General features: G+C 34.9%; 7 protein-coding genes and 1 pseudogene across 13 annotated transcripts; 3 read left to right on the top strand and 5 right to left on the bottom strand.

The window, feature by feature from the left end:
• The first annotated feature begins 23,975 nt into the window (after positions 1 to 23,975).
• LOC128226344 (uncharacterized) lies at positions 23,976 to 24,906 on the top strand (annotated as a pseudogene).
• Positions 24,907 to 31,002: 6,096 nt separating this feature from the next.
• Positions 31,003 to 49,471, bottom strand: LOC128226667 (uncharacterized). 2 transcript variants are annotated; one of them, XM_052936648.1, is made up of 10 exons: positions 49,368 to 49,471; positions 43,780 to 43,830; positions 41,325 to 41,375; positions 39,817 to 39,867; positions 38,280 to 38,363; positions 36,304 to 36,642; positions 35,763 to 35,967; positions 35,364 to 35,447; positions 34,303 to 34,401; positions 31,003 to 33,766 (listed from the first exon to the last, which is right to left on the bottom strand). In XM_052936648.1, the coding sequence occupies exons 2-10, from the start codon at positions 43,827 to 43,829 to the stop codon at positions 33,473 to 33,475; spliced, it is 1,257 nt and encodes a 418-aa protein (XP_052792608.1). In that variant the 5' UTR covers position 43,830; positions 49,368 to 49,471; the 3' UTR covers positions 31,003 to 33,472. The 2 variants fall into 2 exon arrangements, with proteins under 2 accessions (XP_052792608.1, XP_052792606.1); XM_052936646.1 differs by having other exon boundaries at positions 49,338 to 49,467.
• A 9,882-nt stretch (positions 49,472 to 59,353) lies between these two features.
• On the bottom strand, positions 59,354 to 90,753 carry LOC128226997 (probable DNA double-strand break repair Rad50 ATPase). 2 transcript variants are annotated; one of them, XM_052937151.1, is made up of 14 exons: positions 90,698 to 90,753; positions 86,775 to 86,868; positions 85,488 to 85,580; positions 82,802 to 82,845; positions 75,442 to 75,477; positions 74,428 to 74,463; positions 70,586 to 70,666; positions 69,920 to 70,003; positions 67,500 to 67,583; positions 65,098 to 65,403; positions 62,085 to 62,292; positions 61,684 to 61,767; positions 60,626 to 60,724; positions 59,354 to 60,149 (listed from the first exon to the last, which is right to left on the bottom strand). In XM_052937151.1, exons 2-14 carry the CDS (start codon positions 86,865 to 86,867, stop codon positions 59,856 to 59,858), a joined length of 1,542 nt encoding a protein of 513 aa, XP_052793111.1. In that variant the 5' UTR covers position 86,868; positions 90,698 to 90,753; the 3' UTR covers positions 59,354 to 59,855. The 2 variants fall into 2 exon arrangements, with proteins under 2 accessions (XP_052793111.1, XP_052793112.1); XM_052937152.1 differs by lacking the exon at positions 70,586 to 70,666.
• Positions 90,754 to 96,030: 5,277 nt separating this feature from the next.
• LOC128226996 (heat shock 70 kDa protein 12B-like) lies at positions 96,031 to 102,553 on the bottom strand. 2 transcript variants are annotated; one of them, XM_052937149.1, is made up of 6 exons: positions 102,409 to 102,553; positions 101,663 to 101,792; positions 100,957 to 101,171; positions 100,321 to 100,536; positions 97,623 to 97,779; positions 96,031 to 97,408 (listed from the first exon to the last, which is right to left on the bottom strand). In XM_052937149.1, exons 2-6 carry the CDS (start codon positions 101,763 to 101,765, stop codon positions 96,360 to 96,362), a joined length of 1,740 nt encoding a protein of 579 aa, XP_052793109.1. In that variant the 5' UTR covers positions 101,766 to 101,792; positions 102,409 to 102,553; the 3' UTR covers positions 96,031 to 96,359. The 2 variants fall into 2 exon arrangements, with proteins under 2 accessions (XP_052793109.1, XP_052793110.1); XM_052937150.1 differs by lacking the exon at positions 102,409 to 102,553 and adding an exon at positions 102,188 to 102,282.
• A 4,484-nt stretch (positions 102,554 to 107,037) lies between these two features.
• On the bottom strand, positions 107,038 to 114,459 carry LOC128227821 (heat shock 70 kDa protein 12A-like). Its single transcript, XM_052938693.1, has 6 exons — positions 114,321 to 114,459; positions 110,866 to 111,100; positions 110,432 to 110,580; positions 109,628 to 109,843; positions 109,262 to 109,418; positions 107,038 to 109,052 (listed from the first exon to the last, which is right to left on the bottom strand). The coding sequence occupies exons 2-6, from the start codon at positions 111,044 to 111,046 to the stop codon at positions 108,004 to 108,006; spliced, it is 1,752 nt and encodes a 583-aa protein (XP_052794653.1). The 5' UTR covers positions 111,047 to 111,100; positions 114,321 to 114,459; the 3' UTR covers positions 107,038 to 108,003.
• LOC128227820 (uncharacterized) lies at positions 114,446 to 122,377 on the top strand. Of its 2 annotated transcripts, none has more exons than XM_052938691.1 (8): positions 114,446 to 114,573; positions 116,399 to 116,638; positions 116,736 to 117,112; positions 117,202 to 117,301; positions 117,425 to 117,523; positions 117,672 to 117,752; positions 119,695 to 119,784; positions 121,037 to 122,377. In XM_052938691.1, the coding sequence occupies exons 2-8, from the start codon at positions 116,408 to 116,410 to the stop codon at positions 121,952 to 121,954; spliced, it is 1,896 nt and encodes a 631-aa protein (XP_052794651.1). In that variant the 5' UTR covers positions 114,446 to 114,573; positions 116,399 to 116,407; the 3' UTR covers positions 121,955 to 122,377. The 2 variants fall into 2 exon arrangements, with proteins under 2 accessions (XP_052794651.1, XP_052794652.1); XM_052938692.1 differs by lacking the exon at positions 114,446 to 114,573 and adding an exon at positions 114,607 to 114,871.
• A 923-nt stretch (positions 122,378 to 123,300) lies between these two features.
• LOC128228820 (uncharacterized) lies at positions 123,301 to 127,506 on the top strand. 2 transcript variants are annotated; one of them, XM_052940322.1, is made up of 8 exons: positions 123,301 to 123,546; positions 123,874 to 123,952; positions 124,295 to 124,468; positions 124,606 to 124,703; positions 125,035 to 125,235; positions 125,478 to 125,555; positions 125,979 to 126,068; positions 126,181 to 127,506. In XM_052940322.1, the coding sequence occupies exons 5-8, from the start codon at positions 125,149 to 125,151 to the stop codon at positions 126,574 to 126,576; spliced, it is 651 nt and encodes a 216-aa protein (XP_052796282.1). In that variant the 5' UTR covers positions 123,301 to 123,546; positions 123,874 to 123,952; positions 124,295 to 124,468; positions 124,606 to 124,703; positions 125,035 to 125,148; the 3' UTR covers positions 126,577 to 127,506. The 2 variants fall into 2 exon arrangements, with proteins under 2 accessions (XP_052796282.1, XP_052796281.1); XM_052940321.1 differs by having other exon boundaries at positions 123,784 to 123,952.
• A 588-nt stretch (positions 127,507 to 128,094) lies between these two features.
• On the bottom strand, positions 128,095 to 143,337 carry LOC128229281 (zinc finger protein GLIS2-like). 2 transcript variants are annotated; one of them, XM_052941107.1, is made up of 7 exons: positions 143,221 to 143,337; positions 136,816 to 136,896; positions 134,367 to 134,559; positions 133,834 to 134,072; positions 133,303 to 133,523; positions 131,566 to 131,684; positions 128,095 to 130,526 (listed from the first exon to the last, which is right to left on the bottom strand). In XM_052941107.1, exons 2-7 carry the CDS (start codon positions 136,825 to 136,827, stop codon positions 129,838 to 129,840), a joined length of 1,473 nt encoding a protein of 490 aa, XP_052797067.1. In that variant the 5' UTR covers positions 136,828 to 136,896; positions 143,221 to 143,337; the 3' UTR covers positions 128,095 to 129,837. The 2 variants fall into 2 exon arrangements, with proteins under 2 accessions (XP_052797067.1, XP_052797068.1); XM_052941108.1 differs by lacking the exon at positions 143,221 to 143,337 and adding an exon at positions 143,009 to 143,139.
• Positions 143,338 to 144,179: the final 842 nt, after the last annotated feature.

The raw sequence follows: 144,179 nt of genomic DNA, 5'->3' as shown, positions 1-144,179 counted from the left end.
ACAAATGACAACATATCGATTTCGGCTGTCATATGGCTATATAAATGGTGGGTAAATGTAAGGGTTGATGGCTTTAAATGTAATTGCTATGTTTGTAGCTGTTAAAGCGTTATTTCTTATTCTTAAGTCGAGTATTGTTGTTGGAAAGGGAACAGATTTCAAGCATATATACGTATGTCTTTGTAAAGTCTAAATCAGCGCTGTTGCATCTTCGACAGAATGGAACTGATTTGATGTTCTACTCTTTTTTTCAGTAGCCTATTTAAGTGACACATCAGTAGGGCACAAGCTAAACAATTCACTTAAATATACCGAATTAAATTCGTTGTCAGGTCACGATTTAAATAGCTTAATCGGATTATGAGCAAGTTATTTTTATTTAACCTTTTTGTACACACTATGGCATTATTCCACTGATATTCCCGTTCAAAGAAAAAGAAGAGAACAACTAACTACGAGGCTAAATGACGCATTGATATTTTTCTATAATTGCACAGACAATAATGATTAACCATATACATGTTTACATATTGATATGACCTTTTAAATTTAAACATATTGTTACTTTGTGGTTTGCAACTCTTAACTGTGGCTGTTCATGGGTTGAACCATGGTTTTATTGCAAATTAAATTTAAACCAATATTTTTTCTCTTTAGTTTTGGTCATGTTTTGAGTGCAATATAAATGATATTTAAATGACATTTGATTAAAAAAGGCGCAAATGTTTAGCTAAATGAGTTGTTGCCAGAAATGAGGTTATGGGCTTTTATTATCCTACATTATTAATGTGCGATTACGTTCGTTTTCAGATTGAAACGGGCTAAAATGTCAGAAACAGTAATTCATATAAAGATAAGTTGATTGTTTGTCATGTTACTCGTATATTCAATCGTTATATTTTAATAAACCACCGATTATTTAAAAAGCTATTTTTATATTTACATGTAGTGTGATGAACTGAGTTTCAGATAAATGCATGGCTCGAATGGTGATGTTGGGTAATTACATTTTCTCCGAGAGGGCAATGCATCATAGTTGTATTGCCCTTTGGTCCTTTGGCATGATAATTACGAACTATCTCGATGCTGTCGGAACGACCTTGATACACTTCATGACCGGAAAGACACTCAACGAGATACCACGCAGAGTCATAACACAGCCACCCATAGCCATCAAAATGTGTTTATATATAAATGTTGCGGTTACCAGCTTGGAATGGTGTGCGAAACAGGAGTCTAAGGGGATGCTGAACCAGTTTACTAGTAACAAACCTCAAACTTGTCCAAACATTGTTCATTAATAGCAAACTTGACAAAGAAGCAGAAAGCACCAACATCATCCCAATCAAGCATAAAGTCCAGTCATAATCTAAATAAAAAACATTTTAAGGTACATAATTCTATATCCATAAATATTATATACCTGTATCATTGTACAACGCAGAAGGTCAAAAGAAAGAAGAAAAAAACAAAGAAATTTGATAATCCTTGATCTGCTCCTAGCCAAATATACATAAACGAAATAAGCACAAACATTGATGAAACGTATGTATATTTCATTGTATTATTGGTTTATACTAAGCATCATAACCGTTTACTTCGAACAGGCATCGCTTCTACAACAATATTCGTGCTGATTCATTTTTAAAGAAACAGGCATTCTTGAAAAAAAAAGTATTCCGAATGTAATGAAATTTTGTTGCAGTTTTATCTACGTCTCAACCCCGAAGGTCAAGGTTACGAAACATGACACATTATAAAACCTTTTATCGGTTCTTTTCATGGAAATATTTAAATAATCATCCTTTGAATATCATTCCTAACAACGCTGTAAACAGATCGAAAATACCAGAAATGTCTAGGGTTTAATAAATATGAGATCACTCTTTAAACAATTAAAATCAATGACATAATCGCGTCCGGAGGTATTGTAAGAGGCAAATGGTCTGCTTTATGGAGACACTTTGGTATTTATCACAATCAGTAAGGATGTTCAAGGGGTATAAAATATTACAAACTGGTTAGAGTCCTCTTTTCACCGGAAATGGAGGTTTCTATTGAATAACTTGACAAATGCTAAATATAATTGAATGGAACTTCATAGAGATAAATATAGGATCCTGATCTAGAAACGGTATGGTTATATTTAAAATGAATGATTATTTTCAAGATGAACTCACGTGCAAAACATATTCAGTAAAACACTTAAATTAATAACAATATATTACCGTATCAATAATTCGTCCACTTCAGAAAAAGGTAATAATTAAAAAATTCTCAAAACAATATTTCTGATTGACAACAAAATATGTTACTTCTTTCCATTTTCAATATATATAATCTAGCGTTTTACTCTGTTTAAGCACCTTTTTGAGAAACATTTTCTATTCTTTTTAGTTACAATAAGCGGTAATCGCTGAAGGAAATATGGTGCAATTTTAATATTGCTTATAAATAGCTATTTTCAGAGATTGTTCAGAACTTTGTTAAAGTTAACAACGTCATTAATGACATCGTTGTTAACTTTAAATATTTGATGAAATGCTCATATATTCAAAAATAAACAGCTGTTCAGCTGATACATTTGTCACAAATCTAGTTATAAATACAGCAGATCACAAGTGTACCCATTAACTATCACAGTAGTAATGATTTGAAAGTTAACAACAATAACGTTAGCAACGTTGTTAACCTTAACAAAGTTCTGAACAATCCGCCCTTTAAAATATCAGTTGTCCCTTTTTAGCTTTATTGCGACACAAATTATAGTTCGTATGAAAAACATCGCACTTGATTGAAACAACGACTTCAGCAGGGTGGGCGAATGATTAATACGGCCGGAAAATCACCCCTGTTTATAATTCAAGGAAACTGGCGTGACAATGCATATCCGTTTATTGATTTAACAACAGCCATTCACCAACAGGCAAATTAACAATGGTTTGGCTCTTAACAGTGCGGCTGGTCACGGCATTCAATATCATGCCATTGATATTCTTACCAGTACCAACAGTCTAACTGAACTCAACAATTTAAAACCGTTTTAGAAATAGCATTATATTTGTTTTAGACTTATTGTGATGTGCTAATGCAAAATACATTTATTTATTCAGTATTTATACCTATACTTTTACACTTCCCGGCAATCCATTATAACTCCATTATTGACCCCTTTAAACCTGTACATAATATTGTATATTTTTCAGCTTTTGTAATTTGTCACCTTTTCGGCATTTTCTTCAAGTGTTTTGACCAGCATCTCATAATAATTTTTCAAAAGGCAAAAGTGGGTTAAAGGTCCAAACACAAACACTCTTATAATTCAAATTTTACATTGCTACATGGTTTAAATATTTTATCAGATGTGGGCCTTAAAAGAATATTCATTTTACACAAAAAATTTACCAGATAAGGAATGAATTGAGGTTCCAACATATTTCATAATATCCGATCAACCTTGTATTGGGGCAATTGGTTAGTTGCTTAAACGTAAAGAAATATGTATGTTTTAGTAGACCGGGAGTGAATTCATTTCAGTATTTATAAACATTTTACTATGACCCAAAAGTAAACATATTTAAATCGCAACGTCCGTCCGTCCATGCGTCAGTCGGTTTATTTCCTTGAGCGGGCTTTAAATATGTCGTGCACGTTGCGATTCTAAAATAATGTAAGGCAGTCAAAGGCGACGTGTCGCATGCAACAAACGACGTTCTTTTCACCGAAGGTCATGGTTACATTTAAAGGATAATCATGAATTGCTGCATATATGCACATATAGAATAGGCGGTCGTGCCAGTGCTGTAACTTTTTCATGTACAGGGGATTTTAAAATAAACTGAAACAGATGTTTGGCTCATAAAGACGACGCGTCGTGTGCAAGACCCATGTACCTACCGCAAAGGTCAAGGTCGCACTCAGAAGTTAATCGAAATGGGATGCTTCATATAGGCGCATGCAATTTAGGCCGTCATTTCCGGGATGTAACTTGATGGATTTTGAAAGTACATGACACTCATCCTAGGATCATAAAGGCGATATTTCTTGTGATAAACGCAGGTCCTTATCCGGATGTGTCGCATCTTATATTTTCCCAGGTATCTTAGTTTATCGTTTCACAACACTTGAGTTCCTGCATATCCGCTTGTACTTTGTCAGTTTTTTCTGCATATATGCTTGTGGTCTTAAAAAGGATCAGTCGGATATAATTATGTAACGACAACAATTTAATTGTGCTAAGATATTTTGCGTTGTTAAATTTTTCATTATTTCATTCAAGTCCATCTTGAGAATCTCAGAGAAAATGCAATGCTTTAAATAAGAGGTGTAATTAAGTTCTATTTTGTTTATGTAATAATCAAACAACATTACATTGGTTGTTGCTGTTTTTTTTTCTTCAATTGTTTCATTTAAACGATTAATTTTAGCTTAGACACTCTGACAATGTCGAATAAGGGGCATACGTCATGTTCCTGTGACAGATCTTATTCCATATCTTTCAATGTTATACATTGTTTGATAGTCAGGAACATTTCGACACAAAAACATGTACATATATATTACTGAAAGTTCCAAGGTGATTACCACTAATTTTCCTGATCAATATGAATAATGAATGTAGTATGTTTGTGCTGTTTTGTATGTCATCTGTCTGTGCTGTTTTGTATTACATCTGTCTGTGCTGCTTTCTATTACATCTGTCTGTGTTGTTTTGTAAACGGTGTGTCTCTCGTTTGTTCTCTGATGGGCCTTGACTATTGTTCTTTGAAATTAATGACATAGCATTCACCATTATTATGCGTTGGTATTTAACTGTTCACTGTCGTGGCTATGCGAGGTGTTTACGGTTATACTAGAATGACCGGAAATAAACAACGAACACCTGTTTCTCCCACAGTCTGGTTACACGTGCTACGATAATATTGACAAGATTTACTTTTACCTTTTAACTTTAGCTGGTAAAAGAAAAAAAACAAAAACAATGACTGTTGCTAAAATATCAAGCACACTGTGACATGCATAAATGTTTATATATGAGCTAAATCAATTGAAACGGATGGAACATAATGCTAATCAATCGCACACAAATAAAATAACTACAAACATGTACATTCCGATTCTGGCTTCCATTAAGAAACTATGATAAGTACAATCCATAGTAACGATACGGATTTCGTTGTCGTTTGAATATTGAGGCTGCTACAGTAAAACGACCCTATATGGTACGTGGAATTCAAAGTACTCAGGACTCAAGAGGATGATTCACTGTTCCCAGGATTAGAATGTGATGAGAAAGAGTAATAGAAGTTTGTAGAAGTATAATGTGGAAATCTGCCGGGATGAATTAACAACAGGATATCAATTTAATCTCACATTTTGTTTTGTTTATTAAGTCAACACTGTAAGCAATCTACAGCTATCTTAAGGACAATTTACATGTTTCTGTCAGTGGCATCGCAATTCCGATGTAAGTGGCTATTCATTATGGAAATCCAATGATTCTTCCAAATACACCGTATTCAATTTGTTGTCAGGCAGTGTCTAGCTTATCAGATTGTAAACCAGCTGCTTTTATTCAACTTTAGAGTATATTCTGTAGCGTCTAGCAACTGATGGTATCGTCAATGTGGCAAAGGGAACCTATTAGACGCGAACAAGAATTACTCGTGATACATTAATATTTTTTTGAATGCGCAGCTCTGCCTGTTCTGGGCTAATTTTCGTTTTGACTCAGTTTGGCAGTTTAAATTTAACAGTTTTGTTTCGTGATACTTATATATCCATATCTTGTGCGGTTGTAATGTGGAAACACTTACTCAATGCACTTTCTTTCTGCTTGCGTACGTGTGAACTATTTTATATTTGCTTGTATTTTAATGATGCAATCTAAATTTTAGCTTTGCATCGTTTTACAAAATTCCGTAAAGTTGTTATTTTGGTGGTCCTCTTCCAGGTCCCTTCAATACATGAGATGCTATGCAAAACTCTGGTTGCCATGGCAATGAAAGGAACAACTTTGAAAAACTTTTTCTTAGATACCGCTTGCCCGATTGCAACATAATTTCACAGGAATGCTCTTTAGGTGACCCTGTATCAAATTACTTCGACCCATGTTGAGTCGTAAAAACATGGCCACCAGGGGGCGGGGCTTCTTTTAACTATATTTGTATATTTTGAAAACTTTGGATATCTTTTCAGAATCCACTAGACCTATGTAAAAATAATTTCACAGAAAGGATCCGTAGGTGACCCTCTACCAAATTGCTTAATCCCACGTTCATTCGTAAAATATGGTCAACAGTGTGCGGGGCTACTCTTCACTAGATGATTATAGAAAATAGAAAACTTCGAAAATCTTCTCCTCAGAATCCAGTGGCCCAATTTTACAATAATTTAAAGGAAATGTTCTTTAGGTGACCCTCTACCAAATTCATTCACCCCGTGTTGACTCATAAAAAGCATGACCGCCAAGGGCGGTGCTACTTTTCATTATGTCTAAATCGGCTCTGAAAACTTTCTCTTCAAAATAATTTCACAGGTATGTTCCTAAGTTGACCCTCTGTCAATTTCCTTCACAAATGTTGATTTATAAGAAGAAAGTCGCCAGGGGTGGGGCTAGTTACCACTATATGTATATATGGAACACGTTGGAAACCTGATTTAAAATAATTTTACAGAAATGTTCCTGACTATTATATATCAAATTCATTCACCCCATTGTGATTTATAAAAAAACATGGCCGCCAGGGATGGGTCTAGTTCACACATCAGTGTGGTTATACCACGTGATAAATTATGTCATATATGGAACGTCGGAAGGCAATATTTTGCTTATAATAAAGACTTAATTCAAAGATAACTTTCGCTTACTACACCATTTTAAATGAAACAAAGGCCAGTCTATACCGCTTAAAGAGCCCCACTTTTGTTTTATAATCGGAGTTTGATAAGGTGATTAAATTCATCAAATACTTCGACAAACCTGTTTCCAAAACAATGTTTTGACAGCGCTCCGTCAGACGGCCGTGTCATGAAAAGGTTTGTCGGAGTGTTATAAGAAACTAAACTCTCGATCAAAATTTGGTAAAAGACCGAAGGCGGGGCTCCGTAAGCGGCATAGACTGCGTTAAGTTTCATTTAAAATGGTAAAGATAATGAAAGGTTATCATTGTTTTAAGTCTTAAATTGAAGCAAAATATTGCCTTCCGACGTAGCATTTATGACGTAATTTATCACGTGGTATACACACACTGTATATGTATATTTGGAAAACTTTGAAAAACCTCTCTTCACAGAAATGTTCCTACCTTTTTAAAAAATGTTGCACTCATTGAAGACAACAACTTCAAACCTTATGAACTTAATCACAGTAGCAATGTGATCTTTTGTGACCAATTATATAGCTGCAACTAAGAGCTGTGTTGTCAATTACTTTAGAACATTTTGTTCAATCAGGTGAGCGCTATAGGGCCCTCTTGTTTATTCTTCATGGCTATGACAAAATACCCGTTATGTGACGAACTATGTGCAGATAAACAAACGCAAGGTTGTAGTTACAATGCTGCGGAATGTTATTTTTGAGAGGACATGGCCTGTTCCTCGGGTTGTTGATTTATCATAATGTTACTGGAGTTTGGTCATTCGGAACACCTCGTCCATTATCCAACAGAATTGACCTCGAAATCTTTATGATATTTTAGAAAATAGTCCACCATTGCCAACCAAGGATATGTTAAAACAACTAAGCGATATGTAAGACCAAATACAGAATGGTGGGCTACATAATACGACTTATTTGTATGTAAGAGTTATTTTTATTCTTGAAATGTTTTATTGAAATATAAAACATGGCTTTAAAAGGGCACTTACAAAGAACTTAATGGGAACTTAATTTGATTTCATTGGGTGGGGTAAGTCTGCCTGCAATTTGACAGATGCCGAGATAGAAAAAAATAATTACTCAGGTGTTCAGTGGCATATATTATGAACACAAATGCGTTATTTGATGCCTTTTAAATACGAATAAGTTTGAAACTGAATGTACATAGATTGATAATATAATAGACTTTCTTAACTCGGTATGTTTGTAAACTTCAATATTTATTATTATATGTCTTAAACCACGCAACTATGGTTTATTTCTGTGCTTAAACATATATCGTCTCCACATATGGATTGTGACTGTGAGGGATATATTTAGTTCAATACATTTATTGAACAATATTGTAGCGTGTCGGTAACAATCAGCTGCGATGGTGGCACAATTGTTTGCCGGTTTACTTATATAGCTCTCTAACAAATACAACGTCATGCTAGTGGTCTGTCGGTAATGTTTTTGGACACGTCAACAAGCACACATTTTTTACAAGGTTATTTTCTGTATTAGCAACTTGTGGTGATGCATGAAGTTATAAAAGTGCTGACATTTTTGTAGTTCCCATGAATGGCAGACATTTTTTTTTTAATCTTATTGTTATTTTTAGAGGCAGTATGGTACCAAAAGGCAATCAGCTCTGAAATCCTGACTTGTTCTTATAAAGAATGGCGGATGAGGTTAATAGTTAATAGTTTAAGCCAAAATATTCTTGCCTGTTTGAAAAATAAATCAACCAAGTATGACTGTTTGAAAAAAAGCAGCATTGTAGTATAATTTCAACATAATAAAACTTTACTTTCATCAGTCCTTAAGTATTGCCCAAGGTTCAAGACTCTTAATATGTAACACTCTTATATGATGCAAATATAACATGAGTGGTTTTGCCTTTTTACTTGCAAAATGGAAAAAATAAGTTATTCAGAATGTTAATGAAAACACTTGAAGCTGTATTCTCACAGACATTTTGTCTTCGCCCTTTTCTCAAATGATACAAACGTAGTATTGAGGGAGATTCTTTATCACATATTGACGGTTTTGACATTTTCTAAAAATATATCTCAGAATCGGCTGTTGTTTGCATCAATGCCTTCAATTCAGCCATATAAGATAACTCATAATAGAACACATCTTCATTGTTTTAAACTGCCGAAACTTAATGAGTATCGCTTTTAGCCATAAAATATTAATTTTTGAACTTAAATATCAAAAATTGCGATCTGATTTATTTTCAGCAGTCATATATTACTGGTTTCAAGACATTTGCACATTCAAAGACAAAAAAAAATATATTTTTTTCTATCAAAACAGTCTGTGAGAGTGCAGCTTCAAATTGATGTGGCATTTGGTAGTTTTACATAATAAGTATTGACGAGTGTGTGAATACTTTTCATTGCTGTTGTACAGACATAAAAATAGTTGAGGGTAAAACTCATTCGTATTATTTATTTTGTTCTAATTCAGGCACTGGTATATCGAGTCAGTTGCAATATGAGATTGCATCTGTAAGATTGAGCGAAAATGAATATTTGCAATTAAGAAATAATCCTCTGATTAAGATCAATTTGAATTAACATGGACAAATATTTAACAGGTACATTTTTTATTTAATCGATTATGGATTTATTCGGAATTTGCTTGTTTTGTTTGTAGAAAACGTGTTAGGGTTTTGGCATATAATAAGTGTCACCATTATTGTGTGAAAATTGAACGGTCAAACAATATAATAAAAACAAACATAATTTCAAGCCAAGTATACAAAGAGGCACAAGGTAATAACAAATCTGACATTAAACTAGAGACCAGAAGGCAAAAATAACACACAGACTGGGCAGTAAAATAGCCTTATGAGTGTTGGGATAACTGCCTTGGCATGGTTCGCCTTACACATCACTCGGTGTTTAAAATAGTGAATTAGGGTGCAGCATCCATTTTATTTATCAATTTCTAAATGAAACACAAGGCTTTACTTATGTCTAATATATTTAAACAAAAACCAATGTAAAAACTATTGACAATTCAATGTGCATAGCAAGGTCTATAACTCTGACTGTAATAGATATGGTTTAGCTCTATCTTTGTGAATTTACTGTCTAAGCATGGCACATTAAGGTTTTTTAATTATGGAAAAAAAGTTTTTTTTTGTGGCAAATCGTCAAAGTCATGCATGGGGGTTAAAATTAGAATGATTATGAAGCCCAACGTACCCCATTCACTTAAATGGGAGAGGCATATTAATAAAAATAGGAGCAAAACCTATATTATTATCAATATTACATGGATCGGTCATGTATTTCTTGTTTCATACTAAAACGAAATTGAGGAACATGTTGAATTTGAAACTGAAAGTTGATCTAAATAACACTGAGAGTTATAAGAATGAGTTTCAAAGTTGTGGGCCCTCGTTTGTATTTTATGTAGACATTTAAAAGATTCACTATATTTGAAAAGTGATAAAACGCTTGGAACAATGATACATTATTAATAATAATGTACCATTGTTACAAGTTGTTAATCACAATTTATTATTCAAAATAGGTCTCTTGAAAGGAGTTATTGAAACATGTGACAAGGTATAGCCTACATTGCCTATTTTTTTAGTCACACACACACACATTCACTTTTTATTTTGTCACGGTAACATATCGTTACAACAGACATGTAATAACATATACAGGCAATTGGGTAAACAACATGACGGAAAATAACAATTGAGGCAATTTTACCACCGGGTACAGTGACAAATCGCTAACAGGCATGATTAAGGAAATCAATGTAATACAAAGTTGTACAGCTTAAAATTTGGCATGTATACTAACAGATCTGTTGTAAAAACAAGTCCCTTAAACTCGGGATATTTTATGAATGGAAATTCGCCTCGTTTCGTTGGCTAACGGTACAAAAAGCACGTGCAGAAAATTATGAATGGTGTAAGTGGTCTTGGACTACAAATTTAATATGAGATTATTTAGATTTAACTAGTTATGAATAATGGACTTAGTAGAGATAATGATCGCTGCGTGATTAGGAATATAAGCCTGGAGGTAAGAAGAAGTAGAGTAATCAATAATTGTTAAAATTTCACGTGATTCATCAGATATCTGGCGAACTTTGACAGATTAACGAGAGTTTTTTTATTACTTGTACTTAGGAGCTCGCTATATTTTATCATATTTGGATGCTGCCAATAATATTGTGAAATGAAGCTTTTTCTTTGATCCTGGAAAATTGTGCACGTTAATATGTAATGGTAGCTGTCGCCAATGTCTGACTGACAGAGTGGAAGTACTGGTCTTTTAATATTTTCGTTATACTATAACTTGTGAACTTAACATTTACATTTATTTGATTTTCGAACAAATTTGAATTACCAGTGGAGTCAAAAATAAACTTTATATAATTAAGCCATTTAAAATTTAGGTTACTTTGTCGCATCGAGCGTTAAACAATTGATGCATATAAGTCCTCAAATAGTACTAGTTTGCTCCAATAAGCAATCATTCTATTTTGAATTGTAATTTTAAGCGGTTCTCTGCCAAGCTCGCCATATAACATATATGCAGGTGTACTTTTCCTTGAATTTGTTATTTTCCTTAAAAAATCTAGATGAATTTTTTCATAAATTTCGGTATTCTCAAATCCTAGGATTTCACAAGAGTAAGTTAATATAGGAACAATAGTATGATCAAATAGTTTAAGTTGAAGATCAATTGGTAAATCAAGTTTATTAATTCTTCTGTATAGGAAATGAAGAGCCTTTTTTGCTTGTTGGGCTAAATGTTCTTTGGCTTTATTAAATTTCCCAGTTGGGCTAAATACCATTCCTAAATACTTATAGTTATCAACGATTTCTAGCTCTTCGTTGTTCAGTGTAAATCTATAATGTCTCCACGATCTTCTGTTCGCCCCAAATATCATGACCTTTGTTTTGTTTATGTTGACCTCGAGCTTCCAATGCTGACAATATTTGTTAAAATCACTAAGGCATTTCTGAAAATCATTTTGTGATCTGGCCAGTATAAATGTATCATCGGCGTACAAAAGGACAAGAATTTTTAAATAGTTCGTTAAATCTTCTACTAAATACTCAATCGTTACTCCATCATTATTCCTAGTATCCAGAAATTCGTACAAATCATTTAAATAATAGGAGAAAAGTATTGGAGAAAGATTTTCTCCTTGGCGTAAGCCTATGTTACAAGAAAAAGTTGCGGAGCTATTTCCATTTAGTTGAACGCAAGATTTGATGTTCGAGTACATATTACGCACAATTCTAAGAATCTTGCCGTCTATGCCCATTGAAATTAATTTTTGGAATAATTCAATTCTAGGGATGGAGTCAAAACAACGTTTAAAATCGACGTACCCAACAAATAGCTTTTGTTTCTGTAATCTTAATAATTCTGTTAAAACGTGTAAGGTAAAAATATATAAATAATATATATAGTAAATTTGCAAAATATTCCAATTTTTAGGCTTTCATTTACAGAAAGAATGTCCAATTGAGTATTTATCGGTTGCTGTTTTGTGTTTGTTTATAACAAAGACAATAAGATCAATTGATAAAGTGTTATATATATTGCAATCACAGCCTATGAGGAAAATTATGCTTTATTTGAAGCATGATCAGCCGTGAACATGCACTATTAGAAGACAAGTAAAGTTCTGCCAACTTAGCTAACTCGGCCCTTTTCAATCTAACGCACTTTGTATGGTACTCTTCTCGTTAAACTAACTGGGTGGCTCCCCCCCCCCATATGACTGGGCACACCGAAAATGATCACAGTGAAGCCCGAGCCCTATAATACTGGAACAAAGGCATGCAAGGCTACAACTAATAAATCTCACCTCACCTAACCACCACAAACCCACAACTGTACAATGCAAGCAATGCTTTTTACAAATCAAATTGTTATGTTGTTTTCATGGCATGGAAGGCTGAAAACAATAAATAAGCTAACTATGACTTTCAACTTCCATATCGTAGCGTAATCCTACCTGGATTGAGAAATAAGCTGACAGTTAGCCCATACATGCATCAAATTATTAGTGTATGCATGAAATAGACTAGGTTAATTTTCTGTATGCTAACGACGTTTTGAACAGAAACAGTGCGCTTCAAGTGTAGAAAAACATCTGAAATAGTATATGCGGACATATTTGATATAACAGTTAAATCCGTCTCTAAAACAAGCAAATACGATGTATCAGCACAATCAATGTTTCTTGTTGTTTATAGCGGTACAATGGGGCTTCTTCACGCGGTTTGAAATGTGTTAATCGTCGGCGGCCTCATCCCATTTTCGGTCATATTAAATTAATCCAGCGCTTTTAATTGGTTGTGTGATTACTAAACATTATCTTAATAACCATTCTAAAAATGAATTTCCTGGAAGTAATTTGAAAAAATAATCGCCTTCATTACCAACCTCGAAAGTTAATTTGGACACACTGCTAACACAAACCAATTACCAAACTCGCAGCAGCTAGTCTGGAAACCCGAGGAGGGCGTTAATTGTACTTTATAGTAAACGCCAAGCCGACATTTAACAATGCAGCTGGTCAAGGCATTCCGTTATACAATCCTGCAAATATATAGACTTTGCTTTTTTAACTACTGTTAATTTCGTTCGCAAAATGAAATGAATATGTTAAATCTTTCACTTAAAATTAAATATTGCAAATTGGACAAATTGTCCTTGATTTGAACGTATCGATTCTTTACATTTATAGTCGATGATGTGGCTGAGTTGAGATGGTGTATCGCAATATTTATATGTGATAACCTGTTAATTTACAGACAAAGTCTCCTCATTTAAACGAGCGTCATGTCGCGATGTTGTATACGTACATAGGTTCGAAATATATGATGACAATCAGTTACAAGCAATTTGATTGAACAGAATTCTTGGATAATTTTGTTCTTGTCGTCCGAAATAATTTTCAGTATTTAAAATTGTTATCGATCATTATTCGCTCCTTGTATTTAATTTTCTGAGCCTTAAAAGACAACGATGGCTTTGCCGCTTGGGCATTTTACCAAAAAAAGTAGATTATTCAAATATCTACATACCAATTCTGATTTTTATTTACTTCAATGAATGAAGTGAGTAAAGTTATAAATGTCAATGTCAATTCTCGCTGTAGATTACAGTTTTAATGTTGATGAAAAGGAACATTCGATTTTGTTACTTTAGTAAAGACGACATGACGTGTTCTGTTTTTCAAATTGTATATTTTTAATCATTCATAAACTATTTGTAGTGTCATAATCACAGTCTGTCCCTTTTATAAACTCCGTATTGGCACATTGATATATCAAATGGAGCTAAGCAAATCATCCAAGGTTGTGTATTTTGTGTTAGTAGGAAATGGCCACAACATCACATTTCCTATTTCAGGGACTCCTAATTTATTAGGGCGGATTTGCAATGATTTTCCCAAATACATCAAATTCAATATGTTGTTCGGCAATGATAAAGTTTATACTGTATAGTCTGGGGCCTCAAGCCACTGATACACACGTTAATAGAAAACGGGAAGAATTCCAAATGCGACATATAACACTGAGTCATTGATATGTTTCTCGGAATAAAAACAATTACAACTTATTTGAAATAATAAGTTGAAAGTAAATCTAGTTTTAACAGTTATGCAAGCGAATGTGAAATCAATAAAATTGCATGTTTTACCCCGTAAAGTTCAAAATATGCTGCCTGTTCCTTTAACTCATAAACCAGAATACCAGTTGCATCATTTGAACTAAAGCTACACTTTGTGGCAGCTGCTTGATGAAGATTTGGAACATCGCAAGTCCTCCGTATGTGTTTTCTGGGTACTGCTAGTGATTTTGATTATGGAATGTATTAAGATACGCTATAAAGAGTTTTTAGTTAACATACCGATATTAACTTTCATTTGCGACGTAAGTGGGGAGGAGATACGAATTAAATTGAAAGTACGGATTCTTGATCTAGGGAAGGATTTTACTTCGTCACTGCTGTATGTTTTAAGCATGGATATCCATTCCTAGACAAACTCACTGTCTGTCTGTTTTGTGAATTCAACTCTCGCATACAAACCAATGCCATACCGTTCATATGTGTTATTTGGATAATTACCTCGGTAAAGTGGCTGCTCTAAGGTTTGAAGTTTGATGGCTCTCCAAAATTTGTTGTACAGCAAAATCTGGCATATCTGATTGTAGTTCGGGTTTTTATCAATGACATTGTTACTCAAGCCATTAATTACTACCCAAAAGAGCAACGTATATCCAAATTATTGATTTAAAATTAATTGTATATGTACTACATTTAAAATATTCATATTTCTAATAAGTAAAAAATGAATATATAACCGAATTAGATATCTTAGCTAATTGTTAATGATGGATTTTAACTTTAAGCGATATAAATATAGATTTTTGACGGGTGGTTAAGTACCCTTATATACAGTTCGTGTCTGCATGTTGTAGTTAATTGTAGCATGATGTATGATCACAAATTCACAAATATCTAAAAGAAGAATGATACGAAATTGATGAAAATTGAGGATATAAAATAACTCTGTGGCAGGAAAATTGAGAAAACAACTCTTTAATTTCCACAATGGAAGACCCTGCAGGCAGTGATTAATCCTATTATACTGTTTCTTCTGCAAACGTAGGAATTTCCATTTGACATATTGTCGTAGACATGGTATGTACAAACTAGTATTATATTTCTACAAACTGCTGAAAACGCCATTTCGCACATCTTTATATACTTGTGTTCCAATTGAAACGGTCTACATATATTGATTGAGTTCTAACTTAATGAAAATATTCTTGATATGCGATGAGTTTGAACAATTCGGACAACATGAGCTATAGTAACAGCGAGTTACAGTGAGCAGTAAGTCTAAGTAATTTTCTGATAAGATGACTCTAACCAAAAACTGAATGTATCACTATTTGCCGGGGCGGGGACTTTTGGAGACTATCATTGACCGCTCTGAAGTGCCATTCCTAGGAACATAAGTCATTCTTGACCCCTTTGAAGTTCCATTCCCAGGAGCACAAGTTATTTTAGACCCCACTGTTCAAAGTGGCATTATCAGGAACAGGGATTTCAGTCAACAAAGTGTGTTTATATTGCGAAAACGCTAGTTTCCTAAAACGTTAATTTATCCAAGTAACAATTTTATGAAAAAAAACGAAAGCCGTTATTTGGAAACAGTTTCTTCCTCATCATATAAAATCATGACCTTATATTAACTGATCAACTTGTTACGGCAGTCGTGTTTCCACTGGATACATTATGCCATCTTTTATTCTACAAATAAATAGCAACGTCCGAGATGCAATGATTGCTAATTAATTCTAGGTAATTTCTTCTGAAATGAGATATTGACTTCATATATAGGGGGATCTATTTTGTCACGCCAAACGAATAATTCTTTTCCAATGTATCGCAGAAGCACAGCGAATGTATAGAAGGATAGTATTTACTGCAAAAGAACGTCTCGTCCATAACTGAGCCGCAGAAAAGTAACCTATGTCTAGGTAGAGAACACATTTCTAACAGTCATATAACTACATTTTGTCATTCTGAGGCTAGTAGTTTGCAAATTGGTGGATTTGAAGCGGCATGCGTAATAATAAGTTATATGTCACACCAGTCTGTATGTGCTTTTATATTTATGGCGAAATTGTTGCAATGCATACATGGCGTTTTTGGAATTTTGAAGAACAAAAAGGTGGCCTAACATCTTAAAATTTCTAATTTATTTGAAGACGTACTAATACTATAACCCGACACCACTGTTATCGAATATATTTTTGTCAATAAACGGAAATATTCTGAACCACTTCCATGAAGATATGTGAAATTTATAAGTTAATCAGCCTGAAATAAGAAAGTCACATTTTCAACTTCCACAAGACTGTACTGTTACAATAAAAAAGGAAATAAAATGCATACCAGTGGCTGTGCTGAATGTGTAGAAAAAGTTCCTAGGGTGATACATACACAAAATCCAGTTTCTATGCAAAATAGCTCGCCGCTCAACCAAACTAAATACGAATGATATTAACACACTCTAACATAGCATTTTATACAGTCTTGAATGACTCTTTATGATCAACGAGCCTTTGATTCAGTATTTTTAAGTTATATCCCGTTAGGGGAAAAAAGCTTGAGAGGTTGGAAGAATGTGTACGTCTGAGGGGAGGCGTTTGCGAACGTGGGTCCGTTTGTGTGCAAGCGTCTGTGTGTGGGGGGGGGGGGGATACAACTTTGCATACATAATCGAATTGAAAAACAACATAGAATTGTTATAACGCCATAATTGCCTTAATGTATAAACAATTTATAAGGGTAAAAACAAACGCATGGTCCATAACCAAGTAGCAGATTTGATTTTTTAAGGCGCGTCCAACACAAATATAAATAAAACCAGCCAACAGTGTAAAAAATGATAGAATGTTGAATTTCAACTGAAAAAAGCTGTTTTTCTTTTTAAGAGAGGGAAAATTCCAAATTTACCCCTAGTGTGTTCTAGACAGAAATTTGACTATAACCTATTCACAAATTTACACTCGAATGTAGCCTGATACCAATATTGCTTATGAAACTCCGACCATGACAAGAGCAATAACTTCACGAAGACATCACTGGAATAATTATGCCAGTAGTCTAGCGTATTAACTTAAATTAATCATGGTAGAAAGGTCAACATTCAAGGAATCAACCAAACATATTTTAGATAAAATAACAAACTCGAGACTAACTCTTTTATTAAACGTAGGTTATTAAATTGCCATATAAGCTATAAAATAATGAATAAAAATGATATCCTTAATTATAATGTTCACACAGTGTTTGACAAAGAACGATTTATAAGGAAATTGTTAGATTGAGTTTTGATGTCATGAAATACTTGGTCTGGACTCTTGTTTTTACAGACTTTTCTATTGCTTTTGACAGCTTAAACACAAAATAAAATACAACGCATACTATCTGAAATCACTAAATTTTGAACCTGATATATTAAATTGGGCGAAGCTGTTTAACAAGAAAAAGAAAAGTTTGATAATTAATAATGGAACACCCACATAATATTTTAGACTAGAAAAAGGTGTTCGCTCCATGTCTGAGACTTTGTTTATAATATGTGATCAACATTGTTCTTACTACAATGTATATTATACATATTCCTAAAATCGAAGGAAATGCAATCAATGTCAAAAATATAAAAACAATCATTTTATAGACGACTCAACTCTCTTAAATATTGATAGTAAACAATCTTTTTGAAACTATTGTAGCACAATAGAAATGTTTTCCGATTGTCCAGGCATAAAATATTCTAGAACACTTAATGTGACATCATCGAAGTGGGATCATTGAAGAACGCAAGTACACATTTCAGTAACGCTAGAAAATATATACACGTTAAAACGTTTGCACTTCAAAACGTTTATATCCTATCTCTGTATTTCCTAAAATCATGTATAAATACCATCGAATACATTAAAAGAACATTTTATAAAATTTAATTGGACAATAACTACTAAAATAATAATATGTAAAAGAATGTTCGGTAAGTTTAAAGTTTAATCAATCAGCATACGCTCGTTGTATTTAATGTCTTAGACCTTCAAGGACAATGTCATAGCTGCTTGTGTATATTACAAAACACACCTTGATTACTACAAACAAATTCATATCATATAAATTCTGACTTTCAATTACTTAATTGAATGACAGTGAGTAAAGTTATATAAATGTCAATTCTCGTGTTATGTTACTGTTTTAATGTTGATGAAAGGGAACATTCTATTTTGTTATTGTAGTAAGGACGACATGACGTGTTCTGTTTCTGAAATGGTAATTTTGTAATCGTTCATAAGGTAATGGTAGTGTCATACTCACAGCCTGTTCCTTTTGTAAACTCCGTATGGCACATTGATAAGCCCAATGGGGATCACCTAATTATCAAATGCAGAACATAATAGTGTGCTAGTAGGAAATGACCACAGCATCACAATTCCAGTGCAAGAGATCCTATAATTAGGGCGGATGTGCAATGATTTTCCCAAATATACCAAATTTAATTTGTTTTGCGGCAATGATAGAGCTAATATTGTATATTCTTAGGTCTAAAGCAACTGATCCGCACGTTAATAGAAAATGGTAAGAATATCTGATGCGGCATATAACTATAATATGAGTTTGACTTTCCGAGAACGTCCGAGATTCTCCGGAAAAGTACCGGAAGTGACCGTTATAAACATAGATTGCCCTCTATGCCGCCTCTCGGCATCTTTGTGATATTGAGATCATACAGATATTCTCTTTCATAAGGAAGTTTTGAAGTGTCTAAAATGTATAACTATAAAATAAATTCTAGAAGAGATCCTACGGAATAATAAAATGTTCCCCGAATCTAGCAGTCTCGTTTTGGTCGAGACTGTATATTGACTTTTTCAGCAATTTCAATACTCCTAAGCACTAACATGAGCTTCATTCTTAATATCAAAAAATAAAATATAAGATGTTCACTTAATTAGTGCATTAAGAACGAGGTCGTTGCGGCATGTTTGCCAGGATCCTTAAATAATTACAATAAAGACATTTCATACTTAAGTCAACTCCATAAAACACAATGGTTGTAATATTTGAATGTAGCATTAGGTTCTCTTTAAAATAAGGTTAAGTGTTTATGTACATAATAGAATGTGCACCAGATAAATGCATGGTTGTTGCAATTTTGGTGTTGTATTTTTGTCACTTGATCCAACGCATTGTTATATCCACCATACTTCTACTCTGTGTTTTTGCAAGACACTAGTGAAATATCGATCAATACATTGACTATCGTCGGCCTGCCATTGATATGTAATCCACTTTAATGTCGAAAATTAATATTTTAGTATCTGTAAGATGAACATGCTTCGCTATGACTACGTATACAACACATACGGAGCTTGGTTAGTCTATAGCTAATATATCGGTTGAGCAAATGTATCCAAATTGAAAAGAATTGTTTTTAAATATTTTTTTATATATAGATAATAAGATCAATGAGATAAAATTGTCAAACCATTTAATGTTTCGTGTCTTTTCCAGGCAATATTTGAATAGCCATTACTTGACCAAAGAACTGATTTTAAAATATGGAATAATAAACCAGACTAGAGGAAATAATAATGAACTCAACTTAAAACCAATTAAAACAGTGTCTGCATACTTAATCGGGCGGCATGTTTAAGGTATGAGGTGCCTAATTTACGACTCTAGTATTGTAGAATACTGATATATAAAGATCCTCACGGGGAACGAGAATGATATTTGATATAAGAAATGGTTTACAAATGGCGTTTTGGTTCGAAACGAGACTTATGTTCGCTTCTATAGCGATACAACGTTTACATTACCCCAGTTTTTCACTCGAGGGACGTCGAAGCGTGATAATGCATATCCGTTCGTTGGTTCTACTACAATATCATGTTACCTTCCTTAGACCTAAGTACATATTTACAAAGTTTGAAACATCAGGGCATTTGCATATATAGAAGGAACATTCACTGTCGCTGTATCCCGGGTTCATGTTAGTTTTATAGAAAACTGGAGAGTTTTGGATAGAAATTCACTTGAACTAAAGCTATCTTTATTGCAGTTGTCCTTAACTTTTTTATGGAGATTTGGCGCACCGCAAGTCCTAAATATGTGCTTTCAGAGCACTTCTATTGATTTTGATTATGGAATGTACTTGTATACGATATAGAGAGGTTTTAGTATAGGACTTTAAATAATAAATAGTTGAATATATTTTTATTATCGCAAATGGAAACGATATACATGTATATATTTGTACAGACTGTTATTTAAACTACTTTTGCATAAAGAAATCCATTATTTTCAGACACAACCATCCGATGAATGTGTACCAGAGAGTGTACATGTTCTGCTCTTTGTAACGTACATTCATATTCTCGATATTTGACAAAACTCAAGGAATGACTTGTTCAAAATCTTGGCAAGATTTTACCCTGTCATCAACAAGTTTAATTCATTTCATTTAGCTACGTTATTGGTGAGGAAAACTTAATTGACACTAAGGTTTCGTGTTCTGGGATTTTTTTTGTACTTTGTCACTCCTGTGCGTTAAGCATAGATCACTCACTGTCTGTCTCTTTTGTAAATTCGACATGAGCACTCTCTCTACAAACGTACGCCATAACGAGGGACGGTGCGTAATAACGCATATCATTCCGTTGATTTTACTACTGTAACAGTATTATGTTACCTTCCAGACGTTAAAACATATTTACAATGTTTAGAATATCAGGCCTTTCCTTTGCATGAATTGAAGCACTGTTACTGTACCCCGGGTACATGTTAGTTTCATGGAAAATCCGAAATCAGTTTATGGTAAAATTAAGTTGAGCTAACTTTAACATGTAGGGTGAAGATTTGACACATCGCAAGTCCTAAAGGACTTCAGGGAACTGCTTTTGATGTTTATTATGGAGTGTATTTATGAAAAAAAATTTAGTATTGTCTTTAAATGATAAATAATTGATTGAAGTTAAATATCTTTTACAGGCTGTTTTTTGGACTACTTTTGTATTAAGAGACCCAGTTATTTCAGACACAACCATCCGATGAATGTGTACCAGATAGTGTAAATGATCTGCTTTTTGTAACATACATTCATATATTTACGGACATGAACATGAATCAAGGAATTATTTGCTCTTAATCTCTGGCATATTTTACAGGGTCATTTCCGCGTTTAATCAATTGCCTTTTTTTCTTTGATGGACTGATGAAATTTGCACTTGAAATAATAAAACATACACGCTCGACCACGCTGCTTTGACTTAAAAGTGAACACAATAATGATGTAATATATGCCCGGCAAAAGCAATAAAAATCAAATTAAAAGTCAACAAATTGCGATGTGACAAAACCGGGGTTTTATTGATTGGCAGAAGAGATTCAGTTTCAACTGCTTTCTTCTATTTTTAGTAACAGTGACCTTGATCCTAGGGGCCCCAAACACAATCACATGAAGTCCTCCATAAACTAATCCTACATATTAAGTTTGGTCACAGTATGTCAAACATAACTAAAGTTATTCAGTTCCAAACAGTAATCTATTTTTTATAACAGTGACCTTGACCCTAGGGGCCAAAAGGCAATCCTATGAAAGCTCTCCATAAACTAGTCCTATATACGAAGTTTGGTCACACAATGTCAATCCTTACTTAAGTTATCAGTATTAACCATATTTCTATTTTGAGCAACAGTGACCTTGACCTAGACCATAATTCGCGGGCCCAAAACACAATCTTATGAAAGGTCTATATAAACTCTTCACATATACCAAATTTGGTTTGTGAATGTCGACCCTTACTTTAGATATACAATACCAACCATTTTTCTATTAAAGGTAGCTTTGACCTTGACCTTGATCATAGGGGACTTAAAAAGTCTCCATAAACTTCATATATACCAAGTTTGGTTACTTTGTCAAACCTACCTAAATTTATTCAATACACATGGTGACTTTGACGCTGCCCTCCAAACAGCCCGCCCGAACAATGACGCAAGTCATTCTATAAACTGCATTTCACTTTGTGAAAACCTGATTAAGAATATAAAAATGTTCCTGTTAAAATAAAAAATAAAAATAAAGTCAATCAAGGGCCATTATTTGTATGTATCGTTAAAATAGAGTTATGTAACCTTATTGTAATACGGTCGTCATTAATTGTGCAAAGTACTAAGTCAATTGAATAAAGGGCATAGAAGTTTTTTTTATTTAAATCCCAACTTGCCCTAAAACTAAGTTCCTAAGTTAATCAGGGGCCTTAACTTGTATTAAGGATAATATGGAGTAGAAGTAAAGCCCTCCGTATTCTTCAAATAATCGAGCTAGAATGTATATTCTTCCCAAAGACAGATTGTCAATGCAATTGTCAACATTACAATATTAACTCTCATTTGGCTACGTAAGTGGTGAGAAGATAGAATTTATATTACAGTAGGGTTTCGTGATCTTGGAAAGAACTTTATTTCGTCACTGCTGTTGGTTTTAAGCATATATATCCCTTATTTGTTGTTCAGAAAGATCTGGCTTATCTGATTATAATTCGCGTTTTTTATCATAGTATTACTTTATAAATTATGGCCACCTTAAAAAAGTGATGAATAATCAAAACAATTAATTGGTATTTATAATTTGACATTAGTTATTTCCCTGAGATGTGGTCTGAAGGGTTCATTGTGCCTTTACATAAAAAAGGAGATGTTAATGTTGCAAGAAATTATAGAGGTATTACATTATTGAGTACACTTGAAAAGTTATTTACTAAAGTTTTGAATGATAGAGTTACTGATTGGGCTGAAAATTATCGAGTGTATATTGAGGCTCAGGCTGGCTTTAGGCAAAATATGGGAACTATTGATAATGTTTTGTTCTACATGGCATTATAAACTATTTCACAAATGCAAATAAGAAGTTATTTACTGCATTTGTGGACTTTACCAAGGCATTCGATTATGTTGTACGTGATATTATATGGTATAAACTTATTAAACTCGGGGTGAGAGGTAAAATGTCAGATATTTTACGTTCAATGTACAGGAATGTTAAGTATAGAGTAAAATATGACAATGTTTTAAGTGATAGTTTTACAAGTTTGTTAGGTGTTCGTCAAGGAGAATCCTTATCTCCATTTTTATTTTCGATGTATCTAAATGATATAGAAGAGTATTTCATGACTAAAAACCATCAGGGTATAGATTTAGATGTGTTTAAACTATTTATATTATTGTATGCTGATGATATTGTTTTGTTGTCAGAATCAGAGGCTGGTTTACAAGAAGGTCTTTTATTACTAGAGAGATATTGTGATAGATGGAAGTTAAGTGTTAACTCACTAAAGACAAATGTCATGATATTTAGGAAAGGCGGTAGATTAAGGAGGAATTCAATTTTTTTGTATAAAGGCCAGGAATTAGAAATTGTTGACAAGTTTACATATCTTGGAATTGTATTCACACCAGGGGGTTCCTTTACTAGTACTTTTGAAACATTGTCAGGACAGGCTATGAAGGGTATATATAAACTTAGACAGTGCTTATCCAAATTTCCGACGTTGTCTGTGAAGCATAGATTATATATTTTTGATAAACTTATATATCCAGTTTTAAGTTACGGCTCTGAAGTGTGGGGTCTTTTTAATAGTCAGCAAATAAAAAGAGTACATTTAAATTTTTGTAAAGAAATATTAGGAGTAAGAAAACAAACTTGAAATAATTTTGTTTATGGTGAACTAGGTAGGACTTCATTGTTTAGTTAACGTTCTGTAAATGTGATTAGATATTGGCTTATAATAGTAAATATGCAAACTATAAAATATGTCAGAATTGTATATGATAAAATGTATTTAGAAGTAGATAGAAATCCAAATAATAGATCATGGATATACATGTTAAGAGAATAATTACAGAGGCTTGGATTCAATGATGTATGGTTAAACCAAGGAGTTGGGGATATATCTTTTAAGCAAAGAGTTACTGATATTTTTATACAGAGTTGGAGCTTAGAACTCAGAATTAACAGAGTCTACCAGAGCTAGAACCTATGTACTTTTTGCAGATTTCAACATAACAACATATTTAAAGGATGTTAACATTGATAAGTATAAGATTGCATTGTCAAGATTAAGGATGTCTGCACACAGATTACAGGTAGGGGCTGGTAGATGGCATAAACCAGCTGCTATACCTTATTCGGAAAGAAAATGTCATTTATGTGATGCACTGGAAGATGAATATCATTTTGTTCTTGAATGAAAATTATATACTGATATAAGAAAAGCCTACATAGATAAATAGTATTATGCAAGACCTAATATGCTTAAATTTATAGAATTGTTCACATTCACCTCTCAAAATACTAATGTAAATATAAAATTATCTATGTTTGTTTTCAAAGCTTTCGAGTTGAGAAATGCCTTCTATAGTTATTACGGATAATATTTGGTTATTCCTCTCGCTGTGTTCATGTTGTTGTATGGAACTGTGATTGTTAAACCAATTTGTAACTGTATGATTGGAAGATTGAGTGACCATTGACTATGTTATAAACATTAACAAATTTTATTGATTGTGTACGCATGGGCGTATTGCCTATTGTATTCTGAAATAAACTCTTATAAACTACACTTAAAAAATATTAATATTTCAATTTAGTAATGAATATATGACCAGAATATATATCTAAGTTAATGGCAAGTGATGGATTTTAACGTTAAGCTTTACACGCACGCACGCACACACGCACGCACGCAATCTCACACGCACATGTGTGTGTGTGTGTGTGCGTGTGTGCGTGCGTGCGTGCGTGTGTGTGTGTGATGTTGAAAATATATATGTAAATGTTTATGTTAAAACGTTGTTTTTTTGACGTTTTGTGAAAAAACCTCTGTAATTTCCACAATGGAAGACCCTGCTGGCAGTGATTAATCGTATTATACTGTTCGTCTGCAAACGTACGTGTTTCCATATGACCTATTGGCGAAGACACGTTCCCTACATAGTTGTTTCATACCTCTACAAACTACTGAAAACGCGATGTCGTACATCTTAATATACTTGTGTTCTTATTGAAAGGGTTTATAAAGATTTCGAGAGTTCTAATTTAATCGAAACGTTCTTTACATGCGTCGAGATCAGAGAAACTACAGTTACAGTGAGTTAAAGTCAGCTATAATTTTATCAAAAGCACCAATGGAACTAAAAACTAAATGCTTTGTTGATAAGATGACTTTAACCATAAACTAAATATATCGGTATTAGGCTGGGGTAACCTATAGTGTATAGTAAAAGTTAGCCTTGGTTTCTATGAAGTGCTTTCCTAGAAACACAAGCCGGCCTCATAAAAGTGTGTGTTTTTTAATCAGGAACATACATTTCAGTCATCAAAGTGTGTTACATTTGCTGAAACGCCAGTTACATTTATTTTTCGAAAAGTGCCAAAGCTATAGTTATTTGGAAGCAATTCAGTTTCTTCCTCGTCATATAAAATCATGACCTTCTATTTACTGATCAACTAGTTTCGGCAGTCGTGTTTCCACCGGATACATTATGCCATCTTTTATTCTACAAATAAATAGCAACGTCCGAGATGCAATGATTGCTAATTAATTCTAGGTAATATCTTCCGAAATGAGATATTGACTTCATATATAGGGGGATCTATTTTGTCACGCCAAACGAATAATTGTCTTCTCCAATGTATCAAAGAAGCGAAGCGAGTGTATCTCAGGATCGTGTGGACTGCCAAAGAACGTTTGGATTGGTGTAAGGAATCTATGTTTAAGTAGAGAGTAAGCTTCTTAAAATCATATTACTTCACTTGGCCATTCTAAAGCTAGACGTTTGTAAATTTATGAATTTGTTGCGGCATCCGTTATAATAAGTTAGATGGCTCGTCAGTCTTTATGAGCTTATAAGTATATGTCAAAACCAAAAATGGTGCAATACAAACAAAGTGTTTGTTTTGAATACTGATGACAATAATTGATATATTTTTTATTATATCCTTTTCATTAAATAAAAAAGCTATTAAAAGACAACTGTTTTGGAATGACTTCATTTGAATTCGCCAAAATGTAGCCTATATATATATATATATATATATATATATATATATATATATATATATATATATATATATATATATATATATATATATATATATATATATTACATATATATATATATATATATATATATATATATATATATATATATATATATATATATATTACATATATATTTTCGTAGTACTCGAATACGGGTAACATATAACCACTTCTTATGAGGATTTCGATTGAAATGTAGCCAACATTTCAATACTATAGCATAACTCCCATCAAACGCCCGCTAAATATTGCATAGGCATACGAGACAGGTAATGCAATCTAAGACCATACACCTAACAATCGATACGCCCCTGGGGTGTGGTATCAGTAGCATTATGTAATATGTTACGAATACATTTGCTTTACTACTATTATTACTGTTCGACCCATTAGTATTCGACCCATTGACTTACATTTCGATACGATATGGCTCATAATCAAACTTAACATTAATTCCATCGAGACAATCACTCTGACAATCATAGAAAGTTGGGATTGAAACTGTGGTCTCTATTGTGAAATGTTTTAATCATCTGACATAACAAATACATGATATCTTAAAATAATCTTATTATTAAAAGTACTTGGTGAGATATATTCGTTACACTGGCGGGGTATGTGATATACACCCCCAGTGGTTTCATACCACGCTCGAGTTCCACCTACCCCCAACTACTTACAGTGTAACAAATATTACTAGAAATAGTTATGGTAGATAATACTGCTGTAGGTGGTCAACTACGAGGAAATGGTGAGGAACGCTAGCAATAGCTTGTCAATTGTAGTAAAATTTTGATGATAGACACTACTTCTAAACTATTTCTTTATTTTGCTCCATGAAACACAACCTTAGCTGGAATTCCGTTAAGGTGTTTAGCGTAGAAGTATAAAGGACGCTACGTACTGTTAACGGAAAAATTATACTGATTATAATTAATATCAATGGTGTAGCTTACTTTTTTATATGCAGAAGAACTACTATATACCACAGTAATCGGAATAGCACATGGTAACAATATCACATTTACTAAGAAATATACTATAAACGTTATATTAAATAATGATGAAAACATTGAAAATAGACGCGCACTGTCATGCATAATTAAGAAAGGAAGTAAACGCTATATTATCACCGCAGTCTGACCGGCAGATGAACTGATTAACATTCATTTGTAACTTTAAATGAAACAGAAATATACTAAAAGCTAAATTGCATTACTTACATAAATAAAACATCCGATTATTAAGAATAATGTTGCATGTTTTGAAATCAATATTTTGACAATATATTAGCTGATAATGTAAAAGATCGTTTATCTATATCAGATATGTTTTGAAATAATGGATTGGTGATTTTCGCCTTTTCTAACATTGGCATTATTATAATAGAGTAACAACACGTGCGTTTCTGACTCAACATTATCACAGAAAGGGCACAGACGATTGTTCAATGCAGGATTTTCATATCGTCCCGATTCAAATCGAATGGGAGGTACTCTACATCTAAACATGACAACGTGGAATTTAGAAGGTATTTATAGTGGATTATTTGGTGACTAATGATTGTCATGGATACTTATGTGGTGAAATGTCTTTCTGTATTTTGTTGTTGTTGCTTTTTTGTTTGTTTGTTTTTTTTCGAAAGGAAGATCTATTCAAAACGGACAAGGATCTTTCGTCTCACCATGGCCAATATAATACAAACATGGCTTCACCTGAGAAAGGTCAGAATATGGGACTGGTACCCTGTACACCAATTACACAGTTCACCTTTTCAATCATTATAAAGCGTCTTACATATTGGGGTCAATTATATACAATCCAGTCAAAGATGAACACGATTATTAATCATTTAGATAGTGCAGATCTTGATATTAAAGACATTGAAACGAGATTATCCGATAATAAAAAAGCAGGAAATATAACCCTTTTAAGGGCTTACAAAAATCTATAGTCATCTTGAGTCAATCAAGACCATGGAAGATAAACTTAAGGTCAAAAAATTAAGACTAAAATACCGATAACGATTGTGCAAATAACACTTTGAATATTGTAGATAAAAAAGGCAAATACATAGCGCTTAGCAAAATTGGACAACATTACAACAAGTACAACATTAAGAAAGGCAAATAAATATACAAATACATGATTCAAGGCGACGAAGGCCATGAAGATTTTGGAATTTTATTTTTTTTAATCGAAAAAAAAACAATAAGCTGATCCCACTCCAACGCTTAAATATTTTAAGACCATTTTGAAAAGTATGCGGGTAATCATCGGAGCAAGGCCCGGATAGTGATTGAGACATTATAAAATGACGTTGATTACAATGAATTGGACAAGCTCAATGTAAAAATTATAGCAGCTTAAATCGCACTGGCATTTTAAAAGCTTAAGATGCCAACGGAAGTGACGCTAATTTAAACGAATACTTCATAGAAATTGCTGATATATATTAATCGAGCCCCTGTGCGAACTCGTTAATAATTCTCGACTCTGGCGTATTTCCCCCAAGGTTGGTTAAAGGGAGTGGTCATGCCAGTATTGTAAAAGAAGCCAAAAGAAGAAGTGAACAACTGAAGGGGAATATCCCTGATCCGATGTTTTTGAAACTTATTTACGAATGCCATAAACGAGAGACTAAAACATGGTCGGTTAAATCGAAAAGGAAAATCGTGGACAGCGGAATAGGCCTTTTCCAGGGGGAGATTGCGTCGACGATATGCCTCCCATGAACAACAATGAATCCCATATTTGAGGAAATACTTATGCAGGAGTCATATACATGTATGCCCAATTATCAGTAATCCTTATTAAGTTTGTCGACGATTGTGTTTTACTAAGTGAAACCGTCGAGGGACTACAAAACCATTTATACTGTTTAAGGGATAACCGTGAAATATGGAACAGGAAGTGAAAGTGGACAAGACAAAAACATGGTTTTCAAACAAAGGGTCGAGGAAGGATTAACGATGCACTCGTGTATAACGGCAAATAGATTGAAGATGTGAACAAATTTTGCTATTTACGACTGGTTGATTCGTTATAGATGTTGTGGCTCATAAAGCTTCGAAATCAGTTATGTCTTAAAAACATTTCGCCTGGAATATTAGGAAAGCTTATTTTAAATGTCAAAATAACGACGAATGATTTGTCCCGATATAGATAAATTTTGTAATCTCAGTGGCGTAGCCAGCGTTACGGACTTACGCACGTGCGTAACATCAATTTGAAAAAAACAGGACATCAAAGTCGAGGGCTAAGCTATGTTTTGACATCAGAATAAAGAGAAGATCAGCTTTTGAAAGCATTTCTATGTGCTAGATAGCTTACAGAGCCTAAAAATTACCTGGTAACTATATTCGGAGGCCTAGAACCAAAATATCCCTTAAAATGCACGTCAATGCTCAACATGTTAGTTCCATTTTTCCCTACAGTTACAGAGATATTCCCCTCCCATACCCTCCCACATTTGTGCGTTACATTCAATAAAGCCTGGCTACGCCCCTGAGAAAGTTTATAGACGAATGTGAAAAGGGTCGAGCCAATTTGTAAATCAAATTAAACTGTATAGAACACACTGTTATGTTGTTGTATTTACGTTTAACTTTAAAAAAAAACAGTCATCACCCAAGCAACATACTTAAGTAACAATACATAATCACCTTTGTTTAGTTGACTGACAAAATGTTAAAATAATTTTGTAACAATTTATTTTTGACAACATTAACCGGTTTGTTGGAGGGATTCAAACAATGTTTTGGCCGATTGGGCTCAAATACCGGAACTTGTCGCAAGGGGAAGTTGGACGAGCAGCCCCAGTCGCCACGTTACCATGAAATAACCGCCCAGCACCAAGAAAGAGGTTTCCGGTTGTGAACGGAACATACCAGAAACGACGATTGGTACCAAAATGACATCAAAGAACATTGAAAAAGAAAAGGTCATTGGGATCGACGCAATAAAAACAACGACCGGAGAGCAAGCCAGGGCCGGGCCGTTTTTGTGTTAACGATCCCAGTTACGATTTAACGAAGAGTACACGAACAACTTGGGTGGAGAAAAGGTGGCTTTTCTACTCGTCTCTGAGACTGTGTCTGGTTAAAGTTTCAGGACAGGTTGGCATTCTTACTTATAACTCCATTAAGATAGAAAATAGAAGCTAAGTGTTTACACTCCTAGCCTTACACAATATTCTGTACACACCAACCAGCGTGGAACGATAAAAATGTTTACCAGTCAGTTTAAGTGATTAAGAATATTTCATTTGTCATGGCGTTATTGCCGCAGGGGACTTCTATGGCCAGTTTCTGCAGGACGCTTGTCTAGGGAGTCGAAACTTAAGGAACCTTACGCACTTCATCTGTTTAAACAATTTATTGTCCTGTCATCTAAAAATACTTCTACATTTATGCCAACTAGATCTATATTGGAGTATACATTAGTCGAGCCAACATTCAAACAACATGTAGAACCATTTAATGTAATTGAAAGTAATGTGATAACAACGTATGACGACATTTTTAATGTTCAATCTAGAATCCAGTAATAAAAATAAACGACTGTTCTTGCGACCACTTCGGACAAACCATTTACGTCGCAGCAGCAACAAGGATTACTTGAAACAATCCTCCTGGAAACAATCTTCATACATATTAAGAGCGGAAGTATATTTCGCCACTTGTCTCAACAAGAAATCTGCGTTGGATTCGGTGTGGCACGGTTGCCTGTTATACAAACTTGGACAGCTGGGGATCTGCGGAAAACTATTATACAATCATACTGTAGTCCTAAATGCGAACATGAAGATAATGTACATCACTTGGGCATAAGACATGATTCCAGTATAATTTCGCTAAGAATTCAGGAAAGACTACAAAAGGCTCATAATGCATTTTCTCATGGCTTCCAAGGGAGTTCAGCCCATCGGTGTAAACCCTTTAGTTAGCGTTGATCTTAAATAGGAAAATAATCAACCTTATAGCACTTTATGGTCGTGAATAATGGTATAACTTAACTGCGCATAACATGTATGCTATTGAAAAAAAACAACATCATTTTGTTGTTAAAAATTTACAGAGCTTTTATGTTCAATATTTGATTTCGAGTGTTAAAAGTACATGTTGAAATATTTTTATACGTAGATATCTGTCAAATTTTGTAACACTTCCATAAAGAACGTTGTTTACAGCTATTTGTAAAACATTTTCAACAGTGTTAAGTAGATCCGACTTCATTGCCGAACAAATATGTGTGGAAAGAAATGTCAAGCACTTTACATTACATTACATACGAGACAGAAATGTCGAGAAACTAAATTATGACATACTCTTCTCGTTTAAGAATTTTACAAACAATTGTCTCGCTGTTAATTGTGGACAGGACGTGAAGTCGTGCAAAACTATGGTGTCCCAGCTGCGACTAATTCTATATCACTTTGTAAAAAATCTAATGTCCAAACCAACGACAAAATTGCTCAACCCAAAAATGGAAGTGCAAAAACAACTGTATTGCGGACTATGTTTGTGTGTATTATATCGTGCTTCGACACTGCGTTTCTATCAGAATTGGACCAAATAAGATTTACAATAAAACTCGTCGGTGAACTTGTAGCGCCGTTTCTTGATAATAATGGTAACAAGGAATTTTTTTTGATATCGTACCAATTTATTTACTGATAGTCTGCCAAAACTGTTACACAAAGATTATATTGTTGTATAATGATGCCACTGATCAATCGGACCTATATATGTACATGCGTTATTTAAATTATATAATCATAATTCAAATTAAGTGTTGATATGTTTCCATAAAATGCATTAAAAGTATCTAAATAAGTGTGTATATGTATGCATATGTCCTATCAAGAAATAAATACAAAATTGATTGGTTGATTGATTGGATAAAATTTCAAATTTTAAAGATCATAGCTGACTTCAGATAGGGTGGGGGAAGGCCTCTGTTTGGCTGATTGAAGGTCGTCAGAAAGTGATTGTGTATTCATAGACAGCAGCTCGTTATGCAAAGCGTATTGAAAATATTATTTGTATCAGGTTAAATAGACTACATAAATGTTTCATAATAAATATCTCAAAGAGCAGAATATTTTTAAAGTGTATTCATTTCATTAAAGTCGTTTACATATCACCCATGTATTTAATTGATGAAGCATAAGTCTTATTCTTCTTTACAAAACTATTCCTAAATAACTAAGAAAAATATAGCGACAAATGACAGCATTCAATGATCCATATATAAAAGTTAGGGAGCCATTGTTGTGCAATAGAGTCATATACAATCTTATAAATGTCAATACCATACTTACCACGGCATACAAGGTCAATAATACATTCGTCAAACGATTTTCGAAAAAGACCAATGCATTGGTAGACAGCAATAGATGGTGGAACTTTAAACGTATTGTATTGCATGAAGATCCATTTACACATTATATGATCAAGAAAACAACAGAGAAAAAGAAATAGTGCATTATAACATTGTTTACGTTCATATACAAAGGTCATGCAAAGGAATTGGGCAAGCATGGTGGAAAGATAACCACAATTCTCTCGACTGGTTTGAGAATGTAGTGGTTATGTGCTTGCTCATGTCAGCTATGCATTATGGTTCTGTCAAAGATATAACAATGCTTTAAAAATCAAGAATAGTAAATAAACAAAAATCTTTCACTCTACGGAACGTTTCAAATGTGATAACAAATAATAGCAAAATGATACTCTATTACAATACCACATACCTCACGTGTAAGGATGCTTCATCAATACCAGAAAGTAAAACAAAATCAACATCACATTTATGAGTTTATCTAAACACGTATTCTAAAACTATATCGTTCTTTTTGAATACAAACTTTCCTTGAAACTCTCAATATATTCTTATTTCCTGCCGATTATCTTCTGCGTCGACACGACGCCTTTAGAAAGAAGACCTCCTCCTTTACCGTTGAACAATGGAGGCCAAACTAGAAATTCCACAGTCTTTCCGGAGGCTGTGTTGGATGTGTATTTGTTAGTGTCGAATGGTTCGCCGATTCTGACACTCATGTCCATGTACAGCGGTGGTTCGTGAAGCACCATCATCCAGCATATCTCAACACTCAGCTCCAGGAAAGGCTTGGTGATTCGAACGTACTCCTTGATTTTAGGGTCGGTCAGAGTCGAAATGAAGCCCTGTACAATTAAACATATTTCTAATGTATGTTTTACTCATCTCATATCGACAAAAAGACGACTATATGTAGCCGATCGCTTTTGGGTGATAAAGTATTACAATTGTTTGCAAAAACCACACAATTAAATATATTTTCATTACTTTGTCTATAATAATATCATCTAAACATAAAGACTAACGTTTATTTTCATGTAGACCGCAAGTGTTATACATATTGAATTGGTATTCTTGTGCGCTGTCCTTTTAATTGTATGACACACGTACTGGAAACATATCCTTTCTATGTATTCACAATGACAATACGCACATGTAAAGCAAGTTATATCACCAACTGAATAAAACGTACAATCATTGGCGGTGTTAGTCTTGTATTACAAGTCAAGTGATTCATTCCTAGTTTTGAAATAGTTTTCTTGGCAACTTTCCATTCGAAGACTGGTCACCTTTCAAACCTTTAGATGTTCCACAAACTTCTAAAGTTTGCATCAGCTGACTAGAGCTGACCGGGGTAAACGATCTTACCATTTTCTCTTACCTTTTTTATTTCATCAATAACACCATCGTAAGCTGCGATCTGTCTTCGGGTTTCCTTAAGCCTTCGTTCTTCTCTGGATTTCAGTCTGGCTTTAGTGTCCTTTGAGTATATCAACACAATTTCAATTACCAATATATACATGTATTTACTTCTATTATTATTGAAATATACAACATTGCAGAAACGTGTACTTAGATAATCCCACCAATGTTTAAATGTTTATCGGAATGCAGAACGCCGCATTAAACCTTGACAGTAGCGTTTTTAATAGAATACATGGTAAGGGGGCAGTAATTAAAACATGTATTTTACTACCATTTATAACATTTGTTGGAGCAGAACTTTTGTCTTTGATTGAAATATTCTGACCAAAGGTCATAGAAAATAACTTGTGAAAGAAAAATGGAATTATGCATTTATCTTTATAGAATAGTAGGTGAATGTACTTGTTCATTATTTATTTCGAAGATTTGACCTGATGACTTAGTTTTGACCTGAGGTGACCAATTTCCATTAGTGTTCCAGATATAACAGACACGTATTTTAACAATTTTCATAACAATTAGATAAAAATAAAAACCCTACACCCCCCCCTCCAGCTTTCTATTACCCGTATTATTGCGTTGAAAAATTCGGCTAGAAAAATGGTAAACATCAACATGGGATATATATTCATACATCCACAAAGTAAAATACTACAGTTTGCAAAACTGAGGTAAAGCATAAACTACCGGCGTGGTTAAGTTTCTAATTGAAGCGTGGAGTCTGGCTGTTAAATTTTGGAGATATCATGCATGACCTCACCCAGCCGTGCACTGTTTACGTTTTTTGTATAAAACAACTGACTGCCATGCTTCGCAAAGTTCGTATGCGAACAGTATAAAAATATCTGTATCGACAACAGGACCTTAACAACAAAAAAAATATTACGAGGTGTAAACGACTTCATGAGTGCACATAAAAACAGCAATTTTCCGTTGTTTAAAGCCTAATATATGTTCTGCGTATTATATAATACAAGGGAAGGAAACAAGTTAAACAAACATATTAAAAGGTCATACCGACTTCCCAAACGGACTGAAAACAACTTCTTTCAGTCGTTCAAAGTGATTATAAGCAGTGGTTTCACAAAAGTCGAATGCTTTCTGAAAAGTACAGACAACCAATATTAGAATGCGGTACGTTGACAGACGGTGAAACAGTGATGGAGAGATACGCAAATTCAGTGAATGCCAGGAAATGTGACTTAACTAGAACTCCGATAACAAAGACTTTATTAAAGTTAATTTAACACCAATTAAGCATCATCAACAACATAGTACATGATTTTTACTTTGATATATTTATGATTAAAGAGTGGAAAAGGCATGCAGTAAAAATGGTTGGATATATAATGCATATATTTAAAAAAAAATAGAGAACATATTCTTTCTCAATGCCTCACACTTTCCAATACTTACTTGTAGTATCTCAATCAAGAAAACCGTCGCATCCTTTTGAGATACTTTTATGTTTTCGTTTTTCAACATATCGTCAAAAGCATCTGTCCATTCGTCATCGTAGAGCTGACTAAATCTCTCACACAATTTTATGGCTCTGTTGGGGTCGCTCAGATCAGGAATGTCAGCATTTTTACCATACAATTGAAGATCCAATTTGCTTAATCTGAAGAAGTTTGAATACTTATCGTTTTCAGACAAGTGTATACGTAAAAGCAACAAAAGACAAATTACCTCAATCTGATAGTCATATTTGATTTACACCAGCTTTTACCTTTAATATCAAACCATATTGCATTACAGGTTGTTCTTCTTTTAGTTTTCGGCTACTCGGATGTCCCTGGAGTTTTCATTGTATTCTTAACTGAGCAATAGAGACTTCATCATCTTTTAAGATGTTTTAAATTAATATCATTATGTAAAGTATTGCTTTAGGGTTTGTTTAAGTCCTAGCCAATCTTCTGAATGATTGCCGCCCGTGAGAGTTGAAATGTTGTCATACCTATTTTTTAGTTCCTCTCTTTCTTTTCTTATCTCATTTAGCTCCCTCTGATGATTACTATTAATATGTTCTTGTTCATTGTATATCCTTTTCATTTCCTTTTCTAATTGCTTGCAACAGTCTTCGAGATGCAATTTGCTTGCAAGCTCCTGATTTAAACGATCATCAATATGTTTTTTCTTGGCTTCAAGACTCTTTATCGTTTGCTCCATTTGTTGCGACTCTACTTCAAGACTTTTTATTGTTTGTTCCATTGTTCGCTCCCGCTGGCTCCAAAATTCTTCAGTTTGTTTAAGCAATGACGACTTGATGTCGCATAAGTCTTTTAGCTTTCTATTTCTGAAATTAAACATACAAACTATACTCGAATACATTAATATGTCACATGTTCGTGTTGTAGAGAGCTTTACACCAAACACTCGTCTGTTTGTAGTCGAACAATGGGGAATACTTTGATATTTATTTAATCTAGAGTTATGTGCCCTTCTAAACATATGCGTATTGTCTTGTAAAACTAAGTCCCAATTGAATATCTTGGAAAGTTATGGCCAAGGTTAAAGTTATTGCACTACGACACAAGAAAATTTATATAAATTCCAATTATGTCTGAGTATGTTTACCATGATATCATGAATTTATATTAAAGAAGAATTGTGTTAGCTATCGTGTCAAACACAACACAATACATGATAACTATTTTAATGACCTTTCTTACACTAATAAACTTTGATGTTATTTTTTATATTAATGACACAAAATGGACGTCACATTGGTTAATTATTCACATATATACAATATACGGTGGTGATTTATGTGTAATTGTATTTACTTTGAAATGTCCATGTAAGCGCGAAAGATCCGGCGCACAGGGGCTGCGGTCGAGGCGCCAATAAACTGGCTGCCAACGGCGATGGAGCCGCACAAATATAACGTAATTATCAACGGGGAAACACGATTTGCTTTGTGGCTTTCAGCTCATTAGCTGCGCAGGTGAAATAATGAGGTTTTGTTTTATTTTCTCACCACCAAAGGCATGCGATAAAAAGAATCTGCCATTTGTCATACAATACACACTCTTATTTTACTTGTGGAATAAAATTGTGTTTTATATGAGCCGATTTGTCCCAAATTAACCTCGAAAGTTTACGAACTTTGCCCATAATCGAACTTGGCTGTGATCTAATTGTCATACACTTTCATTGAAAATATTACTAGGTTCGGTAAAGGAAGAAGATGCTAGAACGGTAACAATGTTGAATATCGCTTTGTGAATGAATCAAGGGCAATATTTCGAAATTTAGTGGTCAGATATAAACCAAAATCAAACATTGATAGTGTCGCCTTACACATCGTTTCCAAGATTGGTCGACAAACTTACTATGGATGACGACGGACGATGTACGACGGACAAAAGCTCACACACACACACACACACACACACACACACACACACACACACATATATATCTATATATATATATATATATATATATATGTATATATATATATAAATACTGTTCCGCGGCAGACCAATCCTGCCATATAGTGGTGGCGGTAACCCTTCACAGTCAAGACATTTATTTCTGAGTTATGGTTTAACATTCGGATGCATCATGAGTATCGTTTGTTTCCGAGCCCTATGATTAATGAATACGCCTTAAGGTAAGAGGGAATTGATTTATGACCAGGATAGCCATTCATTGCCCAGAATAATCTAAAGGTATTCCACCGGATATTTATTAATAAATTAATATAAGCTATGTTATTTAGATTTCATATTAATCATTACGTAGCTTACCATGGGATTCATGTCCGTATGTTCCGAGGAATTTAAGAGAGTCGTAACAAGTTGCTGGTTACACGAGTTTTTGTGAAAAGATGTTCTGAATTTGCTAACATTACATATAAAGCAGATCTCATTTTCTGAGTTAATGCTCTTACAGATTGAAATGTATAAATAAATGAAAAAGTCTTACTCCTCAATGAGTCGGCTTATTTCCAGATCTTTTTTCTTCAGCTCTTTCAGTCGTTTTTCATCTACTGGTGGTGTTACCTTAACTCTGGAACATAGCATATATACTACATTTATGTGAATAAACCTTGTTTAGAAAAGTACTTTGCCATTTACCACAAAAAAAGTAGAAACATTATTTACAAATTCAACTGGGTGTCATACAAAGATGAAATGACCGCCGGGCTGATCGAACGAACTTAATAACATTCCGTGAACATTAAGAAAATGGGCGTTAAAGTCCGCACAAATGTGGAAGTAAGCAAACAATGTAAAACGATTTGTACCTTATTCAAACACTTGCTGTGAGATTAAACAGCAGAAGATGTTATAACAAAGGTGATTTATAGGCGAACAAAATACTTTTTCGTTGACATTTCAAAAAATATGTGAGGCACCATCAAAATCATTCATGGAACTAATTGTGTTTTTGATGTACAATTTACGTTTCAAAAAGATCGACGGGAAAAGAAGGCAGTATTATAAAATGTAATTTTAGTCAGTTCTACTTTTTATTCTTGGTGACAGAAATACTTAGGTAAATGCCAAATAATTTACAAGTACTTGAAATAATAACAACTACAATACTAGCTGTAACATAGAAACAACTACAGTAAAAACTAGTAATACATTATAGCAGTTTGACATCATTATTTGGCACGACGCCCTGACATATATGGCACATGTGCTAAAGCTGAAGCAAGAATGGGAATATGTCACATCTTCTCTTGTAAAGCAAAGGAATTCAAACTCAGTTTTAATTTCTGGCGGCATCCTTTTTTATGTGGGTGTAAACAACTTTCCCTAATTGCGTACTTAACAACCACCTGTACTGTGTACCAAAAATAGTGTGTTAGGGGATTACCCCCTCTGCAATCAACATGAAACACAGGAGATCCAACACCCAAAAATATAAAAAAAAACCACTAATGAACATTAAATTGTATATCGACGCCATGTATTGAATAAGTAATTGTTTATTATACAATCGGACACATTTTCTTGCAGTTGGTTTTGCATGTGTACAGTTTTGGATATCAAATACCTTGAAAGTTTCTTTTGAATATGCAGTTATCAAGAATAAGTAACCAGTTAAAAAATGCAGTGAATACTAAATGTATTTTTGTCAATGTGTTTATTCCTGTTCCTTCTCCTGGTATTTTCATCAAGTAGGTATAATCTATTAATGTGTTATACAATGCGTTAATATGACTCTCACATCCATAGCTGGTCAACAATCGAAATACCGATTATGTTTGTGACAGGACATTTAAAGAAATGCAATAATATACATCAGTCTTATGCAATGAGTACTTCATTTCATATCATCAGCTCCTTTTAGAGCCAGAACGTAAAGATGAAGCTGCACCATTTGTATTTATAAGATATTTAATGCCATGATCAATAAACATATATTTCATGTTTTAAGTGTGTTTTGTCATATGGCGATTAAGTGCAAAAATATGCAATTTCATATTATATATGTATGGTAAAATGCTTACCCTGCATCACATGTCCGTCCAGGAACACATTCTTCTGACTGTTGTGCCATCCTGAAAGGAAATAGAACATATTAAATCACATTTGTTTAAAAACAATAATACAAACTCGAAATTGGAGGAGTTGAAAATGACCTTATACACCTGATTGGCATACCATCAAAATAATAATGAACTATGTTTCCCGAAAGGTTATTTTAAACTTTACCTCACAGCATTCTAAACGAGAAATGACTATGATTTCGTTTTTTAAGATCAGCCAACCACCTGTTATGGGGGAAATGATTAACAGTTTTAATTAAAATTGCCATGTTATGGGGTATTATAACTGAAAGGTTTTATATACAATTGCATCAACAGTCCACTCAAAGGCGATAACTGACCTAAAGGAATGGCCGTAATCAAAATATCATAAAATATTGACTTAATATGACACACTGCCCGTGAATAATAATGCACTTTGAAATCAATGTATGAGCATTAAATAAAACTTGCATTTGCTTTAAAATCTGCATTTTCGGTTATTAAAACTGAACAATAACAAAGATGGATTAAAAGTGTCTTATGATATTTACAACTTTTAACATTATACCTCAATATTGCATGTGTGTTCATATTTATTCGAATGGTAGAATACACAAAAACACTCAAATCTTAAATCCAGTTATGTGGTCCGTTACAAAGTCGATTAATGTATCATTGACTGTAAATAATTATCAAATGTTGAAACACTAAACCAGGAATAAAAAAATTGCATACTGCTTAAACAGGCAATATAACAACTGCTACGAGGGAATACATGCATTAATCATCAACTTGCAACAGCTACCCAAATTGCTTGATTTAGAAATTCTATAGACTTTTTGATTTTCAAAGGTAAAATCAAACACAGTAAATGGTTGATGATGGACTTAAGGCCTTTTTTAATAAATTGGTTAACGGATCCGACGCTCAAATATTTCGAAATCTCCAAAACTGAAATCTCTGTGCACATGAAATGATGTAAAACCTGTTGCCTGTTCCTTTGCAACATAAGGATGCAGTTTTAAAAATTGATTTCAAAGTGGCGGCCTCAATTGAGCTGAGACCATACAAGAATTCAAATATTCTCATTTTTGAACATACCATCTGCATTTAAACAAAAAAAAATGTAATAAATGTAAACTCAACTGTAAGCGATGTAATTGCTGCTATTAATTAATGATATTTTGATCTTTTTGTTTTGGGTTTCCCCACAAACGCTATGAAAAATACATGCATTGTAAAAAATTAAGTAACTTACAAGTCTGAATTCCTTTTTTTTTCGCACCACCCGTCCAACATTTTTTCAAAAAAATCCGTTGATCAATTAATAAAAAAAATGGCATAAAGGTAAACATGCAGGGACAATCATTAGGATGACTCACAAACATATTCGTTACGTTAAAAGTGCTTTAACAATTTGACATTTCGCAAGTAATAGCAAGACACTCTCAAAATTATTTGATTGCATAAAATTGAGAAATCCCTACCCTGTATCACGTTTCCACCCAGGGACCCATTCTTCTGATTGTTGTGACATCCTGAAAGAAAATAAATAATTATCACAGCCGGATTAAGAAAATCATACAAATTTGAAATTAAAGAATTGAAATACACATGACATTCATACCAACGCATTCGTAAGGTACTATCTTTCCTTCAGGTTAATTCAAGGTTTTGTTCACAACATTCTGGGAAAAATACTGTGGTGCCGCATTTGACATCAGTTAACCAACTTTTATCAAGGAAAATGGCTAACAGTTATTTATTTCGATTACCATGTACAGTCCATTCCCAAGCGATAATTGACTGAAAGGTATAGCTATAATAAATATTGGTGCAGACCGTTGGGTTTTCACAACCAACACTTCTGGGGTTACGAATGTTTATTTTCCAGTGAATATAAGAAAGCCTACAAAATGAATATAATGCATATAAATATAAGAACATATATGATAATACAAAATACAAGGGCCACGCTCATTTTATCAAGAAATACAAACAGGCTAAATTAGTTTCTACAGTTTAATATTTTAAATTATTGACTAAAATATATGGTAAAACAACTTACCAGACTCAGTGGCAGTATAAATATGACTTGAACAAAGGTTCCTTGAAAAAGTAGGTAAAGTGGTTTAAAAATGTTGAATTTTGGTGTACAAGTAGTACCTAATTCACTTGAACCTCGCAGGTCGAGCGCTAGTAAGATAGAGCAAGTTAGTCCTCAGAAAATAGTTAAAGGGGCTAAGTGAAAATATGAAACAATGAGAATGTAAGATAAAAAAAACACTTGTTTAACCACTCAAACATCACAATATACATACATACACTCAGCACATGACATTTACATGGACATGTGACTTTACAAAACAGGAAAGTTTGGGTGGAGTTACACTTGTTTGTTATAGCCATACCTTTCAGTCAATTATCGCTTGGGAAATGATATTGTAACAGTTCTAAAACATGGAAGTAGGGTAACATACTGCTAATAAATTGATGCCTTTTAGAACCTAATGATCATTAAAGTACTTTTTCAGTTGCTTTATTATCTGTATTCCCAATAATTAAACTAAACTTCTAATATCGAGTCCTCACGGAATAAACTAAAACATGTGCATGTACACACTCAAGTATACCACCACCGAATATTTTAAATCAACTGTCATGTTCACATATTTGTACGTAAAACACTATATAAAGCCATACTCAGCTGTAACGGAGGAAATCAAGTTTGCCCTACTTTGATGAAAACATGTCAAACAGTCAATGACATAGATGTAAACAATGTCGTTAACTGATTAAATGTGTATTTCGATATGTTATTCCTTTTAACTTTGAATCTAAACATTTATTTAAACGTAGAATAAACAAGAACACTCTGTGATTAAATTGAATGGTCATTGAGAAGTTCGATCAATGTGCCACTGGCTATGATAAATCATCAAATATTACAGCCCAGTGTTGAAAACACCGTATATGGAATAAAAAAAAGTGTGCATTCTATCTCAAAAAAGAAATAATACACTTGCTGGACGCTTATGTTTACTCATGATTGCTAAAATATCATGCAACAGCTACACAACTTGCTTGATCTAGTATATATGTTGACTGGTTAGTTTTGTTTCAAGTTTTAATCTAACATAGTGAGCGGTTGGTGATATAGAAGCTTAAAAGTACTTGCACGAAAAGCTCGAATGTAAGAATAACAATGGCCATAAAAACTTTAGTCAACAGTTGACTGCAAAGTAGTTTTTTTAAAGTTTCAATCAATAGCATTAAGATTTCTTTAATATAGGGACGTATAGATACATGCAATCAAAGAAGATCGAGAATTTCTGAGACAAAACAAGTGCCATAATTTGCAAACTTCATTTCACTTTATTTAATTGGTTTGGTGATTTGAAGCTTTGTATAGATTATCAGTTAAACTGAGATATGCACTTAAAGTACGTTAACGTTAAACTTAAACCAGCATTGCGTAGACAATCATAGGTAACAACTTCCATTATTTATAACATAGCGTTGTCTCTCTTGATTATTTTATTAGTTGTGATGACTGGAACGCTATGTATAATGTATCAAACCTTAACATCCCTTTACATACTAACTTGCACGCGGAACTTAAAACGAGGTATGACGCTTACGCTTAGGTGAGTAGAAAAGCTCTTTTTATTCGTCAAACAGTCGAGCTTATAAAAAATATCAAACCATATGGTTTCTTTGGTACGAAAATGGTGGTATACTTGGTTTGAGAACAGGCAAAAATGCCAACGTTTTTCTAATTAAATTGAAGCTGTAACCTATGTACGGTAATGAAATTAAATGTCATGATGAATAAACATAGAATTTACGTTTTAAGTAGTTTTTACTTTTTGTCATTTTATCAGTAAGTGCAGAAGTCACGTGCAAAAAATATACCAGTGAACAATATAATCAAATGCTAACCTTGGATCACGTTTCCTTCCAGGAACACAATCTTCTGGCTGATGTGCCATCCTGAAAGAAAATAATACATAATCACAGTTTGATACATAACTGATACAACCTCATCTATACCATGTTTACCTTTTAACTCTCATTTTACGTTGTTTCCTTTGGATTTTCCATCAGATATAAGGTTTAAAAAATTAACGTACAATATGTGTAAATTTAGATTTTATCTCAAGTACGAAATCAACTTTACTATATCACACCTGCAAGCTACTGTCAAAGAATATATTTAAACATTTTAACACTATTTTGTTTTCCAAATCCCCAATTTTCATTTAAACATTTACTTATAGCAGCATTAAGCACAAAAAATGCATCAACTAAATACGACGATCAAAACGTCAATAGTTGCACTGAAGTATTCATTTAACATATGTCACCGCCGGAAGCTTTATTTTTCTTTAATACTTTTGTAATATTTTCAATTTCCTGCACTGTGGTTGGAGTATCAACCTCTTCAAAACTACAATAATTACTACCAAAATCATGATTGCTACAGAAATGCTTTGCATTTAAATTTTATTTATATTACATTAAATCAAGGAAACTTATTTTCTACTTATTAGATAATTTCAAAGGTAGAAAATTATAGTTCCCATTTGTTCCGTCCAACGCTTTAAAACACCATTATATCAATGGCTTATTTGGAGAAAAACAGAAAACAGTTAAAATTCTTAGTTAATCCCTTTAAACGAAACGAAGCTTGTGTTTGAAACTGTTGTGTTTTATCTCACTACTGTATTGATTATATTGTACCTTAAATTAAATGAGTGAATTATATTAAACATTACCTGTTTATTAAAAGAATGATACTATTTGAATTTACCACATTCCCCTACCAAATAATAATTATTTGGTATAGCATGATCAATTCAAAACCTGTTGTAAACAATCAATCTACGTCTTCGTACTGTGTCCACATGTTGAAATATTCAGTTTTCAAATGTTCTTACTTAAATGTAAATTGTTATGTTAAAAGGGAATATTGAGTTGCATAGAATTGAGTTGATATGAATGGCTTGGTTGCAGCGTTACCGATGTCAATAAAGCTATCACGCCTGTCCCTTGATGTCATGTGAATCACTTGTTGTTGTTTTTTGTAAACATGTGTGTTCGTCCTTTTCCTTTATTTGCCATTGGTTAATTATTACGGGCTCTCAGCCGAGCGGAGTTATTCAAGCTACATGTGTGTATGTATCAAAATAGGACTACTGTCAATTCAAAGTGCTACTACCTTGAGTCGTAAATGACTGAAAAATGTGATGGAACCAGTAGTTTGTTTCGGAAATAAAATTGAGCGCGTGAAATCTAGATACCTACATACCAACTTCAGTACAGCGTGACCAAACTGTGTCCGGAGATTTCGTCATGACCAAAACGACAGTTTTCGTAAAATTTAAACTACGATATCCGAAATAGTGCTTTTTGTATGCCCGTTTGGATAAAGGGTTGCATTAAAATAAAATTCGGAGGGAAAAAATGTTTGAAAAACCTTAAGCTCCTTTTTTTAAAATGGTAAATATACAGTTGCCACATATTAAGGGAAGACGAGTCATGGTTTTTCTCATCATAGTTTCTTGCATTTATTTCACTTGGATGGTGTGTTACATTTGATGTGGTTTAGGATACTTTAAATTTCAGGTTTTTGAATTATGAGTTTAGTATTTATAATAGGGATGCAAACGAATGCGAAACTGATTTTCGAATATTCGGTTATTTTTTCGATCGAATTTTCGATTATCAAAATAAATCTTTAAGAAATTGGCGTAAACTTTTATTATTCGCTAGAGTAATTACCGGGGCCTTTTGATCATTCTTTGTCGTAGCTGTTACCGGCGACGGACCCTGATTTCCCCAATTAGCCTGAAATTCCACATTTTAAGAAAATGTACCGAGAAAAAGGAATACATTTTGAAAATTTCGATTTATTTCAATTCCATTGAGTTAATATTTGTAAACAATGCGATATTAGATCGGTCAATTTCTGGTGCAATAACGTTATAACCTTTGATGGCATTTAAATATACCAATTTGTTTTTAATTTGCGTGATCGTGCTGGCACGACATTGTAGCTTGAACATTCAAAATTGACAATTATTAATGAAGCGAATCGTTCGGTGAAGCATCGACTGAAACTTAAATGAAACTTTTATTAAGTTAGGTTGTCTGCATGTTTGCTTGATAAAACAGATGTTATATACGTAAATGTGTCTGATGCTATAGACGTACTAAATAATAATTTAATATCTTCGGCAAGAAAACAAAATTTTATTTAACGATCAAGTGGACTCGACTGTTGTACAAACTAAATCTGATTTTATTCTGTGCATCCATATTAAGAAAGATGTAAGATAAATATTTTATTGCAGGCGTTATTTGTATTCCACCTGAAACTTTAAGCTTGTTCAACTATGATGAATTGAACCTTTTTGAATCTGAAGTAATTGATATGTGCAGCAAATACGAAAATGCGAAAATGTCATTTTAAAGGAGAAACAAACGGGCACACATCTAATATATTTGATTCTGTTGAATTCGGTGACTTTATTTTGGAATATTTCGATTCCGATAACAAAGCATTGCAGTATTTCAACCAAGTATAACTAATAAGATAAGGCCAAATCCTCAAAAAAGAGGCTTTATCGAAACAAAAGTAATGAATATTGGTAACATTATTGCTATTTTTAAGAATAATAACCCTTTTTGATCTTAAATAAACGGTTTGGTCATGATAAATCAATCGACTTTCAAAGAAAAATCTTTATTCGACTATTTAATATGCTCTACAAATATGTTACAAAACTTAAGCGATTTTGAAATAAATCTTCTAAATGTATTGTAATCTTATGGACATGTCATTTTGAATTTGGAGATGCTTTACCAAAAACAAACAAGCAAATATAATCGCAAAATAATAGTAATAAACAATATGAATACAAAAATAAGAGCTTGCGTGAATATCAAAGAAAATAACAACTGAATTACATATTTTTTGTCCTATTTAAAGACGCTAGATAAGAATAAGAAATCATATACACCCCGTCCCGTCCCATGAATGAATTTTACTATGTTTTTAAGAAAATAGATAACCTGGAGAATATGATTATAAATCTGCAGTTAATGAGGAAAAATTGAATTCACCGTTCACCGAAGATGGAGTAGAGAATATGAGTGCAACAACGACAAGGATTCAAGTCAATCCGACAATTTCGTAGCAAGCACCTTAAATCTACGAAACACATCATTTTGCCATTTCGTAATAAACTTTTAACCTTATTTTAGACATATGATTATATTCCAAAAGTTGGTCGGCCAATATATAAACAAGAACTCTAAATCACCGGACAATTACAGATCAATCAGTATTATAAGCTGCCTAGGTAAACTTTTCACACCTGTACTTAATCATAGAAATTATAGACTGACAAATATATGGTAAAGCTAGAGAACCAAGCTTGGTTTAAAAAATCGCTAAAGCTTTGACCATTATTTTTCATATTTACGTATATTCTTTCTATCTAAACGTATGAAATCACGCAAACAAAAATCATTCGTCGGATATGTCAACTTAAAACGTAGTTTTGATCTTATCCCGATATTTTAGTTTTTAAGATATTTGATAAGAATTGACTGTAGAATAATCAAATGGTCCCAAGTATGAACTCAAACATGTAAAGTCTTGCATCCCCTTTAAATCTTCTAAAGAAACCAAGGCTAGGTATTCCATACAATGAAATACATTGTCCTTCCTGCCCTAACAATATAGAAGACAGTTTTCATTATATACTCGAATGATCCAAATTCCGTAGCAAACCCGAGATATTATAGACAAAACCAAAACATGTTTAAATTTAAAGACCACCTAAATAACGGAAATAAAACTGTAACGAAGGATGTAGGCAAATTTGGAATTTCCTATCAAGATCAAAACAGTAAAAAAGTCCCTACAACGAAAACCTACCTTTGAAGGTATTTATTATCCAAAGTTTGTATCCATTGGATTGTCATTCACATTTATTCATAAATGTATCGAAGCACGGCATGCTCATGAACTGATTGAATCCACTGTAGTACACTTTTACCGTAGCTTTTGTGAGAAGGTGTGTAAGCGGTCTGGTAGCTAGGTCGGAAGAGCATTCGCACATGTAAACTAGTAGGCATAGGTTCGAGCCCGGTCTGGCTGCACATGTTTTTCACCCTGTGATAAATGACACCCGACGAGGTACCGTGGCAGCACTGTGAGCATGTTTACAGCATAATAATTCATAAAAAAATATTATCGATTTAAACCCATAAGATATATTGTTAGTAACATATTCATTCCAATCTTTTTAACCGACGCTGCATTTAAACATTTATATAGCCAAAACATTTTAACTATTGTGTCTGTAAATTAGTAACATCGCTAGGCAGTTGAAATTTGAACCTGTTTACAAAGGCTTAACTCGCTGTGCAGTTTTTGAGATAAGTCTTTACATCAATTACTGGTATGCCTTCCGACGAACAGTCGTAGATTTATAAATAGTGTCATCACATTGGATAATTGATTATCAGTCAAATTAATTTGTTTCTTTCTTTATTCATCCGAAATTAGTATTACTTATGCTTACCTGAAGTTATTTTGCCATTTAGGAATGGAATACGACATCTGAATCTAACGCAATTGTAAGACAAAATTTCGGAGAATGTTTTTAAACCTTTAAGCATTTGGAAAGCGTCTTATTTTACCTACGATACAGCCATGTACACACGCATGTATTAATGTTTCCATCTTGGTTCGATCATATCCCTATTATAGCTATATACTTTCAGAACTCATAACACTGACACTTTTAATAATAATAATAATAATAATAATAATAATAATATGTCTTATCAAAACATTTACGCTCGTTGTGATGTATATAGTGTCTATAATGTTTAAAACAAATGTAAAAGTAAATGTGTGAAAATATTTAACTAAAATATTTAAAAATCGTTTTTAAGAGAAAACGAAATCACATAAGAAGACATTTATTTACGAAAGCGTTATATTCTTATTTCTCCCTTTAGCACTGTGGGCTTGTCGGCATGCACGATTGTATATGAAGACATTTGTAACTTGATGGATAACTTGAGACTTGTTTTATAATGCGCTATACAAATATTTACATTCATTCATTCATTCATTCATTCATTCATGGTATAGTGATTATGTAGTTGGTTTAAATGGCTGTTTATGGACATAAAAGCCTTCCGCATTGCGAAATCCAATATGATACTTTAAATAACTGAATTTTGCCCCGGATATAAATCTTGTGTTTCAACATTGAGTGCAAGTTTAACTACATTCCTTCTTAATAAAATAGCACATAAAAGTTTGACTTCTTTGTTATTAAAATCAAAAGTAGACCAGAAAAGAGTTAAATTACTTAACAGTTTATCATGACAACAAGGTCAATATATTAAACATAAAATCATTCCAAATATATGACAAAGTATTTAAAGTAGTAATGTGTTTACATTTGACTTACGTTTTAAAAACGTTATTTGTTTCCACTCACCCGAACGACCCTATTTTTTCCTCTTGACTTTACAACATTTTGTTTATCACAATTTTCATCCGGTTTCGCGATAGTTAGCCATTTTCATCTGGGTGAGTAGACGCGTATGGCTTACAGAAGTAATCAAAGCATTGAAAGTGCTGATGAACGGTTGGCCCGCGAGTAAATCCATACATTAATTATGAACTGACCATTTTCCTTTATGATGACATAACTTGTCAGCAATGATTTCATATGGACAACCTTGCGAACTGGAGAGGTAGGATTCATATGTTTCACGACAAACAGACGTCCGTGTTGGTAGCTTTAACAAGGATAAGATCGTTAAAACATTATTTTTTAACAATATGTTTGTCAAACATAGTAACCCCCCCCCCCCCCCCCCGCCCTTAGCGCCATGTTATCAGGAACATTTGGATAATTGAATGAAATATGCATGGACCGAGATGATAGCTGATTTGTCATTGACATTGGATGCCTTCGAGGTAGTTTTAAGATTATGACCAATCAATTCAAATTGTAAGTGTAGCAGGTACAGGTTTTAATCATGTTAAAGTGACACTCTTATTCAAAATCAATACATACACATGTATAACAAACATAAATTTTGACTGATAATATTTTAACTACTTACTTAATAATGCATTCATGGAAAGTATCAAATACTAACAAAATTGTAACAGAGTATTTAATAGCTGAAAACGCACAAATATTAAATGATTGGTGAATGCTAAAAGATTTACTGTGCCCTTCTATCGTCTCATAAGATATATTACCGCCGTGTTTTATGCACATTTCTTTCAAATTAAACTGGGTAGCTTTCATAACAGGGAGGTACACGTATTCCGAATCTGCAAGGGTTTAAGTGAGGTTTTGGAGCTTGATATGCTAGATGGCGGCGAAACCATGACGAAATAGGATTTTTGGAACCTGTTTTCGCCTGGTAAGTCATATAAAGTATGTATTTAAAAAATATCATGACGCGCATTCGGCTCTACAATTACCATGCCTCACTCATGCGTCTAGGTTACGGAATAAAAAAGTTATTGAAGGAAAATCTTTGGCCGATCTATTGTTTACAATTGTGGGAAGTGAGAATTTGATACTTATTATGACGTTTAAGTTCCAAAAACACATATTTTGCAATGGATTCTGCTTTAACATTATTTAAATGTGGTATTTTAATTTCCTGACAATTCCTTTGCTATTCAAGAGCTTTCATGGTAATTTTATTTTGGTTTAACCACCTAAAAGTGTGCTGAAAATAGTTCAACCACCTTTTGGCATCTGCACTGAAAAACACTTTTATAAATGAAAACAAACTGTGTGACAAATTAAACTTTTGACAAACGTTCCATAATATTATGACAAACTTTCCATTATATTAAACTATCACGTGTTGAATACTTTCTATAAAAAAAAATTAAAGCGATTTATTTGTCTTTTATTAACTGTCTAATTTTCTTTTTCTCACATTTTAAGTACTAACAACCAACTGATAAAAATAGAAACTAAAACAACCTATAACAACCTCTTACCATTACAGTGGATAGTTATTTTTATATTTGCTAATTCACTATGGTCACATCAGAAGAACCAGTAATAAAATGAAAATATTGTTTACTGTTAACACTCGAATTAACGTCATGCTTCTATTAATAGGGCCAACGATATGCCGAGATACAAAAAGATATCATTTCTGAGTTTGAACCGCTCTAGAAAACGGACAAGCCCTATACCAGGCAATTCAAGAAATTTAGGATTACCGTCACACCCCGAAAGATTTTCAGTTTCACACCAAATTCGCAGTGCTTCAGGGCGCAACTCAGTTGTCATGGTCAATGGGTCTACATAATATGTAAAGGTGTTAAACAAATTGAAATTACCCCTGTTATTCTCCGACTCGATTTTGTTTTACATTTTGGTTTTTATTTTATGATATGATATCTTGATTAAAATATTTTATTAAATAATTGTCCTGAGATTCGTTACAGAAAAAACATTTTTTTGGTGCCAATCTGGTGTATAGTCCCTTTAAAACTGTTATTAAATATTAATGTTATAATGATATTGAATAATTCAATAAATCAAGTCGATATACTACATTCTTTATTATTTTTTGGATGAATTATTAAAGGGGCTTTACTCCGTATGATGAAATAGCGAAAAATATTTGTCGAAAACTGACATAAACTTGGGTATCGATGTGTACAATGGATTGAAACTTACTAACTGAAGTACCACATAGTTTACAATTAATGTATTTTTCGCAATTTTTTGTGTATTTATGCATTAAAAAATATTACTAGGTATGTCTACCTAATAGATTTCATTCCTTATGCGTGATTGGCTAGTCGATGTTATCACGCGATTTTACCAAGTTTGCTATATAGCTAAATTATTCCAACCGCTGAGGGTTAGCCATCGTAGCACAGTGGATACAACACTGGACTGCAATTTTTGCGACCCCGGTTTGAGCCCGGTCTCCGACTCGATTTGTTTTTACATGTTGGTATTTTTTTTACATTTATGATATCAAAGAGTAAAATATTTTATTATATAATTGTCCTGAGATTTGTTACAGAAAAAACTTTAAATGTAAAAAATATAACAGTAAATGCAGTCCTGTGTCAATATCAGAAAATGTAAAATACTTTTGTTTATTTTCCAATCCAGCCATTAACTGTCAAATGAATAGTTTACAATTAAAAAAGCAATTAATAGTGAAAAATAAAATATAAAATGACTTTTTGGTACATTCCAATTAAAAACAATAATCAAACTAAACATTGTTTCAACATGACAAGTAGTATTTATTATTTCTTTTATATTACACTGTTGGTACAACCCATTAGTATGATAATATGAATTGCAAGAAAAGATCTAAGAAAACAAATCTGATGAAAAATATAATAATTAACAATAAACATTTATTATTTAACCCTGTTAATACAAGATAGGACGTTGACAATTAAGCCCGCTTGGAGCAGCAATTTGAAACGTTTCCTATTCCTCCCATGCACTTTTAAGTTCCACTTTGTGGAGTTTCTTAAAACAGGAGTCTGTCAGATAAACTTGGTCATCCAGTGGCTACAATCTGAAGAAGAGTAAAATGAATATTTTAAATCATAACAATTATGTATTTGCGTTTAGGCATTTGAACATATTTAAAAGGTAGTTGAATGATAGTATTGTCAATGAAGGGAAAGCCCATTTAAAACAACATAAAATAAAAAATAACCTATATAAGTGACAAGAACTGGACTTTCAAAATAAGATTTTAATGCAACTGAACAGAATGCAATTTGGGGTCTATAGTACTCCAATGTTCAACTTTAAACTACTTAATAAGCAATAAAGCAGAAGTATAAACTGTATGAATGTTCCTGTAAAACTACATTAAAATGTTCCCAGTTCCCTTAAGAGGAGTATTCAAGACAATTTGACATCAGGCAGTCAGACAGACAGAAAAAACAGATATTCAACATCCTGCCCATAACATGTGGTAGGGTAGGCATTCTTAATAATCTTTATTAAGTATTTCTCTCACTTTATTATATGATATTTATGTTCATTGTCATTAATGGAGGTTGAATTATGAAGAAGCCAATTATATAAATATACATATATTTTCTTTTATTCAAACGACTGTACTGAGAATACTGCTATATGTTTGGAAATATGTTTTCGATTTCACAATATAATTTTGTTAACAAACTTTATATATAACCTGATAATGCTATGTATTACCTCAGTGTTCTTGATGTATTAGATCTGGTGTCGGTTCCATTCCCTTATGTAGCAGACTTGTGAAGAACTACTCAACACAGGTTCTTCCGACTTTGGCTGGTAAAACCACTCAACTGAAACATAAATTTATTATATACAATATGAGATAAATAATGTATCTATCTTTTTATCTATGACATGTTAATTGAAGGATACAGTTAAGGTCTCAAACCACAATTATGCTTACATTTACTCATTTATATCACACACGCACGCACACACCTCTTTATGTGTTTTCAATAATATAATTACATACTACTGAACAGTAGCAATTATCCTCCTGGGTGCCTCTACCAGGGTGTATTAAGAGAAAGCTGTAGAAATAGACTTTAGAATAGGTAAGATTCCTTGAAAATGACGTCATTGCTGTTTACACGCGGTTTATTTTGATTGTAAATATGTGCAAATGAAACAAAAAATATTTAAAGCTTGCTTAAAGATTATGGAATAATATGCACACAATAACAAGGTAAATATCGTTCTCAAAATGCAGCTTGTTGTCACTGTACTGTTTCAAGGTTCCGTGGATAAGTTTCATGCATACATTGGGTCACAAATAAAAAATTGATTTTTTCTTACCTCTAAATTCATGACTATCATGGATATCGATGTTATAACATTTGTTTTTTTATTTAGGCAGAGTCCATGTGTCTGTAAAATCGTCGAAATAAGTTGGGAATCGAGCTTTGTTTATGTCTGGTCCGCCATCTTTATTTTGGATAAGTCAGTTAACCATACACCCTGAGGTCGGTTAAATTTTGTCCAAAAGTTAGCCGAATCACGCGCTGGTTAGGATAACTTAATTTTTATACAATCGGTTGTGGATAACTTGACCAAACCATGGAGATAACCAAAAGATAACCGCTGGTTAGGACTTATCCACTTTTATACAATTGGCTGCAGTCCCTTTAATATGTAGATAACCATTGGTAAAAATATATATTTCTAGCTTTGTTACTGAGTGAATCAAATAAACTCTAAATTGAAGTGACGCTCTTATATATTATATAAATATAATAATATATCAATGAAAATACATAAAATACTACATGGAAATTTATATAACCAATCAAAATCAATTCAATAGTAATACTTTCCATTTTTCTGGCCAGCCTTTTCGACTTGATCAGCCTTTTCCGTCTTTATCTATATGGTCAGCTCTCTGGTCAGCCTTTAAGCATGGCCCGCTAGATAGTTTAAAATGGCGATGCTTTTTTGACAGAAGCCGATCTGAATAAGTGTTTCATGAAACACTTGTCATAAGAGAAAGGTATTGGCTAAAATTAATTTAGGTGTAACTTATGTGTTTTTATTTAACAATGCCTTGTTAAATATTGTGGAGTTACCGTCGAAGAATATATTTTACATTGTTATTAATCAGTCGACTTGTGGCGCTACTTGACTCTCGTAGTATGAACTTCATTGAACTATTTGGCTGTGCACTTACGTTAAACATTGATTCCTGAATGCTTCTGTTTGAGGTATGAAGCCGGGAACAAATGAGGCATGCATGTCAAAAGTAGCATGGTACCTATGAACGGCACTGCTTTGGCATTACCGTCCAAAAACTACTATTGGACGAGAAATTGACACCTGGATATTTGTATTCCTTAATTATCTCTGTTACTTGGTTGTCAATGCTGAAGTTAAATTTCTTTACATTTCTACCACCAAGAACAATTATTTTAGTCTTAGATGTTTTATTTTTTTAATTTACATTGCAATTGTTATTCTTAGAGACAATTTAGACTTTGTTGAAAAACACGTTCATAGTCTGCAATGAGTACAGTGTCATCAGCGTACACGAGGATAAGTAATTGAAGATAAACCATTATCTCATTTGCATCTATTTCTAAAGAAAATCATGAACTTCTTCTTTTAAGAAATTCGTCTAAATTGTTAACGCAAATAGAAAACAAATCGGAGATTGTTCAAGTTTGGCTAATGCTATAAATATAAACGCTCTTTAAATTCACGATTTCAAGAAATTACGGCTTCACGAATTTAACTCCACGAATTCATGATTTCAACATCAAGACTTCATGATTTCGTGAAGTTGAAATCGTGAAGTCTTGAAATATTATTGAACTTGAAATGTCACCATCGGTTTTTGTAGTGTTGCTATGCAATACAAAGCTACCCAACGACTGATATAATCATCAGGCCCCAATTCCTCGAAACTTCATAAGCTTAACAGGCTTAAGTCGCTTATTTCAATTAGCCAAAATACATACTGAAAATGGATTTTGATAAATGAAAAATGGTTAGTTCTGATAATCATATAGATTATTCCTACATAATTTCTAAAATTTCTTGAAGAAGTAAATATAACACATTTTATAGAACAACAAAAATAGTGAGATTAGCTTAATCCTGTGATAAGGGACTTGAGAAGTTTCGAGAAATTGGGGCCTGAAAATTTACTGTATAATATGAGTTCTTATGTCAATGTCATTACCATGGTCTCTTATTTAAACCATAAAACATGGATTTTGAATGTTGTATCAATGAGGTTTAAATTTGATCCAAGTTCTTTGAAATCCTTTCAATGGTAGGAACATATGGAACGGAAACGAAACTTCAATGCTCATGAGTATCAAGTACTTTAATTTTCAACTATAATCCAACGCTATTTTAATGTTAGGGTCCTCTGTTTGCACAACGTCCACCCAACGTCAATGTTTACTCGATTGAAATAAACGTTGGGTTATAATGGATTTGAAAATATTTAAGACTCAGTATATCAACGTCTGGGTACAACCATAATCAAATCAAGATATATTTTATATCCAACGCGACTATAATACAAGTCCACCAAAAATGACAATTTTCTGATATTTCAACGTTGAAAAAAAATCCGTTTGGTTTGATTTATAATCAAATTCCAGTACTTCATTTATCAAGTAACTTAGTTTCATATTCACGTGCTACTTGGAGAGAAATTATTGTTAATACATTTTAAATGTAATGCTTTTAAACATTATCGTACGAGTCAAGACAATGTTGTCATACATTGTTTAGGTATTTCACGGGACGTTTAAATAGATGACTGCCATAAACGGTTGGATTGTTTTAATCCCAAAACACATTACATATATATATATGGGCACCTGTAAAATCCGTGCAACGTCGAGGCTCCGACGTTAACCCAAAGTTAAATTAGTGTAGGTTACGATGTTATCAAAGTCCAGCGTCCTCTCGACGTCGGTTGTTTGGTAATAACCTGCAGCCAAATTAACCTTGGCAAAGTTGTCAATATGATATTTTTTGGCCAAATTGCAAATTTAAATAATTTTATTGGTTAATACTTAAAATAAATATTGGGTATTCATTTTGACCAAACCAAAAAACTATTCAGCTTAATGCTATTGGCTTTGTCCGTAAATAGTGACATTGACCTTGAACTGCTGTGCCTGGAAAATTGGTTCTGCATTTCATCTTGTTTCGTTGACCATTTGGCCAAAATCGAGTAAAATCCTTCAAATACTTTATAATATGTTAGGGGCAGACACGCAATTCTGTAACCTTGAACGGTGACCATGACTCAATCGGCGCGGCATAACATGTATATTATTGACATATTTCAGCATTTCATTGTTAAAAATTTACCGGGTTTTCATGTTTTGACAATATCTTATTTTGAGTCTTAAAAGTGCATGTTCAAATATTTAATAACGTAGATATGTCTTATTTTGTAACACTACCATAAAGTACTTTTTTCCAGATATATGAAACACAATTTCAACAGTGTTTAGAAGATCAGACTTCATTGCCGAATAAATATGTGTGGAAAAGTACTGTCAAGCACTAAATGTCGAGCAACTGAATACCCTGACTTTGGTCGTTTAAGAATTTTACAAACAAGTGTCTCTCTGTCATTTGTGTACAGGACGTGAAGCCGTGCTGCCCAGAGAATTATTATGTTTTAGGTTTCAAATCTATGGTGTCGCAGCTGCGACTAAATAAACTTTGTAAACAAGAGTGACACTCACAAAATACGCCCATCAATAATTTCTTGGATTCTAAGACAACTTACTGTCACATTGGCCCTTTGAGAAGCAAGCTTTTCAAGAAACAAATGATTTGGCACTCCAAGAGATGATTCGTCCTTAATCGTACCCAAGAGACAATCAGTGTGTACTTGGCAAAGCATTTATACCGGCAAACATTCTTGGTAAAGATTTTATAGCTACAAACATTTTCAGCAAGTTTGGTGAAGGTCAGATGAGAATTGTTCAAGTTAGAGAGTAGACAAAGCTTAAATGGCAAGGGCAGTAATCCTGAAGTGCTTCGGGGCATTTGGCTGATTATCATACTTGACCGATTTATTTTACCAACAAATATTTTCAGCAAGTTTGGTGAAGATCAGATGATAACTGTTCAAATTAGACAGTGGACAAAGCAAAAATGGCAAATTTTGACCAATTCAAGGGCCATAATCCTGAAGAGCCTGGCTGGTTATAGAACTTTGCCAAGAATATATACCAACAAACATTTATAGTAGCAAGTTTGGTGAAATTCGGATAAAAACTGTTCAAGTTTGAGAGTAGACAAAGCTAAAATGGCCAATTTTGATAAATTCAGGGGGCCATAACTCTGGAGTGCCTAAAGCGATTAGGCTGTTTATCGAACTTGACCTAGATATTTCACCAACAAACACTTTCATGAAGTTTGGTGGAAATTGGATGAGAAATGTTCAAGTTAGAGAGCGGACAAAGCTAAAATGGACAATTTTGACAAATTCAGGGGGCCATAACTCTGGAGTGCCTAAAGCGATTTGGCTGGTTATTGAACTTGACCGAGATATTTCACCAACAAACACTTTCATGACGTTTAATGGAAATTGGATGAGAAATGATCAAGTTAGAGAGCGGACAAAGCTAAAATGGCCAATTTTGACAAATTCAGGGGGCCATAACTCTGGAGTGCCTAAAGCGATTTGGCTGGTTATCGAACTTGACCTAGATATTTCACCAACAAACACTTTCATGAAGTTTGGTGGAAATTGGATGAGAAATGTTCAAGTTAGAGAGCGGACAACATTGTGGAGCCGCCCGCCCGCCGCCCGCCCGCCATGGGTGTTCCCATAATACGGCCATCGTAAGATGGGCGTATAAAAATGTAAAGTCTAAATCAACTACAAAATTGTTCACCCCATGAATGGATGTGCAGTTACAACTGTATTGCAGACTTAATTTGTGTGTGATATATCGTGCTCCGGCACTGAGTGTGTATCAGAATTAATTGAATTGGACGAAACAATGTTTACAATCAATTTTGTCGGTGCACTTGTAGCGCCATTTCTTGATAATAATGGTAAAAAGGAAATTCTGTTTATATCGTACCAATTAATTAGTATGCCATTACAGTAAATTACAAAAATTACACAAAGGTTATATTGATGTACCAGTATGATGATGATACTGATCTGCCGGACCTTTATAATTATGGACGTGCGTTATTTCAATTCTATAATCATATTTAAAATTGTTGATATGTTTCCTTGAAATACATAAAAATTATCTAAATAATTGTACATATGTATGCATATATCCTATCAGGATGTAAATATATAATTGATAAGTTGATTGGATAATTTTTCAAATTTTAAAGATCATAGCTGATTTTTAGATAGGATGGGGGAAGGCCTCTGTGTGGCTGATAGGTCGTCAGAAAGTGATCGTGTATTCATAGACAGCAGCTCGTTATGCAAAGCGTATTTGAAATATGATTTGTATCAGGTTAAATAGACTTCGTAAATGTTTCATAATGAATATCTCAAAGAGCGGAATAATTTTAAAGTGTATTCATAGACTGCAGATCTTCATGCATAGCGTATTGAAAATATCAGGTTAAAAAGACTAACTACATAAATGTTTTATAATAAATGTCTCACAGAGCAGAATAATTTTAAAGTGCATTCATTTCATTAAAGTCGTTTACATATCATACATATATTTAATTTATTAAACATTAGTCTTACTCTTTTTTACTATTTTTTTCCTACATAACTAAGATAAACATAGCGCCAAATGACAGCATTCAATGATCCATACATATAGGGAGCCCATGTTGTGTAATAGTCATATACAATCTTATAAATGTCAATACCATACTACCATGACATACAAGGTCAATAACACATTCGTCAAACGATTTTCGAAAAAACCAATGCATTGGTTGACAGCAAACGATGGTGAAACTTTAATTTAATCATATTTTATTGCATGAAGATCCATTTACACATTATATGATCAAGGAAACAACAGAGAAAAAGAAACAGTCCAATATAACATTGTTTACGTTCATATACAAAGGTTATGCATGGGAATTGGGCAAGCATGGTGGAAAGATAACCACGATTCTCTCGACTGGTTCGAGAATGTAGTAGTTATGTGCTTGCTCATGTCATCTAAGGCGTTATGGTTCTGTCAAAAATATAACAATGCTTTAAAAAATCAAGAATAGTAAATAAACAAAAACAATCATTCACTCTACGGAACGTTTCAAATATGATAACAAATAGTACTAAAATGATCCACTGTTACAATACCACATACCTCACGTGTAAGGATGCTTCATCAATACCATAAAGTAAAGAAAATCAACATCACATAAATGAGTTTATCTAAACGCGTATTTTAAAACTATGTCGTTCTTTTTAAAGGCAAACGTTCCTTGTAAACTCTAAATATGTTCTTATTTCCTGCCGATTATCTTCTGCGTCGACACGACTCCTTTAGAAAGTAGACCTCCTCCTTTACCGTTGAACAATGGAGGCCAAACTAGAAATTCCACAGTCTTTCCGGAGGCTGTGTTGGATGTGTATTTGTTAGTGTCGAATGGTTCGCCGATTCTGACACTCATGTCCATGTACAGCGGTGGTTCATGAAGCACCATCATCCAGCATATCTCCACACTGAGCTCCAGGAACGGCTTGGTGATTCGGACGTGCTCCTTGATTTTAGGGTCGGTCAGAGTCGAAATGAAGCCCTGTAAAATTAAACATACTTCAAAATGTATGTTTTACTCATCTCATATTGGCAAAAAGACGAGTATATGTAGGCGACCGCTTTTGGGTGATAAAATATTACAATTGTTTGCCAAAAAGACTATTGTTTATTCATGTAGACCGCAATATAAGTGTTATACTTATTTTATGCGTATTGTTGTGCGCTGTCCTTTAATTGTAAGACACACGTACTGGAGACATATCCGTTCTACGTATTCACAATGACAATACGCATATGTAAAGCAAGTTTTATCACAAACTGAATAAAACGTACAATCATTGGCGGTGTTAGTCTTGTATTACAATTCAAGCGATTCATTTATTGTTTTGAAGTAGTTTTCTTGGTGACTTTCCATTCGAAGACTGGTCACCTTTCAAACCTTTAAAGTTCCACACACTTCTAAAGTTTGCACCAGCTGACTAGAGCTGACAGGGGTATCTTACCATTTTCTCTTACCTTTTTGATTTCATCAATAACGCTATCGTAAGCTGCGATCTGTCTTCGGGCGTCTTTAAGCATTCGTTCTTCTCTGGATTTCACTCTGGCTTTAGTGTCCTTTGAGTATATCAACACAATTCCAATTACCAATATATACATGTATTTACTTTTATTATTATTGAAATAAACAACATTGTAAAAACGTGTACTGTATTAGATATATATGTTTAAATGTTTATCGGAATGCGGAACGCCGCATTAAAGCTTGACAGTACCGTTTTTTCCAATAGGATGCATAGTTAGGGGGCAGTAATTAAAACATGTCTTTTACTTCCATTTATAGTATTGTTTGGAGCAGAACTTTGTCTTGGATTGAAATATTCTGACCAAAAGTCATGACGATAGGGTAGAAGATAACTTGTGAAAGAATGGAATTATGCATTTGGCTTTATAGAATAGTAAGTGAATGTACTTGTTGATTATTTATATCGAAGATTTGACCTAATGACTTAGTTTTGACCTAAGGTGACCAATTTCCATTAGTGTTCCAGATATGACAGACACGTATTTTAACGTATGTTCATAGCAATTGGATAAAAACTATTAAACCCCATCGGCTTTCTATTACCCGTATAATTGCGTTGAAAAATTCGGCTAGAAAAACTGGTAAACATCAACATGGAATATATATTCATACATTCACAAAGTAAAATACTACTGTTTGCAAAACTGATCGAGGTTAAGCATAAACTACCGGCGTGGTTAAGTTTCAAATTGAAGCGTCGAGTCTGGCTGTTTAATTTTGGAGATAGCATGACCTCACCCTGCCGTGCACTGTTTACGTATTTTGTTTAAAACAACTGACTACCATGCTTCGCAAAATTCGTATGCGAACTGTATCAAAATTATCTGCATCAACACAAGGACCTTAACAAAAAAAAATGTAACGAAGTGTAAACGACTTCATGAGTGCACATAAAAACAGCCATTTTCCGTTGTTTAAAGCCTTTATGTTCTGTGTATCATATAATAAAAGGGAAACAAGTGAGTATCAAAAACATATTAAAAGGTCATACCGATTTCCCAAACGGACTGAGAACAACTTCTTTCAGCCGTTCAAAGTGATTATTAGCAGTGGTTTCACAAAAGTCGAATGCTTTCTGAAAAAGTACAGTAAGACAATCAATATTAGAATGCGGTACGTTGACAGACGGTGAAACAGTGATGGAGAGATACGCAAATTCAGTGAATGCCAGGAAACGTGACTTAACTAGAACTCCGATAACAAAGACTTTATCAAAGTTAATTTAACACCAATTAAGCATCATCAACAACATAGTACATGATTTTTCCTTTGGTATATTTATGATTAAAGAGTGGAAAAGTCATGCAGTAAAATGGTTGGATATATAATGTATATATTTCGAAAAATAGAGAACACATTCTTTCTCAAGGCCTCACACTTTCTAATACTTACTTGTAGCATCTCAATCAAGAAAACCGTCGCCTCCTTCTGAGTTCCTTTTATGTTTTTGTTTTTCATCATCTCCTCAAAAGCATCTGTCCATTGGTCATCGTAGAGCTGACCAAATTTCTCTGACAATTTCATGGCTCTGTTGGGGTCGCTCAGGTCAGCAATGTCGGCATTATTATCATGCAATTTGTCACCGGCCAGCTTGCTGAATCTGAAAAAAGGGTGTGAATATTTCTAGTTTTCAGGGGGAAAAAATCTGACTAAAACAAACAACAAAATGGTGCCGAATAGAGAACCACTTTTGGTTCACTCCAAAATTTGCCTAATCATTAAAATCATCAACTGTATAATAGAGACTTCAAATCACATTACAGATTGAAGACGTAACCTTTTAAGATGTTTCATTTTTATATCTTTAGGCATATAACTAGACTTGCGTTAAGGGTTTTACTTTTGACTGATATGGAGATAAACTAAGTGAATCTGTTAATATTATTTTTAAAGCGACTTATCATTTAAGCATAACTCTTCTTAAACTATCGTTGAATATGATAAGAAATGAAACAAATCTAAAGTACCAGTCCAATGTGTGTATCAAGAGTATGCGTAAACTTTTTGTTTTGTTTTTGCAGTTAAAGAAAATCATGTTTTAGAGGATAGTGAATTGTTTTTTTAATACAAAGGGAACTCAGTCACTATCTCGTATATATAATAATTCCCAACCCTATATGTTAAATGAATGAGTTAGGAGAAACCCAGAGTTTGATATGGAACCCCTTTTCGTTTTTGTGTTTTATATAATAAAAATATGTATATTTTCGAAAAAAATAAAACAAATTGGGCTGATCTATTTCAAACCATGTCATTTTGATGCTATAGTGTCTTTTAATTAAATAAAATTAAAGCAAATGGGTAGCATTGGCTTGAATAAAGACAACTTCAACAAGAAAATGAATATGTATACTATTAATTGCTTTAGGACGAACATAGAAAAATAGGCAACCATATAGATAGAACCCTTTGCTCATTATATCAAATATTTCAATGACTTAAGGAAGAAAAGTATTCTTTTTGTCTATTACAGAAACACAAGTTTCAAAAAGAATCGTCAACAATGTCAAGATGAACGGGGTGGAGATTGTTACTTTAGAGGCAATTTGACGGATAACGAAGCGAGGTTGAATTATTCTGACTCCGTTGTGTTGTAAAAATACAAAAATATAGATGAAATTAAAATAGATAAAATATAAGGATAACAAAGATATAATAATTATACACATTGACGGACGGAAAAGGGACAACCTTTAGTTTTGAAGCTAAAATAATTATAAAAATGTTATTATTGGAGGATATTTTAAACTTATATTATTAGCACTTGAGACAAGAACAACGGGTTAAAGGGATTAGAAACCAGATGAAACAATTGCAAGAAAAATAAAGAGTTTTTGACAATCTGGTGTCTAGCCCCTTAATCAGCCGGTTTGATTTTGCAGAAGGACGTATGTTTATATAGGAAAACGGAAATGTTGCTGACCCATAGTCACACTGGTCTAACCTAGGCTTTGACCCATATTCATACTGAGCTTAAATATCATGCTGCAAATATGCTGACCAAGTTTTATAAAAATCGGAGGAAAATAGTTGTATTTATGACACGAAATAAGAACTTCAACGCACCCACGAACACTCGCCCGCCCAATGTGTTTTCGAAAACAATATACTTGACATTAAAATACTTAACTCAGCATTTATAGCAGATTAGATTATTTTTCAGTTAAACATTACATGCAATACATTTGTAAAGTAAGCCATATATTTCCCTACTTTAAGACTGATCACTGTTTAGTCTATGTAAAGTTAAGATTTAAAGAAATGAAAAGCGGTAATAGTATACTATGTATACATGAGTAAATACCAGAGCCGATTGTATACAACTTGAATAAGTTGTCGATAAGTTATGTTTTGGCCCGATTGCACATTTAAATTTTTTCATTGGTTCATAGTAGTACTTGTATAAATATTGGCCAATCAATTAATATTTTGGCTCACATTGACCATACCCAAGAATTGGCGAGTATTATACATAATAACAATTACTTCCGAATTGAATGAATAAAACCAATCCAATAACGGATACATTGAAAGAAATAGAAAAAATACTCAGTAATTAAATGTACACCAAATTTAAACGAAAAACAAATGAAAAAGGTCAACACGACATTGACCAACTGACCTCAAAATTGATAGGGTACCACTGCTGGTCATTACTAACATGCCTGCATTTTTCAGTTATTGACCGGAAACGGATTTTAAGCTCGAGGTCACCATCCATTGACCTTTGACTACTGACCTCGATATCAGTAGGGTTTAACTGCTGGTCATTAGTTCGGGGGCATAAAAACGAGACGTTATTTATTACATATTAGGGTGTTTATTTTATGTCAAAGGATAGCAAGAAAAAACTCAAATACGCATATAAAGTGAGTTAATGTCATGCTTTTAAGCAGTTTTTGAAAAATAAGTATAAATGGAGTATATTCTGAAAAACTCACTGTTTCAAACCAAAAAAATGAAATGAACTCACTTTATATGCAGTATTAGTAAAGTACAGAATTCAGACTACCGAAATATTACTTCACTGTTTCTCTCTAGAAACGCTCACTCAAACTGAAATGCAGTGATGGGACAACAAACTAATGACAATGTTTGGCGCGATTGTCCAATTAAGTATCAATGAATTGTTATTTTAAGTGAGTTAACGGAATGAAATAAAAAGAAGAAAAAATGTTTGTTTTAGTTCAAGATTGCAATATATATTTCACCTCGTGAACACCAAAAGTAAAATTTCCGTCCAGTGGCGTGATATATAACTATTGGCACTCACTGGGTGAAATACATTTTTATCTGACACCAAAACAAAGATTAAAATATACCCTATGTAATCTTGTGTCAAAAGTGCATTATTAGAACTATTTTCATCGTCTAAGAAATCCATGATGGTTGCAATTGTTCATACCTGCTTTTAAGTTCATCTCTTTCTTCCCGTATCTCATTTAGCTGTCTCTGGTGATCTTTATTAATCTGTTCTTTTTCTTTGTACTGCCTTTTCAGTTCTTTTTCTAAATCCCTACAGAATCCATCGAGATGCACACTTTGTGCATGTTCCTTACCTAGACGATCTTCTAAGTGTTTTTTCTCTTCTTCAAGACTCTTAATGTGTTTTTCTAAATCACTATTTTTTTCCGAAAGCTTCTCCATTTTTTCCTCCTGCTGGCTCCAAAACCCATTTCTTTCTTCCATCAATAATGTTAGATTTCTATATCTGAAAATTAAACATGCAACCTATACTCAACGATAATTAACGTGTATTTTGTATAGTACAGAGCTAAACAATTTTGAGAACATTGACATGGGACGTAATGATGTCTAAGTATGGAAACGTTCAATGTCATTATATAAACGTCAGATGCCATGGATGGTGATTGCATATAATGTTTACCCAAGAACGTAAATGTCATCCGAGGCGTTAGCCGAGATAGACATTAACGCTTCGAGGGTTAACATTATATGCAATCAACCTCCATGACAATTTTCTATATGAGTAGCACATACACATTCTACGAGGGTTATTTCATTTGTAATGTTATTGCCCTTATAATGCCCCTGATGACGATAGAAATACGATTAATTTGATTGATGTAGGTCAATTCATTACATTAGAATTGATACCAAATAATAAAGTTTTTGCAAATTTCAAAAAATATGTTGTGTTATGTGATTAACAACATTAGCACGTGCATTATAAAATTGATATTTATTATATTCGCCTAAACTTTTCAGACCGTTTTATAACTATATAAGTGCTATAACTATTGTATGACGTGATGTCACAAAAAATGCAGGTGCACAATTTTTCCATGCTGAACAACATTCCTATGACGTTAAATGTGTGTAGTTGCAATAGTGTTGGAGCTACATGCGGAGCTATTTATATTTCTTATCATTTCTTACTAAGATCAAGGCCATAACTCTGTTCAAGGCCATAACTCTTGCTGGGCCGAGTTAAATGTCACACAAATTGCGAGTGCACAATTTCACATGCTGACTAACATTTCAGTGAAGATCCATATTTATCGGTGCGAACACTGCTATGAAGTTTCATGTATGTAGGTGCAATACTTTTGGAGCTCCTTGGGGCACAATATTTTGTGACAGTAGTACGTAGCAGAGACCATTGCCCATTTTTCGAGTTTTAGTTTTAAAGAGTTGACTGTTAAGAGTAAAATGGACACCTAAATAATGTACAATGAAAAAAGACGCACAATAATTTAAAGTGTAATTTCATAACAAATGATGGCCAAATATTTAAAAATAGCATCTGTTCATGTATACCTAATGCTGATGAACTTTATTTAAAATATTTCTAACTTTTCAAACAGAAGAAGCATAAAACAGTTTAATGGTGTTGCATTTTATACATGCAAATAGAATTCCGCAAATCGGTATGTAGCCTGTCGCCTCCCGATATCATTTTTTTAGTAAAGGGCACCATGACACCTTCTGACCCCTAAACCAATAGGGGTCATTTTCTTATCATGACACCTTCTGACCCCTAAACCAATAGGGGTCATTTTCTTATCATGACACCTTCTGACCCCTAAACCAATAGGGGTCATTTTCTTTATACGAAAATGAACATAACGAGTTTGAAAACTCTAGAACAAGTTATTCAAAAAATAGTGATCGGAAATGAAAGTGTGAAGCCGACAACGACGACGCCGAAATAAGTAAGCCTGATGTTAACCAGTCGACGAAAAAAAATATGGAGTAAAGTTACATTCCATCACCTTACTGGACCCAAATATTCGAAAAGTAAAATCAAAGTTAAAATGCGTACTTAATTATATCTATAAAAATAAAATGCTATTTAATTAAAAAAATACCAAGTGAAGTGCCCAGGTGTAAGAGTTAATAATTTTAACTTGTAAATTGCAATACTTGTTCTGAGCGCCATTTGCTGCTCTGTAAAATACCTGAAAATTCTGTGACATTTTCAATGTACAATGAATATTTATGTGAAAAGCTACAGAAACAAGCTCAGTATCCATAAGTTTAAACATAAACATTAAGTTTTGAAAACTAAGCCCAGCTTCTAGTTTTTACGACTTACAAACGTAAACTAATTTGAAAGATTCTAGTGTGGGTTGGGTTATACCTATATATGAGTTTAAAAAATAGTCTTAAAATTACATATGAATAATTAGCAAAGCTATTTAATATCAATGCAATTAACTTGTGCAATAATATAAGTTGTGATTAAATGAACACGCACACGTTCACGGCCTAAAACGTTACTTTCGATACACCCTTTGTATTGCGGGTAAAAAACAATGAACCACTGGAATATTTAGATCATACTCATCATGAAGTTGTTGAATTTCACGATCTTTTTCCTTCAGCTCCTTCAGTCGTTTTCCATCTACTGGCGGAGTTACCTTCCCTCTGGAATATAGCGTATGAACTATAACAACGTTATGACTAATGCATAAGGAACTGTCTGCGCTTTATGACACAACCAATGACGCATCAAACTGCGGGCATATCACTCATACAATAAACATATTAATATGAGTATCATATACTCATATCATAGAAGATAATTGTTTGTTTCAGTGTAGGATCGCGATATATTTCGATATAGTCACCAAAAAGCTGTTTCTCACGAGCTAAAATTAAAAAAAAAATACTAATACCAAATTGATTTTTGATTTGTTTGAGAAAAAAATACCACTTTCATTCCACTTATAAATCTCTATTTATAACTGGGAAGCATTTGATAAATAATATGCCTGTGTCCATTTTGTAAACTGGCTTTTGGGAAATGTTGATTAGTAAAAAATTGCCTGAAAGTGAAAATAATTTGAAAGATTCTAGTGTGGGTTGGGTATACCTAAATATGAGTTTAAAAAGTAGTCCTAAAATTACATATGAATAATTGGCAAAGCTATTTAAACTCGATGCAATTAACCTGAACACTAATACAAGTTGTGATTAAACGAACATAACACACGTTCAGGGCCTAAAACGTTACTTCCGATAAACCCTTTGTTTTCCAGGTAAAAACTAGAACTGTAAGCCAAAGGCTAACGAATACCCCCCAACCCTTCCCTGTGATATTCCAAAATGAAGGTGGACGGGTGAATTTGGCAGTCTGCCAACCCAATTTCTGTTTACCCACCCCCACCCCCCCACACATGAGTACCAAGGAAATAATACAGGTGTAAAAAATCACATATACAAAGGTTCACATAATGGTCATGGATATCCATGGATATCTGAAAGTTTGTTGTTTCTCTCATTTTCACCATAAAGGGGTCATGACTCCTGGCAGGATATTCCAAAATGAAGGTGGACGGGTGAATTTGGCAGTCTGCCAACCCAATTTCTGTTTACCCCCCCCCCCCCCCCCCCCCCCCCACACATGAGTACCAAGGAAATAATACAGGTGTAAAAAATCACATATACAAAGGTTCACATAATGGTCATGGATATCTGAAAGTTTGAGAAAAATATATTGAAAAATGACAAAGGAGTAGGCCACCAAAGCGAATATTACCCCACTCCCACCCACCTCAGGGGAGATAACAAACCTGTTTCTCTCATTTTCACCATAAAGGGGTCATGATGAAAAATGACAAAGGAGTAGGCCACCAAAGCGAATATTACCCCACTCCCACCCACCTCAGGGGAGATAACAAACCTGTTTCTCTCATTTTCACCATAAAGGGGTCATGACTCCTGACAGGATATTCCAAAATGAAGGTGGACGGGTGAATTTGACAGTCTGCCAACCCAATTTCTGTTTACCCACCCCCACCACCTCCCCCCCACACATGAGTACCAAGGAAATAATACAGGTGCACAAAATCACATATACAAAGGTTCACATCATGGTCATGGATAGCTGAAAGTTTGAGAAAAATATATAGAAAAATGACAAAGGAGTAGGCCACCAAAGCGAATATTGTAACAAATTTAAGGCCTGTATGCACCTAACTTCAGGACTTTTGATGGTCTTTTTAAGGACAAAATCAATTAAAGGTCTTTTTAAGGCCATGCAAACATTCTGATTAATACAGGTGCACCAAATCACATATTCAACAGTTCATATCATGGTCATTGACATCTGAAAGTTTGAAAAAGATTTATAGAAAAAATGAGAAAAAATGACCAAGGATTAGGCTAGACAAAGCTGTATAATTTTTGCCTATTTTAACTTATTCAGGGGCCATAATTGGAGACATGATCATGTGATTCCAACCACAATCACAGGGGCAAATGTTCTCACCATGGCTAAAAGTTTGAAAAAGATTCATTCAAAAATGACGAAGGAGTAGGACGAACAAAACTAATTTTACCCAATTTAACTCATTAAGGGGCCACAACTCCACTCAGGATCATGTGACTCCCACCAAATTCATGGAGGCAAAGGTTTACATCATGGCCATTAATATTTGAAAGTTTGAAAAAGATTTGCTCAATAGCTTCAAAGAAGAATCCTGAACAAAGCTAATTTTGCCCAATTTAACTCATTAAGGGGCCACAACTCCACTCAGGATCATGCGACTCTGACCAAATCCACGGAGGCACAGGTTTACATCATGGTCATTAATATTTGAAAGTTTGAAAAAGATTTGTTCAATAACGACAAAGATGAATCCCGGACAAAAAAAAAACGGACGGACAGACAGACGGACAACCCGATTCCAGTATACCCCCCCCCCCAAACTTTGTTTTGGGGGGTATAAATATGAACCATTGAAAAGTTTAGATCATACTCATCATGAAGTTTTTGAATTTCACCATCTTTTTCCTTCAGCTCCTTCAGTCGTTTTCCATCTACTGGCGGTGTTGCCTTCCCTCTGAAATATAGCGTATGAACTATAACAACGTTATGACTAGTGCATAAGGAACTATCTGCGCTTTATGCCACAAACAATGACGCATCAAACTGCGGGCATATCACTCATACAATAAACAAATTAATATGAGTATCATATACTCATATCATAGAAGATAATTGTTTGTTTCAGCGTAAGATCACGATATATTTCGATAAGGTCACCAAAAGGTTGTATATCACGAGCTAAAATTTAAAAAATAATTATAATAAATTTATTTTTGATTTTTTTTTAAGAAAAGAAAAAAATACCTCTTTCATTCCTCTTATAAATGTCTATTTATAACTGGGAAGCATAATAAAATTATGATAAATAATATGCCTGTGTCCATTTTGAAAACTGGCTTTTGGGAATTGTTTATTAGTAAAAAGTTGCCTGAAAGTGAACATATCGATCTTTATCATGTATAAGTAATTTAACCCATTTTGACATTATTCAAATGACATCGAACCCATGGCACACATTTGTAATAAGCCAACGCTGATGCAAGGTTGGGAAGAATAGGTCACAAATCTTGATTATTTCAAAATGTGTTTCTCTTACTCCGGAAAATCTTTGTTATCAGCAGATCCCGTTACATTTATGGTATTGACATGACGCTGCTGACCGGGCGATCTTTTTACACTGAAGAAATACAAACAAAAAATAGGTCCCTGTTCATGTAATATTATAACTGGAATTACATTTTTTTTTGACACTAGACACGTCGAAATGCGACAAAAACCAGGTTTTCAATACACTCAAGCAGAAGATATAGGCAAAATAGGCTACATATGCTAGATATATGCTTGAGTATTGTCGGTGAAACGACAATAATTCATCTCAAGCCCGCAGCTGAATACAAATGATGAAAACAGTTCAGAGGGAAAGGTTGTTAAATTAAATATGAAAGTGTTTTTTGAATATCGAACTGATTTTGTTTTAGTGAGTTTGTTCGGGTGACACACAAGCTACTCATTGTGAACATTTGTGCCTTGTTGTTTGTGAATTCCGAAACGCAGGGTCATGTTTAAGCCAGGACAAGTCAAAATACCAGGCATTTAGACCAAAGATTCTCAGATATGATATTGACCTTAACTCTACTGACATGAGTCCTTCACATGATACACAGGCGTTTCATGTTGTACATTTGTGTTAAGTAATTTAATAATACCCCTATGCATGGTCAACCTACAGCCCGGACAAGCTTAAATATCGGGAATTTTGACCCATGAACCTTTTGTTGAACTTGACCTGCGACCTACCGATATCTTGTGATACACCGGCTTCAATTGATAAATAAAAATATATAAAAAAATCTTAATTCACGGATAAGTTACAGTCAAATTACAAAGAATGTTGATAAATGACCCTTTAAGAGTGTGCTTTTGACCCATGATCTAGAGACATGTGTCTTAAACACTTCACATCATCTTAAAACTCAGTCAGACAACTCACTTCTAAAAATTATTTCTTAAGGTTTCAAAAAGAAAGAACCATTTTAAGTAATCAAGATTTTAATACCGAGAGTTACATCTTCAAGATTAAAAAAATACTCACGAAATGATGCTTAAAATGCTACTTTGTCCATGTATTTGGATTTGCACTCAAAGCCTGATTGTTATCTATTTTAGAATGAAGTATTATGAGTTCAAAACACGCTGACACATATAATTCCAATAGAATTGAATTTCATTCGACATTATGAACTGATTGTGCGTTCAGCTGATAAACATAAATTGATGTTGTCATTCATTTTTACGTATAGCACATTCTTTACACCCAATTTCCATTTGAAAACAAAAACAATACAACGAAAAAACCCGCAAGGGTGGTACATTTACGCATACCTAAAAAAGTGCGTCTTTGCAACAATAGGGCCATGACGGCCCTTTATCGCCTGAGTGAAAGTTTTAAATTTTTGTTTTTATGAGAGTTTATTTAATCATGGCAATGCAACTACGGATTAAACTATGATCGATTATTGTCAAATGTTGTGGTGGTTGAGGTCATCCAAGCACAACATAGATTTTTGTTTTCAAAACTGTACTACACATGGTCAAAATTCCATTGCTGTACCTTCAAAATTAAGAAAGTAGGTAAAAAGGCAACAGTCAAGGTCATTCAAGCACAACATTGATATTTGTTTTCAAAACTGTACACATTGTCCAAATTATACTTCTGTAGCATTAAAAATATAAAAAAGTATAACAAAAGGTCACAGTCGAGGTCATCCAAGCTCAACATTGACATTTGTTTTCAAAACTGTACACATGAGCCAAATTTCATTGCTGAAAATAAGAAGGTCAAAGTGTCAAAGACTAGGTCAGCAAAAGCACAACACTGATACATGTTTTCAAAACTGTACACATTGCCCAAATGTCATTGCTGGAGCTTCATAAATAAACTAGAAATGTGTCCATAGGACACGGATGCCCCCACTTCGATTTTTTGTCACAGAAAATAAGCCATAATGATTATTCAGGATAATCTGAGGGCCCTAACTCCTAAATGATTAAAGCGATTTCCATGGCTATCGAACTTGATCAAGATATTATGGTCACAAACATGTGTTAAAAGTTTGGTGAGGATTGGACAAACAGTTTTCAAGAATTAGATCGGAAACAATCTTCGGGACGTATTTTTCAAGTCTTTTTTTGCAAATAAAGGGCCGTAACTCCTAAATGACAAAAGCGATTTCCATGGCTATCGAACTTGATCAAGATATTATGGTCACAATCATGTATGTAAAGTTTGGTGAGGATTGGACACATACTTTTCAAGAATTAGATTGGAAACATATATTTTTGAAGTATTTTTGGCAAAAAAGGGCCGTAACTCCTAAATGACTAAAGCGATTTCCATGACTATCGAACTTGATCAAGATATTATGGTCACAAACATGTGTTTAAAGTTTGGTGAGGATTGGACAAACGGTTTTCAAGAATTAGATCGGAAACAATCTTCGGGAATTTTTGGCAAAAAAGGGCCGTAACTCCTAAATGACTAAAGCGATTTCCATGACTATCGAACTTGATCAAGATATTATGGTCACAAACATGTGTTTAAAGTTTGGTGAGGATTGGACAAACGGTTTTCAAGAATTAGATCGGAAACAATCTTCGGGACGTACGTACGTACGTACGTACGGACAAGGGCAACCCTATATGCCGCCACTTTGTGGGGGCATAAAAAGTAGGTCAAAAGGATGGGACAAGCTTTGACCCTAAAGCATAATTTGAACAAACTTGGAAGAAGGCCATCATATGGCATTACATAACACATATCAATGTTTTGGGCCATGTGGTTTGAGAAAAGCAGATTTCAAAGACACCCTAATAGAGGTAAATAGGAAACATATGAACCCAAGGTTTGGCCAGTTTTATCCCCATACTCATAATTTGAACAAATTAATGGAGGACCTCTGTATGATGATACATACAAAACATTAAGGGTCTTGGCCTAGGGTTTCAGACAAAAAGGTTTTCGACGTGTTTTCTTTTATAAGTTTATAGAACACTTGTGATTCCCATTTCGGGTCCAGTTTTCACAGCAGGGGCATAATTAGAACATACTTGGTAGAGTATCACTAGACTATACAACACACCAAATATCCGAACTCTGGGCCTCATAGTTTTTGTCAATAATTATTTTGCCTTTTCGGTTAGCATGGCAACCAGAGTTCTGCATTGAATCTATTTCTTCAATAATTTTGAAATTGCACCATCCAAGTAAATTCCCGTGAGGTTTATGTACAGAAGTTGTTTAAAGCAATTGTTGACGGATGACGGAAGGACGGACCTATTACGGGTGTTGGGTGACAGGAAAAGCTCACTATTGAAAAAACATGCTATCAAAGTTTGACATTTGATGACGGTCAGAGGGACCGGACCAATTTCAGTGTAATCGGACCGAGTTAAATTGACCAGTCAGGACCGTTGGATCATGACCATGACATTATTGTCAAGAATTGTTGACGCCATGTAAACCGCCCGCCTGCACACCAATCCGCACGCTCATCCGCCTAACGACATACCCCATCTAATAACCTAGCATTCCCTTCGGAAAACCAGGTTTATAAACACTAAGTATTTTACAATTGTACAATTATGAACATGACGTAAAAATCAATCAATCAATATCGTTATTTTCTTCCTGAAAAAAGATGTACATAATTATGTACACATAGGTATAATGGTAAATTTAAAACGCTTATGCAAAGAGATTAAAAAATGTTAAATATAATTTTATTATTAAATAATGTATAAATCATTTAGTTTATATGAGTTTCTATATCTCATCATACAGCAAAATTACACAACGCCAATTTGACAAACACCGAATTCACGATACAGATGTGAAAAACGGGCATTGCAGACTAATACAAGTTTAAGCCAAATACTTACGATTGCTTTTCTCCCAGAGTTGGGTTCATGTCCTTTCTGAAATACAAGACCGATAATACTGCTGACTTTTATGATATATTTAGTGTATGATGCTAAGATTGAAAACGACAAAGCTTTGGAAAAGGTCAACATGAACATTTCTTTGTTTGTTAAGATTCATTATCAATCGATTATTTCCGACTAGACAGAAATAAGAAACATTTATTTTTTAGCAAATTTATAGGAAATTTAAAGCATTTTGACATTATTAAATTGACATCGAAACCATAAGACACATGAGTAATTCAACATCGCTGATGCTAGGAGACGAGGAATTGGTCACAAATTGCATGCTCGCGGCTGAATATAAATGATGAAACAGTCCAGAGAAAGGTTTTTGAAATAAAGGTTTTATAGATGAATATGGTATTGATTTTGTTTTAATGTATGGTGACATATTACTGCCGTAAGATAACCTGATAGCGTTCGCGAATTGTTTTCGCGACAATTACTTAGCTATCTAGTTAATATTCACTAAGTTAACTTTCTTAAACAAATTGATTAAAGGCTGCAAGACCCGGCCGTTTCGGGATCAAAATAATTTAGTACAATATCAAATGGTAAACTAGAATCCAAAAAGGTATTCCACATTTCAATACCGAGAGTTACATCTTCGAGAAGAAAAGATGCTGAAATTGCTTCTGTGTCCGTTTAAATTAGTTTAGTTTTGCACATACAGCTTGATTGGAATATTTTTTGAACGAAGATTTCAAATATGCTGACACTTTAATACCAAAAGATATAAAATCATTCAAAATTACGAACTGTTTGTGAGATCACATAATATAATCCATTGAATATTGCACTCCATTTGACATAAAACACATCCTTGGCACTTATTTTCGTTCGAACAACAAAACAATAATACCGGAAAAACAACAACGCTAATACAATTGCACATGCGCAAAACACTTAATCGCAATAGATCGCACACAAGTTAACGTATAACGATAGGGATATTATTCAAATACTTACGATGGGTATGCTCCCAATGTTTTGCTCATGTCCTGTCTGAAATAAAGGACTTCGATAGCACTTCTAACTTAAATGATAATGATAGTGTATGATGCTAACATTGAAAACAACAAAGTCTTGGAAAAAGACAGTATGAACATTTCTTGGTTTACAACGATTCATGATGAAAGAAAATCGATCAATTTATTTATACAAAAATCGGTAAAACAATTATCATTACATAAATGTTCAGGAAATGTGAAAAGTTGCTGTAAAATATCCTGATCCTGTAAAATAATTAGTTTACTATGATTCAAAATTATATAGACGCTATACGCAAGTACCATAATGGAACAATATGTGGCGTGAACGGTATAGCGGCTCCAAAACTGTATTATTTATTATAGTGGGTACATTTAAAACATTAACAAGAGCGGTGTCAGACAGCTATATCCCCCGCCTCATGGGGACATTTTTTGTAACGAAAGCCAATCAATGATAAGGGTAGTTTCTCAGGAACATAAGAAATGCGTAAAATTAAGAAAGGGCGATAACTCTTTCAAAAAAGGTCAAATTGCAAACGCCTGACAATATGCACTGTGTCACTATATAGTCATAAATGTAAGGAGTCGCGAAGAAACCAATTTTAAATGTAAAATAAAGAAAGGGCAATAACTCTTTTAAAAATGGTCGTATCGCGAAAGCCCGACAATATGCGCTGTGTCACTATATAGTTATCAATCTGTGAACGTTTGGTAGAAATTGCATGAAAAATGTAAGAGGAGTTGTGAAGAAACCAATTTTAAATGTAAAAAAGGGCAATAACTCTTTCCAAAATGGCCGAATCGCAAAAGCAAGACAATGTGCGCTGCTATACTTTATGATTATCAATCTGTGAATGTTTGGTAGAAATCGCATGAAAAACGTAAGAGGAGTTGCGAATAAACCAATTTTAAATGTAAAATAAAGAAAGGGCAATAACTCTTTCAAAAATGGTCAAATCGCGAAAGCCCGACAATATGCGCTGTGTCACTATATAGTTATCAATCTGTGAAAGTTTGGTAGAAATTGCATGAAAAATGTACGAGGAGTTGTGAAGAAACCAATTTTAAATGTAAAAAAGGGCAATAACTCTTTCCAAAATGGCCGAATCGCGAAAGCAAGACAATATGCGCTGCTACACTTTATGATTATCAATCTGTGAAAGTTGGTAGAAATCGCATGAAAAACGTAAGAGGAGTTGCGAATAAACCAATTTTAAATGTAAAATAAGCAAAGGGCAATAACTCTTTCAAAAATGATCAAGTCAGGAAAGCCCAACAATATGCGCTGCTTCACTTTATGATCATCAATCTGTGAAAGATTGGTAGAAATCGTATGAAAAACGTAAGAGGAGTTGCGAAGAAACCAATTTTAAATGTAAAATAAGCAAAGGGCAATAACTCTTTCAAAAATGGTCGAATCGGGAAAGTACGACAATATGCGCTGCTTCACTTTATGATCATCAATCTGTAAAAGTTTGGTAGAAATCGCATGAAAAACGTAAGAAGAGTTGCGAAGAAACCAATTTTAAATGTAAAACAAGAAACGCCACAATGCAACGAAACTAGGTTTTTAATGATTGACAGAAGAACTTCAGCCTGTGTCTGTTTTTCTATTTTTAGTAACAATGACCTTGACCCTAGGGACCCCAAATGCAATCCATTGAAAGGTATCCATAAACTCTTCCTTTATACCAAGTTGTGTCAGGATATGTCAACCCTAACTTAAGATATTCAGTTTCAACCATTATTCTATTTTTAGAAACAGTGACCTTGACCTTGAATATAGGGACCCCAAAGGCAATCCCATGAAAGGTATCCATAAACTCTTCCTTTATACCTGGTTTGGTCAAGATATGTAGACCCTGATTAAAATTATTCAGTTTCAACTGTTTTTCTATTTTTAGTAACAGTGACCTTACCTTGAATCTAGGGACCCAAAAACGCAATCCCATAAAAGTATCCATAAACTCTTCCTATAGACCAAATTTGGTCAAGATATGTCAAAGCTAACTAAAGATATTAAGTTTGAAACATTTTTCTATTTTAAGTAACAGTGACCTTGACACTAGGGACCCCAAATGCAATCCCATGAAAGGTATCCATAAACTCTTCCTATAGACAAAGTTTGGTCAAGATATGTCAACGCTAACTAAAGATATTCAGTTTGAAACATTTTTCTATTTTTAGTAACAGTGACCTTGACCCTAGGGAACCCAAATGCAATCCCATGAAAGGTATCCATAATCTCTTCCTATAGACAAAGTTTGGTCAAGATATGTCAACCCTAACTAACGTTATTCAGTTTCAACTGTTTTTCTATTTTCTGTAACAGCAACCTTGACCTTGACCCTAGGGACCCCAAACGCAATCCCATGAAAGGTATCTATAAACTCTTCATGTACACCAAGTTTATTCAAGATATGTCATCCCTAACTAAAGTTATTCAGTTTCAACCATTTTTCTATTTTTAGTAAGAGTGACCTTGACCTTGAACCTAGGGACCCCAATCGCAATCCCATGAAAGGTACCCATAAACTCTTTCTATAGACCAAGTTTGGTCAAGATATGTCAACCCTTACTAAAGTTATTCAGTTTCAACTGTTTTTCTATTTTTAGTAACAGTCACCTTGACCTTGAACCTAGGGACCCCAAACGCAATCCCATGAAAGGTATCTATAAACTCTTCCTATAGACCAAATTTAGTCAAGATATGTCAACCCTAACTAAAGTAATTCAGTTTCAACCGTTTTTCTATTTTGAGTAACAGTGACCTTGACCTTGACCCTAGGGACCCCAAACGCAATCCCATAAAAGGTCTCCATAAACTCTTCCTATAGACAAAGTTTGGTCAAGATATGTCAACCCTAACTAACGTTATTCAGTTTCAACTGTTTTTCTATTTTCTGTAACAGCAACCTTGACCTTGACCCTAGGAACCCCAAACGCAATCCCATGAAAGGTATCTATAAACTCTTCCTGTACACCAAGTTTATTCAAGATATGTCATCCCTAACTAAAGTTATTCAGTTTCAACCATTTTTCTATTTTTAGTAACAGTGACCTCGACCTTGAACCTAGGGACCCCATTCGCAATCCCATGAAAGGTACCCATAAACTCTTTCTATAGACCAAGTTTGGTCAAGATATGTCAACCCTTACTAAAGTAATTCAGTTTTTCTATTTTTAGTAACAGTCACCTTGACCTTGAACCTAGGGACCCCAAACGCAATCCCATGAAAGGTATCTATAAACTCTTCCTATAGACCAAGTTTAGTCAAGATATGTCAACCCTTACTAAAGTAATTCAGTTTCAACCGTTTTTCTATTTTTAGTAACAGTGACCTTGACCTTGACCTTGACCCTAGGGAACCCAAACTCAATCCCATAAAAGGTCTCCATAAACTCTTCCTATAGACAAAGTTTAGTCAAGATATGTCATCCCTAACTAAAGTTATTCAGTTTCAACCGCTTTTCTATTTTTAGTAACAGTGACCTTGACCTTGACCCTAGGGACCCCAAATGCAATCCCATGAATGGTACCCATAAACTCTGTCTATAGACCAAGTTTGGTCAAGATATGTCAACCCTGACTAAAGTTATTCAGTTTCATAGGTGAGTTTGACGCCGCCCGGCCGCCCGGCCGCCCGCCCACCCGAACAACGACGTTTGCCATTCTAATAACCAGGTTTCACTATGTGAAAACCTGGTTAATAAGCAAAGGGCAATAACTCTTTCAAAAATAGTCAAATCAGGAAAGCCCAACAATATGCGCTGCTTCACTTTATGATCATCAATCTGTGAAAGTTTGGTAGAAATCGCATGAAAAACGTAAGAGGAGTTGCGAAGAAACCAATTTTAAATGTAAGATAAGCAAGAGCAATAACTCTTTCAAAAATGGTCAAATCAGGAAAGCTTGACAATATGCGCTGCTTCACATTATGATCATCAATCTGTGATAGTTTGGTAGAAATTGCATGAAAAACGTAAGAGGAGTTGCGAAGAAACCAATTTTAAATGTAAAATAAACAAAGGGCTATAACTCTTTCAAAAATGGTCAAATCCTAAAAGCCCGACAATAAGCGTTGCTTCACTTTATGATCATCAATCTGTGAAAGTTTGGTAGAAATTGCATGAGAAATGTAAAAGGAGATGCAAAGAAATGAATGTGGGACGGATCGACGGACGGACGCAAGCACACACGCACGCACACACACAGGCACAGAATCGCGCCTACCATTACTATATCCCCTCGCCTTTTCAAGGCGGGGGATAATAATTGCATATCCATGTTTGTAAAAATTGAACAAACAAAACAAAATGAGTGAAACATTTAAAGCTGCACTCTCACAGATATACCATTTTTACAAAAAAAATTTATTTTGTTTATGAAAGAGCAAATTTTTGCGTAAATATCTGCAAACCAATGATAAAAGATTGCTGACAAAACAAGAGCTGTCACAGAGACAGCGCACTCGACTATTCCGCCGCTTTTCAGTGTAAGGATTGAGAAGTTTTGGCAAAAACATGCATGGATCACTGTTAGATTAGATTTCAATGCAATTCATGATGTGCTGAGATAGTAACATAAATGTGGTTACATGGAAAATTTCGACCAGATTTTTTAAGTCTAATAATAAAGGGCAATTATTTGCAAATTACAGTTATATATCTTGGTTATTCAAAATATAAACTAGAGTTATCTTACATGGTTAATTAAGTAGGTTGGATGGTTGAGTACCATTGTATTGAGTCTCAATGCAATACATCAAGTAGTTGCTTTGATATTAAAATAATGTGTGCTAGCACACAAAACCTTAACCAGAATTTCTAAGTCGAATAATAAACGGCAATTATTTGCATTAAATGCAAAGTAGATTATCTAACTTGGTTAATTAATTGGGTTGGATGGTTGAGTACCATGTATCAAGTCTCAATGCAATACCACAAGTAGTTGCAGAGATATTAACCTATGTGTGCTTGCACGCAAAACCTTTACCAGAATTTCTAAGTCGAATAATAAAGGCCTATTATTTGAATTAAATGCAAAGTAGAGTTATCTAACTTGGTTAATTAAGTAGGTTGGATGGTTGAGTACCAATGTATTAAGTCTCAATGCAATAACTCAAGTAGTTGCTGAGATATTAACCTATGTGTGCTTGCACGCAAAACCTTAACCAGAATTTCTAAGTCGAATAATAAAGGCCTATTATTGGCATTAAATGCAAAGTAGAGTTATCTAACTTGGTTAATTAAGTAGGTTGGATGGTTGAGTACCTATGTATTAAGTCTCAATGCAATAACTCAAGTAGTTGCTGAGATATTAACCTATGTGTGCTTGCACGCAAAACCTTTACCAGAATTTCTAAGTTGAATAATAAAGGCCTATTATTTGAATTAAATGCAAACTAGAGTTATCTAACTTGGTTAATTAAGTAGGTTGGATGGTTGAGTACCATTGTATCAAGTCTCAATGCAATACCTCAAGTAGTTGCTGAGATATTAACCTATGTGTGCTTGCACGCAAAACCTTAACCAGAATTTCTAAGTCAAATAATAAAGGCCTATTATTGGCATTAAATGCAAAGTAAAGTTTTCAAACTTGGTTTATTAAGTAGGTTGGATGGTTGAGTACCATTGTATAAAGTCTCAATGCAATACCTCATGTAGTTGCTGAGATATTAACCAATGTGTGCTTGCACGCAAAACCTTAACCAAGGGGTGACGCCGACGCCGACGCTTGGATGAGTAGTATAGCTCTCCATATTCTCCGAATAGTCGAGCTAAAAATCAGATCGTAGTTTATCATATTTCCGTTAAAATAAATGTTTTATGGCTTAAACAGTTACAAACGGTTCAAGACAAATGCATAAAACATCAATTTTTGAACTTAATTATAAAATTCTGCAATCTAATGTTTTGTCAGCAGTCTTATATAACTGGTGTCCATGGATTTTCTCGTTCAAGACAAAAAATAACAAGACCTGTCACAGAGACAGCGCGCTCGACTATTCCGCTGCTTTTCGGTGTATGGATTGAAAAGTTTTGGCGAAACATGCATGGATCACTGTTAGATTAGATTTCAATGCAATACATAAGAGATATCTACATAAATTGAATCAAAAATATTTGAGGTGGTACGCAAACTTTAATGTAAATTCTAAGTTGAAAAGGGGCATAATTTTGCCAAAATGCTTAATAGAGTTATCACCTCCTGTGTACAGGTTGGGGGCATGATGATGAACAAGTGTGCAAAGTTTCAAAGCCAGATGTCAATTGACTTTGAAAATATTTGAGGTGGTACGCAAACTTTAACGTAAATTCTAAGTAAAAGGGGCATAATTTTGTCAAAATGCCTGATAGAGTTACCTTCTTCTGTGTACAGAGTAGGGGCATGATGTTGAACAAGTGTGCGAAGTTTCAAAGCCATATGTCAATATTTGAAGTGGTACACAAACTCTTACAAAAACATAAGTGGTTACGCCGACACCGACGCCGACGCTCGGGTTACTAGGATAGCTCTCCTTATTCTTCGAATAGTCGAGCTTAAAAAGCTGTCTAAATGTTCAATCTGTGAGAGATTAAATAAATATTTCTATATAACTATAAAATATGCATATGGTTAAGTGCATATTCCTCCAAATTAAATACCATTTTCAAAATGTTAAAGTAATGTCAATTGGAAGTTCTTAATATTCAGAAACTGCTATTCAAGAGCCATGAAAGAGACTCGCTCATGTTTTGGAACCAACAATAATTTTCCCAGTAATGTCTCTGAAATCACTTGATTATCTTATAGTATAATCATTTTACTCCTCGATACCGAAATTGAAGAAAAACTACAAATTAAAGTATGAAAATAACCTGGCTGTAGACAGTAGTGGGAGCGAACCCACATGATGATGATGTTCATCTGTTCAGTCAGGATAAAAACAAAACATAAAACAATACCTAATCCACTCATACACAGGGACTCATACTACATGTTTCATCATTTCATAAAATGCCATGCCAGCGTCCCTTTTTAACATGCAAATAAGAATTACAGTCTGAAATTTATGAGATTCTGGATACACATGTCTGAAACAGGTCTTTAAATTTTTTTCCAACTTATAATCAGTTTTGTAAATTCTATAATTGTAACATTTTGCAGACTCATTTTCAAGACTACGCTTAGTTAGTTTGTATTGATCTTAAGGTTGTTTTGTTACGTCGTAATACTTATTTTGCCCTATAAAACCTTATCCATGTTGAGGACACGAAGGCTATGACAGAACACCATTTACTTTCTCTCTAAAACAGACGGGCGAAAGCCTAAACAAATGAGCATAACAAAATACCTTTTTGTGCCACCATCAGTCAACGGAATAGACAATTTCTTAGCCTAAAATGATAAAAACAAGAGCTGTCACAGTATGTGACGAATGCCCCCGAATGTGACATTGACCTATGAACAAGGTCAGTACATGAAAAGTTAAAGATCAAACAAATACATATGGCAAGTTATTTTAAATTGCCTCTGAACATAAAAAATACCACCCATACTTGACAACCTACATTCTTATGTCCTTATATTCAGCATTCCATTGTGAATAAACACTTAGTGTATCTTTCACCTTAGAGGTAGGGACATGGGTCTTGCACGTGACACGTCGTCTTGGTATGTCAAACACATGTGGCAAGTTATTTTATTATCTGTCCATACAAGGGAAAGTAACCGCCCGGACACGACAACCTATACTCTATGTCCTTATATGCAGCATTCCATTGTGAATAAACACCTAAGTGTGACCTTGACCTTAGAGGTAGGGACACGGTTCTTGCACACGACACGCTGTCTTGGTATGCCGAACATATGTGGCAAGTTATTTTAAAATCTGTCCATACAAGGGAAAGTAACAGCCCGGACACGACAACCTATACTCTATGTCCTTATATGCAGCATTCCATTGTGAATAAACATTAAGTGTGACCTTGACCTAAGAGGTAGGGACACGGGTTTTGCACCCGACACGTCGCCTTGGTATGCCGAACACATGTGGCAAGTTATTTTAAAATCTGTCCATACAAGAGAAAGTTACAGCCTGGACACGTCAACCTATACTCTATGTCCTTATATGCAGCACTCAATTGGGAATAAACAACTAAGTGTGACCTTGACCTTAGAGGTAGGGACACGGTTCTTGCACGCCACACGTTGTCTTGGTATGCTGAACACATGTGGCAAGTAATTTTAAAATCTGTCCATACAAGGGAAAGTAACAGCCCGGACAGAACAATCTATACTCTATGTCCTTATATACAGCATTCCATTGTGAATAAACACCTAAGTGTGACCTTGACCTATGAGGTAGGGACACGGTTCTTGCACGTGACACTTTGTCTTGGTATGCCGAACACATGTGGCAAGTCATTTTAAAATCTGTCCATACAAGGGAAAGTTACAGCCCGGACACGAGTTATTGAGCCGGACACACGGACGGACGGACGGTTCGATTTTAATATGCCCACCTTCGGGGGCATAAAAACGACAGTAACACGTTGTTTTAGGTAAACACTATTAATTGTGTTAAATGAACTTGAAATATGAATATAACAAGAGATGTTTGTCAAACATTATGCCCCCCCAGAGCGCCATGTTGTCAGGATTATATGGACAATTGAATGAAATATGGATGGACCAAAATGACAGCTGATTTGTCCCTGACATTGGATGCTGTTGAGGCAGTTTTAAGATTATGACCATTTAAAGTGTGAGGATAGAGTGTGTAATGACCATGACCTTTAGCCCTATGACCTAAAAATCCATAGGAGTCATCAGCTGGTCACCAAAAGTCTAAATGTCAAGTTTGAGGGCCATGGGTGCAGGCATTGTCAAGTTTTCACACAGACAATCTTTATTCGTTCAAGGTCACTGTGACCTTGACCTTTAACCTGATGACCCCTAAAATCATAAGGGGTCATCTTCAGGTCAGATGCAACCCCAAGTTAAGTTTTAGGGCCATGGGTGCAGGCATTTTCGAGTTATCACTTAAAACAACATTTTTGCATTCAAGGTCACTGTGACCTTGACCTTTGACCCGATGACTACTAAAAGCAATAAGGGTCATCTGTTGGTCAGGTCCAACTTCCATGTCAAGTTTGATGATCATAGGTTCAGGCATTGTTGAGATATCACTGGGAGAAGATTTGTTATTTTTTTGCGTTAAAGATAAGATAACTGTGACCTTGACCTTGGCTCGATGACCCCCTAAGTCAATAGGGGTCGTCTACTGGTCAGGCCCAATATTCATGTCACGTTTGATGACCATAGGTCCAGGAATTGTTGAATTTGCTTTCAAGGTCACTGTGACCTTGACCTTTGACCCCTCAAATCAATAAGAGTCATCTATTGGTCAGGCCCAACCTCCAAGTCAAGTTAGAGGGCCATGGGTGCAGGCATTGTTGAGTTATCACTCCGACAACCTTTAGCATTCAAGGTCACTGTGACCTTGACCTTTGGCCCGATGCCCCCCAAAAACAATAGGGGTCATCTACTGGTCAGGCCAAACTTCCATATTAAGTTTGATGACCATAGGTCTAGGCATTGTCGAGCTATCACTCGGACAAGCTTTAAAATTATTTTACCATTAAAGGTCACTGTGACCTTGACCTTTGACCCGATGAGCCTTAAAATCAATAGGGGTCATCTACTGGTGAGGCCCAACCTTCATGTCAAGTTTGATGACCACACGTCCAGGAATTGTTGAATTATCACTGGGACAAGCTTTGGTCTACCGACGGACCGACCGACATGTGCAAAGCAATATATCCCTCTTCTTTGAAGGGGGGCATAATTATTAATTGATATTTAAGTAACTGATTAAATAAAAATATAAAACTAATTAAAAGTAATAACATTAGAACTGAATGGCAAAAACTATGTAGACTTATAAGAAAAACAGTTGCATTTTAATTCGGTTGGAATGGAACAATCCAGCAGCTAAAATCATCAGTTTTATATCAGGTATACGCCATTATACTTACATGTGCAACAGCGGCATTTAATAAGTCTCGGTCCTTTTTCACTGGATTGTCCGTTAATTTGATCGTCTTTAAGAAATCCGTCTCACTATCAAACTGAAAATAAATAAATATATATTATACATTCACATATATATATATTTGATAAATATGTAAATAAATAATAATTGTAAACCAGGAAGTGAATCTATGTCACAATATTTTTAATTTCATTTTTATTTGAAAAGAAAACATCAAGAAGCCACAATACATTGTTGACTGGCTACTCAGGAACATTTTGGCAGCTGCACAAAAACAATCTCTGATAGATCATTCCTATAAACATTTTATTGTAACTCCTAAACGCAATTTATGGAATGAACATTTTATTGTAACTCCTAAACGCAATTTAATAGGTAACCAGGGCTTTTTCACCAAAAATTGTGAAGAGGCCTAGCCTTTTCATTTTGGGAAATTTAAACGCGTGAATTTTGCAAATTGGGAAATTTAAATGCGTAAACGTCTCAAAGTGGAAAATTCCACATGAGGATTGAAGACACCTTTTAAACATGGGTCAAGGTATCCATATGAAACTTGGAACTCATGTTACAAAAAACAGGCTCATATCTTAAATGTGAGTTTACTTCTAGCTGATTATTTTCAATTATGACCTTTTTAATATGAATTGTGTACAAACACTCCATAGGGTCAAGCTTGAAAAGTCTTGTATGGCCTTCCAATTGATGCACATGTAGATCTTATTTGGTGAGAATTCATGTCTTTGACTTCACTTTTTTAACATGACGCAATGACAAAAGAGGGAGAGAGATCAGTTTTATTCTTCATAGAGTTGATTCTAAATCGAGGGAAAGAATTGATAAGGATATGTGGACTAATTGGTCCTCAAATAACATTTAAATTATACAGCATTCTTCTGTTGTTAACTTAAAAGATTACAAAAGAATAATTTGCTCAAACATAATAAATTTTTATTGTAAATATCAATTTCCTATTTGGGAAAAATATCTGGGAATTTAGTAAACAATATTATCTTGAAATTTTGAAAATAGGCAATTTTTCCCAATTGTGAAGTAGCCTAATTTCGGCCCCTAGCAAAGAAGGTGAAAAGGCCCTGGTAACAAAGGATGTGTGTTTACTCTTGCTAAAGATTCCAACTCGAACCTAAATAAAAAATGAAATTTTAAAATGTTTTGATTGTTGGCCTTCCCAATTTACTTTGTATATGAATAAGAAACATAAGAAAAAAACATCTCGCAGCAAAACCACAAACGACAGGAACTATTATATAACCTGGCTCATGTACTTCTTTACATCATCAAGACTTTTTCCACGAAATTGTTCGAAAACTTTCATAACTTCCCATTCTTCTTGCTGTTGTGCCATCCTTAAAGTAAAAAGAACATATCATTTAATATAATTGTGTTGAGTTGTCATTTGTTTCATCTAAAAGCAGGGACAGTTGGTGCCAGATCCAGTGCACGGTGACATAGACATACAAACGTCAATTAGACTTAAATCAAAGACAACCACGCATTCCCTTATACGGTATTTTCTAGGAAACTGTGTTCTGCTGCACATTTACTGTATCAAAACATATGCGTTTCTGTACTTTTGCAGGAGTATTTGCAGGACGCCCCCAGCACCCCCACCCCAACCCGCCAAAGCCGCATGTGACACTACATTGTATAAGTACTACGTTCCGTTCTATGAACGGGAGTATAAATGAATGGAAAGCGAAACACAATCTGTTATGCGAAATTAGCGGTATCAAATATGGATAATATTAATAATCTAGCTGCTTTTGACAGGAACTCAAACCTTTCTCAATTATGGTGTTTTTCCCTTTTTATTCTAAAAAAATAATCCATTCCAATACGGCTCTGCACCCTGCTCCATTTTCACTAGATCGCTAAAATTAACCACTAACGTTATACATAAATGTTGATAACTAAATAAAACAATTAGCTCATGATTCGCATTCATCCAATGTGTTACACTTCATATTAACTTCAGGAAACTATTGTGTCTGTTCATATTCATAACATAGGAAAGTAAGGAGTTTAAGCTGTTAGACTCAATGCAGTTCTTACTTATTAAAATATTACTTCAGGTCATCACATGTATATCAGATTAGTGGCAATATGCGGACCTTTTAACACCCACAAAAGTTGAAATTCTTAAATGATTAAGCTTATAACTTATTATTATACCTCACTTCTATAGAACATATAGTAAAAACGCTAGGGCAATATTTTCGACTATCACCCCGCACTATCACCCTCTGCCGCACTGTCACCCTCTGACGTCATGAAATTGAAAATACGCTACAAATACGCCGCCATGTTGGATTTGTATGTGAAAAATTATGATTGATATAAAACTGGCATTGCAACCTTAAAATGCACTAATTATAAAACCTCACTTCTATAGAACATATGAAATTGGCAATAAGATACCAATATGGGATTTACTGATAGTATTTTACTTAAAGTCTGTATCACCTGAGCGCTTTGTTTACCAGCCAACAATTCTTGCCAAAATGGCAGCAAGATTCGCAGCTGTCAGTGAAAATGGTATTTTTAGTCTTTAAAATACTACAGTTTTTGTTCGGTATAATAAAATAGATATTGACTGCCTTGAGGGTGACAGTGCATATTGTCAACCTTCGGAAAACACTGTCAACCTCGGCTTCGCCTTGGTCGACAGTATTTACCTCAGGTTGACAATATGCCCTGTCACCCTCAAGGCAGTCAATATTTATATAATGATTGCCTATCTGCAATATCATTGGCTGAGAATGTAGGTTGTTATGATTCTAAAAGAAACAAAACATTTTAAAAATCTAGTGCCCCTGGTTGGCTGAAAATGTATCTTAAAGGCAAACAATATTTTTTTTATTCCGGTGATGATAGAGCTATACCCTGGCTTGGGTTTGTTTGTCACTAAAATATACATGGTAATAAACTTTGGGCATTTGAATTAAAACAGTGAGACTGTCGGCATATGAATGTATACCATACAACCTAAATTTATTCTCATTTATCAGAGGTTCGATAATGATAAATCTAAATTGTATGCATATAGCATTATCACTCTGGTGTATCAGAATGCCCAAATCGGACAAATACACAATTTATTATTAAGTCTTTAATTGGTGGTCATGGGTATTGACATGATGGTGTTTAGGTAAAGTTAGGCATCAAATATACCATACAACCTAAATTTATTCTCATTTATCAGAGGTTTGATAATGATAAATCTAAATTGTATGCATAGCATTATCACTCTGGTGTATCAGAATGCCCAAATCGGACAAATACACAATTTATTATTAAGTCTTTAATTGGTGGTCATGGGTATTGACATGATGGTGTTTAGGTAAAGTTAGGCATCAATGGAATCTTTACCGTGCGATAGGCATTAAACGTGGTGATCTCACAACAGGGTTGGGTGCAGCAAGATTTGACAATGTTGGGAAACCGAAAATTGGCACACTTCTGTGAATTTCGGTGTGCTGTATGCTTATTTAGGTTGCAATATGCCCCCAGCAACCTTCCACAACCCTCTGCTGAATCCACTAGTGCAAAATACTGAACCTACTTAAATAAATTGCAAATGCGTATTTCACAAACATACATGTACACATCCTTGTACATGTACTTTCTATACTGTATTTTGAGTACGTACAATCTGGGTGCGATTGTAGTCCACCTAAATGGCCGTCAACAAGTCTTTTGACGATTTTTTTTAATATGGCAGACTCGTGACGTCCACCATCCCAGCAAAAAGTAGCAAGCGGTCCTTGCGCAGAGAATCCTCCCGGCCACAATTTTGAAATTATCTCCGTTATAAATTCAAATTTCTACGAAAATATTATTGCCTACTATTAGACACGTATTAAGTTATGTCAGTATGCCCAAAAAACATGTTAAGTTATCATAAAACACTTACAAGTGTCGACTGTTTATCAAGTATCCCGATATCGGTAAATCTGGGACAAATCTGAGTGGTTGTGTACATGTATAACGGTATTCGTGACCCATAATATGAGCAGCGTCGCGCGATTTTGGGCCTTCGGACATATATTTGCTATTACAATGTTTTAAGGTATATGAATGAAATGATATTTCAGGAATATATTCTGAAAATTTCATGATGATATCACTTAAATTGCGTTAGATACGTGCTTACAAGTAAGACCATGTATTGCGCATTTTGAATACTAAATTTGACGTCATGCAAATGACGTCGTTACGAAAGCACATTATTCAAATGAAGTGCAAACTTAATGTATCAATATTACAACTAGCTTATAATTTAGATTATTTTCTTATCACAGAATCTTCAAGGACCATTAATTAAGATAAAAATAATTAATCATTTTTGTATTTTTAATACATTTGGCCATTTTAAACACAGACTATTATTCCAGTCAAAATATGTCGGGACGAAATCCATGGTTGCTATGGAAACATGAGTAAACCAATGGTCATAAATTATCGAGAAAATGATGCACCAATGACAAATCTTAAAAAGAAAGAATTTTGGAAGAAATTGATTTACATAGAAAAAATCATTATTTTTGGCATTTTTTACTAATGATTATTTCATTTGTAATCACTATGTCCGAAGGCCCAAAATCGCACGATGCGGCTCATATATTAATGTGAAAATAACAACTCTAATGACATATTAAATCCAGTTCAGATCACTGTCAGATAAAAATTGAACAACTTTGTCATTATTATTCAACATCAATGCATTTTATTACAGTATATCATTTCGCCCATTGTTAAATGGTAGAGAGTTGTAGCGTTACAGTACAGGGATACATAAGAAATGTCAACATAATAAAAAAGTATCCCTGATCGCTCATTATTGTAGCTAGGTTCGATTGAAATTTGAAAGGAACAAAACACATTCGCCATTTGGAAAAGCTTTATGATATTGTTGATTTAGATGTTTACCTTAATAACAAAAAAATGTAAAGTGCATGTCGGACTATGTCACCTAGAAAATTAATGGTTTGACTACATTGTGTCAACAAGGTATTGAAATCGAAAGTAGACCCGAAAAGGGTTCATTATACATGATATCTTACCGTGGTCATTAATAGTGACTATAGAAATGCATACAACAAAATTAATATATAAACATTCATATCCAAACAATTTATTAATGCGTTAAAGTATTAAAAATAAAATGTTTATTACCTTTTGCTTACACGGAAGTCAAGTATTGAGTTCGATTCGAGTTGTCTTCCTTTACTTTAAAAAGGGGTTGTTTCATAAGTTACGCCGATAAAATACGCCTGCTTTTGTTTAAGGGGCGATTTCAGGTTTGGTTTAGGGAGAAGAGGGTAATATAAGGGCGCAACTTTTGAACCAAAATATATATACTAGTAGTTTAAATATTAATAGTATGGGATTTAGAGGTCAACCCCCATTTTCTTTGCTATTTTAGTGTAGAGGTATTGGAGTAGTAAGTAGTACTTAGTGGTAGTGGAGTAGCAATTAAGGTTATACAGTAGGGTACTGTAGGGGTATTGGTAGCGGTAGTAGTACTTTAATAGCATTCTACAGATAGTGGAGCAATACAAATTAACCGGAAAAACTAGGGATATATTATTTCTTTGGATTAAACCATATCGTTTCCCGTCCCTACAAATACTTATTAACTCAAGGTATAGGTATGGAGATATTACAGAATATATACCGAGTAAATTAAACATCCAGATTTACTAAAACGGAAGCGTATACATGATCGCGAAACAAGAAATCCATACATTTTAGGCCCATTAATGTGTCGCCCATCCGAGAATAATAAACACACACTATATTAATATAGTTATCTAGTACCCTGATCGAGTTTAATGAGCTTGGGTAGAAAATGTTTCAATGTTCAAGAACGTGTGTTATTTATTTTTTTCGAATGTTGGTCTACATGTTCCATAACCTCACTAAATTTCATAATGACAGACATTCTGGCCAAGTTTTAAAGGTATGTTTGTAGGATTTCAAATTTTTGATCTGCATGATTTTGACCAGTCATTTTCCATTCTTTAAACTAAATGACCAGTATAACTGGTATAATAAGGGTATAATTAACCCAACTAACGTTTTTGTGACATGAGAATTTCTGTGTTTCGAACTTTTTAATGCAACAGCAATAAATCTGACGTTGTTTTCACTTGTATTATCAGATGCTATCAAACAACAACCTGTTATAACTCAATGAACTAAATGTTCCTGTGCACTATGATTTTGAACGCGTTCGAAAATCGCTCGTTACTGACGCCACCCGCTAGCTAGCTTTAATACGCAATCAAAGGTTATAACCTGATGAAATCATATTCACTTCTTATTGCTCAAACTTATGAGTTTCAAAGAAAATTTAGCAATTTCATTTTCAACCCTTATCATAGTAGATCAAGTTCAATTTATTTTTAACATATGATAATGCCTTTTATCGAGATCCCTTTTCCATGGTCGGTATATAACGCAGCGATTTACGCAGGCTGCAATATGCAGGCTGCGTTTTTAGGGTATAAAACGCAGCAACGCAGCCAATATATATATAGAGAGAGAGGAAAAACGCAGCTTTTTAAAAAAAATCATTCTTAGTGCTACAAAAGGAAGGAATAAATTGATTTGCTTGATATTACATATTAAAAAACGTATTGGTAGTATTGACCAGAATTATATTTTGACAACTTCTTTTGACAACTTCTTTTGTAATTTAAATAATTTTCATTACTCAAGAAATCAAGACTGGAATGATTGGTAATGTTTCAGTAAAGTTTTAGTCAAACTTTTTTACAAACGGACATATCTACCGCAAATTAAATGTGTGTTTAACCCCCCCCCCCCCCGCGGATATTTCAAATTGTGATCACTGTGTTAACTTGTGTTTTTATATATATATATCTAGTGTTTGGACACAGTCAAGTTAAATACTTACACCAGTACATTGACTCAGAAAATATAGTGACATTATGCTATCCAGGATACAAAATCAAAGACTTCATGGACCTGGATATTGTGTTTGACTTGATACAATCGGTGTCGGTAAGTAGTTCAATCACTTATATTCATGTTGTTGTTTTTTGTTTAAGAAGTTTTCTAGTATTAGGCCTTAAACAGAATACGAGCTATTAATGATGACTTTTAACATTGTTATGTTATTCTCGAATATGATGCAAATTAAAATATTACATACAATTGCACAAAACTGGACACAGAAATATTCTTATTAGAAATGTGTATAACCAACATTGATACTCGGATATCTTCGTTTTTCTCATGATCTTAAATAATGTCCGACTGTATGTAATATTCAACTTAAAATTACACCATATAATATTTATTCATTCTCACATTTATATCCTACAAACAATAAAATCAAATGATTTTAGTGTATAATATGCTATATGTTGCATGCCTTATATATATATACATATATATATATGTTTTGTGTTTGTATATATGTGTTATTATGACGATAAGCTAATAAATATTCTGTTCTGTTCTGTTCATAAGAGCCTTACACAAATCCTGTTTAATATAACCTGACTATTGTCCGCTTGACTTAATTAGACGTAATCATGAACCAACAGAAACTGTCCGTGTTTATCAATAAACGTGCTAATCCGTTTGTCATGTACTTGACCAGGGACAGGTGCTAATATGTGACACGCGTCCGTATAATAACAGTCATAAAATTCAGAAATCCCCTGCATGCTTCATTGCAGGTGGTGGTTGTTATGGCGGGTGCCAATGACATACCGAGGTCTGGCCTTGAAGACGTCCTGTCGGATTTACAGGAGCTGTGCGAGAAAGTACATGCTACTAACCCCACGTATGTCGCCTGTTTTTTTAATAATGCAGCAAAATGTTTTGTCTTGTATTACTCAAAATATTTTATTTATTGTAAATTCGTATCTGTATATGAGACAGGCAATCGGAATCCTATGATCAATGTGCAATATTTATTCGATACGCTTGAATGTTATGTTTTGAATACTCAATTGGAGCCTCTGATTTGTACTTTTTTTCCATTATTTGTATATTTTGATATCATTTTTTTAATACATAGGGCCACGGTTGTTGTATCTGGTGTTTTACCGAGGGCACAGAGCAGTTTCGAAGGGAGGCGATTGTCCCAGAGCTTCCTGCGAGCATTTAACAACACGGCCGAAGAGGTAAACCACAGCCTCCAGATGATCGAGAATGAGGTCATATATATTGTATATGTTTTATTTTCAGATATTGACTGTAATCTGCTCAGTCGCGACGGGCTACACTTAAGTTTTTTAGGGACAGAAACCGTTGCTTCGTGTATTGAGAAAGCAGTAAGAGCTACGCTGAGAAGACCTCTAAGAGACGAAGGTCGTGCGGTCATCGGGCCTCTACTCTACAGTGAAGCAGCGCGCAGTATTGTATCCGAGACGCCACAGACTGCTGACGCCCCAAATCCATGCTGTGCCGTTAGCTTCTCCCTCACTTGTGACTGCCGCCGCCCCCACACAATAAGTTTCCCCTCCCGCTTCAGCGACGAATCATAGAAGACAGCCGATCGCCACTCCTGTTACGCGTCTGACCACTTTTGTGACCACTTCCGTTCCACAATGGACTAAAGTTAAGCGGAGAAGACCAAGACCATCACCGAGAAGATCATCTATGCCGACTCCAACAGGGTCACCTAGAGAGAAGCGAAGGAAACACAGCTCATCACCGGTACGATCATCTATGCCGACGTATTATATTTGAATTATTTACAGGGTAATGATGTTTCAGAGTTGTTGCGTGCATTTTGTGGCGAAAGCGAATATGGTCATTAATGAACAGATTTAACTATGTTAAGAAAGATCCAGAAACAATTCAATTACCGAATTATGCATGTCCCCCTGAGCAAATGATTGATATTCTCAAGGGTAAACTTGAAGTTATTTGCAAACCTAAAACTCAAAATGTTGAATTTAGTAACGAACCGACAACATTGCGAACAACTGAACCCGACGAAACAAATCCCGTACATAACCACGATAATTCTAATAAATCGGATCCGAAACCACAGTGTTCTTTGGCCGTCAAAACCATACACGAAAAAGGAATAAGTTTAGTTCCTGATATGGCCGTTTTCGTGGTGAGGGGTTCCAACCAGCGTAAGTATAATGTATCATTATTTCCAAAAGAATATTGCAGTTGTCCATCTACTTCTCGTTGTTACCATATCTTAGCTGTTATGATGGCCATTGGTATGTCTATACCATAAGACAAAAAAGCGTACAACTTAACTCAGTTGCGTAGAAATTGCAAAGGGTAGAAAGGGTGATACCGACGGAGAAAATGCTATCAATCCTGCCCCAGATTCCGCTGTTTAATTTTTTTGTACTTTGTCAACAACCTGCCACCGAAGATTCTCATGAACAGTTTCTACAAATACGCAATTACATGGAACAGCTTCAGAATAAGTTTCCTTTCTGAAATTTAACTAATGTCATAATCATTTATTTCTTAACATTATTACATGTTATAGTGCTTTTCAAGTATCTCTTTATAGTTTTTAGTAGTTCTTAGAAAGCCTTGGAGCAATACTAGTCGTATAAGGGTGCGTACGGGCCTTCCACTACTTGTAAACCAAAGTGTGTGGAGAGGGCTAAAACTTAAAATTGAAAGTTTCAAATTTTCATTATCATGTCGTTATGAAGTAAACTTCTTTTAAGGGGGTAAAACTGCATAGTTTGCATCATGTTCTGGTGTAATTAAAAAAGGAGCTGAATTAAGAAGTACGAAGAATGTTAAAATCTACGTCTAAGTAGTTCAGCAATACAAATATGTTTTTATCAAAATGTTCCAGACTTTCCAATCAACAATGTTGTCTGGCTTCATGATGCTATCCTTTCATATAAGAAAGAAATTCAATAAAATATTGAAAAAGTGTCTTAAATTTCCTGCATAGTTCCTGAAATGCAAAAATCTTTCTTAAAACTGAACCAATCACCACAAAACATTGTTAACTAGACAGTGTCAATCATTTTTGGAACCTTTCTTAATCTTGTAACACTTGTGCAAAAATGCAAATGCTTGTCTAGGCAGAATGTGGATATCTTCTTTTGAAAACATTTGCAAAGCTCTTAAAAACATGACCTTGTCTGAAAGAATGTAGGTATTCACTTGTGATAGACTGAACCTTAAAGATACATTAAATTGATTGTTTTAAATCTGTTCTGTTTTTTTACCTTTAACCCCGATGTTTGACATGGCCACGGGACACACATTCTGACCAAGTTTCATAAAGATTGTGTAATAGTGGGGCCTTCAAGTGTGAGCGTTAATTCTTTTCTATACACATATATGTATGCTTAGTGACCTAGTCTTTGACCAGACGTGACCAGCTTTCTAACATTGAGATAGTTTTCTTTTAAATTTGGTCCACAGAATAGTACTGTGATACTGAGTGGAAACCAATAACAATACAATATACAATATTATTAGGGTGAATGTTATCTAACAAACAATTTTATAGTATCATCAGTACACAAAAATAACAATAAATACATCAGTTTATTTCATTGAAGAAATGTGTGTAAAGTCAAAACAAGATAACATTGCCTGTTTATTTGAACCTGTAATATAAACACTTAAACACTGATAACGCAATCCTGTAGATTATCTACCTGTTAAAACCAAATGTACATGTACATGTAATTATCAAGAACTCTGTAATCAGACTACATGTAATCAACAATTCCAATGGCAATGTCTGCATCAAATTTTAATGTTGCTAGATTATTTATGTACAACTTTTCAGAGAATTACAAAAAGATTTTTTCAAAAGTCGACATTATCACAGAATAATAAGAAATCTAGCGGGCTACATGAAGTCAAAGTATGCCCTGTATTTTGTGTGTGTCGAGAGCTCCTGGGCCTCGACTGTCAGCTCTGTCTCCCCGAACATCATCTTCACCTCCACCCGGATCTTCTCCTCACTGTCCGGCAGGTTCACCACCACCTTCCCCAGGGTCTCGCAGTCTTCTTCGTCTACGTACATTGGCTCACGCTTTGGAGACGCAAAAATCTTCAGCAACATTTCTTTCTGGCTCGATTTGAGGGTCACATGTTTTCCTGACCTGGCTTCACCTACTCGTACTGTCTCGCCTTCCTGAATGTAGCGCTTGAAGATATCACGGCAGCGGTCTATTCCTCCGACTGAGACTCTGTGGTCTTCTTTGTGGATTGCGGGATCAAATGGCGGGGAAATATTGATGCCATACGTGTACTTGGAGACACGCGACGTGATGGCAATGGGGCGGTGACCAAATATCACAGCTCCCTTTAGTACGCACAGCCCTGGTTCATCAGGAATGATCACCTTGCTCTTTGGTAGTGATGTTATGATAGCATTTTGCAACATTGCTGATTCAGAAAATCCACCTACCATAAGAAATATATTTGTGCCTTGCACATCAGGCATTGCAAGTAAGTCTTTAATATGGTTTACTATCTTATCTGAGCAAGACTTGAATAAATTCTTAAATACAGGTGCCTCAATCCTCATTTTGTCTCCCATCCATTTGATTTTTCCATTATAATTGGATCCAGATATAGCATCGTCTATGGATTCTTCGCTTTCTTTCTCATAAGTCTGAACGATTGTCACAGGCACCTTGATAGTTATTTTGCCGCTAGATTCTGGCTTGATAGTGCGCTTCTTAGTCTCAAGCTCTCTCTGCAGATCAAGGAAGTCTGCTGTGTGTTCCTCGCAAAACTTGCTCCAGACAGGAGCCCCAATAAGGCGAATGAGAAGCTGGTAGAACTCCTCGTCAACCTTTGTGCCACCCCATGCCCCGCCGCTCGCCTTGTGCAGCTCCTTCAGACCACCGTCTGCTTGTCGCTGGTGAACTGTGATGTCAGCTGTACCACCTGAATGTACAGAATGAGCACATATCTGGGAATATTTATAATTATCACAGCTGGAAGCAACACATAATAGACAAGTCTTACATCATTTTAAAGTTTGGTCAGACAATTATGGACGTCCATTTACATTTCTAGTCCTTTATTTTCAAAAATCAGCTGATTTTAAACAAAGCTTTTTTACAGAACAGTGCTTTCATTTTTATAGAATATGACCTACCTCCAAGATCTATGACCATGTACTTGGTCCCTGGACTGGCGACAGCAAACTTGGCCCCCTCGGATCCGTGTATCTTGTTGGTCGGTATGAGCTGACAGTACAATGAGGCTGCCTCTGGCTCCAAGGCTATGGATAGCTGACCACCTTCTATACCAGCCTGCAAGGGAAAGTGTAAGGCTAAAGACAGCTAACCACCTTCTATACCAGCCTGCAAGGGAAAGTGTAAGGCTATAGACAGCTGACCACCTTCTATACCAGCCTGCAACTTCTATACCAGCCTGCAAGGGAAAGTGTAAGGCTAAAGACAGCTGGCCACCTTCTATACCAGCCTGCAAGGGGAAGTGTAAGGCTAGGGATAGCTGACCACCTTCTATACCAGCCTGCAAGGGAAAGTGTAAGGCTATAGACAGCTGACCACCTTCTATACCAGCCTGCAACTTCTATACCAGCCTGCAAGGGAAAGTGTAAGGCTAAAGACAGCTCACCACCTTCTATACCATCTTGCAAGGGAAAGTGTAAGGCAATAGACAGATGACCACCTCCTATTCCAGCCTGCAGGGGGAAGTGTAAGGCTAGGGATAGCTGACCACCTTCTATACCAGCATGCAGGGGGAAGTGTAAGGCTATAGACAGCTGACCACCTTCTATACAAGTCTGCAAGGGGAAGTGTAAGGCTAGGGATAGCTGACCACCTTCTATACCAGCCTGCAGGGGGAAGTGTAAGGCTAGGGATAGCTGACCACCTTCTATACCAGCCTCGGAAGGGGAAGTGTAAGGCTATGGATAGCTGACCACCTTCTATACCAGCCTGCAAGGGAAAGTGTAAGGCTATAGACAGCTGACCACCTTCTATACCAGCCTGCAACTTCTATACCAGCCTGCAAGGGAAAGTGTAAGGCTAAAGACAGCTGACCACCTTCTATACCAGCCTGCAAGGGAAAGTGTAAGGCTATGGATAGCTGGCCACCTTCTATACCAGCCTCGGAAGGGGGAGTGTAAGGCTATAGATAGCTGACCTCCTTCTATACCAGCCTGAAAGGGGAAGTGTAAGGTTATAGGCAGCTGTCCACCTTCTATACCAGCCTGCAAGGGGAAGTGTAAGGCTATAGACAGCTGACCACCTTCTTTTCCAGCCGGCAGGGGGAAGTGTAAGGCTACAGACAGCTGACCACCTTCTATACCAGCCTGCAACTTCTATACCAGCCAGCAAGGGGGAGTGTAAGAAATAGTACAAAAAGTGATAAAATGACATTACCGGTAAGTATTGGTGAGAATCAGTTGTTTGCCTCTAGCGATAGTCTAGTTTTGCTTTAAAAATATATCATCACTAACAGTTAAAGATCTATCAGATATAAACATTAACGGTAAGAAATACTTATAGAAAGCACATTATTGTTACCTTTAATTAGGACAATTACTATTTGTGATTCAAATCTCGAAAAATAATGCTTCTCTCATTTCTCTCACGACAATTGTCCATTAACCTTTAGTTATGTTTATGGCTGCAAAAAGTCAGTTTTCAAAATGCATTGGTATCAGCAAGTATAAAATATGAACATTACCTATTGTATACACTATTCTATACATTCTATATGATTCCATTTGGATTAAAATGACCCCTTCAATTATTGCTGTTAATCTATAACTGTTTTCACCTGATTTTCAATCCCTATACATGTACAACTGCTTTCTATCATATAGCTCTTGTGGTCTTACAATTCAAGTTAATACAACTTATATCTAGCTTTATGTACATAACATGATAGATCTTTAATGCATAGTAAGCACTTGGAATAAAACATGCTGTTTGAGGATACATGTAGTTCTTTGGTAAGCTTTGGTATTAGATCCCACAGTAAACTAAACAAAACAACTGGATAATATGCTTTTTCATCTAAATAGGATTACTTTTGTTTCAAAGTACTGGATTTTTAATAACTTTCCTCCATGTCTGTCCTATGCTCATCATTCTAGTTCAGTGAAATTGCCTTCAAAAGAACTTAAGCCATCACAGGAGTGATAAGAGCCTTGAATGGTAGCATACTTAAAAGGGGGTCTAATAGGAAGGCATGTCATAAAGTATATAACCAAGAATCTATCTGTCAAACTTTCAGGATATAAAAGTATATAAATGGTCATAAATCTGTCAATATTTTACTTAAAGCATGTATTGCATTACTTGTCACAAAAGGCTTATTACTACTCTGAGCAAGTATAGAAAGTTTGAACTTATAATCATAAACGGTTTAAAAGTTAAAAACAAAACCATATTTTTTTATAATTTCTAAATATACAAAGGCTTATGCACCAGTCAATTGTAACCACGGCCCCCCCCCCCCCCCGGTCCGGGGTTATACCGGGGATAGCCGGGGAAATGGGCCGTGTTTTTACCTTTCAGGTGGCCCTGCAGTGCCAGGTGAATGCGGTGGTTTTGTCTTCCCCTAAAATATAGTGGGGAAAGGGCCTTACCTGGGGTCCCTGGGATGGGGGGGGCATTTGGCAGGGATTTTACCATCTGTTCGTGGGGGGGGGGGGGGGGCGTGGTTACAATTAGTTACAAAACTTGTCACAAAAGAGCATATTGTTACTGTAAGGAAGTTTAGAAAGTATGAATTTGATATCATGAACTGCAAAAACACAATAAAGTGTGGAAGGGCCCTAATAACTATGCTCAACATCTCTGATACAAACAGCATACCTTTGTAGCTGTTTCCCTCATGAACTGTTTTGCTGAGTCGGACCATATTGCCGGGACAGTGAGCACCCAGTGTATGTCCTTGTTGTCCACGCCGGTTCCACGCATCTCGAGCAACTTTAGCAGGTGGTCCTTCAAGTAGCGGATGATCTCGGAAAACACTAGCATGGCCGTCATCTTTCGGCCCCGGTCATCGTCTATCTCAATATCTCGCTGTATCTGTTTGTAGCAGTGAAGGGGAATAACACATGTTTAGTGTGTACTTTTGCTAATAAAACTCTTAAGATTATGATCTAAATTAGTCCAATAAAATTCCTGGAGCTTCTTGTATGGTCCAAAGGGTACAAGTAGTGAAAAATTAACTAAATGAATATCAATAAAATTTTCATTACAGGGAAAACATACAACCTACATAAGTCTACCAACAAAGAGCAACATCTAGATGTACAATATAAACTGAACTGAAACAAAAGGAGTTCAAGGACATGTAATTTAAACTGTTGACAGTTGCAGTGTAGTAATTACAGCAAAATATCAATTACAATATGAACACTATACTATACAGTATACAGAACTTATGTTCAGAATCCAATTTCACTATTTACAAATTTATAGAATAAACCTTACGAAAACTATTACCTTTTTGCCATGGAGTCTCATCTTAAATCTTTTAAAAAAGTAATATTTTTCGTGTTCTTCGTCTAGAGCCAATTCGGAGTAGTTGTTTTCTGCCTCGTACCCAAAGCTGTGGAATTTCTGATTTTCATCAAACAAGGCCACTGTAGGAGCTTTCAGGGAGACTAATGACATGGATCCAGCCACCCAGTTCTGATTGGTTGAGACTTTGGATGGGTCTGAAAGGGTAAAAGGACAATTTTAAAATTACTCAAAAAAGGAGTTTGTCATTGATTTTGTTTGTTTTTCTGAGTAATTGTATTATACTTTCTACATCTGATTCATTTTTTTTTTAGTATTCATGCAGAACACCATACCGAGTCATGGATTTCACATTATAACATTGACAGACAATTACTGAGCTAAATAAAAATGTTCAAAGATACAAAGAAATATTGATTGAAATTATCAATTTATGCAACAACAATATTGGTGCATTTGATATGACAGGATTTTTAAATTTATTATGATTATCATGCAATAAGTTATGAGTTATTTACAAGTACTAAATGAAGATGTTAAACAATTTAAACATACAATGTATATGAAAAGTAATGGTTGGTCCGACTTTTCCCGAAATATAAAAATACTGTATATTTCCCTATAATAAAGTGAATTTCTGTATCAATATTTTAGAATTCTACCTCATTTGGAAAATTGGAAGTCATACCTGTCTGGTAGTCATGTTTAAAGGAGAATGCATAGCCGCTGTAGGTGGTGCCAAAGTCTATAGCTGCCACCAGCATCTTGTCTTTCTTGTCATTGGTTGCCATGGTTACTGTATCCAGTTAGTGAGGATCCTGTAAATAAGTAGATCATTTCACACTAACAATACAGGTGCATGTGGTATGTAAAATTAAAACTGACACATTCAGGATTGGCCGAAATGATGAATTAAATTGAAGTGATTTTGAAAATTTATACGAGCAGAGAGTTAATTTAATTAGACAAGGCATTACACATGCATGTAATTAATAAAAAAACAACACATTTTTAATTAATTATACCAATTGTGAAACGTTCAAGATCAGTTTCTTTTTTCAAGAAATTCACTTCTATACTTTTAAGACGACCCTCATATCTTGAATTTTTCATAACAACATCGACTTTGGCTTTTTTACTCTTCAAACAACTGAAAAGTTATATTGACATTATAAAGATAGTTCTGATGATTCAATATGGCGAAAAATCTTACTCAAATCTCTTAAATTACTGTTTAAGTGTTATCATTTTATCGGTTGTCCCATTACTTCCCCACCGGAGCCCCTCTACAAACAAAATACATTGAAATCGAAACAAGACTGTTTAATTGCCAAAATCTTTAAACTAAAATGACACCAATTACCATGCAATGAATCGTGTTGAAAGCAAAGATTAACTGTAATTAAATGTATAAAATATAGTTAAAATACGTACAACTTAACTGTTTAATTGATTACAGTTCACATTACTGTAACAAGGAAGTACACTGTAGAGAAATACATTCGGATTTGTTTCGCTTTTATCGGCATTATCTCCCTTCTATACTTCACTCCAAAAAAGGTTCAACAAGCATGTGTCTTGTTATTGTTGGTTTATGGCTAACGAAGGTGTGCCCGCCCCACTTGCCAAAGCGACATCCCGTCGTGTCTCCCACAACGAAGTGTTTATTTAAATGCCAAAACGAGACAAAACCTGTACAAATGTGACTGCGACTCACAGCTGACGTACATGTATCATGCTGGTTTGTCAATTGGTCTAACTATCGAAATGACGTTGGTCCAATTACATCGTTTCAACATCGGCCTAAGTTCATGCATTCTCGTTCACCAGAGTGAAGTACCTTTCACCATGCCAAGAAACATTCGGAACTCCTCGGCCATTTTTTTCAAAAACAACGTTGTTTTCGATAAAATGGCCGAGGAGTTCCGAATGGCCAAGAAATACCAGCCATATTTCCGTCGACTTTGTAAACAATCAATCGTTCAGCTTATACATTCAATAACTTTTTTTGTAAAGGCCTCTAGAAACATAGGTTAAAAAACCTAGAGACGCTTACACGTGTGGTCTCCGGGTAGGCGTATTTATATTGCGAGAAAGGTAATATAACTTACTTACCAAGTGAAAATACATCCTTGAAACACCGAAATTCCTTTCAACGCCGCCATTTTATTCGGTTTCACACAATTTCCCTCACTTAAAATTCGGCGAACACATTTCACGTTGGACCCCCTGTCATAGGTCGAATTACATTTAAGGATATGCTTTACTAAGCGTATGGTATGGGTATTGATTTTAAAATGTCAGATTTATTGGGTTCGCATTTTTTAACAAAAACACACACTCTTATTATTCATTTTTAAAGCTTTGTTGCTTTTTCACTGTAAAAATATTGAGTTCGTAAGTAAACGTATACACCATGGAAAATGGAAAATACAAACGAAACTTGAAAAAATACATCACATTGGCGATACTGAATTTCCGAATGTTAAATTTACTTCAATTTTGTTCATATGATACATCATGAACACATTCTGAGGCGTTTAAAATCCATTTTCGTATAACTGATTGCGATTTGTTTTTGCAATGTTTCAATCTAGAAAATTGCTTAGTTTTGTGTTCATCTGGCATTGTCTTCATACCGTGACCGGTGAAAAAACATATTTTGACCCTCATAAAATCACGCCAATGGTCGCTGTCCTTGAGTGACTCCTTTTCTGTAAAATATTCCCCCCCCCCCCCCAAATAATAACATGACTCCCAACGATCGTTACTGTAAATAGGTATTTAACCCCACCGAACAGAACCGACTTTGTTGGTCATTTAATACATGTACTTTTAAGTCTTAGTAATACAGGTGGAATGGCTGCAGCTATTGCTGTTGATACTTCCACTACTGCTTCTGCTAATTGCCACTGTTAACACCACCGCAACAACACCACCGTCACCACCACCACAACCACCACCACCACCACCGATGATGATGATGATAATGATGATGATGATGATGATAATGATGATGATGATGATGATGATGATGATGATGATGATGATACCCCTAAAACTTCTGCCGCTCCTGCTGAATTGTTGTTGTTGTTGTTGTTGCCACTTCTACAACAACAACTTCTTCTATTCCTTCTACTAACTATCATTTAACTTCTACTGATGCTGCTAATCTCGCGTTAATTAACTATATGTTGCTGTGAATGAAGGAACTAAGCTTTTTGTATCAATGCGAAGACCCTTCATTTATCTATTTATAATGAGCGCAAAGTACAATGAACCCTTAAAAGGACTGTACACCAGATTCGCACCAAAAAAAATTTTTTCTGTAACGAATCTCAGGACAATTATCTAATGGAATGTGTTACGCTTTGATATCATAATTGTAAAAAAAGTACCAAAATGTAAAAAAAAATTGTGTCGGAGACCGGGCTCGATCCCGTGTCGCCAAACTTGCAGTCCAGCGTCGTATCCACTGAGCTACGACGGCTTACTCTATTTATTACATAGTTAAGCTATATACGTACATCGGTAATATCACATGATAACACCGACTAGTCAATCACGCATAGGAATGAATTCTACCTGGTAGACATACCCAGTAATCTTTTTAATGGAAAAATACGAAATAACTGCTGAACTTAAATAAATTGTAAACTATGTGGTACTTCAGTTAGTAAGTTTCAATGCATTGTACACATCGATGCCAAGTTTATGTCAGTTTTCGTCAATTTTCTTCTTTTTTTCGCTATTTTATCATACGGAGTACAGCCCGTTTAAGCAGATTCTCGACATCCACATATAAACGACTCCCCGGTATCATTTTATTTAATATACATGAGTCATAACATTTTGAGCCGGTAGTCGATAAGTTTGACTGGGGTTCGTGATTCTATTTGGGTCGAAATACATCCTCACGCCGGCCAAATCCTAATAGCCTCTTATAGAACAATACCGTAATCAAGTTGTTAAATTAAAAGAGGCTATTAGGATTTGGCCGGCGTGAGGAAAATATTTAGCTGTTGGGGAACTAAGAAATATAGTTAGTACATTTGTACTTGATGTTCTCAATCTTTAAACATAATTCAAGAGTGTGGTTTAGATAGTTAAATATTGTTATCAAGGAGATTGTTCATAAACAATATCAAAGATGTAATGCTTAGCTTAGTTTATTAATAATTATACTTTTTATAGTTTAAGAAAATCATGTCAATACTTAATAATAAACTATTATTGAATGTTTTGTTTCATTTTTGACAAGTGTCGTAATAAACAAAATGAGATGAAGCGTTAAACCTAAGAAACATGCACTATAGAAAGATTTTTCCGAAAAATGACCAAAATCATTGCTCCCCCGAATTTCATGCTGGTCGTAATGGCCATTAAATAAAATGAATTAGCTGTTACAGCAGATAACTGATAAAAATTACATGGAGAACCAAGTCAGCCCCTTAACCCTTAGCACAAAACCACTGAATGGAACATAATGCATATGCTGCTAAAATCCAGGTATATGCTGGCATACAGGGGTTTCCTTCTTAATCGAAAATTGGGTAGGATTTCTTGGCATGCTGAGTCACGTACCATTCGCAGATTTATCACGATTGAACCTCTGATGAATGAGAATGATTTTAATGTTGCTAATCGGGTTACGGTAGGTCCGACGGTCGTCTAACGTCAGCATGTCGGCGTTATAACATTGGTCTAATGTAAACTATGACAATAACGCAACTCAAAAGTTGATTTAGTTCTTTATGAATAAGAGGATGCTGGTATGCAACTGATTCTGGACCATTAGAACTCTTTCAAACTTGAAAGACTAATAACCCGTAATCAGGTAAATCAAGCCTAGCCAAAGGGTTCCGTTTAGAGTCAAGCAGTGAAATATGAAGGGCAAATACATATTATTAAGACATTTAATAATTTTAGGTGTCATTTCAGGCCAGAATTAGAAACACTTCCACCAAGAGTGAATTCATTCATTAGCTGAGGAAAATTGAATAGATCATAGGGAGTCGGCTGTGGCGATGTGCCCTGGTAGGCTATTCCACAGTCATATATGCCCGAGGAGAAGAATACGAATCAATATTGAACTGACTCCGACCATGGCCTGTTTGATTCCTGATCAGTTTTCAAAAACTGTTTAGATCAAAATTCAATTTTGAAAAATTGTCAAGGTCAATTTTCATCGTCGAAAACTGAGCTATGAGGTGACTTTTCAACGAAGCTTAATGTAACACCACCTGCAGGGACACGGAACTTCAGGTAGAGACCTTTTCTTTTCCTGGTCTACGTCAATAACTTACACCAGCATCATCGGTAACCTCTACTTCTCGCTTGTTTCTCTTCTGTACAGAAAGATACGCTCTCAGTCATTAAATGCCCCTCTTGAAGAGACGGTTAAGCCCCCCCCCCCTCATTGTAGACGGTTAAACAACCACTCTTAAAGACGGTTAAACAACCTCTCTTGAAGACGGTTCAACAACCCCTCTTGAAGACAGTTACCCCCCCCCCCCCCCTCCACATTGAAGACGGTTAAACAACCTCTCTTGAAGACGGTAAAACGACCCCTCTTAAAGATGGTTAAACACTCCCTCTTGAAGACGGTTAAAGGCCCCCTCCCTCCACATTGAAGACGGTTGAACAACCTCTCGTTTAAGTTGTTGTCGAATACGTATATATTATACGTGTATACATGTTGCTCGGTGTGGTGCGGAAGTAAGTACTCGCATTCTGAGTTTCTGAGTAAAGAGCTAACAATATTACAGAATGTGAAATTGCATCGATATAATATCAATACATTGGTTGTCTTAAACCTTAACTTCACCGTGTGCAACTTAAATTAAAAAAGTAAACAACTATAGCTGATGCGTTAATACGAGTTCGAGTTCGCCATTTCATTAGAAACGGTTCGATGTAACATTCTTCAGAGTCTTTGTCTGAACCCCTTCTTTCTATTCAATACGCCGTGTTCCTAGAAATAAAGTGTGTACGTTTTGTTTTCGCTGTTGTCGGCATTAACTCAGGTTTTACTCAGAAAGGCATACGTTCGAGGATAATAAAGCTGATTCAATATTTATTTCGGATACACTGTGGCCACATGACAATTCTTTGAAACATCATTTCACATTATAAAAGAAAATATATGAAAAGTACAGGATAACATGACGCATAACAAACACAAATGATGCTAAAAACGACCATTAATGGCGCCTTTCAACCCGTGAATGATGCTAAAACGACCATTAATGGCGCCTTTCAACCGTGAATGATGCTAAAACGACCAATAATGGCGCCTTTCAACCGTGAATGATGCTAAAACGACCATTAATGGCGCCTTTCAACCGTGAATGATGCTAAAACGACCATTAATGGCGCCTTTCAACCGTGAATGATGCTAAAATATGCATTAGTGACACTTATCCAACACTTATGACGTCTTTCAAACGTGAACTACGCTAAAACAAACTCTAAATACGCCTTTTAAACGTCAATGATGCTTACACGTGTATAACACATTACTGATGTCATTGAAACATACATATCCCAAACAAACATAAAGAATACCTATCAAACATTTATGACGACTTATATCAAACATTCCTGACTATAACACATTTCTGAGGCATATCAAACATTAATGTTTTTAACATTTCTGACGCATATCAAACATTTCTGACGCATATCAAACATTGCTGACGCATATCAAACATTAATGTTTTTAACATTTCTGACGCGTATGACTATCAAACATTCCTGACGCATATCAAACATTCCTGACGCATATCAAGTATTCCTGTGTTACACTTTGGACATATGAAAATTTCCAATGCTCCATGCATATTGAAACACTGAACAATAACTAAGAAAGTTGTGTTTTGCTGGCACAAGGCACATAGGGATAAATTAAAAGTGTTTTTTCATCATTTAAAGTCATACTTATTCAAGACGATTGCTTTTGTTTTCATTTTGCTTGACACTACCCCGAAGCGGCATGCAGTACAAGTAATACTTTGGAATATTGGCAATCTACAGAAAGTCAAAGTACGACGTGTATTTGTTGTTGGTTGAGAGCTCCTCCGCCTCCACTGCTAGTTCCGTCTCTCCGAACTTCATGCTCACCTCGACACGAATCTTATCATCCTTGTCAGGCAATTTGACGACCACCTGTCCGAGACACTCCGACTCGTCTTCGTCAACAAACTGAGGATCGCGCTTTGGCGATGCGTATATATTTAGAACCATTTCCGTCTGGTGGTCGCTTAGCGTTATATGTCTGCCTGTGCGAGCCTCCCCGACCCTCATCGCCTCGCCCTCCTGGATATACCGCCTAAACACGTTCTGACAGCGGTCAACCCCGCCCACCGTCACCTTCCTCGAGGGCGGGTGGTTGTCCTTGTCGTAAGGCGGGGAAATGTTGATGCCGTAGGTGTATCGAGACATTCGGGATGTGATGGACACGGGTCGGTGACCGAATATAACCGCACCCTTCAACACACAGAGGCCTGCCTCTTCCGGAATAATCACATTACATGCAGGAAACGCGTTTTTTACCGCAGCCTGCATCATTTCTGAATCGGAAAATCCTCCCACCATCAATAAAGTTTTAGTTCCAGAAACATTGTCATTACATAACAAGTCTTTTATATGTTCTATTATCTTTTCAATACAATGTTTAAATAGTCCCTTAAAAACCTCGGCATCTAATCGCATTTTATCAGACGCCCAAGTTAATTTGCCCTGGTATGTTGACCCAGCTATCGCTTCAGCCACCTTTTCCTCTGTTTCGTCCTCATAAGTCTCCGCCAACTTCACCGGCACCTTAAGCGTAATTTTCCCTTTACTTGACGGCTTTATTGTGCGTTTCTTTACCTCCAGTTCTCTCATTAGGTCCAGGTAGTCCGCCGTGTATTCTTCCTTGAACTTGGTCAGGACAGGCGCCCCGATTATCTTGATAAGTAGCTGATCAAACTCCTCGTCCACCCGCGTGCCGCCCCACGCGCCGCCGCTCGCCTTGTGCAACTCCCGCAGCCCGCCGTCTTCCTGTCGTTCGTGCACAGTGATGTCTGCAGTGCCGCCTGTAAAAGTGCATTATCAATAGGGGAGTCAAGTTCCTCCTCCAGAAAAATACAAATATTGTATTTTGTTGCACTAATGTGATAAGATTTCTCGCACAACAGAAAAAATAAATCAAGTTAACGACTATTACAATCAGAATATTATTTTAGAGTATCATAAATTGTCTTTTATATCCAAATTGGTAAAAACATGTTCAACTATGCACTACCTCCAAGGTCGATGACCATGTACTTGGACCCCGCGCTGGCCACGGCGAAAGAAGTCCCGATTGTGCTGCTCACTTTATCAGTAGGCAGCAGCTGGCAGAATAGCGAGGCCGCTTCCGGTTCAAGAGCCACCGTCAGTTGGCCTCCTTCGATTTCCGCCTTAAAGTTGTGTTACAAACTGAGGTTAACGCCTTTCTTTGACATTATCAGTAATACGCATTCGTTCTATACATCTATAAGCAATATACAAACTAATGTGTAGGTCTATGGCGTATTTATGCACCAAGGAGACCCATCGATATAATACTTTAACTAAAATGTGTATTGCTATCATGCTTTTAAAAGGAATCTTGAGCAAATCTACAGACCTTACACGCGGACTCTCGCATGAACTGTTTAGCGGCGTCCCTCCAGATGGCGGGGACGGTGAGCACCCAGTGGATGTCCTTGTTCTCAATCATGGTTCCCCGCTTCTTGAGCGTCTCCAGCATGTGTCCCTTAAGGTAGCGAATCACCTCCTGGAACACCAGCATCGCAGGGAGGGACCTCCCCTTAGCGTCGTCGATCGACATGTCTCGTAACACCTAGAAGAGTAATGCGAATGTGCCTAATGTTGAACCACTGAATTTTAACGATTAAAACAACTTACGCAAACAAGGACTCATAAATATTATAGCATGCAGGGGCGGATCCAGGAAGTAACATTAGAGGGACCATAACTTAGGCGCTCAATCTTTTTGCATGTGCCCCTCCCAGAATCAAAATTGATATGGCTTAAACTGTTTGCATGGAGGGTTTAGGGGTAGACCCCCTAGAAACGTTTTACAAATAAAGTCAGAAATGGTGCATGTTGAACGTTTGTATTACTTTTTTCTACGAATACTGACATAAAACGGCTTCATATCTATTTTTCGCTGAAGAACTAATGGCTCCCATGCAGTTCCAACATTACATACAGGATTAATATTCTGTTTGTTAAACAAAGACAATCATGCATCCAGTAAATGTATTGCCGGAATTTCCGATTATAAACATACGATTTCCAACAGCCCCAATGACTACTAGTATTTTTGGATTGCAATAGCTCTACCGAAGAGTCTCTTTTAGTGGAATTCAATTGTAATCCACATAAATAGTAGGGCCTTATACAATACAGGCGTGTTGCTTTTTACCTTCTCCTTGTGAAGCCTCATCTTGAACCTCTTGAAGAAGTACCAGTTGTGGTGCTCACCGTCCATGGCCAGCTCCGAGTACATGTCCTCCGCCTCATACCCGAAGCTATGGAACTCCTTCCGCTCGTTAAACAGCACAACTGTCGGCGCTAGAAACACAAACGAGCTGTAGTTGCAGATATCATGTTGTAATTGGTATTTAACATTTACTCATTTCATTCGAAGAGACTTTCTTTAAATAAAAAAGAGAAATATATAGATATTGGTAAAATATCATCAATAATTACCCCAGGAGCAAACAACCTTTTAGAGTTCTATAAACTTTTAGTGTGATTATTTTAACTTGTAATAAAAATATTGAATATAACTTTGATAATATTTTTTTTATAAATTATTTCTATCAATAAAGATCATTCTTAAACCGTTTAAATAACCTTTGTAGGATGTGAGCGCCATAGAGCCGGCAGTCCATGCCTGGTTTACGGATATCTTCAGTGGGTCCTTGGTATAGTCGTGCTTCAGGGAGAACGCGTAGCCGCTGTACGTCGTTCCAAAGTCCACGGCCGCCACCAGGAGCTTTGCCTTCTTTTCGCCGAACGGGCCCGCTGTCGCCATGGTGAATCAAAGACAGAATGCTGATCAGCAAACGAGTCTTGTATCCGCCATTTTCTTTAAAAAAAACATGAGAGTGACAGATTGACAATATTTTTTTTATTTTTTACTATGAAAACGGAACAAAACAATAGTATTTACCTTCTATGACGTCACTATAATTAAAATTAACACATTTTAACACCGGACGAGCGGCGAACTCTCGCCGCCGCAGGCCTCACACTAGATCCATCCCCGATAATGCGAAAGCAGCGGTGTGACGGTGGCATATATAGAGATGACCGACGTCGATTGTTTTTTATCCCGATATGCGCAGTATCTCGCTAAATGACTTAGCAACTCGTTAAAAGGACATTATTGGCCAATCAGAATCGCATTATGACCACACATATAGTCAAGGAATAACAACGGCTGATCTAAGGTACGTTTTTTTTATTATAATTCGATTCTGATTGGCCAATATGACGTTTTAACGACATACCTAGGTCGTTTTAAAGAGTAACTAAGGCCACAACAAATTGATCATTTGTTCGTCGGATTTGCCGCACCTAAAATTCGAAAAACGAAAAAAAAAATAAAAAAACTTTTTTTTTGCGCCCGCACTTACTATTTGGCCGCGCATATTATTTATTTTTTTACTTCTGAATTTCCTCTATTTTCTGAAGTTTTTTTACTTAAAATTTGAACCTGCAACGTCGACTTCGCCTTTTTTTGAAGGTATTTCCATGCTTTACATTCTCCGCGAGCAAACTTTCCTCGTGTCAGGACAAAATCAGGTCCGGGTAACCGCAAAACAGCCGATATTTTTTGACAGTCTTTTTTGTCGGGAATATTTTGCAGGACGCACCGTTGTTATCTATTTCCGGTATTAATTTGCAGGATACTTTCAGTTTTCGTTAATGTAAAATACACATTTTTAATTGAAAATCAGTGTCATAGTCAATGGATTATAGTCTTCAGGAAACAACAACAGTTTTACAGCGTCGAAGGCAATAATTATTTATGTGTGTTTTAAGTAATTCAGTGTTTTGTACTCAAAATTTAGTGTTAAATAATAACTAAATCACTAAATCAGATTTTGAGTGCAAAACTTATATTAAAATACACGGACACTCAACTTACAACAAATGAACATGTTTTCGTGAGTTATTTTTTAAATTCTAAAATGCATTTCTCAGTTTTATACTCGTAATTGATAAAAATAGAAGGACTTGTAAATGTTTCAGAAACAGTCTGTATTTATGCACCATTCAATTGTAACCATGCCCCCCCCCCCAGGACCGGGGGTATACAGGAGAAAGCCGGTGAAATGGGCCGTGTTTTTACCTTCCAGGTGGCCCCGCAGTGCCGTTGGTTTTACCCGGGGTTGGCTGGACCGAAAGTCAAAGTCCACGCGATTCCCCGGACCTTGGGGTCGTGGCAGTCCACCTAAATGGCCGTCAACGAGTCTTTTGACGATTTTTTTAATATGGCAGACTCGTGACGTCCACCATCCCAGCAAAAAGTAGCAAGCGGTCCTTGCGCAGAGAATCCTCGCGGCCACAATTTTGAAATTATCTCCGTTATAAATTCAAATTTCTACGAAAATATTATTGCCTACTATTAAACACATATTAAGTTATGTCAGTATGCCCAAAACACAAGTTATCATAAAACACTTAACAAGTGTCGATTGTTTATCAAGTATCCCGATATCGGTAAATCTGGGACAAATCTGACTGGTTGTGTACATGTATAACGGTATTTGTGACCCATAATATATTAATGTGAAAATAACAACTCTAATGACAAATTTAATCCATTTCAGATCACTGTCGGATAAAAATTGAACAACTTTGTCATTATTTTTCAACATCAATGCATATTATTACAATATATCATTTCGCCCGTTGTTAAATGGTAGAGAGTTGTAGCGTTACAGGGATACATAAGAAATGTCAAAATAATAAAAAAAAGTATCCCTGATCGCTCATTATTGTAGCTAGGGGTCGTGGTTACAATTGACTAGTGCATTACACATACATGTACATGTACAGTATAAAAATAACATCAGTAAAATCAGAAAATAAAACCTTTTATAAGTAAAATGACTGTTTTAATTTTCTCAATTCTTTGTTCTTATCCACTTGTTTTCTTTGATCGATTTGTAGTAAAGTGGCCTGTTATTAAAGTGGCCTGTTTCTTACGGGCATTGAAGCTATGGAGGGTGTCCTGATTTTTTTTTTCAAGGCACAGACCTATAAACCATTGGTTTGTGGTAAAGGCGAGGTCTTGAAAGGGAAACATCTTTATTCCACCACCTGCTCTAATATAATGACCGCTGCCACATTTGCAGATTTGTTTAATACTGCTTCAATTGTGTTGTCCCACGTTTTAATCAGCAGTGTCTTAAGTAATAGTAAAGCACTGGATCTTATTGCCATTTGTTATATATTGAGACAGATTTTCATGTGATACAATCAAAACCTTTTCATTTATATTAAAACTAAGAACCTATGTTTGCAATTAAAAAGCATTTCTTGACATATTGCATGATAAATTTAGTAAGAAATAAACTTTTTAATTTTTATTTTATTTTTCGCCTTGCGCTCGCCTCTGAATTGCCTTAAATTTAAAAAAAAGTATTTTAATTTTTTTTTTGCTCGCTCGTTCCTACTTTTTTTGGGCAAAATCCGTAGAACAAATGATCAATTTGTTGTGGCCTAAGTCATTTCAACGAAATACTTTCAGTTGTTTAAACGAAATACTAAGTCGTTACAACGACTGATTACTTAGTTGTTTAAACGAGATATGTAGGTCGTTTTAACGATATAAAAATAACATGTATATATATATATATATATATATATATATATATATATATATATGGCCAATCAGAATCGCATTATGACCACACACATATATATATATATATATATATATATATATATATATATATATATGTCACCACTATATGTCACCGTACCAGACCGTTAAATAGACACAACTCATCATTAAATTCTTCCCAGACTGAGACTATCTACTGTACATATAAAATAAGAGTTTTACCACTACAAACAGTGAAAAATGATAGGCATCTTCAAACACTAAAATGATTAATGGGCATGGTGTAGTTAGCGTTGTTCGTGTTAAGTTCACATTTATAATCGAATGAAAGACGCAATCTATGATGTGAAGTGTATACAAATACCAGTTAGTAAACAAAGCGTCTATGTTTACCAAATATATTGATAAAAAGAACATATTTTCAAAAATTGACGGAAACAAATACAATTACCTGGACTTTGGCAGTCACGTCTTTTATTTTGTCCTGTAAATGGCTGTTTTCCTTTTAAAACCGAAAGTAGAACAATAGGTGTCTGTCAGCCATGTTAAAACTTGCTAAGGTTAAAGGTAGTGTGCCTCGCTTTCAAAACCGCGGAAACCTCTATAAAACGACTTCCTCTTTCGATTTCCAGTAGTTTAACATACATTTCATGAACACATTAATGAGAATAGATAGTTTTGAATAACGTATTTGAATTTGAGACGTAAGTAGTCGTTTTATGTTTGTTTGCGTAGTGATTCCGTTATATTTCACATAGAAAAACATATAACTATTTTTAATTATAAACTATCTATATAATATTTGTCATCTTGAACTTATTTCCAAGAACGACGTCGTTTCGTGTCACCGGCAAAATATCAAAGGCTGTCAGGTGTAATTAACATGACTCACTTTGAACAACGGTTAGATAAACCAAAATAACGAAAAGAAGAAATGCTAGATTTCTAATAATGGATAATTTATAAACCGGCAATAGGACTAATTAACTTCACTACTTGGTGGTATTCGCTTTGACTTTTGGAAGTTTTTGAAAGTATATTTTAATACCATAAGGAAATAGAAGCAATTGCAACAAGTGTCAGTAGCTGTTTAAAATTAAAACAGTTTATACACGAACAAAACGAAAACACGGACAGTTGAGTTTATCATGAAAGCATAATGTTATCAAATGTAAAAAGTTTTTACTTCCTTCTCTGAGGGCGGAAGTAGTTTGTCATACAAGCGCGATTAAATATAGTTTATAAAGGCAATAAGATAAACGCAAGAATGGTTTACTGAATTCATACGCCTATTCACCGCACAGAACACGATCCTTTAATAATCACTGTATTGCCTTAATTATTATATTCAAGCTCATCTTCTATACAGATACAAATATTTAAATCGTTGAGATATATTCATTATAATTTACATTACTAGTAGTTTCGTCATATAAACACGGGGCAAATGGTTTAACAGATACAAATATTTAAATCGTTGAGATATATTCATTATAATTTACATTAATAGTAGTTTCGTCATATAAACACGGTGCAAATGGTTTAACAGATACAAATATTTAAATCGTTGAGATATATTCATTATAATTTACATTAATAGTAGTTTCGTCATATAAACACGGGGCAAATAGTTTAACAGATACAAATATTTAAATCGTTGAGATATATTCATTATAATTTACATTAATAGTATTTTTGTCATGTAAACACGGGACAAATGGTTTCTTGGCTATGTGTTTTAATGATCGTATTTGAATGGACCTATAAAATCATGTTTATTTTTTTTTTAGATAATCATTTGACGAAGAGTAACTAAACATACTTATGACGGCGACTGCCGGTGTTGTGCCTCCTTTGCATCGCCTCGGCCTTGCCCTCGGCACATTTTACTGTAAAACGCCCTATGATAAAATGTAAAACATTTCATGTTCACACTCTGCTTTGTCAATAGGCTAATGCAGGGTGAACCGAGTATTAAAGTGACTCGCTCATGTCTCTGGACCAAAAATTAGTTTTCCCGGTAATCATCTCAAAACACTTATCAGTTTTTACTCTATGATATAGAAATTGCAGAAACAAATACAGTTATAGCATAAAAAGTAATTTGGTTTCAGTGGGGCTCGAACCAACGCCGGTAAAGTCAATAAAAGCAATAGAAAAAAGCCGGCTAGTCCACACGGTCACCGGGACTTTAAGAGTTGTGGTTGATATGTTGACCTGTACAGGATATATCGATAACATCACGTGATAATGTCAATCAACCATTCACGCAAAACCACAGCCGTAATTAATTTGCAATCGCGTTAGAAACGCTAATGAAAATTGTGGTGTTCAAGGCGATATTTGAGCAAATATTAACATTTGCTGAAGGGTTCCAGCTTTTCTTATTTTTTGTTTTAACACTCCTTTTGATTTGCCACACTTTATTTCGTAATTAAAAAGTGCAAACCATGAGCGAGTTACTATAAGTATTTTTCCCATATGTATTTAAGAATATCAAGTTGGTAATGGATGGTTCGTTTTCTATAGAGGTTGAACATGGCATGGGATCAAAGAAATCACCAGCACAACCGATGTGGGGACGGCTATATTTTTCCGAATAAGAACCAACCTGACAGGGGGAAAGCGTCTCCAAGCGGTGTCGAGATGCAGATGGAGGTGGACACGGGGACACGGAGGGATGAGTCTCTACCCAAGATGAACCAGCTTCTGACTGCATTAAGCAGCGTAGAGTTTCTTGTTAAACCTGCAAAACAAGAACTAGAATTGGTAAGACCAAGCTTCCTGTCCGCGTATGCGAATAACACTGTTATTATTTAACAATGATTTTGACTTTTTCATTAATAATAATGGAATTTGTTTTCAGTTGAATACCAAATTACTAAACAACGGTTGTGACCAGGACTTAAAGCTGAGAGAAAAAGAGACTAAAGCGGAGTTAGAGAAATTGCGGCAAGAAAATGAGACCATGATAAAAGAAAGAAATCAGCTTGAAGAGATGATCCGTAAACATAAAGAAAACATCAAACCGTTACAAGAAAAATATAAAGACAAAATAACAGAATTGATACGAGCAGACGAAGTAAATGAAAATCTGCGTGTTAATTTGGACAGCACGAAAAAAGATCTCGATCAAGTAACGCAAGAATGTAGTTCAATTAAACAAATGTTGAGCAAAGAAAAGGATGACCTCAGAGTAAGGCTGCGAAAGGCGGAGGCGGAACTATCAGACACCAAATCAAGGTTTTTCTTGCATGTTAAAACTCGATCTATGTATTTGTTATTATATTAGTGAACTCTTTCTTACGACTTTGATTTCTTTTTAAATATAGATTGAGCAAGATCATGGGACAGAAACTAAGTGACAATAATCCTAACATCGCTGACCTGAGCGACACAAATAGGCCTACCAAACTGGCTGAAAGATACCAGGTGATGGAACTTCTGTTTCTCGAATATGTAAATTTCTGCAGCTGTACCTTTTTACGCAACTAGAACTTTAAACTGTTGTCTGGAATAATATTCGGAGTACATGCATGTATTATTTTGTTACAGGAGTTGTATGATAATCAGTGGACGGATGCTTTCGAGGTCATTGAAAAGTGTTATTCGGACGAAAAAAAGTGCATAGGTATTCTCTTGTATTTACTAAAGGTTTGTACTGCTATTTTCAAACTTTTGCTATAAGTTATGCTTCAGCATGATCTCTCTTCAAGAACTGTCTGTGCATTTGAAATTTTTCGTTATATGTGTATTTACTTTGCTTATTATGTATTCATATTTGTATCTCATGCTTTTGAAGGACGTGAAACAGTTTTGCGAAGACCTTTATGAAACGCAGATGCAGGAAATATGCAAGGTGATTCATCTGAGCGAAAAAACGGTAATATGATGCTGAATATTATTTTGTTGTGTCAAGAAGGGAAAGTTAGAAACAATATAACACACACGTAAATGTTCATATATGTAATTCATAAAAATTATTTGTAACACTTAAGCGTATTTTTACCTCACCAGAGCACGAAGTGTGCAAGGTGAGCTATTGTGATCGGTCTTTGTACGGCGGTCGTCCGTCAGTCAGTCCGTCCGTCCGTCAACAATTAAAAAAAAACATCTCCTCTGATACTACCTGGCCAAATTCAATGAAACTTCACAGGAAGCTTCCTTGGGTGTCCCTCTACAAAAAATACAACAAGGGGTCGCGATTGATTAACAACAACAACAACAAAATGGCCGACTTCCTGTTTTGCTTTAAAAAGAGTCTACTCTGAAACTACTAGTCCAAATTCAATGAAACTTTGCCGGAAGCTTCCTTGGGTGACCCTCTACAAAAATACAACAAGGGGTCACGATTGATCAACAACAACAGCTACAGCAACAATAACAACATGGCTGACTTCCTGTTTTGCTTTAAAAAACATCTCCTCTGAAACTACCGATCCAAATTCAATGAAACTTTAGAGGAAGCTTCCTTGGGTGACCCTCTACAAAATACAACAAGGGGTCACGATTGATCAACAGCAACAGTAACAACAACAACAACATCAACAAAATAGCCAACTTCCTGTTTTGCTTTAAAAATAATATCCTCTAAAACTACCAGTCCAAATCCAATGGTACAGGATTACAGGAAGGTTCCTTGGTAACCTTCTACAAAAATACAACAAGGGGTCGCGATTGATCAAAAACAACAACAACAATCTGGCCAACTTCCTGTTTTGCTTTAAAAACATCTTCTCTGAAACTACCAGGCCAAATTCACTGAAACTTTACAGGAAGCTTCATTGCATAACCCTCTACGAAAATTTGGGAGAGGGCCGTAACTGATGTTGGTATAACTCGTGGCCCGATCCCTTTGCATGTCAGATAATCACTCATTTGCTTTAAATAAGGTATATATGGCCGACTTACTGTTTTGCTTTATGTTAAAATCTTGATAGTTATGTAAAGTTTACTCTTTTAGCAAGGACGGCAAATCTTGCTATATGGTCTCCCTTTCTGTTGAAGAGTACATTGTCTATTTTTAGTGTTTCTATTTATTAAGTAAGAAGGGATTAATATGTTATATTTTATTTATTCTTCAAAGTAGTCAGTTCTAAGGTAATAATTGAATTTGAGACATTGTTACTATACGCTAGTGAAAGTATAGTTATATCAAATCGGCATGGTTTATAGAAGTTATATATTTTGTTTGATGGTGCCTTGTCCTCCGTTCCTTTGTATTACACTTTTGCTTGTGAAAATCGAATAATGCCTCTAGGTCAAAACTCGCTATGCCATAAGGTTTCCTGTGGACGATAAAATCTTCTCGTCTAACACCGCTAGGCCCAGACCTTTAATAATTTGTTACGAGCATCATATAGTGGTCCCCTACCAAGATTGTGCAAAATACGCCTCTTAGGTCAAATTCGGTCCACCCTTTTTGACCTACTGTCTTATTTTTGAAACTGCAGCGAAGAAATTTTGACCATGTCCACAATTCTGTAAACAAATAACAATGTTGTGGTTGGATGACCTTGACTGTGACCTGTTAGCCTACTTTTTATTTTTGAAGCTACAGCAATGAAATTTGGACCATGTGTAGAGTTTTGAAAACAAATACCAATGTTGTGCTTGGATTACCTTTATTGTGCCCTTTTGGCCTTTTTTATATTTTTAGCTACAGTTTTGTAATTTGGATCTTATGTACAGCTTTGAGAACAAATATCAAGCTATATTGATTACAAAGGTTAAACACTTTTACTCATGTGAGCGATTTAGGGCCATCATGGCCCTCTTGTTAGTAATACCATTAAGAAGTTTAAGCATATGTTGAATATTTACAGAACCGAAGCATTCTTTCCGATTCTGTCAACAAGCAGATGAAGGATTTTTTGAAGGGAACAGCTGATATTAGTGTTTCAGAAATACAAAAGGTATAATTATGTATGCGTGTCATTGTTTTCTTTGCCATGTTCTATGATAAGCAATGATCATACTGATCAGCAAGTACTGGTAGTTCTTTGGATAGAACTTTGAGATGGTTCAATGCAACTGGTTATATCATAAGATTGTGTTCTATGATAAGCAATGATCATACTGATCAGCAAGTACTGGTAGTTCTTTGGATAGAACTTTGAGATGGTTCAATACAACTGGTTATATCATAAGATTGTGTTTGTTTGTTTATACAGGTCAATGGGCAGACGATTCTCAAACTATTAAGTTCACTAATAATATTTTCATTTTTTTAATAGGGATGGCAACGAGTAGTAAAATTAATACTCGAGTACTCGAACGGTCGTTCGATCGAGTACTCGATTACTCGGAAAAATTGAATATGTGTTCGCAAAGACAAGATTGTGTATACATGTATCGTTAATGACGTATATTGTGCGTTGGTCGTATTATTGGTCATTTTCACCTTTAAAGTAAACTTTCATTACGTATTTTTACTATTTTAACAAAAAATGGTATAAAAAGAAAACAAATGTTGTTTCAGGCTTTTAATTTGTCTTATTCGTTTCATTTTATACAAGAATGCACTGCAGAAATGAACAACAATCAGAATTACAATGAACGAAAATTAATAGCATACATAAAAATATTCAATACGAAGTTCAGTTGTTGAGTTGTTTACTCTACAATTTTTTTTTTAAATTATAGTTTTTCGTACTGTGTAATTGTTGTTTACCTCATTAATATTCATAATTCTTGATTTAATATCAACCAATCAATTGTGATAATCATTGCAAAAATAGTTAAAATGCGCCCATTAAAAAATCAATTCTCGTAACGGTCGAATTGTGTAGGTGAAAGTACAGCTATCAAAACTTCGCTAATTGACATCAGTTTTAATTTGAAATAGGGGTCCTTTGTTGACAGTTTGCAACTATCATAACAACTGTCAACTAATTGATTGAGGTCAATTGTGTACACAGAGGGACCGTAAATTGTCCTCTTGGCAACTAACAAGATCTGATATTTTGTCTGTAAATCGTGTTTTTGGTGATTTTTATAGATTTTTTTTCCGAGTACTCGAGTAGTGATTTGGTACTCGAGTACTCGGACGTTCGATCGAGTACTCGGGTACTCGTTGCCATCCCTAATTTTTAAATAACTCGTTTTTATGTAGCCAACGAAAGTAACATTGTGGATTATAACATAAACTGTGTACTGCTATTTCAGGTGTATTGTAAAAACCGAAGTACGATACATGGCACACCAATTGCTCAAGTCCGACCGTTTATCGACGAATGCATAACTATTTGCTGGCTTATGTCTGTTCAAGATCCACCAGTAGTACTTGGCAAAGATCCACCACCAAACTCTTTGTTTGACACAAATTTCTTCAAGCACTACACTATGACAGGAACAGAGATAGATTACGTTGTGTGGCCATCCCTTTACCTGCATGAAGGTGGTCCTTTGCTTGGAAAAGGTGTGGTACAGGCGAAGGCAAGTCAGGCAAGACAACGATCAAGGGGGTCATCCAAGGAAACAAGTGATCGCGATCATCAAGAAGCTCAAATAAACAACGACGGCAAGCAGCAGCATGGTAAACGTGATCAGCTTGCACAGGCGGGAGCATATGGCGAATCTCGAAGTGATCCACGTGTTGGTAAGGAGGGCTCTCAAACTTATTCGCGTAATGTAAGTAAAAATGGGGCCCAATCGGTCCCTCGGGAACGAGACCAAGACACATCATCAACCTGTGATAAATTTACAGCAGATAAGGACGCCATACGTAATGATACAGCGTTAACTACTGAGTGGCTTATGCGCAACACGAAGTCGGGAGCAAGTACAATCGGAGCTGGAACTGGCGGGACGAATTACAGCCAGCAACGGATGAACTTGGCACAAACTACAAGACTGCCAGGAGGCTCTCAGCAAATGACTGGAGTTAACCGTTGTGGTCAACAAAGAGCCGCATGGCCAGAATATAGCCCAAATGCTGACGATTTGAGATGGTTTGATATTTGTTACATGAATCCTGATTATAACAAAAGTGAAGATATAATAAAAATAAAAGGACTGCCATGGTACCAAGCTTTTTTGAGATACAAAGAAATTAGAAACAACGGATCTTTTTCAGACGTATAAAGTGACGCTTTGTGACCCTTATTTCCCATGAAATGACGTGTATGTCAGTATTTGTGAGGATAATGCTGCAAAAAAGTTCAATTCATTGTACTCTTTGTAGTATTGTTAATTGTAAAAAGAAGACTGAGTCTATTCTATTCCCCATTACAAACCAGAAAATGAGAGTCACTGTTAAGCTTTTGTAATAAATTTACTGTCACCTCTAAGTTGTTATTATTGGACTAAGTGATTATTTAAGCGAGTTTTTTTATAATCTTGTGTTTTATGGAGAATAAGATGTATTAAATCTTAAAGGTATTGTAATCTAATTTCTTCGATATAATAATTAGGTGTTGCTGTTAGGTAGTTGCTGTACATATACCTTGTTACTATATGTATGCTTTAGATTATATTTTTTACTGAAAATGAACGAGGTATGTTACATGTGTTTAGTTATTTATGACCATTAACTCTTGTCACCAAGTCTGGTGAGCACAGGATAAATATTTGAGAAAAATAGCCAGTATTCAACTGCAATCCTCGGTGTGAATGGTTCTCTAAAGCAAATTATCAAACTTCGTCGAAATAATAAGTATTGTCATAAACACGTTAATTTTGTAAACATTGAATAAGAATAATAAAAAACTTGAGCGGACGAGGCCAATTTGATCCATTTGATCGCAAAAGTGATTAGTGCGATCAAACCGTTTATCAAATACGGTTGATATATTAAGTGCGTAATCACTGCTACAAATCATTGACAACAATTGATACTGGAGTGTAGATGATAAAAATACCAACGTTAAAGGGATGGGGTAAAACAGCTCTATGCATCGATGTCCAAAACAGCCGACAGCAGAACACCGTTAATCAAGAAACCAAAGTGTTTAAAAAAATAGTTCAAATGAACAAAACTGCTTCTAGAATTTGTGATGGAATGGTCCAGCGTAGTATATATATATAGTATATATAGCATTTGCAAAATTAATGGCAATCGGAGCATCGTCGACACTCTAAATATTCGATGATGAATACTACAAACGTTATGCGTGATGTGCGCTCGTACGTCACGATCCTTATGTTTGAAGCTAATACGAGGTTAGTCAAAAAAATGTTCAAACATGACGTCATATCCCTGTCATATCATCGACACGGGCCGCATTTATTTTCAAATACATAATATTCAATATAAAGTCATTTATAATATCTAAACAAGAAAGTTTCATCACGGTAAAATTACACCAATGCGCGATTTGAATCTTTATCATATTTCAACGAGGAAGTAATTTTTTTTTTAAAAATTGGTAAACGTTTTCCTATCAAGGAAGTAAAATATATATTTGCCGTCACACTAGATGACCAAAACATCCAAAGAAAATAATATGGCGCTCAGAAAACATTGATTTGCTACAGGAATACATCATTAAAGCTCAAGACAATCATTGCTGGACAGTGCTACTAAGTTTTCAGAAGCAAGCGGAATAATATAATCGAAAATCCGAAAAATGGCCGGTGCGAAGACAGCCCTACTACTAAGAGAGCTTGAGCAGGTGCTCCCTCTGCTGGACCCTGCAAGACGGGAGCTAGCCACACTGTGTTCACCCCATCCACACGTATGTATGCAGGATAAACTTTCGTTTGCTTAGTTTAGAGGATAATCACATTTTTTTAAATCTAAAATTTAACGAGTCCACCTTCGTTGAAAGTTCAAAATCCTTCAGAAGCTCAGATAAATACTTGTGAACTTCACGAGTTAAAGCTATTTGTTTTGATATAGCAACAACATCATCATAATCGGAAATAGTTAAATATTGATAAGTTTCGTTTTTTATCTATATATCTTTAACTAGATTGAGAGAAACGTTCAAAACGAAGATAGGTTACAAAAAGAGATAAGTGAACTACAGCGAGACAACGCGGAATTTCTTGACGCACTTCAGACGAAAGCTGACGAGTATTGTATGCTAGACAAAAAAAAGTAAACAGCAAGACGAACAAATCGAACAGTTGGAAACAGAGGTATAATCCTATAACAAGTTCATGTAAATGTAAACATAGTTTCATGTGCATTTGTTTTATTTAAATGATCTTTAATTGAAAGTTATTATAATAAAACAAAATTAAGTTAATGCGTATTTGTTTCTTCATACCAAAATGTAAATATGTAGTTTCATTGTTTAAAGTTTATTTTCCGATCACTTGGTATCACTTGGCTAGTTCAGTTGCTGGTCCTGGATGAATTGATTGACAGACTGAATAATATTGATCATTGATTAAAATTCAAACTAATTATTCACTATCAGTGTTTACTATTGACAAGTTGAAAGTTATTCGCTACCACCCATTTATTGTTACTTTCAGAAAAGGGAGCAAAGCGAACTATTCCAAGAAATAAAACGGCAAGTTTTAGATCTAAAGGGAGAAAAAGAGAGGATATGCATACAAATGGAAGAACAACATTCTAAATACCAAACGTTGGAGAAGAGATGCGAGAGCCAAAAACAGGAGAATGTGGCGCTGCAAGCTCAAATGAAGGTATGGCAAAATGATCGTCCGAGTAAGATATAAATAACCAGCAATATCGTGATTAAAGCTTTGTCTGTGAATTAGTTCTGGTAAATGTGGTGAACATATACTTTACTAATTCTTTGCAACTTATTTTACCTCCTCAGTCCACTGACGATCACGAAGTTGAGCACAAAAGACAAATACGGCATCTGGAATCTGATCAGGAAATATTGAAAGAAGAGCTACGTACAGCCAAGGAAAGGTATTGTATAGTTATTTAGAACTTCTTGTTTTCGTTGACTAGTATTTCTTGGCTAGATATTCTTGACGCTGTTGCTTCCTGTTAGTTTTATGTTACAAAGACTTCATCATATTCCTACTTAATATTAATTCAATGAAACCGTGAAAAAAATGCATCGACACTTAAAAAGATACGTTACGTTGTTGGACATAATTGTCTTCGATAAATTAAGGAGAAAACGTATATACAATATAGTGATGAATGAAAAAAAGGTTGGTTACCAGGCACTCGTGTGTGGTAATGTGCGTGTTAACATTTAAGTACTGTAACAGTTTAATTATTTATATCGCAGGGTAAGCTCATTGCTTGGCGAACGACTGACCTTGAGTGCAGGGGTCTCTGATTTAAGTGACCCGTATGGTCCAACCAAGATAGCGGAAATGTACTCTGCGCTCTACGATGACCTATGGACCGACGCCTACCAGGTCAGCGAGGTGGTGTTTCAGGGAAAGAGAGAAAAGAACCGGGTCAAGAAGCTTATACAAGTTTTGGTGTAAGATCTTGTGACACTGTTTAAATGTATGGTATATGTATGCATTTTGCTTGTTCAAAGTATTAACAAATTACTCTTATATAAAATTGTTTGCTTATAGTGTATCATTTTATGACCTTCGATAAACGTTTTAATTAGATACGAGTTAAAAACGTTTTCATTTCACTCGTAAATACTACTATTCATGTTTAATTTTTAAAAGGTTTGGTATTCTAGACACATAACAGTATTTTCCTTTTCAGCTTGTACATAAATTTTGCAAGGAGAAACAACACCAAGATGCAAATATTTTAAGAGCAATGTTTCGGAAGTCCCCGAATGTAAGCATAAATAGGTAGAAACTAGAGGTTCAACACATGTTATCTCAGTACTGAGAGTATTACAGGGAACGGTTTGCAAATCGGCACTATCAATGTTAAACAAATTCAGAGCTGATAACATTTTCAATTATGTATATACTGATAAATCATATGTACATACTAATACTTAAGTAATACGCTACCTTTGCACGGACAAGAGAATTTGGGATCGCCGCTTAGGCCTGATCAGCCCATAAGTGTGCAAGGATAGTATCGGACTGAATGTTTGAACTGCCACGCGATTTCTGAAAACGTAACAAGCGCACCATAAGATTATATTTGTATTGTGTCAATACATCTGTCGTACACCCAGGTCAACTTGCGTTGTTGTTTCATTTAGTAATTCGAAAATCATATCGATACATGTAAGGCGTTATTTTTCAGAATTGTGAGCAACTACCGCAAGATGTAAACCGTATTCTTCGAGATGTGTTGCGAGTGTCATACGAAATGGCTATTGGAAACATTAACAAGGTATATACGTCACAAACACAGTGCTTTTCGATTTTTGAAAGTATTTTCTTTTCTTTTTCATTATATACATATTGTCGTTGATTGTGTGATTTGTTAACTGTTTTTATTGCAGAAATTCTCAGAAGAGCTTGATAATTCTAAAGTGGTATGCAAGTTTGCAAGTGAGATACCACAATTTGTGGAGGCGTGTTTCCACATCTGCTGGTTAATGCTGATGCATGATCCACCAGTCGTCATCCAGAAAAACGTCACCAAAGGGTCTCCGTTCGATAAAGGTTCATACAAGCCATATATGACGACGGGAGATAAAATAGATTACGTTGTATGGCCAGCCTTACTACTGCACGAAGACGGTCCCGTAATTGCTAAAGGGGTTGTCGAGTGCTTTAGGTCAACTGCGTACAAACAAAAGACGACTTGTATAAAACCCGAAAAACAACAAGTGGGATATCCAGAAATAGATGATGCTCATGCGCGATTTGACAATAATTTCGATGATATTGATTAAGGGAAAATGATTGACAATTAAAATATTCACGAAACGGGACATCGAAATAAAACTGATGCTGAGCAAAATGTCACGGGAGTTCTATTAAACCCCAAGGAAATGGCTAATACGACGTGTGCTAATATTGACAAACCAACGAAACAGACAGATTATCCCGAGGAACTTGTACCTACTGGAACCGAACTGCGAAAGTTGAACTATTACAGGATTACATTTCGATCTGAAATGGACTGAAAGTTTAGAAAAGTAGATTCACAATACTGAATTACGTGTTCTTAGCAAAAATGAATTATAATACATTGCGTTTGCTTTGTTTCTCAATCAAAAATTCAAAGAACCGACTGTGGGGAATATTCCAGAATGCATCTGCAGGACGATCACCGCTTTGTATGAACACTTCCTTTTACCAGGATCTGTTTTTATAAGCTTGTACCGTCGAAAATTCATGAGTTTATACTAACTATACTCTAACACGTGAGTTTGGTTAGTGGTCACCAAGCCGGACAAGTGGGTTTTCTCCGGGTACTCCGGTTTCCCCCACAACACAAGACCACACCCTCGCGCAACATCGTGCCAACGAGAGTGACTTAGTATAAGTTATTATAACTTTCTTCACAATCGTTCTAAAATGTATAGTGTTTAAACTAACATTTAACGATTTGCAATGTCTAGGGTGCAGTTAAAGTGACTCTTTTAAAATCAATACATACACATGATAAACAAACATAAATGTTGAGTGATAAACCTTAAACTACTTACTAAATAATGCATTTATGGAAAATATACATTACTGAAAACTAGAATGTAACGGTGTATTTAATAACGCAAAAATATTAAATGATTGGTGAGTGCTAATGGATTTACTGTGATCTACTATCGTCTACATATTGGTAGAAATACCGTGTTTTCTGCACCTTTCTTTCAAATTAAACTCTGTTTCCTTCATAAGAACCATTGTTTTTTACATTTATTCATCCGTTTTGGTAAATTAAAACAATTGTATTAATTGTGGTAAATCTTATTTGGGAGTAAGAGTGCATCTTAAAACGATCGAAATCTCGCTGTGCCAGAACGCACTCCATATATGATGCACGTTGTTATTCGTTTGTCTATACATCGTGATGCGTAGGTAAGTTAAAATTTGGAACTGATTATAGAATTCCCATGGTTGTTTTCAAGTCATTAGTCTCAAATTTACAAAACTGCCTAATATTTGGTGTGATGTGGGAGGTGCAATTGTCTCTCATGGAAATACAGTGAGAAAACATTTATAGCGATGGCATTTTCAACTCCCAATGTATTGGAAATATTTACTGCCGCAATAGGAATTATGTTTTCTCTAAAATGGACAACTTTAGATTCTGTTGTCTGAAAACGAAAGCTTATCCCTAGTGAAGCAACACTCAACTTGCATAGTGTATATAGAAATCAGATAGTCAAAGAAAGCGACTTCTTCTTTACTACTTAATGTGTATGCCTTGGATAACAATAAAAAAAACAAATTCCGAACAATGCAATTAAGTTTTTTAATGAAAATAGCAAACAAACAAATAATATTTTGTATGTAATTATACATGTAACAAGATTATAACATACTTATCACAGACTGCTTTAAAAGCTGATCAATCCAAAATATAACAATGACATTAAATACATTATTATTAATGTGTCATGATAATATAAATGAAACTGTCTAATCAGAGTCAAGAAAGATACCTGACCATTATGTAACATGAAAACAACGTTCTAAAATGCTATATAATTTAAAGAAAATGATAGCAAGTCACTGTCTAACATATTATGCTGATTAACATTTTGTAAATCAAAAGCCGGACCATCATTGACAACCATTCATTTCTAATATAGCTCATAGCAAACAACAGTGTGTATAATTGACTGCAGAAGAAATCATACATCACCAATGATGGAGCTTGAATGATTTGATCAAATACTCACTGAAACTTAACAAGCACTGCAATTATAGTGTGTTAATGCACAGGTCAAAATGCTGCTTAACAAGGCTTACATTTACATTTGGAATAAATGAAGTTAACTTCAGGGTATATTGTGAAGCTGGGCAAACAGTTCACACACCACAAAGCAGTGTTTTAAATATAGCAAAAGCACCAACACTCAGCTTCATCAAAGTTGCCCTTAAGTGGATTATTATTTAACAAAAAAAAAATGGATTCAATGTTGATGAAAAAATAAACAACACTTGTACTAGAAGTGTTCAGCCATTAAATCCAAAATTAATTAAAAAATAATTGTTTCGTGGTCAGAATCAACATTCAAGAAGTGTTTGTCAATCATCATGCCCCCCTCAGCGCCATGTTGTCTGGAATATTTGGACAACTGAAGAACATATGCAAGTACTGAAATGCCAGCTAATTTGACATGATGACCTCAAAATCAATAGGGGTCATCTTCTGGTCACATCCAACATCCACATCAACTTAGGACTGTCTGTGCTGGCCTTGTCAAGTTATCACTCAGAAATGAATTTTGCGTTCACGGTCAAGGTCACCATGACCTCATGACCCATAAATAAACAGGGGTCATTTACTGGTCACACCCAACCACCATGTCAAGTTTGAAGACTATAGGTCCAGGCATGATCAATTATCACGGACAAGCTTTTCATGTTCAAGGTCACTGTGACCTTTACCTTTGAGCCCATGACCTCAAATGATTAGGAGTCATGAACTGGTCAGTCCCAACCTCCAAATCAAGTTTGGGGTGCATAGGTCCAGGCATTGCCAAGAAAGCACTCGAACAAGCTCTGGTTTACTGACCGACATACCGACATGTGCAAAGCAATATGTACATCCTCTTCTTCCAAGGGGTAGGTAATAAAACAGATTTATTGCAAAATATGTGATTGGATTAATTTGAATAACAATAAAACCATTTTAAAATATGAAAGCTACAATGATTTTGAAGTCAACTATGGCTTCAGTGTCATGTTAAGATTATATACTTAAATTGACCATATTATTTTAACACGACATTGAAGTCAGGTTAATATGTCTGCAAATTTCTTCCATTTTTGTCAACTAACACTTTTCAACTTCTTTGCAATCAATTCCATGAGCCATGAACACAGCGTCATCTTACGTTCCTGGCATTTTAAAAACTAAGTACTCACTCTAATGAGCTAGCTGAGAGCAAAGTAAACAATGAAAAAATATAAACTCTGCTGATGCAGTGACAAAAAACAACATCATAAAATGAGCACTTTAGATGCATTACTTAACTAGATCACGATGGCATATGTAATATTTCCCATTTGATGATATCCTGAGGGACTCCCTCATATCGTGTTATGTGTGGAGAGTGGAAGCTCCCAGTGTCTGTTTGCTGTCCATATGATATGATAGGGGAGGGATTGGTACTTAGGTCTAATGGGGACTCCTGGCCCTGATTCCGGTCACCCTTGTCCAGGTGTGTTGCCAGAGAGATGGGTAGTGCCCTGAAATCAATGGGTAGTCTGTCAGGGAGGGTGGAAAGGGGTGTCCTGGTCAGGGGCACAATGGTAGAGGAGAGCAAGGGGTTGGAGTGAGGGCCAGACAAGGGAAGCAGGCCCCTACCCCCCTCAGGCATGGTAGTCAACAGCGATAATGGCACTATCACATTGCTAGATGAGAATGCAGTCACTTTACTGCTGAATGGTCTTTGTAACTCAGTAATACTGGAATGTGTTGGTGACAGACTTGAGTCTGTCTGGAGGCTGGCCAGGCCTGGACGGAGACTGCTGTCTTTCACATAGTGGCCATGTGTCCGTACATGCTTCCTCAGGGAGCTTGGGTCAGTGTATCGCTTGTTGCAGCCTTGCATCTTACAGATGTAAGGCTTGTCCTCTTGGTGTGTTCGCACGTGCTTGAACCTATCGCTGGAGTTAGAGTAGGCCTTGTTGCAGCCCTCAAACGGGCAAATATATGGCTTCTCACCTGAGGATAGAAAAAAAAGCAATTGAAAACAGATTCAAAACATTGGCAACCTGTACCAAATGAGAAAGACATTATTTAAGGATTTTATTAAACTAAAAACAATTAGGTTGTCGGGTTAGCGGGTTATCCGGTTAGAGCAGTGGTTAACGCACTTGCTTCTCACCAAGGTGACTATGGTTCAATTCCCGGTCTGGGCGCATGTGAGTTTGGTTAGTGGTCACCAAGCCGTACAAGTGGGGTTTTTCCGGGTACTCTGGTTTCCCCACAAGACCACACTCTAACGCAACATTGTGCAAACGAGAGTGACTAAGTATAAGCTATCATAGCTTTATTCACAATCGTTGTAAAATATATAACATTTAAACTAAAAACAATAAGTATGCAGTCATCTAACAAAATCATTCAGGCAACAAATCTGAATTCCTTACCGTAACTTGTGATTATCATGACTATAATAGCTTTTTCTATGCTGACTTGTCACCTTTTATATAAACACCAACACATGAGTCAGTTAAAACTAGAGCTGTGACAAGAGTAATGAATAACCCTTCAAGTAACAAAGGGCAATAACTGTAGTTAGCTGAAAATGAGTTATTGTTCCTGTAAACTGCACTGTCTCCATTATATTCAACCATCATAACAAGTTTCATTGAATTCCATCCAGCAGTTTTGAAGTTATGCTCCGGAAAAAGGAAAATTGCAACGGACAGACTGAGCAGAAAGTGGCTCCATACCCCCATTAAACTTTGTTTGTCCTGAGTATAATGACTGCCATAAGAAGTTGGACTCTGTGAAGAAACTTTTTGACAAAACGAAAGTTAAATTTGCATTTAAAAAAAATGTGTTTTTTTGCACTGCATGCCTTATTTCAAATTATCGTTCCAGTTTTTGTTTTTTTAATGAAACATATGCTGTATCAATAAAATGCTGGAATGGACCATGTCTGGTTATTTAAAAAGAATTAGTGTTTAACTTGACTTATGAGCAAAGAAAGGTCTAAGAAGCTTGGCTTAATCGATAATGCACATGCCATGCCTACCAGTGTGAGACCGTGTGTGTATTTTGAGGTTCTCCAGCCTAGAAAAGGACTTTCCACACTGATGACATTTGTGAGGCTTTTCATTTGTGTGTGTCCTTATATGGATCAACATCTTATACCTGGAAAGGTACCAGAAAAATCAGCATGAATTATTTAACACAAGCAAAGCAATGACCTCAATCATCCAACATTCTCTGATGACTTTAACAGCAAAACTTAGTGAACATTTAGCTAGTGATGGAGCTTGCTAAACATGCATAATGTCATTGTAATCATTTTGACAATTTTATGTTTTGTAAATTTTTATGTAAAACTTTTGAAAACCTTCACCCACCCTGCCATTTCTTTTATGCACAATATTCGAATGTTCTGGGGATAACTATGATTGTAATGTATTATAGTAATTCATCAATGTTGCTTTTCACTAATGGTTTCCTGTAAAGTGCTGGACATGTCAAAACCATAGTCAACAAGTAACAAAATGTCATTGTTTCACTTTCAAACAATCAATCTGGCATACCCTACATGCAGCTTTATTTGGTAAAATTAATTCAGCGTTACTGTTAACTGATGTGGTAATATGATATCATCCCATCTTATGTCAAATTTTATCTTGAGGATTTTGTTTTTCACACATTTTTTGTTACACAGCAAAATGGTAAACTTAGTTTCTATATCACCTGCTTAAATTAAAGCCAGATTTTTCATTTTGACAAATATGATTAGCAGGATGTATGATTATAGAGGGAGAAAAAAGGAAAATGCTGCTAACCCATGTTCACACTGGTCCGACCAGCTGTCCCATATTCATACTGATCCTAAATATCATGCTGAGAAATATTTTGACAGAGCGTCTTGGAAATTGGTTAAAGACTGTTGAATTTATGAAAGTAATAAGAAATTTTAACACAAAATGTTGTCTTCAGGGCCCTCCACAGTAAGTGGGTGGGGAAGCCAAATGCCAAAAAATAAAATGTTTCAAAACTTGATGTTTTGTTTCAATTTTTCAAGTCTAGAACAAAAATCCTTGGCAACATTTATTAGGTATTAAGGATTTGAGCTAATTTTACGAGATTTTATCAGATTTTTTACCAAAAGCATTTGCTTTCTTTTCTGAAAAACTCTGTTGTCAATATAAATTTGTTTTTTTTGTGTCAATACCCAATCAACAATGTCTTGTGGTTTCTTGCTGATATTTCTTCAAATAAGAAAGATATTCAAGAAAATAATGCAAAATAGGGATTAAAATTCATTTCCTGATTATAAAATTGAAAAATATCTTTCTAAAATAGCTGCAATCACCACATAGCCACAAGACACTGTTGATCAGGTAGTCTGAAATATTTTGACACAAAAACATATTCACTTTGTATATGGTAACTGATGAATTTGTGAAAGAAATAAGGAACTTTAACACAAAGTGTTGCCTAATATTTGACGTAGTTTTTTACCAAAAATCACCCATATTCACACTAGTCTTAAAAATTATGTGGACGAATGTTCTGACAAAGTTTTATAACGATCTGATAAAAACTGTTGTACTTATGTCACAAAAAACCTCCACAAAATTGTCAGCGGCACTGAAACTGAGGCCCCTCCCAGTTTTCAACATTCACTAACCCAGAGTTTTTAAATGAAAAATATGGTTAAAAACAAGTATAAAGGTGAAATGATGAAATCTTGGAGGACAAACATACTTATTTCTTAACTATATCAAAACTATGTACAACTTCCTACCTGGCATTGAAGCCCTTCCCCCTGCGTGGGCATCCTCCCCACTTGCACTGATACTCAGAGTCTGCCCTCTCTACCCGCACATGGTGGTCGTTCACATGCACTACAAGCTCATCCATGGAAACAAACTGGCGGTCACAATTCAACCATCTACAGTCATGTAGCTCTGGCTCTGAGGAATATTCACACTTGGGTGATTTGGGGAGGGAATACTGATGAGGTGTCTGTAATAAGTTAACAAAATTCTTCTTATACCATTAAAAAACGGCAAATGGTTCATCTGCAAGTATATAAAGATAAGATTCTTTATAAGAAATTGCTCTGACAATAGTATCAGTCTATTTCTTTTCATTGTACTTTAATACTCTTTATTCATAGACTAAGGAATTTCATATCTCAATTAGCAAAATAAATATAAAAGAATAAACAATAAAAAATAATTGTGAATGCATTTGCATCAAAAGAAATCAATCACTAGTTTTTGCTATGTATTATAGTTTGCTTAACCCGCAAGTATTAAAAAAAACAACCAACCTGAAGAGTTTGAATGGCCGACTCGGGCCTAGTGGACGGAAGTTGGCATGTTGCCAAGGGTACGGCGATGCTGGGTGGGAGGTTGTCAATGTACGTGGGCGGCGAGCTGTAGATGGCGGAGTCGAGGGGCAGAATGGGGATGGGGCGAAGCACAGTCGGGGCTGGGCAGCACACAGGGGACCGTGAGACCGGTGGGCTCATATTCAAGTCAGAACTGACCAGGCTCAACTTCCTTTCAACTTGATAAAAATAACATGATAACATTATTTAAATGTGGAAAAATTAAATGGAAGTGGGGATAAAAAAAAAAACAAGCGTGATGGAGCAAGGTATGCACCTTGGAGGAAAAAAAAACTATTATATTGCAGTATTAGTATACAGGCTCATGAAACCAGCAATAGAAAAATATTAGTGAATGCATTAAAGCATAATGAATATTACTATGACAAATCAAACATATTTCTCATTTTCTTAATTATCTTGATAAGCATACAATTTAAGTTTCCTTCATAATTAAAACAATTAAGGTTTACCATTGCTATTATCGCCATTGTTGATGAAATCTGATGGAGAGTACTGCTCCTCCTGGATCACCATGGTAATGGGGTTGAGGTGATCGTGGACTGGCTCTACCACCACAGACTCACGCTGCATCCACTCCTGTCCCATCTCAGAGCCTCCACTTGTCTTTCCTGCATTTCTCCTTAAATGGCTTCGCAGAATCACCTTGGAAAGAAACACAGAAAATTACATACTAAAATAAAACTCAAAAACATTATATGGATTTTTGGAAAGGTATCTTCCATGGGGGGGGGGGGGGGGGGGGAATATAAATGGTGTTTTTGCACAAATGCATACAGTGTTATTGTTTATCATTGGGTTGTGCCGCTTTGAGGGGTTTAGCTGGAGGGTTATGGGAGGAAGCTGCACCCTGTCCTTTTTTGGAAGCATCGTTCTGCCCTCATGAAGACCAAAATGTGCATCCTTTTGCCTTTGAAGAATTAAATGGTTATGATTATGAAATATTTATTTTATTTTGATTAAAAGTTAAAATGTGATTATGATTCAAAAAAACTTTATATACATAGAAGTTGAAACTATAATATTACTTCAAAAAAGCACAATTTTTAACATTTCTATGAAGTAAATGTACCTGATGAATTCTTCTCATAATATTTGGTGATTTATAAATTAAGATACGTTAATAGATTTCTTAACAATACTATATAGCCATTGCAAACAAACTATGTGTTTTAAACATGAATGAAGTATCAAGCAAAAATGCACACACACAAACCTTTTACTAACTTTTCTTACATGACTCAGCATATTGCCTAAAATAAACCATTCCAAAACATTCTCCCTTGAACTAGTCTTGCCCTTTTTTATGGCTGGTCATTCAAGTGTTCACACGGCTTTCAGGAAGAATTCTTTGAAACATATCTCGAAAAGGGTGGTTTATTCACAACACCACTCAAGACAATTATTTTTTTATAATATTCTCCAAATACATGAATACCAATAATTATTTTCTGATACAAATTCATTCCAATTCACTTGAAACAGATCCTGCTAGAAAAGTATGCCACAACTTCTTATGACAACGACATGATAGCCGAAATCATGCTGTATATATGTCACATGCATTGAGTAGAAAAATAGCAACACTGGAAAAATTACCTTTTGATCAGAGATATCCCTTCTTGCAAGAGTAAACTTAGGAAACCATACCATGTTTACTTGAAATACTATGAACACAATAACAGAAATGTTGCTGCAGCAGAATATTATATATTGCCAGCATCCATCCAGGAGTCACTAACCTACGTCAGAGTGGGAATGTCTCTCGCTGTTAATAAACACATCAACAAACAAGGCAACTTTTTTTCTCGGACACAAATGACCAACTGAACTGTCAAGGTGTTTTCATTTATCATCTAACAGTGCAAACAGTTTTTACCCTGGACAATGTACGTCAGACTTTAAACAATGCTACAGGTAATACAAGAGGTAAAAGTGACTTTAGATTTGTTCAACTCTGCTTGCTTAAAGAATTTCAAGCTAAAATGTATCTACTTTCTGTTGTTAACAATACACAGAGAATAGAGATTTGTAGACAACCAAGTCCAGGAATGATGCAATGTATCCATGCTAGATATGTTGCGTAATGGTCAACCAGATGAACTGCTAGGTAAAAAGCTCCTTCAGTTTTTTAGATAAACATGTCTTTGTCAAATTTTCACATTTTTTCCTACATGTTGGATAGTTCATTGGTTTATTTGGGTTTATATTTGGATTGTAAAGAAGTAATAACGATATACCTGACTCTGAAATATGAAGTTTTTATTAAAAGATTGGCCTACTTCCAGGTTGATTAAATTTCACTTTTGGATCCTAAGAAAGTTAAAACTATGACATCAGGGTTCCTTAAGACATGAAATATCTGTAATGTGAAAGCATAACTGAATGCATGTAATATAACAATACCTACATGTAGTCACCAAGAAAAGGCTATCTAATTATCACATACCGTACACTAAAATAAATGCAGAAACATAAAATACTCACAGTAACTGTTCTCAAAGTTAAAGATTCACGAAGACTTATCATGCCCCTTGGCAGACATGTTTTTAGGCAATATAAGTACATGTAGTACTTTTAATTATTTTTTTATACCCTTTGCAACTCATAAACCTTAATTTGATGGAATATGCAAGTGGACCAACTAAGGAACATTCCTTGAAAATAGGTTTAATTGTGTTCCAGCCAACATGAAGCTCTGTTTGGGATGTACATAAACCTTTTGCAGTTACAACAGTAACATAAATCCTAAAAGTCCTTAAAATTGCTTTAACATGCAGTTAAGGACACTCATTGTAGATGAGGTTAAAAGGTTTAAAATAACATATAGAATTCAACACTTTCCTCCAGAACTGTTACACCGCACAACTTAGGTTTAGGTTTTTCAACACAAGGTGTTACCTCTGCCTTCATACTACTGGTGCTGATGGCAGCTAGCGCTCATGTCTGGGTGACTTCTTGGGCCCCCTCATCTGTTTTCACCTGGAATGGAGGAAAGTAGGCAAATAAGAACTGAAGGTTCATAACAAAAGCCATTCCTTCTGAACAATACGAAGTAGTTATTGTGAGAGACCAGAAAACTTTCCAATAATAACTAAGTAGCCATTGAAATGACCACTACAGCCAACTTAGTGTGGCCTGGGTGAAGTAAGCAGATTCATATACAAACCTAAATATCTGATAAAACCAATACTATGACAATCACTCTTTGAGCAATTTTTTAGTACAACAGAGGTTCAATTTTGAAACATATACTAACTAAACTGTTAAAAGTCAACTTATAAAATAAAATAACTAATTGTCATTTAAAAAAGCATTCCAGCAGCTTTTAGATTCGAGGTAATGTTTTACCAGCTTCGGCTGCCTGCAACTCCAATCTCATTAAATCATATCAAAATACAGGGAAAATATAAACAGATGCTTTTTCTTAATTTCTTTTCGTGTAATTTAAATTGAACAGAAATAATAAATACATGTCGAGATATTCAACAGAACAATCAATTATCTAATACTCAACACACTTTGTGTCTCAGTAGTTTTAAACATAAGAGATTTAAAGGGACTGTTCACCAGATTGGCACCAAAAAGCTTTTTTCTGTAACGAATCTTAGGACAATTATTTAATAAATGTTTTATTCTTTCATATCATTATTGTAAAAAAAATACCAAAATGTAAAAACAAATTGAGTTGTAGACCGGGAACTGGTGTCGCCAAAATTGCATTCCATTGTTGTATCCACTGAGCTACAAAGACTTACCCTATATGGTTGGAATATTTAAGCTATATACCTAACTTGGTAATATCACGAGATCACATCGACTAGCCAATCACGCATAAGGAATGAATTCTACTAGGTAGACATACCTAGTAATCTTTTTTAATGGAAAAATACGAGAAAAATGTGAAAATTAAATTAATTGTAAACTATGTGGTACTTCAGTTAGTAAGTTTCAATGCATTGTACACATTGATACCATGTTTATGTCATTTTTTGACATTTTTTTTTTTTCGCTATTTCATCATACGGAGTACAGCCCCTTTTAAAGCAAATAATGAAATGAATCAAACTAATCTAATAAGACAGATAATATTTACAGTAATATTTGTATTAAAAGTACATTTATATTAAAGCCAAAGAAGCATGTTATTTGCAAATCCACAATAGCACAATGGAATATCAGAACTTGTAAGGACAATATTAATTCAGTTTCTTCTACCTCGATAAAAATGGCAAATTGAGATTAGAAATAGCAATCTTTAATTACTCAGGTTACTTTTAAATCTGAACAATGCTTGGTTATTATCCAATAAAGGACCCTTTAACCAATATTTATATGGTCTATATTCACCAATTAAATGATAAATGGAAGTAATGCATTAATACAATTCACACAATATGAAGAATGTATTGTATTCACAGAAATATTGGAGAAAATCTGAGGTCTAGTTTCTGCACTGAGGGAAACCCTTAGACAATTGGGTATGGCCGTTTCATTAAATACCAATGACATGAGTACAGCATTTAATGTGAAATGCATTGTCATGTTCTTAACTATCAATCAGGACATCAAATTCTGTTTGCCATTTTTGCTAACCTTATAAGCCAATTTTATTTGTAAGTGTATTTTTTGGCAAAATTGTATCCTAAAACATTTTGTAGCTTTATTCCAGAGTTTTGGTTAGGCAGTTTAACCAGTGTGGTGCATTATGTCCTTTTTTGAAAGCATGTTTTAGCCCCAATGGAAATCAGTATGTGCACCCTTCCGGCCTAATGAAGACCATGATGTGTGCCCTTCTGCCTCAATGCAGACAGTATGTGTACCCTTTTCATCAAATGAAGACAAGTATGTGTACCCTTCTGTGCCCATGCAGACTTGCATGTGTACCCTTCTGCGCCCATGCAGACTTGCATGTGTACCCTTCTGCCCCCATGCAGAACAGCATGTGTACCCTTCTGCCCCCATGCAGAACAGCATGTGTACCCTTCTGCCCCAATGCAAACAGCATGTGTACCCTTTTCCCCAAATGCAGACTGCATGTGTACCCTTTTTCCACCATGCAGACTCGCATGTATACCCTTCTGCCCAAGTCAAATATATCTATATTTCTTTTTAAAACTTAACATACTGTGAAATAACTTATATTTGTTGGCATGAAATTTTGTTGTTTGCCGAAAAAATACAATTTTGTGGGTACTTGAATTCGTAGTTTTTCATTTTTGAAAAAAAAAATGAATATGCGATCTTCCTAGATCGTCTGCATAATCTCCACGCGCTGGCCCGTGATTTCCGCTTTCTACGTCACACTGTTGCTAAAGTGGTACAAGATGCCAATTAGTGCATATACCCATGTCAATTATCCATTTAATTGGGAATTGAGGTCATAAAAGAATATGTATCCTGATCATAAATACAGATAGGGGAAGCCATTGAATACCAATTAAAAAATTTGAAAACTTTGGAAACACCGAAAATGTGCGTATATTTGAGTAAACAAGATCATTTCAATATTTATTCACACGTTTTTGTTTAATGAATATACTGAACGCGTTGTTTTGTACTTTGTCATGTTGGGTGCTCAGTAACCTCCAATGTAATCGAGTAATTATTTCATTGAAGAAAAAAATCGAGTACCGACACTCATCATGCACATCTAAACCTGGAGATTTTCATTAACAGCACACGTTTAAACACGTGCTTCTGTGATTTGGTAATAAAACACATTTAATTTATTTGTTAAAGGCAAATATAATATATTAACAAAACAATGATAGTAAAATATACAGTGAGACAGGTTTAAACGCTGGATACTGCGACTTCTGTAACGAATAAACTTGTATGTACATAACATGGCAGTTGAAAAAGTGAATTAACGGTCTATATTTTGTGGGATCTTAAATTCGTGGATCACCCTACCCACGAAAACCACGAACATTAGTGCCCCATGAACATTAATGATTTCACAGTATATGATCATTACAAAGAAATCCACAATAAACTGGGTTTCCAATGACCTAATATAACAGATTTATTTGGACTTGCTGGTGACATTCCATTATAAATATGAATTATTGATTATAAAGGAAACTTATTTTCAGTAATGAGTAGGTTGAATGGTGAAGCTGAGTTTCTAAACACCCAAATTTTAGTCATAACTTGACAATAACCTATACTGTACTTCAATCGGATAATCGATCAATCAGGGTCTCTGATTAATCGATTATGAAAATCCAAGCCCATTGCCCATCACTACCAATTACTTGGAAGTAAAGTAAAAGTTCTTAAGACCCCTCGCCTTTCTTTTTAGGAAATGACTGTCAACAACTGTTCACAGTGTGGAAAATTGTACGAGGTTCATTAGAGCAATCAACATTGTAATTCATACAAAATTATTTTCAAATGAGATTTTAATGAAGTTTCTGCTGCGCTTCCTAAAAGGGATACCATCATCGTAATTCTTCAGCCGCCTCATACCCCGCAGATAGGGGACAGAAAATAAATTCATTGATTCGATAACAAAAAGAGTGTCTAATGAGTGTACTGCTAGGACATGACTCAGGGTTCCCGCCTGTGATCACCATTGTGGCCATCTGTGACAACAAAATTTTAATAATATTTTCTTAAAATGACATTAGGAGCACACTCAGCAGTATCCATGTCATGATCATGATCATGATATCAATTTTTGGATAACCTCAGCCATTTCCCATCGAAAACAACGTTGGCTATATGCCGGTATATCAGTAAATGTATTTTCGTAACAATTCCCAAAAATATTATTCATTAATTGTAGTGTTTTTACGTGTTTTTTGTATTAATACTAAGTTCAAATTGATTGCCGATAAAGTGTGTAATTGCGAAAAAGACAATAAAGTTGACTTCTTTTGGATGTAATAAAACAGCGAAATCAACTATCACAAGGCAAAGTTATCGCCCTCAAAGATGTCCCCTGTCTAGTTGGGGATGTTTGAATGACAATATTTGTTTATAACAATTTCTAAAATATTTTACTGACATAGCTGTTTTGGACTGAAATTATAAAAAATGAACAAATCTCAGACTTATTTATTGGCCATTTTCTGTTGCCATGGTCTGCCACGGTCAATCGGAAAATTATCTATTTTTAGAAGCCCTGGTTTTAAGCATGCAGGCTACTGCAAATATCATTTTGAGATCAGTATTTTCTCCAAGCATACAGGTCAGGACCGTAGCCATATCACTGCATGTAACTTGCCATAAAATAATGTTAAATTACTGTCAATGCTGATTGTGTTATTTTTCTCTCAATCTGATAACATGAATTATTTTTAATAACGTGAAAGTAACAGAATCAGTTTGAGATGTTGAAAATAAATTGACATTCAGTGTGTGCACATTTAACCTCTTCATGGAAAAGCAGGTGTGCAATGGAATTTTTTTTAACAACTTGAAAGTTTCAGGTTCACTGGGCAAGAGGTGAAAACAGTGAGTCTTGGAGATGTTCTTATCATGTCGATCTATCATCATAAATATTATTTATATAAAAATATTTTTCCCAATCCCTAACCAATAAATACTGCCACATATGGCCTTCTAATATTCCAAAGAGGTAAGCTCAGTTGGTAGAGCTCCATGCTAATGGTCAAGCAGTCGTGATATCTAGGAGCACACTTTACTATCCAGAAAAAATACTTTTAAATTTAAACAAGCTTTTACATAAAAGTGTTATGTGTAGTCCCTTTTCAAGTGTAAATAACTGCTGTAGAGGAAATTTTCAGAAGCCTTTTAATTTATATTTCCTATTCTATACCATTTTTATTCTGAGGCTTGAAACGTATTTAATTGAATTATATTTAATTGCATGAATGTTAATACAATGTAACAATCAATACAACATAAACAGGTTTACATATCAGGGTGGAATTTGAGACTAATTTAATATCAAACATGCAAAGGGATTGAAATGTATATACATAAGTAATAATTAAATATCAAACATGCAAAGGGATTGAAATGTATATACAAAAGTATCTGCATTTAATTGACCATCAGGTAGCAACGTCCAAATTTTAACCCATCCATAATGAAGCTCTTATCAGAAGCCAAAGCAATATGACACCAGTGAAAACCATAATTTGTTCAGAAAGGGTTAAATAGTAATGCACCAGTCAATTGTATCCACGCCCCCAAGGTCCGGGAAATAACGGGGACTTTGACTTTTGGCCCAGCCAAGGCCTAAAAAAAAAATACATTTGGTTCGGGTTACCCGACCCTACCTACGGAATAGGCGCCGACCCTACCGTTTTTATAGTCAATTTGAAAAAAAAAAATGAAAAATGAAAAAAAAAAAAAAAAAAAAAAAAAAATCTTGTTTTTTTTTAAATTGCTTTTTAATATTAAGTTTAAACCTTAAATGCTTATACAGAAGATAGCTTTAACACCATTCTCCAATGATGAAAATTATTTTCTTATATAAAACCTAATAAAAAAAAAAAATAAAAAAAAATATAAAGCCTACCTACCCTACCTATTTTTTTTAAGGATGTAACCCTAACCAAACAATTATTTTTTTTAGGCCCAAGCCAAGGTAAGACCTCCTGCCCTGCGGCGATGATTTGCTGGTAAACTCCCTGCCAAATGCCCCAGCACCCCAGGGACCCTAGGTAAGGCCCATATCCCACTGTTTTTTGGCGCGAAGTCAAAACCACCATATTCACCCAGCACTGTGCTGGGCCACCTGGACAGTAAAGGGGGGGGGGGGGGGTGCAGGGCGGCATCATTACAATTGCCTGGTGCATAATGTATGTGACAAGTAATAATTGAATATTCAAATGTGAAATATTCTGTTGCAAACCCGAAACCTACCGTTGCAGACACACGCTAGTATTACATATAAATAGGGGTCATATAGTCTAGATTTGATAAAAAGTCAATGTTTAAATAAAATTCTTTTGTTGGAATCCAACCAACCATGGAACAAAATCGCCAGGTTAGGACATTTGGATTTTTTTCCTAATTTTATATATGCACCTTATTAGTAAATAGTTTCCAGAGTTCAACTACATGTCATCATTTTAATTTTATTTTTTTTATAAATATTAACACTAATACATACTGTGACAGCAAGGTTATATATCCTAATCCATTTAATTATCTATATCCTTTTGATGTGAGTCACACTTATCTTAATGACAAATTGGTACGAACGTACCTTGGTCCGAATAAACATTATTTACAAAATGAAACCAGACCCAAAATGCCAATTGCAATTAAAATAACTAAATCGAAAGTGATTTGAAACTCGATAAACCACACCCAACTAATTACCTTGTTGAAATCAAAACCTTAGCGAGACAATCATTACAATGAAGTTGCCAGGTGGAGTTACATTTTGACAGTTCAATCAACACATGCGTAGACCCCCTGCAACACAAACAAATGACGTCATTGTAGATTTACGACTTACTTCGGTTACAAACAACTATTATTTTTACAACATTAAGTCGTTTGTATTTACCTCCCCTGTTAATTAATGACCCGGGATTCATTTTTCAAATTTCAATATTGAAAAATGATGACATAATGTATGGTAAAATGACACAGCATACAGACACAAAATGCTACCTGACAATACCATGTATAGTATAATTCAAATAATATAGGGATATTTTTTCAAGATATTTAATAAATAATAAAGGAGTAAACAAATAACTACTACAACCATGGAATTTGCGGATCCTTGTGTTGGGGTGCACCCGGTTTCAATTTTGAGGTTCCAGAGGGAACAAGCGCTCGCCTAAAGTTCGGTCACCTCTTGTCACTTCTGCATTTTCCGGTGCAACTTCAGATACAACAATAATTCAAACTACATGTTCCACCAACAACCAATACTATCAATACTACTGCAGCTATTGCTTTATCAACTTCCCATAACAACTAAGTACTACTTCTATGAGGATGGCAATACTGACAGTGTTAACGAAGACCTTGTAATAGCAATGACAAAAATGATAATGCTAACGAGTTTGGCGAAGATAATGACCGCCACGTTGCCATAATTACACCTCAACTTCTGTTCCTTAAATGAACTGCCTTTCGGCAATTGCGTTTGTCAATCGATGATTATTGTGACATCATTTGAAAAAAATATTTCCGGTTTCAGTCGGGTCGTTCTATTTACAGAATGGGTACGAAAGGTTTTCTTAAATGAAGTATTTTTTAACAATTATTGAATGAAATAATGAACTATTGGTGTAAATATAAGTAATGAATTGCGGGGTTGATGT

Source organism: Mya arenaria, chromosome 3 (assembly GCF_026914265.1).
Source record: "Mya arenaria isolate MELC-2E11 chromosome 3, ASM2691426v1".
NCBI lineage: Eukaryota > Metazoa > Mollusca > Bivalvia > Myida > Myidae > Mya > Mya arenaria.
This window is presented reverse-complemented; position numbering and strand designations above follow the sequence as displayed.

Excerpts from the sequence above, each read along its gene's own strand:
- LOC128226667 (XM_052936648.1), bottom strand. The coding sequence starts at position 43,829 with ATGGCACATCAGCCAGAAGATTGTGTTCCTGGAAGGAAACGTGATCCA. Across the intron at positions 39,868-41,324 it reads GGGTGGAAACGTGATACAGG|GATGGCACAACAGTCAGAAG; the intron begins GTAGGGATTTCT and ends ATTTCCTTTCAG. Across the intron at positions 36,643-38,279 it reads ATAAGCCGACTCATTGAGGA|AAATAGAAAGCTAAAAGACT; the intron begins GTAAGACTTTTT and ends GTTTAATTTCAG.
- LOC128228820 (XM_052940322.1), top strand. The coding sequence starts at position 125,149 with ATGGACCGACGCCTACCAGGTCAGCGAGGTGGTGTTTCAGGGAAAGAG. Across the intron at positions 125,556-125,978 it reads TGTTTCGGAAGTCCCCGAAT|AATTGTGAGCAACTACCGCA; the intron begins GTAAGCATAAAT and ends GTTATTTTTCAG. Across the intron at positions 126,069-126,180 it reads CTATTGGAAACATTAACAAG|AAATTCTCAGAAGAGCTTGA; the intron begins GTATATACGTCA and ends TTTTTATTGCAG.
- LOC128227821 (XM_052938693.1), bottom strand. The coding sequence starts at position 111,046 with ATGGCGACAGCGGGCCCGTTCGGCGAAAAGAAGGCAAAGCTCCTGGTG. Across the intron at positions 109,844-110,431 it reads TGAGGCTTCACAAGGAGAAG|GTGTTACGAGACATGTCGAT; the intron begins GTAAAAAGCAAC and ends TTACTCTTCTAG. Across the intron at positions 109,053-109,261 it reads CATGGTCATCGACCTTGGAG|GCGGCACTGCAGACATCACT; the intron begins GTAGTGCATAGT and ends GCACTTTTACAG.
- LOC128226996 (XM_052937149.1), bottom strand. The coding sequence starts at position 101,765 with ATGGCAACCAATGACAAGAAAGACAAGATGCTGGTGGCAGCTATAGAC. Across the intron at positions 101,172-101,662 it reads TAAACATGACTACCAGACAG|ACCCATCCAAAGTCTCAACC; the intron begins GTATGACTTCCA and ends TTACCCTTTCAG. Across the intron at positions 100,537-100,956 it reads TGAGACTCCATGGCAAAAAG|ATACAGCGAGATATTGAGAT; the intron begins GTAATAGTTTTC and ends TGCTACAAACAG.
- LOC128229281 (XM_052941107.1), bottom strand. Across the intron at positions 131,685-133,302 it reads GGGAAGGGCTTCAATGCCAG|GTATAAGATGTTGATCCATA; the intron begins GTAGGAAGTTGT and ends GTACCTTTCCAG. Across the intron at positions 130,527-131,565 it reads ACACACACGGTCTCACACTG|GTGAGAAGCCATATATTTGC; the intron begins GTAGGCATGGCA and ends TTCTATCCTCAG.
- LOC128226997 (XM_052937151.1), bottom strand. The coding sequence starts at position 86,867 with ATGGCACAACAGCAAGAAGAATGGGAAGTTATGAAAGTTTTCGAACAA. Across the intron at positions 85,581-86,774 it reads TAAAGAAGTACATGAGCCAG|TTTGATAGTGAGACGGATTT; the intron begins GTTATATAATAG and ends ATTTATTTTCAG. Across the intron at positions 75,478-82,801 it reads ACTGATGGTGGCACAAAAAG|ACAGGACATGAGCAAAACAT; the intron begins GTATTTTGTTAT and ends CCTTTATTTCAG.
- LOC128227820 (XM_052938691.1), top strand. The coding sequence starts at position 116,408 with ATGGCATGGGATCAAAGAAATCACCAGCACAACCGATGTGGGGACGGC. Across the intron at positions 117,753-119,694 it reads TTCATCTGAGCGAAAAAACG|AACCGAAGCATTCTTTCCGA; the intron begins GTAATATGATGC and ends GAATATTTACAG. Across the intron at positions 119,785-121,036 it reads GTGTTTCAGAAATACAAAAG|GTGTATTGTAAAAACCGAAG; the intron begins GTATAATTATGT and ends CTGCTATTTCAG.